At 38.1% G+C, this 139,721-nt stretch overlaps 8 protein-coding genes across 14 annotated transcripts in view; 4 read left to right on the top strand and 4 right to left on the bottom strand.

Annotated features, from left to right (window-relative positions):
* LOC121633990 (proto-oncogene c-Fos-like) overlaps nt 1-2,233 on the bottom strand; it is a 2,381-nt gene extending 148 nt beyond the window's left edge. Inside the window, exons 1-4 of the mRNA XM_041976363.1 lie at nt 1,963-2,233; nt 1,330-1,557; nt 1,122-1,229; nt 1-1,011 (exon numbers count right to left, since the gene is read on the bottom strand). The exon at nt 1-1,011 is cut by the window's left edge and continues 148 nt beyond it. Of these exons, the coding sequence (XP_041832297.1) occupies nt 352-1,011; nt 1,122-1,229; nt 1,330-1,557; nt 1,963-2,094 (1,128 nt within the window). The 5' untranslated portion in view covers nt 2,095-2,233 and the 3' untranslated portion in view covers nt 1-351. The remainder of the gene's footprint in view (nt 1,012-1,121; nt 1,230-1,329; nt 1,558-1,962) is intronic.
* Nucleotides 2,234-6,125: 3,892 nt separating this feature from the next.
* LOC121633838 (proto-oncogene c-Fos-like) lies at nt 6,126-9,367 on the top strand. The gene is made up of 4 exons (XM_041976117.1): nt 6,126-6,381; nt 6,963-7,178; nt 7,796-7,903; nt 8,099-9,367. The coding sequence occupies exons 1-4, from the start codon at nt 6,253-6,255 to the stop codon at nt 8,789-8,791; spliced, it is 1,146 nt and encodes a 381-aa protein (XP_041832051.1). The 5' UTR covers nt 6,126-6,252; the 3' UTR covers nt 8,792-9,367.
* Nucleotides 9,368-19,083: 9,716 nt separating this feature from the next.
* jdp2b (Jun dimerization protein 2b) lies at nt 19,084-29,788 on the top strand. Its single transcript, XM_041976212.1, has 4 exons — nt 19,084-19,230; nt 27,894-28,111; nt 28,422-28,526; nt 28,723-29,788. The coding sequence occupies exons 2-4, from the start codon at nt 27,917-27,919 to the stop codon at nt 28,912-28,914; spliced, it is 492 nt and encodes a 163-aa protein (XP_041832146.1). The 5' UTR covers nt 19,084-19,230; nt 27,894-27,916; the 3' UTR covers nt 28,915-29,788.
* Nucleotides 29,789-32,252: 2,464 nt separating this feature from the next.
* Nucleotides 32,253-39,070, top strand: LOC121633955 (leucine-rich repeat-containing protein 74A-like). Its single transcript, XM_041976315.1, has 16 exons — nt 32,253-32,558; nt 33,095-33,325; nt 34,191-34,357; nt 34,621-34,728; nt 34,850-34,943; nt 35,037-35,086; nt 35,202-35,283; nt 35,923-36,005; nt 36,083-36,277; nt 36,411-36,506; nt 36,935-37,063; nt 38,295-38,399; nt 38,481-38,566; nt 38,743-38,779; nt 38,873-38,922; nt 39,038-39,070. The coding sequence occupies exons 2-14, from the start codon at nt 33,181-33,183 to the stop codon at nt 38,753-38,755; spliced, it is 1,353 nt and encodes a 450-aa protein (XP_041832249.1). The 5' UTR covers nt 32,253-32,558; nt 33,095-33,180; the 3' UTR covers nt 38,756-38,779; nt 38,873-38,922; nt 39,038-39,070.
* A 737-nt stretch (nt 39,071-39,807) lies between these two features.
* LOC121633953 (dihydrolipoyllysine-residue succinyltransferase component of 2-oxoglutarate dehydrogenase complex, mitochondrial-like) lies at nt 39,808-49,205 on the bottom strand. Of its 3 annotated transcripts, XM_041976311.1 has the most exons (16): nt 49,049-49,204; nt 47,118-47,151; nt 46,984-47,017; nt 46,720-46,784; nt 46,545-46,619; nt 46,384-46,439; nt 46,161-46,269; nt 45,862-45,981; nt 45,599-45,672; nt 45,357-45,454; nt 45,099-45,229; nt 44,850-44,923; nt 44,659-44,742; nt 44,366-44,533; nt 44,164-44,245; nt 39,808-40,459 (listed from the first exon to the last, which is right to left on the bottom strand). In XM_041976311.1, the coding sequence occupies exons 1-16, from the start codon at nt 49,109-49,111 to the stop codon at nt 40,440-40,442; spliced, it is 1,287 nt and encodes a 428-aa protein (XP_041832245.1). In that variant the 5' UTR covers nt 49,112-49,204; the 3' UTR covers nt 39,808-40,439. The 3 variants fall into 3 exon arrangements, with proteins under 3 accessions (XP_041832245.1, XP_041832244.1, XP_041832246.1); XM_041976310.1 differs by lacking the exon at nt 39,808-40,459 and having other exon boundaries at nt 41,772-44,245; XM_041976312.1 differs by lacking the exons at nt 39,808-40,459; nt 44,659-44,742 and having other exon boundaries at nt 41,772-44,245; nt 49,049-49,205.
* Nucleotides 49,206-49,353: 148 nt separating this feature from the next.
* On the top strand, nt 49,354-56,798 carry LOC121633954 (prospero homeobox protein 1-like). The gene is made up of 4 exons (XM_041976314.1): nt 49,354-51,264; nt 51,565-51,666; nt 52,041-52,235; nt 56,227-56,798. Exons 1-4 carry the CDS (start codon nt 49,918-49,920, stop codon nt 56,392-56,394), a joined length of 1,812 nt encoding a protein of 603 aa, XP_041832248.1. The 5' UTR covers nt 49,354-49,917; the 3' UTR covers nt 56,395-56,798.
* Nucleotides 52,032-83,342, bottom strand: ylpm1 (YLP motif containing 1). 5 transcript variants are annotated; one of them, XM_041976305.1, is made up of 23 exons: nt 82,486-83,342; nt 77,949-78,176; nt 77,128-77,166; nt 76,606-76,794; nt 75,991-76,502; nt 73,110-75,827; nt 72,780-72,897; nt 72,429-72,567; nt 72,217-72,306; nt 71,946-72,123; nt 71,822-71,845; nt 71,539-71,720; nt 71,201-71,352; nt 71,056-71,118; nt 70,792-70,911; nt 70,492-70,668; nt 70,332-70,415; nt 70,135-70,218; nt 69,975-70,049; nt 62,387-62,438; nt 61,594-61,721; nt 61,204-61,390; nt 58,550-59,709 (listed from the first exon to the last, which is right to left on the bottom strand). In XM_041976305.1, the coding sequence occupies exons 1-22, from the start codon at nt 83,056-83,058 to the stop codon at nt 61,244-61,246; spliced, it is 6,072 nt and encodes a 2,023-aa protein (XP_041832239.1). In that variant the 5' UTR covers nt 83,059-83,342; the 3' UTR covers nt 58,550-59,709; nt 61,204-61,243. The 5 variants fall into 5 exon arrangements, with proteins under 5 accessions (XP_041832242.1, XP_041832239.1, XP_041832240.1 ...); XM_041976306.1 differs by lacking the exon at nt 71,822-71,845; XM_041976307.1 differs by lacking the exon at nt 77,128-77,166.
* Nucleotides 83,343-101,005: 17,663 nt separating this feature from the next.
* Nucleotides 101,006-139,126, bottom strand: LOC121634281 (steroid hormone receptor ERR2-like). Its single transcript, XM_041976824.1, has 7 exons — nt 138,622-139,126; nt 129,439-129,854; nt 124,198-124,314; nt 115,994-116,104; nt 115,523-115,684; nt 108,194-108,463; nt 101,006-105,183 (listed from the first exon to the last, which is right to left on the bottom strand). Exons 1-7 carry the CDS (start codon nt 138,669-138,671, stop codon nt 104,939-104,941), a joined length of 1,371 nt encoding a protein of 456 aa, XP_041832758.1. The 5' UTR covers nt 138,672-139,126; the 3' UTR covers nt 101,006-104,938.
* Between the last annotated feature and the right edge of the window lie 595 nt (nt 139,127-139,721).

Here is a 139,721-nt window from a genome sequence, read left to right as displayed (position 1 = left end):
GACAAAGCACACCAGTTTTTAAAGGTTCACAAACATTTCACATTCCATTTACCAGAAAACAAACTGGATCAAATAATAACTATTGCTCTGAACACATCAATACACAACAAGATTTTGTTATCTAGCACCAAGAAATCATATAGGAACTCATAGAACAACTAGGTGTATTAATTAAAACATGCGTATTAACTTGCTACATTGGTGTAATAGGCAAGTATAGATAAAGGCAGACAAAATCATAAATAATTTGCCTTCTGGTATAAGTCGGTTCCACAGCCCTGTGATCTGCACATTTATCTCATGTCAAGAAAATGTGCCAGGTAGGAAGAATTATTGTTTTAGGAAGAGTCATTAAAGAGCCAGCAGGGTTGGTGAGCTGAGAGAATCTGAGGACTGATCGTTGCTGTTGCTTCCTCTTCTGTGTGCAATGCCACAAGTGGGGAAGGTCTCAGCCTCCGGGAAGGTGAACATAAATGAAGACGTGTAGGTGGTGCAGGCTGGAGTACAGGTCACAACAGGCGTGCACAGGGGTTCAAAGTCATTATTAGTGGTTGAGGAATGAAGGGGCTCCCAGTCCTGATTTGTATAGATGGAATTGGCAAGGTCAACCTCTGGCACTGACCGTGCTGTCTCCATCTCTGTTTTTGCCAGCAGATCCAGGGACTCCTCCAGAACAGAGGCCTCCAGGTCTGTCATCTTGACTGTGGTGCCAGAGATGGTGGCAGTGGAAAGGACAGAGCTGGTACTGGAGAAGATGGAGTTGGAGGTTGAGGTGAGACTTGGCTGGCTGGAAGTAATACTGGATGCTTCTGGTTGGGAGGTCACACCAGTGGAGAGGCAGGAGTGGGTAGGCGAGATGGAGGACATGGGGAAGTCTGTTTCTAGCTCTGAGGGAATTTTGCAGATGGGTTGGTGGGCAGCCAGAATGAACTCAAGCCTTTCCTTCTCCTTCAGCAAGTTGGCAATGTCATTCTGCAGGCTGGACTTCTCATCCTCCAGCTTATCAGTTTCCTGCCAAGGGGGAGAAATAGAGGAAATGGCATTTAGTTGGCTGATTGACCACACTGCTTTGGCAGCAGTTACATTTTGATAAGTGACTGTAAATCTGGTGAGATACTTACAGCTTGCAGGGTGTCTGTAAGCTCTCGCCTCCTGTTGCGGCATTTAGCTGCTGCCTGCTTATTTCTCTCTCTGCGAATTCTTCTCTTCTCCTCCTCCTCAAGGCTTATCTGAATAAAAAGAAGAAAAGTTAAGACTCCAGCTCTGTAATGTACACTAACAGTGAAGCTATTATGTAACACTTCAGACTGAAGATCAGCTCATAATTACCTGTTCAGCTCTGCCTCTCTTAGTAGTCATGTGAGCCTTGGATGCTGCAGACTTCATGGCTGATCTGGAATATGCCGGGCTGGGGCTTGTACTGTAGGGGTGAGCCCGATGAGAAGGAGCCACTGAGGAGATCAGAGGCTGAACCATCCACTGCAGATCTGGGCTTGTCGAAATAGCCGTGACAGTGGGGATGAAGGAGGCACTTGATGTTGTCAGGTCTGTGATTTCCTAGAGGAAATAAAGCAAAGATCATGAGGACAATTTTCAGGAGGGGTTGCAACAGAGGGTCTATGAAAAGCTGGACTGTTTAAAAATATCCTCATGATGTCAGTCATGACGTTATATGCTCTCTATGGAGTTTCCAGGTGGATGAATGAAGATTGCCTTGCACTGTGCAGCACAGGTCAGCATGCTCATGTCACGTAAAACTTGACAATGAGCTGCTTCTGCATGTCACCCACCCGAGAGCTATCATTAACTAACTTTATTCTTAAGATGAATTACTTTAATCTAGTAAACGTTCAAAACAGCGTTAGTCTGTCTCGACAAATTCTTTCGTGCAAGCTAAAACCGAGATAATTTAAAATACCACATCAATAAATGCTTAATAATAGGCTATTTGACTGGACATACCTGAGATTGGGGAGATCCCATGCTGGAGTAAGATCCTGCCGGTGACGCGTAATATCCCAGATCCCCGGACGGGGACGCGGTGCTGCAGCGTGAGGAAGAGTCGCACTCCGTGTTGAAACCGGTAAACATCATTGTTCCCCGAAAGACAAGTAAGCTCCAAGCAAACTCTATTAAATGTAAATTCAAGATGTAAAAAATCCTTTTGGAAGGTTTGTGAAAAACTTTTACAGTTCTGCTCCCGATCTGCTTTCTCCGTTTGCTGCTCTGCTACTGAAAGTTAAACTGCCAACTCTGAGAGCTCGCAGCTCTCTTATAGCCCGACATGACGTCGGCAAAGGAGGCGGACGCTCCTTACTGGATACCGTGTGGATAAAACCACCCAAACACTCACATAGCAACGCAATTATTATGCAAAATATCATTCTAACTCAGTTAAATGAGGTCAAATCAGAGGAAACTAGACCGATTCGCTGTTATTTAATAGCGAAAAGCACGAGTTTGAAGTAATTTGAAATATATCCTCAAAAAATGGAATATTCCAGATACGGGATCCCCGATACGTAATATACCATATATGGTGCATCCTGTAAAATGGGCGTACCTTGATGGGAAATACGCTACCCGAGATTGGCCGGGCAGTAACATGACGTTACCAAAGACAACAAACACTGAGGCCGTTGTGAAAACTTTCGATACTGGAACAAGTGCATTCAACTCACAAAAGTACATCAAATATTAAAACAAACGCCCATGTTCACTTGTTCTGAACTAAATGCTTCAAACTACAAACTTATTTGGAGTTTTACTGAAATAATATTTTTATTTTGACCAACAAAATCACACTGTGCAGCTGTCTATTTCATTTGATTTTATTTCTCCCTTTAAAAAAAAATTGCAAAATGGTAAAACCTAGCACAATTAGCCTACATTGTGGTTTTAGAAAATCTTATGCTCTCGTCATCTTTTAGCCTCTAAGGTGTTCTGCCATATTCGTACGCCATATAAGCAGTACTTTGTACATGTCTGCAGTTAAAAACCACCCATCAGTTATCAGACATTAGCTGTTTTTTGTTTTTGTTTAGTTTTTATAGTAGTTTTACGATGGGAATTATTTATAAAGCAATAGAGATCAGCAAACTGTATAAATGCATTGTCACTAAATAAATAAATAAAACAAAATAATTTTATTTTAGATTATTTTATTATTATTTATCTTTAGATTATCTTAGATGCAAATAAATTAGTCTTTTAGTGGGGATTATATGAGTTGGCCCAAGGCAGTTCAAAACAACTCTATACAATAAAGAATATCAGGAATGATTGACAAGGCAAAAGAGGTTATACACATTTTTTCACGCCCACAGGGAGTATTTGTACCTTTTGTGCACAATCCAGACAAGGGTGTGTTTCATTGCAGAACAAACTGGTTTGTTATGACAGCAGATTGCCGTCTTTGGGTATCCACACTAAGGTCTTTCCCCTATGGAGTCGAAGAGGAAATCCTCATACTTCTTTCCCTTAATGGGTTGCATAAGAAGATGCAATGAATTTACGGAAAATCTGTTTTTGAATGAGCATTTTGGCCTCTTTTGCGCCATAATTAAATAATCGATTTTAGTGTTTATTTACATGAACATCACATTCAAGTTTTTATTTGTTCTACTTTCTGCATTAAATTAAACTTAAGAGTTTATACAAAAATCTTTACGAGTGTCAAAAAGATTGTCAAAAAGACCCTGAATTGGGACACACGTTGGACATTTTTCTAAACAACAACAACAAAAAACAAAAACAAACAACAAAAAAAAAACCTAAGGAAACCCTAACTGTTTCTTTACAAAAGTAGTTATGTGAAGTTGAATTGTTTTCTGGTATCATTGTTATTATTTGCGTTTTTATTCCAATGCAGATTTTGGGAAGCTCCTTAAAAGATGTCAGTCTGCTGACGGTGCTGATGTTAAAATAAAATAAATATTATAGATCTTAACACTTCATTTATTAACTTATAACGAGTCAATAATGGTGTTATTGTGTCAAAGGGCATCAAATCAAGTTAAAGGTCTGGTGTTTTGTTTCCCGCGCTCGTGTTTTGTTGAACATTCCTGGTCACCATAGCAACGCCCAACCCCTTCGCGGCAGTGACGTCCTTATTTTGAGTAGCAACAAAGATCGTTTGTGTTGCTAAGGAGAGACATTACAACAAATTAAACTGAAACCGGTTACTCGGAGTCCCCCACAGAGAGGCCTTAGTGAGAATACGTCATGACGTCATCGGGTGAAGTCGTGGTTCCAGGAAATAGCCTCAGAGTGAGCACTCTGTCTTTTATGCTATCTTATAGAGCCTGCAGAGCAGCGGAATGAAAAAGGAGACCAAACAACCTTTGTGGGTTGTTTCTTCTGTTTGAATGGCTGGCAAGAACAGAAACGTCCATATCATTCATATTCTTTGTTTGCTTTACTTTTTCTTTAGATCTTTGGATGTGATGGAGAAAAGTTTGACCACATTAGTTTAGTTGCTGAGCATTGAACATTTGGGTTGAGGGTTGGAGGGGGTCTCACCACCCATATTTTGCAGAGGTGAGAACATGCTCCAGCTTGTCCAGTAAGCACCAAACCAATCAATATAACTTAGGTGTTACATTAACTCTTATATCCTAACTTATTTTGTTAGACAACTCTCTGCAGTGCAGATAGCTTTATCAAAATGGTCAGTATTTGGCTATGAAGTTTGAACTCTGATGTCACTGAATCTAAAAATAACTGCTGTGCACATTCACGCTCAAGTTGCTTCGATGAAAGCAAGTCTTAGTGCTGTGGTGGCATGTGCTTGATGTTATGTCCGACCTTTGAACTCTTCTTGTCTTGGACAGCTACCGCTGAATAGGCTCAAGCCGACCCCCCCAGTTATTTGCCGGTAACAGAGGAGCTGCAGCTGCCGGGAAGTAGCCGGAAGCGAGGCCACACTGAGCGGAGAGAGGCCCCTTTTCTATTCACCATTAGTGCATTTCAAATTAATGGTTTGTGAGGTAATCTGAAACCTAAATACATCCAGACTACACAAGCATTGTCTTATGAGCTTAGTTAGACCATGCGGGAAGACGATAATTAGTGCCAATAAATGTTAAAGAAAGTGAAAAGTCATAGTGACAACAAGCTCATCCAAAATTATTCCAAGAAAATCAAACGCTAGATTACTGAAATACCCGATGCTCATTTAAAAGAATCACATTTTAATATGTATTAAAAGTTGTTGTCATGAAAAGGAAGGTCAGGTGCACGTTTGCCCCCCTCTGCATGTCCTCAAATAGCGACTACTACCTAATGACGCTTTTAGCAGCTAAAATACGTGACGGACAATTCTGCTGGCGCATGTTTCATTGTGTTTTGTGATTGTGAGTGAGAGGGGCCAAACGCAGCCGAACGTCCGTCTGCGCGTTCTCTGTGAGCCACAGCGCGCGCCTGTTCCCCGGAAAGCCATATATGGCTCGACCGGTCCACTCAGCGATTGGCTGCTTTACTACGGCGACAGTACTGTTGCTGGAGCCCTATTATCACACAAAGACAGGTGAAAGCAATGTGATAAAGTGATGAGAATTAATTTAGCAGATTATAAATAATTACCCAATGTTCTAACTGCTCTGTGCAACTATATTAAATCACGATGGATTTCTTAATATCAGTCCTTCGGTTCGAAGTTAAGAAGATGGGCATACTATTGTTTCCCCATCAGTATAGATAAGCACAGGCTATTCCATTCCGGTAATATATTCTGTTTTTCCACTGTTTTGCTAATTGTGTCATTACTTCACTTCGCGGAGGAGGGGGAGGGGGACGGGAGGAGAGGGGTAGGGGAGGGGGGTGTAGCTATACCATGCAGATGCTGCATACATGAAATGACGTAGTTCATTCATGGCGATGGGCTTCTTCTGCGGGCAGGGGTGTCAATAAATATATGCAAGATATTTTTTAGGATATTTGAGTGAATAAACATGCGTTAAAGTAAAATATTTACTGAATTTTGCTGTTCATACATATCAGTTTTATAAACGCTAAAGTCTAAAACATATCCCAGCCACATTTTTTATAATTTCTCCTTCTGTGAAATGGTTCAGTCTCGACACACAGATTTCATTCATAAAATTCCAGCTCACTATAAAAGGCGGGCCTCTCCACTATCTGCACAGTTACCATTTATGACCCTGGCAAATGGAGTAGGCGTTCTGGGATCAGTTTTCTGCCTCGAATAGATTGACGTTTCGATCTTTTTATGCTGTGATCTCAGCGGAAAACATGCATCCAGACTCCAGTCCTGAGTTCGACCCATGCTCCAGCTGTAGCGCGGCATCTCCTGGCGGGGACACCCCCGGGTGCATCCAGCATCCTCCTGATTCGCTTTCATCATCAGTGGACAGCGCCGAGGTACCGGATCTGATCATTTAAAATAATGACAACAATAACAGGGAGAGAATAGAAAATCAAATAAGGTGACTGGTGTGAAGAGTTATTAGAGGTTGCATTCCAAATTTCCAAGAAAATGTCATAATCAGCCCTTTCGTTAGGATTACTGACATTAGTAAAAATTACTGTAGGCTATAGTAATACATAACTCTCCACTGACTCCGTATATCTGAATCGGTATCTGTAAAAAAAGCTAAAAGCTGTAAAAAAAAAAAAAAAATAGCGCAACTGTATCCCCCCTCTAATAAATGATTTTGCCATGTAGCCTTTTTTTTTTACCTTGTTTTGGTTGTAACCTTTCATTTTAGGGTGATTATGATTATAATCACAATGTAAACTGTGGCTGTGACGATATGTGATGTATAATTTTGATAGATTTGGAGACAGTAGTTATTGATTTAGTTGACTTTGACATTTCTCAGCTAAATGATTGATGTACCATTTAAGCATTGTTAAAGGTCAAAAGCTACGCGATTGCTCATTCATCAGATATGCTAAATGAGTGATTGACTGTATCCATATGCTTATGTGGCTTCCTTTAGGATAGTGACACCAATGCAGCAGGCTCCTTTGTTCCGACTGTGACCGCAATCTCAACATCGCCACAACTAAAGTGGATGGTGCAGCCAACAGCCATCACATCCGCCTCTGCTTCGTGCGGCCGCGCAAAAACCAAAACTCATGGCGCAACCCAATCTTCTTCCTCAGTAACTGCAAAGAAGGCTAAGCCTTGCAACAGGAAAGGGTCAAAAGAGCAGGTATGTATGAGAGCAAGGTGGGAGTGTGCCTCAGAAATTACGTTACTTTTAATCAGTTGATCAATAAATCAATTCGTACGTCGGTTTTTTAACAAGCAACACAAAATGGGAGAGTTCAACATTATTGCCCAACTCATCACGACTGCTTCACACAGAGGTTAACATGACAATACAGTTATCGCGACACTTAATCGGGAAAATTAAATGAGAAGCAATTAATGTTTTAAATAAAATGAGTTATGTTCGTAATACAGTGTCACACGAGCTGTAAGGATTGTGTTTAATGGGTGATTAAAGTTAAAGGAGCACAGCTCTGTGAATTATAAATGGGAAAGGAAGCTGCATAAAATGCGCGTTCACGCGTACGGCTAGACCATGCCAGTGGTGCAGCATTTTAACGCACGAACAGTCTGCACCCGACAAGATCTGTATTCTTAGCACTCACTACAAGGAGGATATTTCTCTCTCTCTCTCTCTCTCTCTCTCTCTCTCTCTCACACACACACACACACACACACACACACTCTTCTGGTTAAATGAAACGATTTGTGTACATCTGCAGATATGGCGAGAATTCGCTGGATGTACATTAAATGTTTTCTGTCTCCTGATTGTAGCCGTCCAAAGAGGAAGAGGAAAGGAGGAGGATCAGGAGAGAGAGGAACAAGATTGCTGCAGCAAAGTGCCGTAACAGACGGAGGGAGCTAATCGACAGTCTTCAAGCTGTAAGTGTAATATAGGCCTATTATAAAATCACAACATGCATGTCTCCAAAGCTGAACACGTGTGTTAATATGATATGTCATTAAAGACTGGAGGAGCAAAGCAGGGATAGCTGCAGAGCACTATAGGATAGGGTACTGATGTTTTTATGCTTTGCTCAGGCAGTCTCTTCTGCTTCTGTCCTTTTCTTGCCTCAGGAAACCGATTTGCTGGAAGAAGAGAAGTCTTCCCTCCAGACAGAGATAGCTAACCTGCTGAAGGAGAAAGAGAGACTGGAGCATGTTTTAGCTTCACACAACCCCTCCTGCAAACTCCCTGCAAATGATGATAGTGACAGGGAGGAGGATGATGTAAACTCAATGCTGCAGGATCCTCCAGCCTCCCCGCAGTTGCTGTCCATCCTAGAGAATGTAAAAACACCAGAGAGCAACATGACAATTGGAGAAACTACTGTTAGTCAAGACATGGACAATGTCCAGTGCATCCCTGCTGCCGCTATTTTGGGGAACTCTAATATCCTTCTATGTTCCAGTGCAGAAAAAGAAACTTTGGAAGACTTAAAAGGAGATGATCTGGATGACTTGGTGCCCAGCCTAGAGATGCAAGTGACCTCTGAGACAGCTGCATCTGTCCCTGACATAGACCTGAGTGGTCCCTTCTGCCTCCCAGACTGGGAAACCCTTTACAAGTCTGTGGCAAGCGATCTGGAATCTTTGAGCACACAAATCATGTCTTCCAGTCCAACTTGTAGCAATTACAGCACAATGTTCTCCTTTAATTACTCTGAGATTGAATCATTGTCTGACAGCTGTGAGGGCCTCAAAGGCAGCCTTGGTGTTTCTGAGTTAATGAAAGATAGTCTTAACTCGCCAACACTTCTGGCCTTGTGAATGCAGATATGTTATGCAAGAATATGCTGTATTTTGTATTCTAGGCAGCCAGAAAGCTATGATCTCTCTCAAATAATCTTTTGTAGTGTAAACTTTGATGTTGAATAAACTTGAACATCAAAGGTTGTGCAAAGATGATGTGTTTCAGTGACTGTAACAGGGTTGAATTCTTCCATATTGTCAGAATTGTCAGAGATAAGAATTTGTGCTGGGTTCAAAATGCATGCAAACACAAATCATCTGTATTCCAAGAAGAGGTGGTATCTTGCATATTTAAAATCTACTTGTGATGTGATGTTAAATCATGTTTAGTAGTTTGATATATGTGTATCACTGTGTACTGAAGTTGTAGCAAGTGAAAATAGAGGGTTACTAATATGTAGCACCATATGTGTGAAACATCTTGCTGTAAGGTGTCCCTTGACCTGACTTGACATTTCCTTGCAAGTTTTCCATGAAAAAAATGACCATGCCATGTATTTTCTCAAACTGTATTTTATGACATAGTTTATTTTTTTACGTATAAAAAATTATGCAGAAAAAAAACCTAACAATGCTGGAAATAAAAGATGTGTAAAAATGGATTCAAATTGTTGTTATGATTCAGTCAGAAATCTTTTTCTCTTTGAGAAAACAGTCATACTATAGCACAGCCTTCTTTTAGCAGCTTTGAATCATATCCTATTTCCTTCTTAAGCACATAGCACAAAGTAAAAAAATAAAAATCCAGAAAACGACTTAAAACAAACCAAGCCACAACAGTGTTATGATTGAAAGAGCATGAGCTGTTCAATGAACTGTGTGATGAGACTGTCATAAAAATAAAATTTGATCCATAGCTTTTAAGGGATAAGAAAAGCTAAAAAAAATATGAACACCTGTAATTTCATTATAGTTATTAAATCTAAATCTGCTGATAACAATGATGAGAACAGCAGTGGAAGCTTTAGAAAAGTTAGCCTACAAAAAAAAAAGCAACATAAAATGAGCTGAACAGTATTCAAATTTTACTTGGACTCCCCCTTTTCTATATCATTTTCTCTCACTGTTTGTCATTGTCTTAAGGAGCACTGCAATTCAGCAATTTCCCACTGGGATCAATAAAGTATTTCTGATTTTGAAATCATATTTTCTGCTAAGTATCACTCCATAAAGATGTCAGTGAACCTATTTTTGGCTTTAGGATTACATAAAATGAAAATAGAGAACATGAAAATAGAGGGTTACTAATATATGTGTGAAACATCTTGCTGTAAGGTGTCCCTTGACCTGACTTGACATTTCCTTGCAAGTTTTCCATGAAAAAATGACCATGCCATGTATTTTCTCAAACTGTATTTTATGACATAGTTTATTTTTTACGTATAAAAAAATTATGCAGAAAAAAAGCAATTTCCCACCGGGATCAATAAAGTATTTCTGATTTTGAAATCATATTTTCTGCTAAGTATCATCTTATAAAGATGTCAGTGAACCTATTTTTGGTTTCAGTATTACATAAAACACCGCCGGTGGGGATTGAATCGTGTTTAAACTGAGTGGGAGCCGCAGAAACAGCAGGTTAATTATTTATTCATAGCTTCATCTCTGCTCCACTATTGTCACGGTCAAGGGAACCCGATTCCTCAGCAGCGCAGTACGTTCTGAGCTACCCGTACGTGACGTCAACGCGCGACTGCCGTATCGTTTGATTTCCTTTGACCATAAATGGAATTGCAGTTGTTTTGCTTCCATGGCAACGCGTATCATCTTTCAGGACTAGAGCAGAAAATAAAATAAAATAAAATAAAATAAAATAAAATAAAATAAAATAAAATAAAATAAAATAAAATAAAATGAAATAAAATTAATATGAAGAAAGGAAAAGAAAAGAAAAGAAAAAAGAAAAGAAAATGAGCGTACAGGAGCGCTGCTGATCATTAACCGACGAAACTTTCTCATCAATCAGCTTACACGTGCATGATGGTAACAGAGCTAATAGCCAATTAGGCCCTTCACGAGACAGCAAACAGGAGATTTAATGAACACTGCCTGTTCTACAACAAGCAAATAAGCAAATGCTTCAAGGCAGCAGTAATACTGAATACGATGCATCCAATGTAACCTAGTTTAACGCAGAGAGGTTTTCTTTTTTGTCACTGGCATATGAAAGAAGTTTCTTTCACTCTTCTTTTCTTATTAAATGTAGGATACGTGCAGACCTCTTTTCACCAGTAGGGGACACTAAAGAGCTTATAGCGGCAAGAACAAAAACAAAACAAAACAAAACAAAAACAAAACAAAAAAAACAAAACAAACAAACAAACAAACAAAAAAACAGTGCTCCTTTTATAATAACTGGTGTAGTAGAAAAATGTGATCGTCCACACGTAGTCTTCATCCTTTCAGAATCTTTAATCTTCATTTTTTTTTCCACCCCAGGCATCCCACTATATATGCTGTTTTATATCTGATCTGACAAAAACCTATTTTAGCCCTCCAGTTTTAACAAAGGCTAAAGTAAGATTTCTATAACATAATTTCCACTGGAGTTTTATTTTTACAGCCTTAACAGACACAACTGGACAATACTTTATTTCCCTTAGTTCACAAAAAGTGTTTACCCCGGTCGGTTGAGTCGTTACAGTTGTGAGTTTGGTACTTTGAAACTTTTAGGATTACTCAAATACATATAAAGCAGAAAACTCCAAATTTGAGTTGAGTCCCTATAACTTTTTTAGAGGGTTTTTAAATAAATAAATAAATAAAAATACTTATATTGCATATAGAAATAAAAACTGAGAATTAATTAAGAAAAGTTTAGCTTTACAGAAATATTTCATTATATAGACACACTGCTTTTCTCTGACTGTTATGAATGATTAACAGCAACCATATCCTCCTAAATGTTGTGTGAAGAGCATTTATCTCCCAATGCAGTAAATATAAAAGTTGAAAGGGGCCCTCAAGTTTAAGATAGGATTTGAATCAGATTAGGAGAGGGGGTAGGTCAAAATTTTAGTCAGCTTTGAGATCTCTGCTGCCAAAAAAAACAGTTGCCAAGTTTATCTTTTTACTGTCTACCCTGTTGTGGATCACACAATTCAACTTTGCTGTCATGAAAATCTTCTCTGCCTTTATAATGATTCCCAATTTGTTGCCTGAAATCACCTAGCTTGAAGGTAGTTTAAAACCATATCTTTCACTTCTCAATACAAAGCAACATCCTTTAATTGGTCAACCATGTGTGTACGTGAGGTCCTGGTGCATGGTTATTTTAGAGAGCTGACAAATGAGCCTGTCAGCAGTTCTGGTGTCCACTGACTCACTCTTGTTCCGTGAAACTTTATTTGTCCATCAGCCTCTCACCTCCACAGCTTGTTGCAGAGTTAAAAATCACTTAAAGTCTTGTTCATAAACAACAATTAACCACACTGTATGAGATAACAAAACTCTGTATGAGATAAGGAACTCTCTGCCTTCATACAAGGGCAGAGTTAAACAACTCTGACTCTCTGTAATGACTGCAGTGTGATTTTGACCAACTTTGGTTGGGAAAAAATGTCTGTTTTATAGGAAACTATATTTCAGTGGCATATATAATTTTCCATTCACCACAATAATGTTACAGCTTTAATGCTAACCTGCCTCAACTGCAACATAAATTTTTTTTTTAAAGTTGAATAAAAGGTATGCATAAAAGAGAACTACACAAAAAGTATGACAGGCAGCATGAGTACATATGCCATTAATCAATCAGGGTGCATTGATTACAGGCTGCATGTGGTTAGCACCATGGTCTCACAGCATGGTTGTTGGTTCAACCCTCGGTTGGGAGGAGGTCTGTACAGAGTTTGCATGTTCTCTCTCTGATGTATGTGGTTTCTCCAGGGTTCTCCAGCTTACTCCCACAATCCAAACACATGCATGTTAGATTAACTGGTCCCTCTAAATTCTACCTTGAAGTGAGTGTAAGTGATTGGTTGTCCCTCATGCCTTCTAATTGCAGGGATAGACTCCAGCTTCCCTGTGACCCTGAATTAGTCTAAGTGTTAAAGAAAATGCATGATGTATTGATTGTTTTAATGTTAACATCTCTGGTACCACTGAGGATTTTACCACTGTGTGGGCTTGTTCAGAATCCTGCTTCACCTTGGAGGACAGACCTGTTTATGGTTTGAGTTTGGTCACCTTACAACATTCCTGTCATTACCGTGTCCAGCCTCAAACTGACCAGAAGGCTATTCTTTCAGAGTGAAAGAAAACTTGTGTATACTAAATGTAATTTGTAGCATCTGTGTCATGGTTCATTCTGTGCAGCCTTAAAACTGAAGCAACTAAGTTTGCATTTATTTGTCAACACATTCTCTTAAGTTTGCAGAACTTGTTTTCAACAGACCATTCGCTAAAGGTTAGAAACTGCAGACTTATCACATATTCATCTGCTTGGAATGTAGAGCTGCAAACCAGTGGTTAGTCCAAACCACCACCTGTTTAGTGATATTTTTTCAGGATTTATGAGCTAACCTCTGGTCTGTATCACGCTGGACTGATGTAAATTGTTCATCATGAAGCTATGACTTAAGCCTACTAATTAATAAGATATAAATGAAGTCATGGAGACATTTGAAGGGTTTCGGGACAAGATTACATCGCATCAGCACCCTGCTGTCTAGCATTGCCTACTAAATTACAGATCTCAATCTTTCCATTATTTGTTGTGTTGCTCACTGCTTCTTCATCTGTTATCTCATGCACCTTCTGGTTGTTTCCTGCTTGCTGTGATATTCCCAAGGAAGTGTTATATTTACTGGGATAAATCAATGTCATATGGATTTGGGAAGGCTGGGTCATCTGACATGAGTAACGCGGTGTAAGAGAGAGAGAACAAGCTTGTACTGCTGCCAAAGATGGCGTGATACATGCATGAACTTGTTGCTTTTTTCCAGTTGAATATTTGCACACTTAATGATCCCACAGGACGATCTTTAAAAGACTCTTTTCAGAGTGTCAAATACAGAGAATGTGCTTTACTTGTGCTTCCATTTTACATGACGGTGGGAGGTTTTACCCAAATGGAAACAGGATCAGTTCAAAGGAAACTTGGTATAACAGCTGACAGCATGTAGTTCGCAGAAGAAGATGGAAATTAAGAAAAGGAAAAAAAAAAAAAAAAAAAAAAAAAAAACAACAGCATGTTTATTATTATTATTATTATTATTATTAATTAATTAAAATGTTTGGCAGTAAAAACGCGTTTTGGTGCTCTGACTGTTTTCATCATGTAATTATGTCTTAATACTGGTTTATTTGTATTATTTCCTATGACTGCATGAGCGCATCAATGTAGAATTTGACGTTCACAAAATAAACTGTGGCAAAGTAAGAATTTCCTCTTGTTCCACTGTTGTAAGAAAATGGGAAGTATCGCTCTGTAGTAACACAATATGCCAAATTTTTATATACAAAATGTGGAAAAAAAGGCATCTATCATAGAGTTTTAAATAACCTGACAAAAGTTTGCACGTTAGTAGACATATTTTAGTGTGGTTAACAACTGTCTAAGATTATTGTGAAAGAACAATAAAAGGAAGGAAGGAAATTAAATAAAGAATCCATTCATCTGTTATGTCTGTGCTGTGGTGGATAATGAGTCAGTTTGTGTCTGCTTCACTGGGTATTTCCAAAAAATGTGAGGGCAAATAATCATCGAAACACATGAAAATTACCTTCAGATTTAAATCTGATTGATTCTTAAAAGAAACATGACGGAATAACTGAGATTTTTACACGTTTTTTTAATTCACCTGTTTGTGCAGATGCCAGTTCAGAACAAAAAGTCAGCTAAAGGCTCTTCAGACTCGGGGAGGCCAACCATCCTTGGACCAGTTGGGATAATAAAGAAAGACGTGTAAAATAAACAACAAAAGGTGAGTTAGTCAAAGGGAGAAAATAGCTCAAAATAAGTTACATGAGTTACATGAAAGAGGCATCCTATAGTGGAACATAAAAGATTAGCCAACAGAAAAGTGTTCTGACACACTGTAAGTATGGTGTTGCACAATATTTGCACAAATGTAAACTAAAGTGTCTTATGACTCTTATTACAGTAAATTGTCAAAAAGATACTACTAAACTATTAGATGTTCCAAAATGCATACAGGGATGCAGGAAGGTGTGGAGGGTGGCACCACAGGGCTAAGTTTGAGTCCCATCTGAGCCAATGCTGTTTAATATATATTTTTTTTTACTTTATTGTCCATTGTCACAATTTGTTAAGGCTTTGTACTTTAAACATACCTTTAAGGTATTTTGAGGCTAGACTGAAAAGAAGTCTTTTGTTAAATTTACTCAGTAGTTATCCTGTACTTCTTTGATTCCATACAGTGAAATAATTTTTTTACTTTGCCTCAGGCCAGATGTCTTTTTAACCATTTCCAGCCAGATGATTATTAATAACTGTGTGTGTGTGTGTGTGTGTGTGTGTTTTTTTTTAGGTCTTCAGAAATGTAATTGGTTCCTGCTTTAATGAACTTCCACTAACATATGAAGACCAGATTTTGATAGATGCCTGCTCCTGATATAAAATATGAGACATGCTCACATCTGATTGTCATTCCATTGATTGAAAACACATGAATCTATTTTCAACTTTGAAGCAACTTTGAAAACTGGTTGCAATATATTTGCAATTCAAACCTAATCTAAAATAATAATAATAATAGTTTCAACTAATTACAAAAACAACTTGCAATCTCATTAAATTGTTTTCTTGGTACTGTGAGGACTCATGTGGAAAACTAATATTTTAGGTCACCTCTTTGCAAATTTGACATTTTTAAGGCTTTTATGTATTTGCTATTAAACATGGCAGAAGGTGGAGGATCAAATGCAAACAAATAAGGTGCAGTCAGCAGATAGATGGTAAACCCAAACTTTACTGCCTTATAAAGCAGAATCAAAAACATAAAGGGCTGCAGGAGCAGATGATTTAATAATGGGTCACATGATTAACTAAAACCCAGGGAACAAGGCAGCTTTGGCAAAGGAATTATCTCACAATAAATAAAAGAAACCAGGTATGATGTATACAGAAATAACTGCGAGCAAATTAACAACAAGTGAAGTCACCACACAAATACTTGGTGTGACAAGGGCCGGAGTAAAACTACCACAAAATAGTCAAAAAACACTAAATTTACAGAAAAATTCATGAAAATCCATGACAAGGTAAACACACAATAAGAATAAGAATAATATATATATAATAAAATCAATATTAACTACAGCAGGAGATATTAACAGAACATAAAATTAATTATTTTTTAATACCACTTAGTCCATTTCAAGGTTGCAGGGAAGCTGGAGCCTATCCCAGCAACCAGCAGGTGAGAGGCAGTGTACACCCTGGACAGGTCGCCTGTCCATCACAGAGCCAACACAGACCAACATCCACTCACATTCACTCCTAGGGAGAATTTAGAGTGACCAATCAACCAAACATGCACGTCTTTGGTGGTACCCAGAGTACCCGGTGAAAATCCACGCATACACGGTTCGAACTTCCCTCCAGCTGAGGCTCGAACCAGCAGCGACCTTCTTGCTTTGAGGCCGTGGTGCTAACCACCACACCATTGTCATGAAAAAATAAATGAATAAAAAAAAACCCCACACAATCTACACCAAAACACACAAATACAGACCAGGACAGCATATCGTAATTGTCTATGCCAAAACTATAGAGATGGAAGATTAAAATAAAAACTGAAAAAAGAAAACACTTGCTCGTGCAGAAAAAAAGCAGTTTTAAGTCAATTTGGCAGAGCTACAAAACCACCGACTGAATTCACTCCCCATTCATCATGCTGGTAGCTGCTTGATTATGTTTTCATGCAGAATTCTGGAGGACTGGATGATACAATATCTTGACAGGTAGTGAACTTTAAATTGAGATGGAATTACAGATTGTGTGTAATGTGTAAGGCTTTCAAACTTGATACTGAAGTAGACCTGGACTGTTTTTTTAACAGAAGTATTTCTAATAATAACTTTCTGTTGAAAAAAAATTAATCAAATAAAATCTCTATATCACTGTGGTATGCCTGGTGTTATTAAAATAGCTTATTGTTCTTGGCAAGGAATATTTTCTCTTAAAGGCTTTAAATACCAAATGAGCCCATGCCATGTGTGTTCATGTGCTGAGTGACATGTGTGGCTGCCTCCCTGCAGACACTGAGGAACTCAGCTAAAAGCATAAACCTGCAAAGGGAAAAACATCTGTACTGTCTGTGCAATGAACATCCAGGACCCTCCTGCCTTATGAAATCTCTCAATTTGCGAGTTCAGTTCTGCTTTATTAACTCCAAATGCCCCCCCTAAAATTTATCATCTATGTTGAGTGTGACTGTGACGCACAGTCCGCCCTGACCTCCCCTCAGATGGGAGACATAAATCACAGTGGAACCAAATTAGAATCTAAAAAAAGGAACAGAGTGGGGTATTTTGGTGAGCGTCTAATAACTCAGCTGCTTGTTCTAGGCGGAACGGTTGAGCTGGCATCATGTTAAACCTAACTGAGCCTCTGATAATGGTATAGATAAAACCTGATACGTAATAAAAGGGAAAATGGAGAATTACTTGCTTGATGGTTGCTTCATAATAAACATTGCAGGTCAGTTTTGAGGGGAATTTTTAAAGCACTTCTAGTGTGTTGAAGGAAAAGATTTTACAAGATCACTTTTTACACTCTTTAATCCAAAATGTGCATTTTTTTATGGTTTGTCTACAGTTTTTTAAGAGAACATTTGAATGCCCTGTAGGGCAGTGAAAAGAAATGTTTAAGTTCATGATAGCAGTCCAGTAGAATGCAGTTACAACCACTTTCACTAGAGGGAGGCAGCAGGAAGAGCCATTTAAATGATTTTTCTCAAACTTTCTAGTCATCAGAAATACTGCGTGTGCATGCATGTTTTAATTTCTGTTTATGAATTAAGCGCAAGCATAATGAAGACTTGAAGGAAAATAAAGTTTGTTTTGAAAGCAGCTAAAGTGTTCATATACCCTGCAGAAGTCACTTTGGCATCAGTCTTTCTCTACCAGCTACAATAAAAAGACTCTGCTCAACTTGTAGCTGTGTGTCTCTTTCAGGCATGTCTAAAAGCCACACTGGGCAAACATCCAAAGGCACCTTTGGGGGCCAAATGACTTAAGGGTAAAGGATGAAAAATAACAAGAAAATGTAATGGACAAGTTTTCATTTGTGACTTTTTTCTATAGCAGAAAAGTTACCCTAAATATTTCCATCCACCAATTTTCAACATATAACATATATTGTAAACATTTTGCACCAAATCTAATTTTGTGTCCAGTATTTAAATACTTAAAAATGACATCAACACGTTCTCTAATACTAAAAAAAAAAAAAAAAAAAAAACATCTAGAAATGGAAAAGCAAGTATTTGCTACTGACACACTGAATGGTACTGCAACTCAGGGTTGGAGTTTCCAAACCACTGGTGTGAGCTGCCTTTTGAACTGGCTTTCAAACAAGCTCTGATGTCACAAATCTTGCCCATATAGACACCCTTTCCCCCCACCAGATTTGAGTATACTCTAGGAAACTTTCCGCTATCAGCAAATAAACTTAAAACAAGTTTAAACACTGTCCAAACAAACATGTTTCTTCAAACACCCAAATGGTGCATCAACTTTAATAATAAAAAAAAAAAAAAAAAAAAAAAGACAAAAAGTAAAAAAAAGAAATTAACTTGGTCTTATAGATGGTTTATCTAATTACTGTGAGCTGTTAACTTGCTCAGTTTTCTGCAACTGGGGAATGTTTTCAAAAAGAAGGAGTTTTAAAGCAATTCATACGGTCATTTTATAATCTGGCACAAATCCCTCATCACTGTATGGTTGATGTGTGTAATATATATATTTATTGTTTAACAAATGAAAAATTTCCAGCACAGAAAAAAAACTATTTTTATTTTCCTAGAGAAATACTGTATTTCCCCTTTCTCCTGATTGTTTTATTCACTAGGTGCTAAATTGATTCGTATGTTCAGCCCAAACCTTCCGCGGGACAGTAAACACCATCTTGTATTGTGTTTACATTCACAAATTTATTTTTCGATCCATTTACGATTGTAGGCGTGTTTTTCTCAGCGTTGATGGATTTTCTTTCGGTCTCTCTCTGCTGAAACTTTCCTGTCCTTCAGTCTGTCTGTGTATGTTTTCTGGTTGCTATGGGTGGAGCAAACAAAGCCTCAGCCCTCCTCTCACATTATTTTCATCCTTGCTTACGTCTGGCACCTCAGTTCCGCATTCCTGAGCCTCACAGCCGACATCAGTACTTAACCGGGCTGATGCAACGACCGCTGCTCAGTCTCTAAACCTACCTGATTCCAGACTCCTACATCGTCCTGTTGTTGTCACTGCGGATTTTGGACGCACAACAGGTAAGTCTGTTTGAACCGTCGAGCTCATACGCAGCTGTTACGCACATGTTCCTCTTTGTCTATTTTTGGGGCTCGTACTTGGTACAGGCTTGGCGTATTTGCATAATTTTTGCACTTTTCCACCACGTTGTTGAGATTGACTAGTTCGGCGTGACTTCCTTAGCGAGATTACAGTCTGTGAAAATCTATACACGAGGAGGTTTTTTAGTCAATTTGCTACAAAAAAAGTGAATATTACATGTTGAAAGTTTTTTTGTCCGCGTTTTAGCGCAACAGTCAGTTCGCCAATGCCACAACCTTTAAGGACGTCGTTGTTACAACTGTTGTAGCAACTGTCCGTTCACAGCTCGTTATTTACGCACCCGCTGGCCGGTGTCAGATGGCATTTTCATCTCGGGAAATCTTCCTTTCAGTGTTGCTAAACTGAAGTGTCTGTTAGCCTGTTGAAGACTGTTACGTAACGCTTTACTCATTGTGGGATTTAAAGTAGTAAACCGCTAGTTTAGCTAGTCTGCTACAGCAAGCAGGTTGCCCTGAATAAAGACGAGTAGTGAGGGTATTGCCCCCCGGGAACAGACTTGTTAAAAAATAAATAAAGAAAAACCCACACTGTCCTGCTCATACGAGAAACACAGACACAAAACGACCACAACGACAAGTATGTTTTGTAGTTTCTTGAGGCTCCCTGGACATTTGAGTCTTAATGCATGATCTTTGCATTCATTTTACTGTTTCTTGCAGTCTTTCTTTGTTTGTGATAGACTAGCATATTTTTCCCAGTAGTTTTCTGCCTCCTTTGGATTGCCAGTGTGAGTTATTTTGCATCTCATTGCCACTATCCTGTGATTCTGCTGTGATTTGATTGCCATCTCTTCAAACTCAGGCTCTAAACCAGAGGTCTTCTGACACATGACCTCTGGGCCCAGAGCCAATTAGGCTTGGTCAGTAAGTCCTCCATGTACTGGGTATTAAGTTTTATCATTTCACATAAAAAAAGAAAAGAGGGAAAAGTCATGTCATTTGACCAGACTGTTTCAACAGTAACACTGGCTAATTCTTTCCGTCCACATGACGTAGTCCAACTTGTTTCTCGAAAATCAGCACCTTGGTTATAAGTTATAAGGCACATAAGCTAAGACGGCAAGATTTACATTTAAATCGTACATTCCCATTTTTCTAAATTCGTAATCAACTTCTCGTTCAAGCTCTAATGACAAAAACTATTTCTTGCAGAGTAAAAAGGTGGCATATTTATTTTTATTTTTCGACAGCATCCAAACAAAGTTCATCATTAACAGAAGATGACTGGCAAGTTTTCTCTAAGTAATAGATATTTAAGACTTCCTCATATGTAAATAAACTGAGATGTTCTCTAGAGTATCACTCTTTGTTGTACTACAACTTGAACAACCAAGAGAAGAAAATCTTGGCTAATTCACCTTTAAACATAAGTGAGGTAAATGAAGCGTGAAAAGTTTGGCAGCATATGAGCACAGAATTTTTCTACTCAAGTACCAGAAAAAGCTCAGTAAGACCCCTTTCAGTCACTCCTGCAACTGCCCGTTTTCCTTTTTCTGTTTTGGATGAGGCCGTAAACAATAATTTATCTAGTACATGTATGTAGGCCAGTTCAATTACCCTCAGTGGTCTGTAGGTTAAAGGCCAGTTATGGAATTGGGAAAATGATTGGCAGGGGTAGATTTTGTGTGGCTGTGTGTATGTGATGGAAGTGGAGGGGTTGTCAATGGTTCATAGGTTCAGAGTTTTCCTACACAGTGCATTCATGTCCTTCAGCTGGTGCAGTGCATGCTTGCACAAATAAATGCCACTCAGGGGAAACTATTTCTGTGATCTTTATGGTTGTTTCCTTTGTGTATCTGTGCTTGTGCAGGTTTAAGTGACTGAGTGTGTGTTTCGGAGGGTTTAAATACCCAGCGCCTGCCTAGATACATCCGTAAGATGGTTTCCGCATAAATGGAACTCTGCAGTGGATTAATGGGAAAGGGCTGGCGAGCCGACAAGCAGCACAGGGCCGACAGGGCTCAAAGGCTGGACGTGGGCGCACAGGGTTTATTTTAAGTAGAAATGCCTTCCAGTGCATCTCTGGAGAGCTAGAATTGCCAGGCTGCACCCCAGCACACTGAAAAGACAGCAGACGCATTGCAGGCGAGTGAGCCAACTATGCAACAGCTCAGTGGTACTAATACTAATGCTGGGGGAGCAAATATTCACTGCTATGGGTATCACATTATCAGTATCACATTGTAGTCCCCATAAGCCTTTCCACATGGTTTGTAAAAACAGTATTTTGAGACAGGTTAGATGTGCAGTGCGATGAAACCACCCAAATCTCCAAAAGTTTAACTGTGAGAGGAGGCATTAAAGTTGGTGTTTTTACAAGAATGGTATGCTTTAAAAATGTAATTATGGTTTCCAGATTTCTTGAATGTCTTTTTGGAACTAAAGTCATTTCTTTTCTTTGTTAAACAAAAAAAAAAAAAACAGCATTCTTATCATGAAATTGTAAACCGAGTGTCTGAGAGCAACAAAATAATCAAATACACAGCACAATGCTGACATGCTGGCATGTGCAACCATCGCACTGCCTGCACTGGACAAGTGTCTGCTTGAAAGGGGCAGATGATGAAATATCAGAGGACAAAGTATGAAACGGTTCTAAAGTGACAACCGCATGTTACATAACACTGGTGATTGCTTCAGCAGGCAGCATTAAATCCAATTTTCTGGATGTGCTTGGCCAATATCTTGTGTCAGTGATTGCACATAACCTGCCTTAGATTAGTCAGAATGCAAGCACCATTCATTGTAGTAGGCCTTTGTCTACATTTTTGTATTTTGATTTATTTAATCGGCATCTGAGCCAAGCCAAAGCTTTCTGCCATGCAGCCTAATCTTGACTTACAACATGTAGAAAAATTGTAACATTATAATAATTCAACCAGGACCACCCAGATGCAGAATATAGACACGAGACTGTTTAAATGGCATGAAGCAGGCCAAGCAGGAACCTTGCCAGAGATCACAAAGTAATGTTTGAATGCTTTGTGCATATCTGCAGGTTCATAGTGTTTGGATTTGTCTGGAGAAAAAAAACAAAAAAACTCATGGGCTTAGGTCTGCGGTAAAATGTAGTAGTTAAAGTTTCCTCTGTGCATGTGAACTTTGTGCACTCCAGCTTGTTCACTGCGAAGATGTGTCATCACCTTTGACAGGAGTTTAATATTAATAACTGTGTTTCTATTGATTCAGGACGTTATATCTCCAGGAAAAGAATTTTGAAAACTTTCTTATCACTGTGGGGTGAAAACACAATCACCTTTAAGATAAGTGATCAGAGATGACACCAGTAGATTAGAACAGCAGCCATTATTACATCTCTTTCTTTGCCTGTTTCTCGTCTTGTTGCTCCAGTGAAACTAGAATGAGGAACTGGAGGAGTGTTAATACTGTATATTTGGACTGTCCTGTCCTCGAGGAAAGTCGGTGCCAAATTTCCTGGTTTCCCCAGAGGATTGCGAAAGGCTGTAACTCGGCACACAGCCTGACTGAGTGCAGACGGTAATGATGATTGCTGAGACCTTGGCCGAAGACTGAGAGAGTGTACTTTGGCTGCAGCCTCCCTGCTCATTGCTCATGTTCAGCATTTGTGTAGAACTAGAGCCGCAGAAGCTGTTTGCAAGCAGTTTTGCAAAAATGCTGGTGTGTGGCACCTGCAATTCCTTATAATCTAAAATCAGTTGAATATAGTATCCTGTGAAAAGGGGCATAATGGTATCCCATAATACCTTGATGAATGTTGAATTTGAGCAGATTGCCAGCACAAAAAATATGTTTCCAGTTATAATCAAACAAAAAAATAAGTCACCAATGCTGGTGAGGTTGTTTAAAAGCATTGGTATATAAAGGTAATGAGGAGCCTTTGAAAACCTGTACACCCCCACCTCCCATTTCTTTCAAATTCTCTATAAGGAATGAGGATAATGGGGCCTCCAGTCATGCTGCTGGCTGTTAGTAAGAGGCTGAATTCCTCAGCACTGCTAATTGCCCTCAGGAAATAGACACATTTTCTAAAGCTGAAGACAGATAAAGTATGTGAGCAAAGAAACCAGTGAACTGCACCGTATGTGCATAAGCATGTGTAACCCTTAGTCAACACTCCTCACAGACACCTCCAGCTTACTTTAAAACAGATTTCTTTTGGGCTGATGCCATAACATGCATTTAGTATGGTTCTATATTTCCATAACTTATGCATGACATTTCCGCTCCCTGTGCTTGGCTTCAGCTCATCTCCTCTCAGTAAGACCTGAGTGCCAGTGTGTCCATACTGCTGCTGAACTTTGTATGTGTCTTTGTTTGAGGCTAACGTGGGTCCAAAAGTTGTGGTTTTGGCTTTTCTGCTTGACTGCAAAAGCACAGTAACGCCATTGCATCATCGAAAGCTGACCACTAATCTTTGGCTGCTGCTTAGAGATATAAAAAAAAAGAGAGAGAGAAAGAGAGACAGGAATACGCCTCTTTCGAAAAATAAAAAATTCGTTTTGACTCATGCTTTTGGGTATAATTACACCCCACAAGACATACATCGGCAAACTTTCCCTGAGCTGTACAGATGAGACTTATTTGGGGTTTCACGTCTTTAGGCTTGAATGGGTGTGGAGTTTGCGAGGGGGATTTTCAGACCCTTGTGTCGCAGGCTGAAAGAGACAGAACAGCTAAACACAACAGACTTTCTACTCAACTTAAAAGGCATGTTTAACTCAAATGTGAGACATGCCAAGAGTCTGTTCTTTGCTGTAGTTTACTAACTTGTCTGGAATGATGTGTAACTCACTTTTATGTCTTGTAGCAGATGGGCATCTTGCTTCTGGATCATCTCATCTTTGGCTGCTGGCATAAACTGTTTTTTTTTTTTTTTTTTTTACTGAAGTTTTATTTAATTTTATGTAGGCAAATCTTAAGTATGTGTGTGTTTACATTCTAAAGGCCTATGTAAGTTTGCCTGTGTGTGTGTGTTGAATGCTGGATTCAACTGCATGTTTCAACAAGCCATACTTAGTAATGGGGGGGCTTTCCTTGCAGATCATGGTTCTGTTACAATGTGCTGCTGCAGTTAAAGTGAGTTTAATAGACATGGAATAAGGTTATACTGGCAATGTTATATTTATTTACTGACTGATGTCTGTTTCCTTTAAAAAATTTGTCTAGGTTTGATCCTAATTTCAGTGTCTGACCAGCTTTGATGTTGAACTCTTCTTTGGCTCTGAAAGTGATTAGCTCAATCAGTCCTAATGGTTGCTTTATGTCCCAGTTGCTGTTATTTAGGGAGAGGGCTTAGTTTGGATCGCACCCTTTAAATTCCATCATAGTTTTCAATCGACAACAGTGGGGAAAAAGCATGACATAGTCTTTATTACAGGTGTAAAGATGAACCGATGTAAATCAAATCTAATTTTAACATAAAAGATTTAATTACATTGTAATAAAAAATAAACTGGTTGATCAAAGCAAGACAGTTTCAAAGTGGGTGCTTACCATCACCACACCAGCACATACTGAGTGAACAGAACTTCCAAACCATTTCATCAGGCTTGTCTGGTGCCTCGTACATATCTATGGAGACCGCAGTGTATATGCATCTGTGGAGTTGTAAACAAACTGATGCTTAGATCTAATGTCAAGAAATCATTTGGCTTTTATAATAGGGAAGAAACATTGCACTGTAGAGCATTGATAAAGCACAGCAGATAACTCCTCTATTTAGACATAATTACAAATCACTGGAAGATAACACTGCTAGCAGAAGCAACAACAACAACAACACAAAATAAAACATAAAAAAAGGACGTTTTACAACCATAACACAAAGATTATTAGAGCATCTATTGTCTGATTTATAGGTAAACATGTAAAACTTGCAGCATAGTTCAAAGCTACAACTTTGGTAAGATAATACGTACAATTTAGCTTTGAATAATAATAATAATAATAATAATAATAATAATTATTATTATTATTATTTGTAATTATAATTGATATAATTATAATTAATTTAATTATAATTAATTATTTAATTATTTTACTGACAATTGTGTGGCAGACTTGTGTGTCAAAGTAAAGAATAAGCAAAACAAAAATTATCAAAGGCAATTTCCTGTTGTGAAGTAAAAAAAAAAAACAATGCTATTTCCTGGTATTTTAGTAGATATTTCTAGTAATATAATTGTCATTAGCCTCAATTACAGAAAATAAGTTGCCATTTTTAAGAATGATGCATGAAATTGTTCTGTTTGAAGTTAACTGTTCATGTGCCATATCTTGCGCCATGTATCTAAGTACATAATAACTGTCTTTTAATCACTTATTGAACCTGAAAGAGTAAAGCTTATGGATGTGCAGGAATGGGAAATGTGTTGGATCTTTTACACTATGATGTCCTTGTTCTTACACAGCCTGTCTGCAGTAAGAAAAAGCATCTTCCACTACATCTCTCCAGGGAGTCTCAGAGAAAAGGAATTTTGTCTGAGACTTTTAAAAAAAAAAAAAAAAAAAACCAGGGCCTGTCTTGTTCTTTTCCTCTCCAGCAAAAACAACAGTTTTCTGCCAAGTGCAGTGTAAATGGGAGTATACATAGAGTGGGAGAGAGGGAGGGGGAGTCAGAATTTAACTAATAAAATGCATCACGAGACAGTGGCTCCACACACCAGCTTTTGAGTGAGTAAATGATGTAGACTGGCTTTGGTAGTGAACAAGTCAGACATTAACTGAAGGAAACGTGGCTGTGGATGTACTGCATCCTACTTTTATATGTACTATACTAGACAAAGTTGTGATCAAACAGGTAAAAAAAAAAGAAAAAACTTTTAGGGTGGCCTACAAATGGTAAAATAATCACAACTTAAGTCAAGGCAGAAGTAAAAATAACATGTCTCAAAGACTTTGCACACGAGCAACACTGCTGCACCTCAGTATTGATTCACTTAGCTGGTCGTGCACTATAGTAAACTCTAGTGTAACTGTAAAAACAATTTGAGACCAGCCCATAAGCAGGGTGGAGTACATTAGAATAGAGTTACATAACCTTGTTTTTTTTTATTACCTCCTTTATAGCCTTTGTGATAGACATAGTCTTTCAGCCCTACCAAAAACGAAGAGAAGGAAAACTTCTAACTTTCAATACAGTCAGCCTGTCAGCTAGTCACCCACCGGCAAAGTCAGCTGTTTTTTTGCAGCACCTCACAATGCACGTCTTTGTTGGTTTTATATGAGAGGGGCTTTGTTCAGTTAGTGCCAAACCTGTAGAGGTTGAGCTGCAGCTGAAAGCTCAGGAGGCAGATGTGAATAAAACTATTAACGTCAAAGTTGCATTGATATCATGTGTGCTTCCTGAAACTCCTCGTAGCCTTGGGTTTGCTTGGTAATCCGATCTGCTGCCAGTGTGGTTAAGTTATTGAAGTATCGGTTGTTTCAGGTGTGTGGATGTTTTGTGAAAGATGAATTGGATCCATATTTTTGCTCAGAAAATGTGAACATTTTACCTTTTTACCCACTGGCCATTTGTTCTATTTTACTGCATTTCCAGATGAGTACAGGACAATAAGAGAAAAGATTTTATCAGCTTTTTCTATCGGGACTCTCATTTTGCGTCTCCAGAGGTTGTAGGATTGGGCAGAGTTGAGCTGGTTCAGGTTACACTGTTCTCATCAGTTAACATTTGTTTTTTATTTGACCATCAGAAGTTTTCCAACTCTCTGCCTCACATTAGAGAGATGTCTTAATTCTCCTGCCTATTCCATTATTTCTGCACAAGCTTTTCTTTTTCTCCTCTCCGTCTCTCATTCCTCCCTGATTACATTAAAGACTGCTGTGGTCAAACCCTCCAAACTACCCTAAGCTGTTGGAAGAGGGTGGTGGCTGAATGCATGAATGTTACCCACCCTTTGATTTTCTTTGAATCCTTTTTACAAAAATCAAAAGAGCACTCAAGTCCAAAAACTCACTAAATGACCAGAAGCATTAATGTGGAAGATGGCGCTCTGTTTATGTTATCATAGTAAACGCTTTCCTGGCCTCACTTTGCGATGCTGCAGAGATGAGTGTGTAGCTGATGACAGTGTTGGGCTTTTCTTTTCATCAGCTGCTGACTAGGAAGATAACACAGCTGTCAAAGCTGTCAACTTTTGCTTGCATTCTGGGAAATGGCAACCCATATTTAGAGAGAGAAGAAAACTACAATAAAAAAAAAAGACGTGTCACAATATATAATAGGATACAGCTTTTCCCTGTAGGTTTTTTGGCTGGTCATGGCGGGTGATTGGCGAGGGAACCGCCATGCGCAATATAGAGGAGAAGATAAAGTTAACTTATTAAAGTTAGCTTATTATTTACTGATAAAAATGTCAATTTCACAGAACTATAATCCCATTAATTCAGTGAATTATTTCACAGTTTTTCCACTGGCATTTGGTTTAACTTTATACTAAAGAGGAAATAGAAAGTTCTAAGAACGGTGACTTTCTATCATACAACCAAAACTACTGCCGTGAACTTTCATATTCAGCACTTTTTAGACCTAAACTTCTCATCCTAATAATTTCCTCTCTTCCTCTTTTCTCTCTCTCTGTCCTTCTCTTACCCCACAGCGCCGGTGGTGGCCGGGTTGGACATGATGCCGGGACAGATACCTGACCCTTCGCTGGCGGCGGGTTCCCTGCCCAGCCTGGGCCCGCTGGCGGGCATCTCGGCCACCACACTCACCGATCAACTGAAGCTGGCAGACTTCCACCAGCTGGGCTCCATGCTGTCCCCGCTGCATTTCCTGGGGAGGTTGGGGAAGAGGCCGCTGGCCATCAAAACAGAGGTGAGAAGGAAAAGAGAAGAGATGAAAAGAGGAAACAGTGCACAAGAAGGGTGTGAAAAATGCACATCAAGTCAAGATGGTGTTGACTTTAGTTTATTTAAAACGTAATAATAACAGGTGTTCATCAAAATGTACAATTGCAACAGCAGATTTAGTACATTTAAGAGTTTCTTTAGTATTATGTTTTCTGTTATTATTAGGCAAAGTGGAATTTGGATTAAAAAAGTTAAAGTGGTCAGATTAGCAAGTTATTTATATATATTTTATGATACAGTGCTGATTTTTAATCAAGAACATCTTGTAATTGCAGAGGGATGAAGATGAAGAAAGGAGGAAACGAAGACGAGAGAAAAACAAGGTAGCAGCAGCGCGATGCCGAAACAAAAAGAAGGAACGCACTGACTTCCTTCAAAGGGTGAGTCCATGACTCAGCACTTAAGTTATCCTGAACCACTTGTTCATGTTTTAGCCATTCAAGTGAACTTCAAGCTCATACAATCATAACTGTTTCACCTGTAACAGTGTTTTTTTTTCTCCAAGAATTTGGAGCTGATTTATACTAATGTATTCATTTATCTATTGGAAACTAATAATTGCACATATTTGTTCAGGAATCGGAGCGTCTGGAAATGGTGAACTCTGAGCTGAAGGCCCAGATTGAAGAGCTCCGTCTGGAGAGGCAGCAGCTAATGGTGATGCTTAATCTCCATCGGCCCACGTGCATCGTGAGGACCGACAGCGTCAAAACGCCAGAGAACGAGGCCAACCCCCTGCTGGAGCAGCTGTCCTCAGAAACCAAGTGAAAACCAGGAAAGCAGGGACTTAAAGTCCCTGAAATCCAAACTAGCATCACCACAACTGCCATTTTAAATGAAAACATAACTGGCAATATACAAATCTGAACAAGCACTTGAGCTCCAGGTCGGAGACTTGCCCAAAGATCTGAGGTTGTAGGGCTTCCTCAGTACTGCTACATGAGCTGGCTCTGTCCATTGGAAGACTGGAAATCTCCAATTTCATCTCCACGTTAAGTGTTGTTGATGACACCCACTGTGCCTACTTGTGACTTCAACCATCTCTACATAAAGGGACCAATGGAAACAGTAGAGCACTACTGGAACAGCGATGAGGAAACACACTAATAGCAACATGGTGCTCTGTTAAAGCCTTGAGTAGATTGTGTGGCATTGTTTCAATGCAGAGACTCATAAAGGCTTAGTGTTATGCAGTTTTCCTATGTATGCTAGCTGACATATACATATAGGTGTAGAGTTTTTAGGTTGCAATACTCAATACAAATACACCAGATGGAGTACAGTTTTTTATGTTGATTTCTATACCCTGCCTCGGCGATGGCAGTTACCGGTTGATCCGATTTGTGGTGACGCTGGCGTCATGAAAAGCACATATTCACAAAATGTTTACACCCTTATTTTTGGACTTGTCTGTTCATTATTGTACTTATTTTATACTGCTTTGTATACATAAACATATGAAATGCTTGTTAATCACTTGATGTGATTTGTCTTTATGTTTTTCCAGTCTGTCATGCTGTCAAACAGCTGTGAAAACAAGCAGAAATCGCTTCAGCTGTGCAGTATTTCTGTCTGTTCTGCACCTGTATCTATGTATGAACTCTCATATTCTGAATAGATTAAATTTTATTTTCCAACTACAAAACAACAATAGGTCATTGTTTTTTCTTTTTGTTTTTTGACATGCAACTTTGCATGTTTTCTCCAGATACATGTAGTATGTTGTCATGTTCCCAGTTATGACACATGACACATTATGACACAACTATCACAACTATATATATATATATATATATATATATATATATATATATATATATATATATATATATATATAATTATAGTAATATATTCTCTCTAGATTAAATCATTATTATTGTACTGATTAATATTATTGGTTCAAAAGATAAAATTATATTCCAGCAGACTTGTAAAAAATAATTCTTCATCTGTCAAATGCAACAGGTGCACTAAAAAGACTGAAAGACATTATTTACTTTTAACCATCTGCAGTAGATAAAATTAGCAGAATCACCAAATTAGGAGAAATAATTTTTTTGTGGAATGTGGTTAAAACAAAAGACTAAATGGCTGATCTTCTCGCCATTCAACATGCAGTGGCAACCTGGCGGGGCTCAGGAACACCTCTGAAAACCCCTACCCGTTAACACAGTTAGCAAATTGATCCATAAATGCAAGTTCCAACATAAAAAAAAATAAAATAAAAATAAAACATGAATAACACAGCTGCCTTCTTAGGGTCCAGGTACATCTTTGTTATATATCAAGTAATAGCTATGAAAATTTAAGCAGCAATTTGCTATATTGTTACCAGAGAATGCAGTCTTTTCCCTCCTCTGTAGCATCCTGTGGTTCCTAAAAATGCATTCTGTGTTATGGGGCAGATGAGCATGTTGTGAGTCCTTGCTGTGCAGTACAAAGGGAACAAACTCTCAGATGTTCTTTCACTAAATAAACCACATTCCTCTAAAAACAACAAAAGAAAAGCTTCTTACAAAAGCAGGCTCTGAACTGTTAAGCAGCAGAAATTATGTATCAAACAAGAATAGGAAAATACATATGGACAAAATTGTTGGCACCCCTCTGTTAATAAAAGAAAACCCCACAATGGTCACTGAAACAACTGAAACTGACAAAAGTAATATTTTTTTTCAAAACCTTTTAAGGCAAACATTACAATCAAACAATTTCTGTAACTGTCAACGAGACTTTTGCACCTCTCAACAGGTATTTTGACCCACTTCACATGAGCAAACTGCTCCAGTTATCTCAGGTTTGAAGGGTACCTTCTCCAGACTGCATGTTTCAGCTCCTTCCACAATGCTCAATAGGATTTGGAGCAGAGCTCATAGAAGGCCATCTCAGAATAGTACAAAACTTAGTTCTTAGCCATTCTGGAGTGTTTTTATCCTGATGTTTTGGGTCATTTTTTCTGTTGGAAGATCCATGAGCTGCAACTCAGACATAGCTTTCTGACACTAGGCAGCACATTTTACTCCAGAATATCTTGATAGTCTTGAAATTTCATTGTACCCTGCACAGATGCAGCAAAGCAACTTCAGAACATAACCAAACCTCCAGGCTTCACAGCAGGGACAGTGTTCTTTTCTTGCTGTTATTCATTTTTGCATCTGTGAACAAAGATCTGTCAAAAAGCTCAAATTTAGACTCATCAGTCCAATGACCATTCTCTCAGAAGCTTTGTGGTTTGTCAATATGCATTGTAGCAAGTTCCAATATCACTATTTTATAATTTGCTTTCAGAAGTGGAGTCTTCCTTGGTTGTCTCACATGAAGTCCACTTTGGCTCAAACAGCAACGGATGATACGATCGGACACCAATCTATCTTGACCTTAGAGTTCACCCTTAATGTCTGTGGAGGTTGTTCTGGGCTCTTTGGTTATCATTCGTATTATTCAGCTTGTGAATTTGTCATCACTTTTTCTCTTTCGGCCAAGGTTAAGCTTCTGAATAATATGTGCAAATGTAGTCACAGGCACATCAAGCTACTTAGAGATGGTCTTATAGCCTTTATCTTTAACATGCTCGTCTATGAATTTATTTCTAATCTCCTGAGACAACTCACCCCTTTGCTTTGTTCAGCGCCACCAAACATCATGCCACCAAACAGCACAGTGACTACTTGTCATCCTTTAAACAGGCAGAATGACTGAATTAGAAGACACACCTCATATATATATAATGAGGTGTAAGAAAGCGACGAAATTTCATCAGGTATGCTCATTTTTTCATTCTTCCTTGCATATGAAATGAGGTTTCATAAGTTGTATGGTAAAAGCGAGAAGTGGGTTTGTCATTAAAATTGAAAACATGCTTATTTAATGCAGTTCATTTCAGACATGGTAATGATCGTTTGGAGAATTCGCTACTTAGCCAAAATTAAAGCTAGCATTTAGCCTTCAATTTTAAAAGCGACAAATAATAATAATAATAATAATACATTTAAACTTATTTAAACTTTCTTCCAGTATCATTAGTAGCATACTGAGTGAATTAATGGTAGTCAACAGCTCCATCTAGTGGACACTTATTGGAACCACTTTATCTCAGTGAGTAGGCTACATTAACTCGGTTGAAATACCATAGACTGTATGTGAATGCAAATCTACCGAAACATGTAATAGATGCTCAACGGCTGCCAAAAAAAGTGCGTTTTTCTTCATTTGTTATTAGTCTCTTGTTACTTTAAGAAAAATAGCATAAATAATAATAATATTATTAATATGAATATTAATTAATGAAGGTTTTATTTTTTGGCGAACTGAAACTCCCGATCAATCCAGCCGTTGGTTAGCCGTTTTTAGATCTCGGGGTCCGTTTTCTGCAGGTTAAAGCTTTTCAACGTAAGAAAGCGACTAAAGTTCATCAGGTATGCTCATTTTTTCATTCTTCCTTGCATATGAAATGAGGTTTTATAAGTTGTATGGTAAAAGCAAGAAGTGGGTTTGTCATTAAAATTGAAAACATGCTTATTTAATGCAGTTCATTTCAGACATGGTAATGATCGTTTGGAGAATTCGCTACTTAGCCAAAACTAAAGCTAGCATTTAACCTTCAATTTTAAAAGCGACAAATAATAATAATAATAACAATACATTTAAACTTATTTAAACTTTCTTCCAGTATCATTAGTAGCATACTGAGTGAATTACTGGTAGCCAACAGTTCCATCTAGTGGACACTTATTGGAATTTAGTCACTACATTAACCCTGTTGAAATACTTATTTACCGAAAGGTGTAATAGATGCGCTTGTTAGCCAAAATTGAAGCTAGCATTTAGCCTTCAGTTTTAAAAGCGATAAATGACCTTGTAAACTCGTGTGAACTTTAGTGAAATAAACTGATTTACTAAAATAGTCAAACATTATGGTAATGTTCTTCAAGTATTTTTTCCCCCTCTTCAGAAAAGCCTCGCAGTGCTACCAGAACCTGTCCATATTCCACCTGTTTCATTTTCAGAAATAAATCTAAGTACAATCCAGATCTTAGGATGGACCCGGGTCAGGAGGCCTCTCAGTCTAGTCAAAAACAGCAGCCATGTGACAAGTCAGCCTTGTGCACAAAAAGGCAGGACAAGAAGGGTGGCAAGAAAAAAACCAGTGGAGATGAGTGGGATACAGATCTGGAGGAAAACAGTAAGTTAAAGCAACTAAACGGTTCATATATAGATTTTTCTTTCTTACTCTAAAACAATACTCCCCTACCCACAAAGTTGTGAAAGGGTCTATGTTTGTCCTAAAGTGGAAAAACAGTTTGTGGCTGGTTTGTGGCACCAGTTATATCTTGAAGATATTTTGCCCCATTACTAGTTAATTAGTTAATTAGTTTATTTATTTATTTATTTATTTTTCATATCAACTGTGTGACTGATGCTCTTTTTTGTATATATGGTTGTTTTTCCATTTTATTATAACTGGTTTTCATCTTTTTTCTGGTGCATTGCATGTTGGTTTGAGTCATTCACCTCTTTGTTGCCAATGTCTGTTTGTAGTTATGTTTTCAGCCATGGCGGTTTGTCTGTCTGTCTGACTGTTAGCTACATAACTCAAAAAAAGATTTTTTATTTACTACCTGGAGATAGAGATAATTTTATAATTAGAGCTTCTAAATTAATAAATAATGCTATTGCCCCCCAAAAAACAAAACAAAACAAACAAACAACAACAACAAAAAAACAAAACAAAACAGGATTATCTATAGCCATCCTGTACTCAGAAAGTAATGGATAGATTTGCAACGCAAGTTTACCAGAAGTGAGGGGTGGCTTCATTTAAAAGCTACTAACTTTTGATGTAGATATAGATGCTAATCTGGATCCAAGAACTATTGCAGTCATGCAGTCTGGGACTTATCTTGTTCACTTTGTCTCTTTCTGGGATGTTTGCTGTATTTATAAAGAAAAAAAAGAGAAAGAGACAGAGAGAGAAAGGAAATGTCACTGTGTCTGACAGTCCAGTTGAGGAATCAGTTTTATCCTAGCCTCTTCTGTTTTCCTTTCAGATGTCCAGCAGGGTTCGTTCTATGCAGAGCTGTACCTGCAGGCTTGTCAGCAGACAGGAACCTTGCCTGTTTCCCAAGTTCTCCACCATATGAATGAAGAAACTTTAAACTTGAACCACTATGGTCTGGGCCCTCAGAGGGCCAAAGCTCTAGCCATCGCTCTGCAGGTAAAATTCCATTCAGGAAATTCATTCTTAAGCACATCTGTTCTTCAGGGAGTTTATTTCCAGTTAATTACTTTTAAGCATCCTATCTCTAAGGCAATAATTTCATGATTATGTAATGATTGTGTGATGTGATGATTTCATCTTGTGAGGGGTTGATGATACATTTTTAACAAGTCTAGATGGAGACAAATATTTATGAAGAAATTTGTGTATATTTCAATCTCGAAATCCCTTATAATTATTTTTTTTTTTTAATGTTGAAGAACAACAATGTGGTGACCCACCTTGAGCTGCAGAACAATGATCTTGGTGCAGAAGGGGCATACTACCTGATGGAGATGCTTGAAACAAACCCCTTTATCCAGAGTCTTGTAACTATTCTAAAACTATTACATTCAATACTGTATAATACATATCTGCTTTGCTAGGTAGATACTACTTTCTAGATGATTAAAATATTTTAACACTTTTAACTAAAACATTTTCCTTTAGAATCTTTCCATGAATCAGCTGGGTCTTGAAGGAGCGAGAGTCATCTCCAAAATACTGATAAACAATTTAAACATCACATCAATCAAACTCTCAGGTTTGCAGTTAAATCTTCCTCCTTGAGATTTTTCACACACACCTCTGCACAAGCAGAATCTTAAGATTGAATTTTTTCCCCTTTTTCTCATAGGAAATGACTTGGATGATGCTGCTGCTGAGTGCTTATCAGAATCTTTACAGGTGAGTTAAAAGTACAGAATTTAGAATCTGTGTGCCAAGCATGAATGAAGGAAACAGGTGTGTTGTCCACATATGGTCCAAGCTTCAACTGAATGTGTTCACTATTATCTCACAGAGGAATTCTGCAATCAAAGAGCTGAACCTAAGTAGCAACATATTCTCCGAAGCAGAAGGGAAACATCTGGGTGACATGTTAGGTATAGTAGTTCATGTCTGGGTGTAAGAAAATGAAACTCAGCTGATTCAACAATGAATGCACACATTTGATGTAATAAATAGTATAGTACAAAGTTGATTTTTTTTCTCAAGAAGCGCACATATTAAAAAAGCTGGCATCATTTGGCAGTTTAAATATACATTCGGGGTGTCGGACATGATGTTTTAATGACTAATTTAACCAGTCCATGTGTAACAAGTCCAAATGTCTGCAGTAAATAGGTTCATCGTGACATTTTAATCCATGAAATTTGTTCAGCCTTGCCAGAACCGTGGACAGTGATTTCATTCTAGTGTGTTTATCTATTAAAAAAACACAAAACAAAACAAAACAAACAAACAAAAAAAAACAATCATACATTGTTGAATGTTTTTGTTAAAGATTTTTCCATGAAGTCGAGTTTGTCTTGAGTCCTAATTTCCAGGTTTGTAAATTCCTGTGTCTTATGTGGTTATTACAGCTATTAAGAAAAATCTGGAAGAGGTGTTTGATGAAGACCTGGGAATATGAAGGAAATGTTATAGTGATGTTAAACATCACATTGAAGCTTTTTTTTTCCAGGGAATTTTTTTTTTCATTTTAGGTTAAAACCCTTAAAGCTTTTTCTTCTTCTTTAAAGACGATACATGTATTGAGGTCCTAAATCTGAGCTGGAATAACCTCCGCATGAAATATGCTGTGGCTCTGAGTGCCAATCTGAAGGTGACTACTGCAACACTTTAAAGAACATGCTGACAGTGAAACATTATTTCCTATCAGGAGCTTGCTTCTTTCCTCAGGTAAACTCTAGACTGAAAGAGCTCTACTTGTCGTCCACTGGTTTTGGACGCTCTGAGGTGGAGGCGCTGGGTAAAGCTCTTAAAGAAAATGAAACACTGGTGCTGCTGGACCTGAGTCGCAACAGAATCTGCGATCAAGCTGTGATGTTGCTCTGCCACGGCTTGACCACCAACAGCACCCTCAAGGTTCTCAAGGTGAGAGAAAAAAAGGATGACTCATACACTTATATGTTTTATTATCATAGTGATTTACTTCTTAAATTTTTTTCATCTCAAGGAAACTGCTGTTTTTCAGAGTAATATTTGCTGTGTGTACAAATTTCTACAGCTGTTTCATAACCCCATGTCACGTGTTGGAGCTCTGACGCTGATCACAACAGTGAGAAACAACATGAACTCCGCACTGGATGAGATCGACATCTCTGTAAGTTTTCCCATAGTAAATAGGAATCTTGTCTGGTTGTGAATATCTCATGATTACATTTTTTTATCTTCACAAAAACCAGAAAAAAAAAACAAAAAACAAAAACAAAGACACAATAAAACCCTAACACAAACACAAATCTCCATACATAAAAAAATCTACCCACCCAATTTATTCTTGTGCCTGGTTGGGGATCAGGTTAGTGGGTTTTAATTCACTTTGTAGGCAAAAATTGATCTCACATTGATTACTGTAGAGGACCAGAATTTACACAGCCCCATGTGTTTCCTTCATATATCAAGTCTGTTCCTGTTGGATAGGAAATGAAGGTGTCGCAGATCTGATGGCAATCAGATGATGATTATGTCTGCTTGCAGTACTGCTTCTGTGCTTTGACATTCCCTTTGTATGTACATGCATGAATGCAGAGTGTGGTGGTACGCGAGGCCTTTGTGGAGGTACTGGAGGAAATCCGTCAGAGGCGCCCCAGTATGGATGTTCGATACACCATCTTACCCATTGCATCCAGGAATTTAGCTGCCTTCAACACCTTTAAGGTTGGTGAAATGGAAAGAAAAATGTGCTGATGGATTTATTCAGAAAACTTCAGATGTGTATATATATATATACATATATATGTATATATATGTATATATATATATATATATATGTATATATACAGATATGTGTGTATATATAAAAACTGTCCCCTCGCCGACCGTGGGCGGTCTCTCATCCATCCAAGCTTGGGTCCTCTACCAGAGGCCTGGTAGCTTGAGGATTCTGCACAGTATCTTGGCTGTTCCTAGGACTGCACTCTTCTGGACCGAGATGTCAGAGGTTTGTCCAGGGATCTGCTGTAGCCACTCTTCCAGTTTGGGGTTACTGCACCGAGTGCTCCGATGACCACGGGCACCATTGTTGCCTTCACTTTCCAGGCCTTCTTAAGTTCTTCTTTCAGGCCTTGGTATTTCTCCATTTTCTCATTTTCCTTTTTCCTGATGTTGCAATTGCTTGGTATTGCGATGTCAACCACAACGGCTTTCCTCTGCTGTTTGTCCATCACCACAATGTCCGGCTGGTTTGCCATTACCATTTTGCCGGTCTGGATCTGGAAGTCCCACAGGATCTTAGCTCGGTTAATCTCTACCACCTTCGGAGGTGTTTCCCACCTTTACCTCGGGGCTTCCAGTCTGTACTCTGCACAGATGTTCCTGTACACTATACCAGCCACTTGGTTATGACACTCCTTGTAAGCTTTCCCTGCCAGCATCTTACACCCTGCAGTTATGTGCCGGATTGTTTCAGGGGCCTTTTTGCACAGTCTGCACCTGGGGTCTTGTCTTGTATGGTAGAACTGGGCCTCTATTGCTCTGGTGCTCAAGGCCTGCTTCTGTGCAGCTATAATCAGTGCCTCAGTGCTGTCTTTCAGTCCAGCCCTTTCTAGCCATTGGTAGGATTTCTCGATATCAGCCACTTCAGTTATCTGTCGGTGGTACATCCCATGGAGGGGCTTTTCCTCCCATGATGGTTCCTCCATCACCACATGATCTGTTTTCCACTGCCTGAAACATTCACCGAGCACTTCGTCCGTTGAGGCCATCTTCCTGATGTATTCAAGGATGTTGGTTGTTTCATTTTGGATAGTGGTTCTGACACACACACACACACACACATATATATATATATATATAACTACTAAATCTTTAACTACTACTAAACTCTTAACTAACTACTTAACTACTAAAATCTTTCCAAATATCAAACATGATGTGGATTCTCTCACAGAAATTCCTCGAGGAGCAAAATAAGAGCATCAGGGATTTCTTCAAGTCTTTTGATAAAGAGGGAACCATGATAGTCTCCACCTCTGCGTTCAGGAAGGCTGTAATGGTAAACAACTTCTCAAATGGCACAGAAACTTCATGCAAAAAATGTCAGTATATAATCTGTGGTATTCACTCCTGCATGCAGGAAGCCAACATGCCTCTTGATAAGCACCAGTTGGAGTGGTTGGTCCGGAAGTTTGACAAGAACTTCACAGCCACCATAAACTACAGGTTAGTTGCTAAACTGGATCATTATAATAATACCAAAATCAACTGAATTTTAAGGGTAAAAAACAAAAACCAGATTTTCTTCATGAACTTTTTGTAGAGCCTAAAGGCTAAAATTATGACAACTTTTGGAAACTGATGTCATGTCCAGCTGTCTCTTTAAACTATGTCTCTTGCAGTCAGATTTGCTGAGTTGGATGCATACACAAGTCTCAGGTTTGCAGTTAAATCTTCCTCCTTGAGATTTTTCACACACACCTCTGCACAAGCAGAATCTTAAGATTGAATTTTTTCCCCTTTTTCTCATAGGAAATGACTTGGACGATGCTGCTGCTGAGTGCTTATCAGAATCTTTACAGGTGAGTTAAAAGTACAGCATTTAGAATCTGTGTGCCAAGCATGAATGAAGGAAACAGGTGTGTTGTCCACATATGGTCCAAGCTTCAACTGAATGTGTTCCCTTTTATCTCACAGGGGGATTCTGCAATCAAAGAGCTGAACCTAAGTAGCAACAAATTCTCTGAAGCAGGAGGGAAACATCTGGGTGACATGTTAGGTATAGTAGTTCATGTCTGGGTGTAAGAAAATGAAACTCAGCTGATTCAACAATGAATGCACACATTTGATGTAATAAATAGTATAGTACAGAGTAGATTTTTTTTCTCAAGAAGCGCACATATTTAAAAAAAGCTGGCATCATTTGGCAGTTTAAATATACATTCGGGGTGTCGGACATGATGTTTTAATGACTAATTTAACCAGTCCATGTGTAACAAGTCCAAATGTCTGCAGTAAATAGGTTCATCGTGACATTTTAATCCATGAAATTTGTTCAGCCTTGCCAGAACCGTGGACAGTGATTTCATTCTACTGTGTTTATCTATGTAAAAAAAAAAAAACAAAAAAACAAACAAACAAAAAAAAAAACAAACAAAAAAAAAAAAAAACAGTCATACATTGTTGAATGTTTTTGTTAAAGATTTTTCCATGAAGTCGAGTTTGTCTTGAGTCCTAATTTCCAGGTTTGTAAATTCCTGTGTCTTATGTGGTTATTACAGCTATTAAGAAAAATCTGGAAGAGGTGTTTGATGAAGACCTGGGAATATGAAGGAAATGTTATAGTGATGTTAAACATCACATTGAAGCTTTTTTTTTTCCAGGGAACTTTTTTTTTCATTTTAGGTTAAAACTCTTAAAGCTTTTTCTTCTTCTTTAAAGACGATACATGTGTTGAGGTCCTAAATATATTCATAGTTTCCATAGTGTCCATCCTGTATGAAACATTATTAAATAAAAGTTCAAAGAAGCTGTACTCGACTGTTGTTTTTAGTGTGTCATTAAGGTGGCAATACAAGACCAGTGGATCTTTAATTTTTGCCATGCTACTGCCAACTGCGTCATTTGTATGTTTGGAAAACAAAAATGCAAATGCACAAACCAAATGTTTTGTGCTGCACTAACAGGTGTCTTCAAATAGCAGCTTCCTGTGCCATCCCATCTCTCAAATCAAATGTGTTCTCCACTGTGTCCACTTGAACTGTTGACACCAACCAGCTGTATCAACCTCGATGCTCTCCGCGGCTGTACCACGGGGTCCTTTGCCTCATTCTCTCCATCCAAAACAATCTTCAGGTATGACAACAGAACAAGAGGGAGAAGAAAAAGAGAGCTGGCGTCCATATCAAAGGGCCGAGAGAAGAGGAAGAATAGGGCCAGATGCAGGCTAGTTGTTTTGCCATGCTGGTTAGCTTTGAATGAAATGGCGTATTCATGAATATGCATGTTGAGCATTACTTATGCAGGCCTTGCATAGTAGGATTATTGAGGCTGTGCTGAATTGTCTCAAGGTGTGATGTCCATCAGTGCAATTGATTTGTCAGGTGGCTCCAGTGGTGACTGCAAATGAGACAATATAATGAAGAACCATCTCATCCTTGTTTTTTGTCATCTGGTGTAAAAGGTCATTTAAGTCCAGGTAACCTAAAAAACTAACAAGCCAAGTGTAGTATATGTTCATTTGTGAGAATCTGCATTTCTAAACCTCAGAAGTGTCATGCTACCAGTTCATACTTTGGTTGCTTCAGATGAAAAACATATTCAACACTTTTGCTATGTTCCAGATCAAAGTAGAGCAATAAGCAGTTGCTTAGCTGGAAACTTTATTATCTGCATCATGTCCTCTAATGGTCTTGCGACTGTGATTGTAGAGCTGCAAAACAAAGTTTGTCAGCTCTGACAGAAGAAGTGATGTCATTACCATTTACATTGCATTTTCTGACCATTTTCTGAATATGATCATGATAAAGAAATATTTGATTTAAGCTGTAAGGAATATAATTTAGACATGTATATCAGGTTTTAATGGTGTTTTTGTAATACACAGATGAAACCAACTACTTTGTGATGCAGTCAGTATGAAACCAACTCATTTTTGGGATGAGGGATAAATGATACACATGTAATGAAGAATTTGATGGGTTGACGATCACTGGTCAAATTTTTTATGCACTGGAACATGGCCACTGTTAGTGATAAAGGCACGGTGCAAGCTGAGTCATGTCATGTTGTGAACAGTTCCAAATGCCATTTTTTTTCCTAATATTTGAAGCCAAAGCCAAACGACTCTTCAGTTTTGAAAAACTTTGTTGTGCTCCTACAGCTTATTGGCCAAAGAAGAGATCAGAGAATATTTTGCTGTTTCTTTCCTCTTTGAGAAGACAAGTTTTTAAACATCACATTTTGTCATAAAAGTAACTTTTGGCTCTTAAAAAACAAAAAACAAACTTCCTGGCTTTTGCAAAGATGGGTGACAGTTGGCTGACAAACAAGATGTTTGGACTAAATAATGAATAGTCCAACAGACTTATAATTTGGTCTATTTATAGTTGTAAGGTATCAAGTTTTAACTTTTGACCCAGCACATCCTGTGACAAATATACATGACATTAAAGTGAACATTTTTCATGGTTAAGTGAAGATTTATCAAATCCAAAGCCACAACAACATATTTATATGGATTTGTACATGAATTCAGGTGATCAAGAGGGAAAGACTGTTCACACTTTTTTCTTTAAGATTGTAAATATCTTTAAAAAATATTAATTTCAACGATAAATGAAAATGATCAAATTTCAACGAATAGTTGCCAGGCGAGAGGCAGGGTACAGCCTGGACAGGTTGCCAGTCCATCGCAGTCACCCATAAAGACATAAAGACAAACCATCAGTTACAGGACTTGAGTTTTTTTTTTTTTTTTTTTTTTGGTCACTTCATGGAAAGAACTGGACCAATCAGATATCTCCCCGATGGCACAGTGTGGTAGATATGAAGGTAACTCACTATTATATCAACAACGTTACACAAGCTCTTTGGATGTAAAATCTTCAATTCAAAGCACACTTTCAATTGGACTAAAATCCAGTTCTTTATAGGATGCATTTAAACAATTAGCTGATTTAAAAGAGAAGCAAAACAGAATAATTTAGGTAAATTATCTCTCTGATGTGGCTTAATGAAAACAAACAGCTTGCTGCCAATTTCTAATGGGCCATCTTTCATCTGAATGGACACAAAGACTTGAAACCCACATCTTATTGAGCAGTCCAATTGGAAATTCACAGATTTGGCCAAATTTTGAAGACGAAACAAAAAACCTGCCAACAAACCCTTCAGATATCTATGCACCCACTGGCATACGCTGCCAATTAACATGATCTCGAAAGCGCTAATGGAATCTTGAGCGGTCATAAAAGTAAATAATTAAATTAAAGGAGCCCTTGTATCATTGTTCGCAGTGTTCAGGCCCATTAGAACCTCCAGTATTCTCATGGTAATTTAATGTTTGGGTTTTTTGTGTTCTCATAATGAATTCTGTGTTTTTCCTCCAAACAGTGTTGTTCAGACATTTGTGTAGGTTCTGGCAGAGAAACAAAGACGTACATTAAGAGCCATTGTCCCCCTGTGATTATTAAAGTAAACAGAAATACTGAAGAGGTATCATACACAGCTGCACACACTTGAGCCTGTGTTTGTGAAGAGGGAGAAAGGCCCAAGCAACCCTTAAGACTTTGTCAGAGATAATCCCATTATTTGAAGCTTCTCAAGAGCTGAGCGGTAGGCAGGCTGATGAGGCTTTGAAGATCCATCGCTGGCACACAACTCATCTGCAGCAGAGAACTCTAGCCAAATAGACTTGGCACAAGATAAAATGTTTCAGCAAAGATCGATCATTGATACAGTCGTCTCAGATTTGTGCTTTCTTTTGCCGCCATTATACTTTCAAGTATTCTTCAGAAAAGGCCAAGACTGTCCACTGATTATGAATCTGCAGTTTATCTTGCAAGCCTGTAAATAATATCTTCGTTATTTAAAACTGCGATGGATCCCAGTTCATGCAGCCAAACATCTCATTTTACACTACAAACCCAACAACCTTAAAGATTAACTAGAGCAGGAACCAGAAAATTGACATGAGTTAACCAAACAATCACTCAGACTTGTGAAAATGCAGAAACTTTGCACAAGTTTGGGAAGTTTCCATAAATAAAACTCTTAAGATGTTTATTTTTTTCCTTAAATACATTAAGTATTTTATATATATGTTATCATGCTGAAAATCTGCTCCAACAGCAGAGCTGAACATAAAAACCTGGTTGTAAATACGTTTTGAACATTTCTCTAACAAAACTGTCCTCAAAGTAAACTGTATGTATGATTAAAAACAGTGTGTGGTCTGTTGTACTAAAATGTGATGACAGTTTGATTCAAATCTGTAGCCTTAACAGCAGGGAGGGAGGTTTCAAACTTAATCAAAACCATTCAGAGCATGGATGACTGTGCCAGGCTGAGAAGTAAAATAACTCAACTTAGTCACATCAGACAGTAGCCCTGGAATTAAAGGCATGGCACTGGTATACACACATTCCTCACAAACCTTGTTTCTCTGTTGCCAATTCCTTCTTTCAGACTCTTGCTAGGTATAAAGGTACAATGTCAAGCAGCTCATCAAAGACATGTTGCAAATCTGAATTACATTTGTTTAGCCCTGTTGAGGAAAGTTGCTCAGAAGCATCCATTTACAAGCAGCCAAGAAAGTCATGCAACCAACAGCTGTTTGAAAAAGCCATTTTTGTTTAAAATTACACAACTTTGACAAAAATACATGTTTATATGTACTGCTTGTCCATCAGTGGCGCACATGGATTTAATAACACCCCTGTAAAGCAACATATAACACAGCTTGAGCTTTCGTCTGCAAACGTGACTAAAATATCTGTTGTATGTGGTATGTTGCAATCTGGCAAAACAAATGCTGATAAAAGATGGTAAGCAATCTTTTCACTTTGACCATGTTGAGGCCCACAGGTACTTCTGATGATTCCCTTCAGGGTAGCGTGCATTAACATGCCATGCATGTTTGTAAACCCAACATCCCCTTCAGTTCACTTAAAACTATAGTTTTATAGGCCATGTTGTGCGTTTACTGTTTTGTGGAGTTCAGTTTATGCAGCTGGATATCTTTAAATAAAGTGACATTTGGCATTAACATCACATGTCCAGAAGCAGCACCCGTGGATCTTCCACCACGGCTTTGATCTTACGTAAGAAAGTGACTGCTTCTCTGCCGTCAATGAGCCTGTGGTCGTACGTCAGCGCCACATACATCATGGGCCGGACCTCAACCTGTAAAGCAGGCAGTTCTTATTTTATCTGCAACTGGAAAACCAGTAGATCCAAGTTATGCATGCAGAGTAGAATTCTTCTTCTAAAGCCATTGAGACAAACCTCACATGTAATGCTCACCTTGCCATTGATGGCCACAGGTCTGTCAAAGATGCCGTGCATGCCCAGAATGGCCGACTGTGGGGGGTTAATGATCGGCGTGCCAAACAAGGACCCAAACACGCCACCGTTGCTGATGGTGAATGTTCCTCCATCCATATCTTCAACAGCGAGCTCATTTTTACGAGCCTGAGGAACACAGCTCAAATGATTTTCACAATTTTGACATTCATGTAGAAGAAAATTTAGTCACGCAGACTAAAAAAAAGAGAAATATATGGGTCAGGGTGCTTATCAGGGTGAAAGATTTTTACCTTCTCTCCCAGGGCATTAATGGATTTCTCTATGTCAGCAAAATTCATGGTCTCAACATTACGTATCACTGGTACAACAAGTCCCTACAATTGAAAGGTAGGAAACATGGTGAGATACAGATGTAGGAAAAGAATTAAGCAGCAGCAATATTTACATTCATTATCAATCAACAGCGTTTCATTGTCCTTACCTTTGGAGTTGCCACAGCAACGCTAATGTCTACAAAGTCTCTGTAGATGATTTCTTTGGTTGTGTCATCAATAACTGGTAAAACAAAGAAAAAAACCCAACATTACTTAAAATAAAAAAAGATATAAACAAGTGTGAAGAGTAAATTTGGCTTCTGATGCTGTGCTCAACAAAGAACAATATGAATATTTCATTGACTATACATGACACAGTTAAAAGTTTCATTTTCAGCAAAAGTTAGTCATCTTACCGGCATTGACGGCAGGTTGGTCGGTCAGAGCGTGTGCAGCAGCCTTAACAAAAGCTGACATAAAACCCAGTTTGATGTTGTGCTTCTTTAAAAAAGCATCCTTGTGGATTTTCCGCATTTCCTGAATGTTACTGAAGCAAAATACTGAACATCAGAGAAGTTGATGTAAACACAAAATATTTATCAGGTTAGATTGTTTAATCCTGTTCACAGAGGTGAATTGTTAGACTGGTCTCTTTGGAAGTGGTTTTGGCTCACCTCATGTCCACCTCGTTGAAGGTGGTCAGCATGGCACAGGTGTTCTGAGCCTCCTTCAGTCTTTGAGCAATTCTCAACCTCATACGGTTCATCTTCACCTGGATGCATGAAACACAAACAAACCAGCTGTGAGCGATCTCTTGTAAATGCTTGACATGTCTGGCTGATTGCAGTTTAAAGTCTAATTATTATTTCCTCTATTACTGTAACAGTGTAAAAAGACATTTCAGGATGTGTGTTACCCTGTTTTCTCCTCTGACTCCGACTGTAGGAGCAGCTGGTGCTGGAGCTGCAGGAGTGGGTTTGACAGCTGCAACTACGCGAAAAGGGAAGGAGGCAGGAAATGACTTATTAATATATAATAAATTAACATAAGAAGCTTTCAAGAAGCGAGTTTACAAGTTGTCATAAGTCAAAATGAACTATTAGTGAGCTAAATAAATAAACATGTATATAGGGTAAATGAATGAATGAATGTATAAAAACGTGGTGTAGATTTACACACCATGCGTGGCGTGGGCAGCCTGTGATGGCACTGGAGGTGTGGCAGCAGAGGCTGCAGCCTGAGAAGGTGGTGATGGTGGTGGAGGTGCATCTGCAGCTGGAGAAGGAGCAGCTTTGGCAGCTAAAAGAAATAGTTAAACAGTCACAACTGTACTGTAGATTTAATGATTCACAAAATTAAAATTTAATATCCAACACGACTGGTATCTGACAGTACTGTATTAACATATTAACACCGGAGGAGTTTGGACTGCATTGTATAATTAAAAATGATCAACTCTGGAGTTCAAGAAGGCAAACCTCCTTTCCGTAGTTTGAAAAGGGGCGTCCCCCCTTCTACTTTCCCTCCATCAGGCACCAGCAGTTCCTCAATTACACCAGCTGCTGGAGCGGGGACTTGCACGGATGTCTGGAAGAATAAAAATGTTTTGTTTTTATTATAAAAAAAAGGGGGGAAAATAAAACCCAAACAAAAACTAAAAAATCCCCTTAGTTTTCAATTCATTTCAGTTATTTTTCCTACCTTGTCAGTCTCGATTTCACACACGACTTCATCTTCAGTGACCAAGTCACCCACAGCTAAAAAAATAAAAATTTAATCTGTAACAAACAACAACAACAAAAAAACATCTAATTGATAACAATACACACATCATTGTTTTAATTAGGATAACAAATACTAACCTTTCTCCCACCTAACATCTCCCTCTGTAACGGACTCTGCGAATGCAGGAGTTTTGACTGTAACCACTTCATCCCCTGCAGGAGAAAAAATAATTCATAATCACATTTGTTACAAGTTAAATGTAAAGCTGAGAGCAGTTATAAAGACAATACTGGAAACCAATGAGGTACATACTGTGAACAGCAGATGTTTTGAAGTATTTGATGTGATGCACATTTGAAGATGACAGAAATTCACATCTAAATGTCCAAAAAATTAAATGAAATAAAAATAAATAAATAAATAAATAAATAAATTTAATTTTAAAAAGTTCTTGTGGGGTGGATTAATTTTTATTGTTGATCTACTTCCTGATATACTTTAAATGCTATAATTTAGTAATTTAGTCACTTAGAATTCCATTCAAAGACAAGCAGGAGAAGAAAAAGAAGCACTTACAAATGAGATTTCTGGTAAACAAGTTGGCTGTCGACTTAAAGTGAGAAAAAGAGAAAGATTATGCAACTACTTCTTTTACTGATATGAGTTCTAAATCCAGCTCAAAGGCTGGCACACTTACTTAGAACACTTACCTGACAGACTTTGCCGGATCAGTGCATTATAGGTCTGAAAAGATAAAAGAGATAAAGATTTTCCCAATTTACTTACATTGAAATAAACAGAATTTGACACTTTTTTCAGTCTCTATACTGGAAGATGTTAATCTGTTAGTGGCAGTTTGACTCTAAAAATATCAGCACATGTCTTCTAAATAAACCCACCCCATAAAATAAGCACTGCAGACACATGATAAAAGAATATAAATGAAAATTAATTCAAGATATTACAAATTCTACAGTAAACATAATATGTAATACAATACACAATTACAATATTCAGTACGTAAAAGAACAATTAGATTAATAGCCATTTAAATATCTCTAAATGCAGTTATCTGTAACAACAAAAAGGCAATCTTCATGTATATCACAAAACAATTTAGGCTGATTCATTGATAAATTAATCAGCAGACCATGCTGTTTGAAAAAATTAAAATAAAATCTGATACAAGCTAGCAATTTATTTTTTGTAGTGGCTGCACCATGACTTAAAACGCTGTTTAAATATTTACTGGCCATCAAATTAATTCTCTCTCTCTCTCTATATATATATAGATATATATAAATGCAAATGCTGTTTCATGTTTGCTTTTCCCAGTTAAAGACCTGGTCTGCTTGTTAGGTTAGCTAAATAACTTCTCATGAGAGGCTCTTGCTGCAAAGCAAAAACCTAAACCCAAACAAATAAACCAGAACATCAGAAGATACAAGTCTCACAAAGCTTCAAAGCTTTTTAATCAGTCAAACCACTGGATTTTCCAGTATTGACATAAAAGACTCTGCTAAGCCACATGGCTGCTGTAAGCTATAAGTCTGTGTGTGGGTCTATAATATGCAGGGTTTGTAGAGAAAAGAAGTCATTTTTCTGGCTCTTAATGCTTTCAAGCTAACTTTTTTTCTGGGGTGGAGTCACACAAAACTCAAAATCTACTGACATGCTAGTCCTTGTTAAATAATGTATCAAATAGCCCCACAATTATCAAATTATGTTTGAGTTTTAGTCATTTTTATTATACATATAAACTGCAGATAATAAATTATTCAAGACAAATCAAATGTTATTTGCAAACATAAAGAATTATATACATCATATTAAAATATTTCATTGCCAGCCAAAGGCAACTGCAATTAAAAATGGGGATTTTAGACATTGTACTGTTTTAATAAAGTGGTACTCCAGACAGATTTTTCCACTGCTTAGGGAGCGCAGCAACTATAGCCAAGTATTTTTTAAAAATATGGAGTAAACTCTAACATGAACAAGTATGCACAACAAGCCCTTCCCCACAGAGACACGCAGCTGTCATCGTGCAGATAAGATAAAAACTAAAAGTTCCGCAAAACACTTGGTTTTGGATGTCACCCCCTCCCCAAGTTCTAAGTACTTAGTCTATTTTGGTGAACTAATTTAATCATTCATCTGACAGCTAAGAGCAAGACACCTCTGAACCAGCTTATAGACCCGATAGAACGTTTCTTGTATAATCATTAATGTTACTAGGGAAAAAAAAATAATATCACTTATGATGAAGATTATTTCTTGTATGTCATCACTGTGCCGATAACTTAAAGTTGATGAAGTGACAGGTGACAGATGATCATTCTGTAGCTCATTAGCTAACCAAGTTACAACTAATTCACCAGAACGTTACAACTAGCTAGCCAAAAGTGCGTGTTCTTTGAAAATCTTAGAATAACACTTTTGATAAAATTAAAGACGCACTTTAGTTTCTTGACAAACCTGAGTCGCCTCTAATGTCAGTGTATTTATGTCTTTGACAAGTGAGGCCGCTCTGCGTATCAAGCTAGCGACTCCTGCACGTTAGCTTCCAGTAGGCTGACACAATAATGTTTTTAGAGTTCACACACACACATGATCGGGTCTCTGCTTATTCTCAACCTACCTGGCTCGCCGCTGACAGAGAACGGCCAAGAGTCCGGTAAATACACGGGGACCGCGATAACATATTGCTAGCTGGTAGTTACTTGTGTGTTTGTTTACGTCCCTGCCGGGAGTTAGCAACGGTACGGAAGCTCGCTGCTCCACAGCGCGGAGGCGGTCCCACAGGGAGGAAAATCTGCTGCTGGCGGGAGGGGGGATGGCGGCTCCGCTTCGGCTGGAGTTCACATGAACAAACACTTAACTATATCATAAATGAAAGTTGTTGATTAAGACACAAGCACATAAACAAAAATTATTTGTTGTTCTTGTCAAAGATTGACATTTAATGTTACCATAACTGGACCGTACCAGTGTCAGTCTCAGAACTACTACTACTGTCTGCAGTAGAGGCGACCAGTAGTTCTAAAAAATTTCAGAAAAAACAGACATTTGTACAATTTTAGAACAGTTTTATTGCACAATCAATTCAATGTCTCATACAAAAAGACAGTCAGTTACAAATAATAATTGCCCTTTAAAAAAAGTAATATTTTCCTAAAATTCACGTCAGATTCAGGTAGCATAATATTTAATTATGTGGCAGAGAAGGATGGGATAGGCTGGAATATGAGACCCCTCCTCCTGGTTTCTTAGGGACATTAAGCAGGTCCCCTATAAGTGAGTCCCTCCTCTCCTCCTTGAAGCTTTAGGACTGCTGCCTCCTACGATCGTGTTGGGAAACCTTTAGGTAGGTTACCAGTTGTTTTGCTGTGGGTAAACCTCTATAACAAAAAATGTTAGAAGGCAGTCTTACCTCAAATGTTTTGATAGTACTGGATTATTATTAATGATATGTTTTTAACCACTCTCTCTCTCTTTTAATTAACAAGCATGACTCAAAGTCTTTGGAGCAAAGGCACGTGCTCTTCCAGCAGTATTTGCCTTGACAACTGCCCTGCGGAGCATCTACCCCCTTTTGTTGTTCCATCAATTTCAGATGCATCAAATGTTTCCCTAGCATCCTACAAAGACAGAGAGAGCATGAAAATGCTGCCAGATGGGCAAATTTATAGCAGTGGAGATACTGCTTCAGGTTTGTTGTGTTTCAACCAAACAAACCTCAATTCATCCAGAGAAAGCAATGATGGGCATTTATCCATGAGAAGATACACATCTCCTGCTCCTTATGCTTACCATGACTGGAATCTAAACACTGGCCATCAAGCAAAGAGAGCCAGAGTAGAGAACATCATTAAAGGTATGACATGCACAGATGTGACAACAAAGCAGCACAAGGAGAGTGATTACATGCAAGAAGATGAAGCCAATCAAGAAGTGGCAGTAAATCGGAAGTACTTGGAAAGAAGTGGATTTGAAAGCACAGGTCAAAATCAAGGGACAAGAAAGCAGCTTGAGAGACAGCATCAGCATCTCAGACAGCTTAGAACAAAGTTTGGTGATGCAGACGGAGGAAGTGATAGCACAAACAGTAAGGAAGGGAAATACCCCAGCGGGAGCGACTCTTCTGAAACTTCTCCTGGTGACGAATTTACAGATTCATGCAATGAGTATGAAGGCAGTTTGGACAGAAAGTATCAAGGATGGAAAAAGGTGAAGCTGTTGAACTACTTCCAGTCCAAACCAGAGCGAATAAAGCTGATGGCAGATGTGTTAAAGTGTGAACTTTCCAGAGCTGTAAGTAGGAGCATTGACTCCATTTTCAAAAGCATGCCACTTTTACAGACATCAACACATGACGCAAAGCATTCAGTGACTACTGCACCTCTTCAGTTGTCTGAGTCTATAGAGAACAAATTAAGATTTTCTTGTTGTGGGACTGCAGACATGGTCATCCCAGATGTCCAAACAGAAGCTCTGTCACTGGTTGTACAAAAGCCTGAACTGGAAAGACCCGGGCCAGCACCTAACCATCATCCAAAATCTCCAATCCCCTTCAGTCATGTCTCAGCTCTGCATGAAGATCAAACACCAGAGAGGAATCCCGGTGCCGATTATCAACATGCTCTCAGATGCTTGCAGGATGGATGCTCTGAAGGTGGTCAAACAAAATTTGACTGGAATTCAACCAAAGTAAAATCAAAAGTCAGCTCCAGATCTGTGAGGAGCCCACACACCCCCACCGTGTCGATGGATCCAATGCTTTTGGAAAGTCTGTGTCTCCCTCATGTGAAGATCGAGTCTGACAGCATGGTGAAAAGTAACCTGTACATGCTGAATGTATCCTTTATAAGTTCCTATCATCTGTGTACAATAGCTAATCTTTTGTCTTCTCATGTGGCAGAAAACTTGAAAAAAATCCATTGGAGCTTGTCTAGATACCAGAGAAAATCCTACATCTGCTCTGCTTTAAATGATCCAATATGTTTTTTGGTCTCCAGCTTTGATCTTCAAAAAGTTGAAGACATTTTGTTTCCTTTTCTCCAGAGTTTAGAAGGAAAATGTCTTAGGTCTCATTTACAAACATGTTTTTCATTATGTCTGGGACGCATGTTTCTTCTTAACCCTGATATATTATAGGAAGGTCTGACAACAAACCACCTGAAGAAAGCAAAGCTTATGTTTTTTTACACTCGCTACCCGAGCTCACTGGTACTGAGGATGTGTTTTCATGATGTGCAGGTGAGAAAATTTTTCTAAAAAGCAAAATAACAAATGTCCAGTTAAAACGACAGAAAACCAAATATGAAATTATTTATAATGCAGTTCAACAGTAATGTTTTTATAAAAAAAAAAAGAAGGAAAACTTTGATCATAATTAATATTTAGCCTGTTCTATAATCATTAGGTTTACTAAATCTTATTTTCAAAACATGTCTGCATTTACAACCTAGAAATCAGTGAAAACGCCATGAAGACAGAGCAAACACAACATAGTAAAACAAGTTTATTCATTTTATTTGTTTTACATTTACATGTCATACAAAGAACAAATGACATCCAGATTACACATCATTATATTTCTTCAGCTCACTTACCTGCTCTGTCGTCCTCAGTTCACGCGGTGCATCACCTCGCAGCTCATCAAGTGGTTCAGTAACTTCAGAGAGTTTTACTACATCCAGATGGAGAAGTTTGCTCGAAGCGCTCTCATGGAGGGACTGGTTGATGTGAGGGATCTGACTGTGGGCAGAGAATCAGAACTTTTCAGAGCTCTCAACATGCACTACAACAAAGCCAACGATTACCAGGTAAGGTGGACTTTCGTTGCTCTGAGCTGAATATTCCTGATTTCTACCCCCAAAAAATAATGGTATGTTTGAGGAGCAGGGAATGCTGAGTTATTACCTAGACATTTGCTGGTTTTTACATTTAGAGCTCCTGACATCTTATGGCATGACATGTGTATCCAATCTTTTAGCTAAATATTTATCATCATTCTTATATTTTAGACACATTTATTCAACGTTTGAGTGCATTTCATCACAACTTGAAATTTGACAATTCAGTTAAATAATAAAAAAAGATTACAAATTTCCAAACAGTTTTGACACAAAAATTAACAGAAGGAAAAGCTGGTGATCTTTATACATTTTCTCAGAGTAAAACATAAAATGTTACCAGGCTTTTTATTGGCGATTTCATGTTTTTATAATGTTGGCCTTCTGCTTTGGTAAATAATCTACTAAATAAATGCATTAGGGTTACATTTCATCTAAATGTATGCATCTTGTTTCTTACAGTATTGGATTTTCTCTACGCACTACAATAGACAAGAATAAATAAAGTAATTAATAAAAGTTAAAAAAAATAACAGTAGACTTATAGTCTGTTCACCCTAAAACACACTAAGACCACAATACAGAGATGGAGGTCTATCAACTAAAGCTTTACTACAGAAGTTTATACTTTTACAAGCAGCTTGAGGAAGTCTGATATTTTGGGAAAGATTATCTCAGAGGGTTGGGGCTGAAAGAGCTAAAAGGTGAAGTAACTTTTGCTTTCACTGCTGTAACAAGAATTAAAAGATGTTTGAGAACTGGTTGAGAAAATAAAAGCTCAAAAATGTAACAGGGAGCATAGTCACACAGTGTATAATTAGCTGAATCTCAGAGTTTATTCTGAATTTTAATGCAAGCTTGACTAAACATAACTAGAACGCATTACTTTAGATGTCATGTGGCAGTTTTTAAGATAATGTGTATATTCAGAAAGTCATGTGGGTTTACAAACTTTGCCCCATCAGCACATTCATGCAGTAATTTTCTTTAATGTAAATGTATATAATCTGTACAGAGCAATCCTGTCAGCAGATTAACCAAATTTCACTTTAATTTTTCACATAATTGCATATAGAGTAGGTACAAAAACAGCAGGCCAGAACACTTTTATAAAGATATCGAAGTAAAAAAATATATATATAAAGATCAAATTTACATCTTGGACCATTTTATCTTTGGAGATTTTAAATGGTAAAAGTGTGTTTGTGTTATAATTTGAATATTAACCACAGCTCTAGCTTTTCATATGTCAAAAGAATAAACTGGGAAATATTTGTCAAGAAATATGACATCTCTATCATCTATATCAGTGGTTTCCAACCTGGGAACCACCCAAGGGGGTCCCTGAGGCTTTAACTATTAAGAGCCATTGTGAATAAAAATTTAGACCATGTCCACACAGAGACGAGTGTCCCTCTGCTTCTTTTTTTATTCATCTGGACACTTCGTTCACACGGAACTGGCATTTTGGGAGCCTGAAACCTTTTTAAACCAGATCCCACAGTGAATAAATGGGGGTCATCAAAATCTGCTATACAGTATTTTAACACACGTATGCTTAGACATAATAAAAAAAAAAAACGGGCGGAAAAAAAAAAAAAACGGGAGGAAAAAAAAAAAAAAAACACTTAAAGGCTACAACTTGTCCATCTGACCTCACTAAATCCCAGTTTAGTGAGGTCGGTAAGCAAGTGGTACTGCTACAGTAGTGGGGCACTTCATCTCCATCCTGGTAACCGTGATTTTTCCAGCAACATTTAATTACTAAAATGTGTCTCAGAAACACCACAGAGCAGATGCTTTGTCCCTTAAAAAAGAATCTATGGTGAGAATCTCGCTAATAAAAGCATAAAACCATACATGGCTTCAGCACGGGCTGGGGCAGGGGTCCATGGAGTTTTAGTATTTGCATGAAGGGGGTCCTCAAGGAAAAAAGATTGGGCACCACTAATCTATACCATGAAAACATGTAAAAAATGAGTTAGAGAATTCTATAATACTAAAAAAATAAAGTAAAAACAGCCCAGTGTTATTGTCTTATACCATATTATATATATATATATATATATATTCTTATATTCCACATTTCGTAAATTCTTTTTTGATGAAAGCCATCTTGCAGCTCAAAATTTGGTGTTAAATGCACATTTACTGTTTCTTGAACATTCAGTACAGTATGGGTAAAGATCACCAAACCAAATCCCGTTAAACAGGAAATCCTTTTATAATTAAATAAAAACTATTCTAAGCCAAGTCCATTTAAAAAAAATGCATAAAAAGGAAAACTAAAAAATGAGCTAAAACAGCCCATTACAACGTAGTCATTTAGAAGATAGTTATTTGCAGAAACAAACCGTCAACCATTTAAAAGTGGAGCACGTCCCCTTGCAGCCTACGCTGGTGAATGCTTGACATATTTCTACATTGATTTTACTTAATAGTAGAAACACAAAAACGTTGCTTTTGAATTTGCTAAAAAGCTGCTCTATCTATCTCAAGTGTTTTACTTGTCAGTAGCATTTTTTAGAAAAGATTTTTGAGCTCTAGAGGCCTTTATTTGATCGTAGCTAGACAGGAAAGGGGACTGAGATTGGGAAACGACCTGAAAAACAAAGGGCCTCAGGCCGGGACTTCAACTCTGCTGCACCGAGGAGCTGTGGCCTCTGTAGATGGAGCAGCCAGTTAGTGGCATTCATGAGAAGAAAAACTACTCTCAACTTACAGAGCTCTACTGGTTTCTTTTCTATTGATTTAACCCACTTCAGTTATCTGCTCTGTTACTTAATCTTAATGTGTTGTATCAATGGTCTATCGATGGTATTTGTAAAGCAAATAAAGTGAAGCCAGTGAAAATGAAAGTTTAGATGCCTCGAAAGGCAAGAGGAAAAATAAATCTAGCTGCCTGGTCTGTTTGAGCTTTAAGTTCCCATTAAATTGTGTTTAGTGTTAACTATTGTGAAAACCTTATGTTATACATAATCATCATGCCTATATTTGATTCAGCTTCACATTTTTTAAGCTATGTTTGTCATTTCCTAGAAAATAAATGGAAATATTGAAGCCTTATACAACACTGAGCCTATACACCAGTTAAATTAGCAAGTTCAGCCTGATTCCAACAAAATTCAAACATTGGCAGAGAGGATGTGAAATAGTGGGGTATCCCTAACCTAGCCTGGTGAAAATGACTAATCAGTGAAGGTTGGGTTTCTTTGAGGGGAGAGTGACCTCCTCAACTGTAAACCAGTAAATGTGTAAATTTGTCAAGAGACAAAGTAATTGTAATCCCTCAGCACCAGAAAGTAAGGCGAAACATTACAAGGGGCAACAAAATCCTTTAAAAAAAAAAAAAAAAAGTAATCATGGTTGAATGTCAAACAGAGCATACATATGAAGGCTGTGAAAATTATTTGTCAGGCTTTTCTTTTGTCACAAGGATTTCAAAATGTCCATTAACAATGGCTTCTTGATGTGAGAGGTCTGTAAAGAATGTATAAAACTACTGTCCACAAATATGCAACATTGGGATTGTATACTAAAATGAGATTATCTGCATTATAAACAGGTAGTCTCACTATCTTGTGGTTTTTCTTGAACCCTATGTAGTTTTAACAAATAGCCAATTCACTTTTCTATCTTGAAGGCCCTGCTTTGTAGCTCCGTATTATTACAATTCAACATATTAGTACTAAAATTGTGAGTACATGTTAAAAGGTAGCAAGCGATGAGTGCAGCTGCAGGAAGCAGTAAATGGCACCTGCTTTGTTCCAGCTGGTTTTGCACTGTTTAGTAATACCCCTTCACTAAATTTTGGTGTGTTACTTACCTTAATTTGCATACTCAGATCTAATAATCTACAATGTGACAAATCTGTAACTCCTCTTTCTGACATAGATCGGGTGAACACAATGCATATCAACATCTGGTATCCCCCCTCTAAACTTTCCATGTGGATTTACAGGTCCCTGAAAGATTTCTTGAAGTGGCTGAGATTACACTCAGAGAGTTTTACATCGCCATTTCAACTGGAAAAGATCGGGATCCATCCTGGAAGAAAGGAATCTACAAGGTGATCTGTAAACTGGACAGTGATGTACCAGCTGAATTTAAACTACACCACTCTGCTTAAAAAAAACAAAACCAGAAGACATCTTGTGCCACAGCAGTTTATCACAACGTGGACTTACTGATTTCTTGATGTGGTGTTTGAAATGTAAAAGCGTGTTGTGAGATTTGTCATCAGGTAAATAATCCTTACGCCTGATCATCTCGAAGCTGTTAGATCCATCAACAACTGTTAACTGTTGGATGTAGTTTTTGCAGTATGAAATAGTAATTTTCATGATTTTTAGTAGTCTTTGAGTCACAGAGAACACATTTAGTTTTAAAGAAGCATTTCTTTATAACCACCAAAAAAATTAAGTCCACACCATAGGAGAAAAATATTTAATATTTAAGAACATAGACATTTAAAGTATAAACAGGATGTACATAACGTTAAACAAATGACTGTCAATAAGCTTGTGCTGTTCTTACATCTATAATTTCGCTCCAGTTTCTCTCTTCCATACTTACCATTAGATTCTATTCATACATCATCTTGCTTTCCAGAGGTACACGAAGAAACTGGTGTGTTTGGTCATTGCTGATGAGATTTGCTCGCTGATGATCAAATTCTTTTAAAAATTCAAATTCCAGGTGTCAGGTTCTCCATGTGCTCCATGAGTTAGTAGATATAAAATTTGTAAAAATGAAAAAACACATGCTTTCGTCTGCTACATTTAGCAACACTGTATAAAAGATGGAAGTAGCTACCAGATGTATTAAAAAAAAAAATAGTGGGACTTCTTTTTCCATTTAGTTTGACTAACCAAGTAATAACCATTAAATGGAATGTGAATGATCCACTGCAAATGTGCAGTAAAGATAAATTATGTTATGACCAGATTAAAAAAAACAAACAAAACTTAGCTGAGTTTAAACTATTTGAATTAAGGAATTGTCCTGTTAGCCATGGTATCAGTAGTACTCCAATATCTTAGCAGTCCTCACCGTTCTCTAAATATTTTCAATTGTGGTTGCACCAATGACCCACAGTAGCAACAGCATGAAGCCTCTAATCAATGGGTGACATCACCATAGCAACCTCCATCTTTTTGACACAGCCTCATATAATACCATAAGTCACTTCAGGTACAGCAAACAACTAAATATAAATACTCATTTATTACAAGAAACATTTTTCATATTTACTTTAAAGCTAAATTTCTGTTTGAATCAAAAACTAAAATCTGTCTTTGGAATGAGTCGAGCCCTCTTGAATTGACTGGGCAGAGTTGAGATACGGCTAGTTGTGAAAGAAGATTAAATTGCAATCCTGGTCGAAAAGATAGTCTTCAAGTTCAAATAGAAAACTTGTATATACAGAGAGTGGATCATTTCAACAATAAAAAGTTAAAAAATTTATTATTTGGAACCAAGATGACAGCGTTTCAGTCTTTCATATCTCTTTTCCATGAAGGCAGTTGGTTTTAGCCATTTTTTTTTCTTTACCTAGAACTAGTTCTGTTTCAACCACCAAACCAGTAGCAACTCTTTGCTGGTCCAGAGCAAAGAGCCACTAATGTCAGAGATAAACGTAAGGAGACCAATGAGGCCAACTAAACCTCTGTGGCCACTATTTTCAAATATTCAGAGCCTGGTAGTTTTAAGTTTTCTAATGTAGATTCTCCTCTCATTTTTCTCAATTGATTTTTGTGAACGCCACCTAATGTGCAATAGAGTGGCACTGAAAAGACCATTTTTAACAGAATTAAGAAAATAACATAGTGTATAAACTCGCTGTTGTCTGCAACAGCATTTATACATGGAGACAGAGGAAACTGAGATGACAATTTGCAGGGAAAACGAAATAAACACTTGTGTGTTTATTACATCTCATTGCACTGAGTCATTCACAAAAGTTCAGAACATACAGGAGGGATGGTCAAACAAATGGGAAAAGATTATGAAAGTGGCTCAGTGTTGAAATTTAGTTAAAGTTAAAGCATGTTTTAACTGGCTGTAGGACCAGCCCAGCATCCAGCTAAAGGTAACCAAATTTAAATATCAGTCACAGAAGGGAGGCATAAAATTGACCTGTGAAAAGGGACTGGAAGCATAAGGAGATCAGAAAAACTCAGGAAGCCATACATTATTTAGAATAATAATCCATGCATTAAAGCTTGTCAAGTGTCGATCAGGAAGACATAGGGATATTGGGATTTTGAGTTTTTTTTGTTTTTGAACAATATCAATTTAAAATTAAAACCCCAACCTAAAAACATACATTTGGTCCTGTGCATGAGGACTTTTTCCACATCAAGTTCTGAACATAAAAAAAGAACGATGTTATAAGTTTGCAAACATGCTTTCATGTTGTTACTCTGAGAAGCAACTATATTGCTTAAAAAAAAATCTAATTGAACGAGCTCTTCTGTAAAGAACAGCATCATTTTAAGCTGGAGGCTGAAAATCCTCAGACAATTTAAATGCTTAAGTATTAAGTATTTATAATTTGTCTTAATACACCTGCAAACACTAAATTACCGTTTTTAATATTAAATGTTAACTATGATAATGTATATAAGTGATCAGAAATTATTAATTGTGTGTGTGTGTGTGTGTGGTACACAATTTACTTCTGACAAAGTGAAAATGTTAACAAGGAAAATGTCATCGTAGTCATTTAGGAATCCAACATAAAACCACTTTAATGACCAATAAAGCTTGTTAAAAATGTGTGATCTGGTGTTTCTAAGTTTCTAAATTATGCATTTACTTTACAAAGTAAAAACCATGAAATTAAGGAAAAAACTTATTTTAAACTTTGCTTCATTTAACCAGTTAGGGGTTCCAGGAATCTAGAGGCACAAATTCACTTCATGGAACGGGGGTCACACTGAAATTTGCTTCAGTCTGATCAAACTGTCATGGAAGCCAACACATACTTAGGGTTAAAAAAAGGAGCCTTTTAAGATAAAAATATAAATACAGGTAGGTTTGACCAACATGCTTTTTTCGTTTTTTAATTTTGCCATTATATTGAGTTTCTTTATCATGAAACCCAACTGATAACTCTCAAGTTGAAAGTTTGGAGAAACTTTTATTGTCTCTTTCAACTACACACTGATGAAAAACAGTGCAACAGGTTTACAGTACATGAAGCTGGAAGAGTATAAAACAGAAGCATTAAAGATAAAAAGCAAAATAATGACTGAATGCATGGACATCAGTAGCACAAATGATAAACTACGAACTACAATGTGAATATCCAGTGGGAGGAGGGGGTGGAGCAGATTTTGTATCATTAGTTACTTGACAAAGAATTTGAGAACTATTGGTAGTATCCTCTCGATAAGCATTTCGCCACCGTTAGGCTGGAGCATGTTCACATTCTGGACAGCTGTGGAGAGAAAAAGATGTCATTTTGTGTCCAATTGTTTTCTGTATAAACACAATCCAGTTAGTCTGATATTTTTAACAAAAAAGGTTTTACAATGTTAGATATATTTAGACATCATTTTATACAAAATCTAAAATTGTTCTAACTGTATTATAGGAATCATAAGTGCTCTCAATACACTGGCGTAAAATTACTGTGGAATTAGTACAAGAGGTCCTTTTGAGAAATAAATGGCTAAAAACCTGAGAATTGAATATGTGTTAGTTTAGCAAAACTGTAACATTACTTTGCAATGGAGAAGAAATTTATCCAACAGTCTCAAACTTACAAAAGTAGTAAGTTTAAATCTTCTGAAGCTCATTTGCATGAGTTATTTATCCACAGTTAGTGTGGTCACATACACTTAATGGTCACTATGACACCAATACATATAAAAACCTTCATACTAAAAGAAAAAGTTTAAAAAAAATAGTCTATTTTGTATCTAAAGATCTTAAATACCAAAGCTACACATTAACTAAACCAACTTGTTGTGGCCGGATTATATTAGCCACTTTCATATTTTGTGACTTAAAACGAGTGTTTCTGTTAAAGGAGTCGGGAGATTTAGAAAATGCTAACCCCATCCACGCCCATGCTTAGCCTACAGTGGCCACGGTTACATGGTGTTTTTTTAATTCAGAATTAATTATTCAGAATTAAATAATTCGGAATTAAAGTATTCTCCTTTATGTTTACATGGAAATACTAATTCCAAATTGAGGTTTACATAGAAAACATTAAATTGCTATAATTTAATTCTGCTTAAGATCTGCGGGTTTTGAAGGGTTCTGATTGGATGCAGCGGATGTGACGCATTTACGTCTACCAGAAGTAAACAAACTCCAGTTCCTGCTTTTGTTTCGTCTACAACATGGAAGACCACATTGTAAGAACCATTTTCGCTCGGATTTTGATTCTAGTTTTGAAGCAGCGGCTTAACACTAGCATACTACCTCATTTTTATCAGCTGAGGAGGGAGACAGAGTCCTGTAACGTCATCGCCGCGGGAGACAAGGGAACGAGCATGTGCAGAACGACTGGAATTTAAACCAGAATGAACGTATACATGATGAGAATTGTTCAATTTGGATTTAAAATCTGAATTAACCAGCCACTTATTTTGGGTTTAAGTTTAATTCAGAATGGCCATTTTAATTCAGAATTAGGTGTTTACAAGGCCATTTTAAAGAGGTTTAATTTGTATTCTGAATTAAAGGGGAATTAAAACTCTCATGTAAACGTGGCCAGTGATTGTTTTCTAAACCCTAAACTGGGTATGTGCCAAATCCCAGCTATAGACAAAAACGCTCTTACTAGCTCTTAGTGCTAATTGTACAATTTAAATTCAAATAATCACTTACACTCTAAATGTACATAACGAATATTCTAACTTTTTGGGTATAATCTACAACCTTTAAACAGAAGTATAATATGAAAAAGCTTCATACGTACCTTTCTATAAACCGAACTGTAGGATAAGATTGTTATCTTCTTAGAAATACTTTGTACGGTTGAGAGCTCTTTGTGCCAGCTGGCCGCTCTCATCTGTTATTCTTTCCCAATCTGTTTGACCCACCACAAAACCAATAGCACGCTTGCGATCTGCATCCTTTTGCTCTTCAAGATCAGCCCATCGAACCTTAACAAAATGGAAAAAAACAGGGTTTCATATTATGACCATGAAATAGATGAATAAGCATTTCAGATAGTGTTAACATCTGGTATAAAATAAATAAGTGTGCTTACAAAATCCTCTGACATCATATGCTTCATATACTTTTGCCTCAAAAACCAATCCATATGCATAAAGAACAAAAATGAATAAATAATTAAATTATATACCCTTTTCTTTCCTGGTTCAGACATGCGTGTAGCATAGTCATCTGGCAGCTGAAGGTAGTCCTCCAGGTCTGACGATTGTTCACCTTCACGTTTTCTCTTCCCACCACTCACCAGACCATCCAATTTGTCTGTATAAAAGAAGATTACTGTTCAGGTCACCTATCCCCTCCCATTAAACTTTAACTCAAGCATTCAATCAGTCCATTTCAGCAATATTAGAATATTCTTTATTTCTTCTGCTTATTTTCAAGATGCAGACTCTGTATGAAGGCTCTTTATATTACAATTTCAACAAATAACTTCATGCTTACACAGAAACAGAAAGCAACATCTGACAACACTAATCACCTTATGATTCACCACTTCCATTGCATGTGTATTAATATTTACAAATAGTAAAATTTATGGATTAGGGCTGGGCAACATAACAAAATATTTGTTTTTCTTAGCTTGGAGCTTCCTCTGTGTAATTCAAATAACAGTGGAAGACTTTCTCTTAAATTAAGAATGTAAACCACTAACATATGAGACCTTAGTCAATAATTAAATAATGGCAACTGGCAATCAAAGGAAAGTGGTTTACCAGAGACCAGCAGTTGCTCAACAAATCTGTTTCAGCACCACTAACAAATACTTGCAGTGGAATGCAAAGTGTGTATCTTCAGCTGTCTCTGTGGTGTTTCTGTGTTTGCCAAAATGGCACCGGTGAAGGTAAATTACAGATATGTTTGTAACACACTGCACTGGCGCAAAAGCTTCTACACCAAGTAAGAGGAATAAGAGGAATACCTACCAAGTTTGGCCTCAGATGTGTCCATCTCCCATTTGCTTTTCGGAACATAACCCTATATTAAGAAAAACACTGCAATGGTTAAATGTCTGGGCGATACAGGGGAAAGGGGAGGGAGGACAGAGCAGAGAGAGGTGCTGGCTGCAAAGAGAGGAAACTAGTTTATCAGACGTTACAGACAACAAGCAAAACTGTCATGAAACATCATTATTAGGTCATACATATAATACTCTGCTAACACTGGCATGCACATAATTAAATACAGTGTTACTGAAAGCTGTGAAAGCTGAAAACGGATGTTTCGAAAACAAGCCTTTGGTCTGAGCCAAATGGTAAAGAATCTAACAAATGAACAGCAACATTGCTCCTCTTTGGAGAACACTAAAAATTCTCTGATGCCCAGTTTCAGCCTGTGAACGAATGTTTCTGATGGCTGCATGAAAAGGCTCAAATTATTGAATGGCATGGTAATTACAGGAGAATTTAGTTTTCCCTTCACCTTGGCTGATGTTAAGTTTCAGACAGCCAGAAAAATAAATCTTATGAAACATTTATTTTTGAGTTTAACTGTTTAAAGATTATTGACATATTTTACACCTATTGATCAACGCTGATTCAACTTAACTACTGCCCATTCTACCTAAACTATGAGTATTTTATTTTTTAGATATGGTAACACCCTGACACTTTGTGTTTATGTAGGTTTTCAATTTTCAATCACCATTTATTATGTTATGTTTGCTTTGAAAGTCTGCGCCTTTCCAACACAGAAGATTTTAGTTACTCCTCAATGGGCTGAACCTTTGGTTCAGAGTGAAAATCTACACACAGCTGGTACAGCTGGTTTTGTTAGTTCACTGCAGACACTGAAAGCAACATGTGCCTTAGAAGCTGTTATACCTGTTTAACAGTGTGCATTCATCTGCATCTAGATGTTTAAATACTAACTGGCAACTGGGTTTCTATGCTGCTAAGTTTCTGAAAATGAGGGGAACTGAAGGAGAACAGTTTATGTTTCAGTTATAAATTAGGCCTTACAATAACTACACAGATCTATGACAAAAGCTTAAAAACAAATTTAATACTACATTTAGTGTTACTTTTCCCCCACCTTTTCATATAATCATAAAAGCAGGTTTAGGTCATTACATACACAAAAAAAAGATACCAACTTCACCCAAAATGCAAATTACAAGAAGAAAAGAAAACCCCCAAAAAACAACAACAAAAAAAAAAACTGTTTTTTTTTTTGTGTGAATGTTTTTCTTTTTAGGTAACTGCTAAACACACGTGGTGTAGTTGAGTTACTCAAAACAAGTTTGCAACTTTACTAGACACTTCATACAGCTGTCTGGAAGCAGAAAAAAGTGAAACTATAAACTGCAGACGAGCAGCAGAAGACGTCAGATACAGATGTCTTCTTTGGGGGAGCCGTATTTTTAGGCGTGAACCACTTTTTACAAGCCTTGTGCACACACACACACACACACATCTAATAAATAAAATCTAATCTGAAAGTGTACTTTTTTTCCAAGGTTCCCCTTGTTTTTTTTTTGTTTTTTTATTTTAGGTGTTTTCAGGGGAGCTGAGCTCTGCTTAGCTCCCCTGTAATTCAAACCGTGTAAATACCTTTTAAATTGCATTTGTTTGTGTCTTTTTTTGTGTTGTTAAAGTTAACGATGGTTAAACTATTGTCCAAAACTTCAATGCCTATATATACACACCAAAAAAGGTGTTTGCATTTGGCTTCAGCAGAATACTGTTTTTGTCAACTGATGAGTATGTGGACTGCAAACAAAACGGGCACCAAACAAGGACAAGAAAGACAAACTGTTGACTGAATTTCTGGTTAAAATCTAAACCTCACAATACAGAATTACAGTTTTCACCCAGTACCCAAAGGCAATAATATGCCAATATACACAACAATAGCAGTTTTTCTACCACAGGAAATCAGGACAGGCACATGGTTACCAGAAGAAAAGTCCTTTTCACCTCTAACATTTGTGTGTACACTGCCATATAAGACTGAAGAACCCCTGAAGTAATCATCTTTTGTAACTGTCTTGAGATCAGTTCTGCATGTGGACAAACAATGGAAGTTACAAAGGTAACTATAATCTCATTAAACCACAATGGTTTGATCATTCATCCAAAAAATGCGTCTTGTTTAACCCATCAATGCTGAGCTCCATAGAGCTTGAAAGAACAGAGCCCAGAGGAGGCATATGTTGCCATAAACTTCCCTCAACCAAGTCCAGTAGAAGCAGTTTTTATTGAGTGTAGTAGTCACTCTAAAAACAGACCATTAGTTTATATTTAAATATGAGGTTCTTCCTGTGCTGCAATGCACATCATATTTAAGCATTGCTCAGTTTTAGGTAGTTTTCTCTTGTAAAACACATTTATTATTTCTATTGTTTTTTTTAACTGTCCAAGTCAATCCAGGTATGATGGCGAGATGAGCAGATAAACATCTTGTTTTATGTCTACCCGATATACGACATGGTCCCTACCTTAAATGTATGAATGAAGTCATTGTAAATTATGACCCTGTTTAAAATGAATAAACTTAAACTAATATTTCCTTTTTCGTAGTTTTGATTCAGTGTACACCGTTTAACTGATGCCCACTGAATCAAAAGTTTCAGAATATATTTTCCATACATAACTATGGAAAATTACTTTCCAGTGAATTTACACTAAACTGCCCACCATGATCTATCACATGAAATAATCTCGTTAGATAAGAGCATTTGGTGTTTTCAAGCTTCCACAGACATTCAGTTTTTAACACTAAAATAATGCGGCGCTTGAACACATCAAAAGTAATTTTGGCTTGAACAAGGGATGATTTAGTCTTGTTACAGTAGCTGGAATATAAATGCTTGAATAATTCTTGACTTCATTAGACCAGTCAAAATGATTACTTATTTGTAATATAGTAAGTAATATTACACTGCAGACATCCAGGTTTTAAACTGCCACTGCTAAAGTGGGACATATTTTGTTGTCAGGTTATCATTGTTTAGGCTACTTTTGACATTTTGTCTGAGCTCTGTGTGAAAGTTTCACTGGGGGTGAGAATTTCAAGCGGCCTTCACACCCAGCGACACTGAACTAAGATAAAAATGTCTCCGCAGCCAAAGTTTTTTTTTGCTGTTAACTAATTTGTTTGAAACTTGTACTCAACAGCTCTGTTGTTCAAATTTTTTAAGGTTAAGTCAAATGCAGTTTGTTTACTGTTTTAAAAACAACAGCAGTGCAAATCTGCACTACAACTTAACTAAGTCTTAAAAAAAAAAAAAAAAGTTCTTAATACTTAAGGCGGATTGATGCTCGCGCGGCGTCTGCGTGCAGTCGATTACGGCGTAGCTGACGCTGGTGAGTTTGCTCTCGCACTTTAGTGTAGGGGGGAATGTGTAGTTTTGGTGCGGTGTTACAGTTTTCCTCCTAATCTCAAGGTGGCAGCAAGTTGCAGTTCTTTTGATGGTTCACTTCAGTTCCGGTATGTATTTTCTGTTTTAAGACAACAATGGCGTCCAGTATGGTTCAGTGTTTTTATGAGCTTGTGGAAGAAAACAAAGAAATAATTCCTCTCACCAACTTGATCCATTGGGTGTGGTTTTTAAAAATGGCGGTTACTACACAAATTTAGCGAGAAGATCCAGAAATCCAGAAACTCATAATCCCAAACTGACCAATCATAAGGGAGTACTTCCTCGTAACGTCTGCGTAGCAGGGGTGCACGTCAAGTCTGGAAGAGGTGCGCATCGGGACTCTGCAGAGCTATGTAGCACCTTAGACGGAGACGCAAACATCGCACAAGTATGAATCCGCCTTATAGAACTGGATTAAAGTGGAGTAAACTGCCTTTCAAGAAAAGTCACATGAAAACGTGATGTTTGTTCCGGTTACTGTCACGATTATTTCTGGAACTATATATTGTCCAACGGAAGCTGTTGTAAAAGGAAATTATTGCAGGTGGTCTCTAAAGTGTCACCTACTGCCAGTTTTAGAACTGCATTTCACACAGTGTCCATAAGTTCAACCAACAAAGAAGAAAAGTAAATTGAACAGACAACAAAAGTACTGTGTGGAACTGCAGGACTTAACCTGGTGTTCTCAATATGAATTATTCTGAACAATAGATTTTTCTGGAAGTCTTTAGCAAGACCTCATATCAGCCACTGTTTGGCATGCTCTGTCCATAGTTTTAAATCTGTAATATAATATTTAATTGACAGTGATGCTGTAAGCCGTCTCAGTCATTTCAGTGACTCAATAGTGAAGGTACTGTAGTTATCAATGGTTCAGAAATATTAATCCAACAAATACTGTCAAGTTACTATTCCTATAATACGGGAGTGTCCAGTTCTACTTATTAGCAACACTGCATAAAGGGCTATTTACAATGGATTTTTCAACAACTTTATGGACACATACAGCACTCAAGTACAAGTCATATTTTCTGTAAATCTGCCCAGATTTAAAGAAGATGGTATGGTTTATAAATAAAGCCAAATGAAAACAAGACAGAAGTTTTCAGTCAGAGAACTGACTTCTGAGATGAGAATGATTTAAAGCAGTGTTTCACTTCACACACACACACACACATATATATATATATATATATATAAGACATGCAGACCAAAGAGGTTTGGCTGGATTCTGAATATTATTATATTTCTTAAGAATACTGAAAACCATAAAAAAGAAAAAATTAGTGCACTGCCTGGCTAAAAAGAGAGACTACAGACTAATATTTTGTTGGACCATGTTTAGCTTTGTTCACATTTTTTATTTACTGTGGCACTGTTTTTATAAGATTCTGCAATATTATTACATTAATTTTTGTCTAAGTTGTAGCAATATTTATGAACCACTTTTAGAATCTGAGCTGATTAATTTTGGGATTGTCAGATAAGAATAGAGCCCCATCAAGGGGAAAGTGATGCTTCTTCATGTCAGCTTAAGCCCTGAAGAATGAGAAGCTACTCACCCCATCAGTAGGGATTAAATATCTTGTCAACTGAGAAACGACCATGTTTTTTTATGTGAGGCAGTGTAGGTTTAAAAAAGAAAAAAATATATTAAAAAGAGATTTTCTTTTGCTGGTGATGAAGACAAAATTCGAAAGGGATTAATGTTTTCCAATGTGCTTTTACAAAATCCTGTTTCAAAGTTTTAATGCTTTTAGAGGAGTCATTTCACTTGCGGCAAAGTTCATCTTTTAAAGTCAGGATCTCTACATTTCTTGCATACTACTGCAGACTATTTGTATGTCAGTTTAATATAAAGCTGATTTGTTGTTTGGTATAAATTATGTTATTTCTTTTTTCTTGCATGGGTTGATCAAAACCCTTATTGGCAATTTCAAATTTTTTCCCAGCAATCCAGTTTGAATGCAAGCTTTGTGTTCAAGATATGGAAGCAATCCCCCCAAAAAACAAATACCAAAACATCACATTTTTAAAGCATTTGGTACAAAAGTAATACAGGTTTAAAGGTTTTAAATAACAAAGCATGAGAAGCTTTCAGTGAATAAGTTAACCAACATCAGTAATGATGGTTAAGCTTGTTACATACTCAGTGAAAACTTTGTTCTTGCTCTCGAGGCTGTAAGAACAAAAATTTTGTATTGGTCCGGTCGTTTCATACTCCATGAGAAGCTTCATCTGTGATGAGGTGGGGATTACTGGAGGGAGGGATGTCTGTGTTTTAATGTGCAATAAACAGCTGACCGGGTTATTTCATACTGTATTTACCGAGAAACTTCGTCCATGGCAGGGCTGGGTTGTGCAGGCGGCGGTGTCCGTGTCTTTAAATCCCACGTGTTGTTTACATTTATGTACTTTCTCATGACCTCGATCAGCTGTTCATTAAAACTATCCGTTCGACCGCTCATCAGGGGAAACATGAAAGCCAGAGCTTTCTGCTTCATTCTTTTCTGTGTTAACAATGCCCACACCAAATGTCCGACCAATCACACAATACATGTCAGAGCCCCACGAGAAGAAAGTTGTGCTCGGCCGATGTTCGAGAACGTCCCCATTCGCGTCCGCAAGAGCAAAATGACGTCATTTTGTTCTTGTGGCCTCAAGAAAAAGAAATAAGTTCTCGCTTCTCGTGGAGTATATCACAGCCTTAAAGACACGTCTTGGAAATCTCATTTAGCTGAAGGAGTATCCATCTAAAACGTGAACATAAGCATGATAAGAAATATGAACTGAACACATTTTTCTCCTGTTAAAGTTCAAACTAACCTAATTTATTCTTAAATAAATTGTGGCAGAACTGATCCTCAATTTGCCTTGCTAAAATTATTCCCATTTCAATGTGAACATTTCCTCAGTGTCACCTTTTAAAAGCCCTCCTTCAGTCGACAGAACCCCCCCCGTGAACCGCTGTGAAACTTCACAGGCAAATCCGATGCAGTGGCACTGGGATTTAAGGATTACATAGCAAGGCTGATAATAGGGAAAGTATTATGTCCAAAATTTTATGTTAAATCCGATTTGATAGATTAATTTACAGATATTTATATGACACCAATTTTTCTTGAAAATTAAAGATTTTCTCAGATAACTTTACACGACCATCAAAATCAGATATCTGGGAGTAATGAGATTACTGTAATCTACAAATCTACATGCGCTTCTGAAATAAGATATTTAAAAGATGTTGTCTACATGTACCAGTCTGTTTCTCCCAGGTTCACAGCAAGAAATACTGTGGAAAAAAAAAAACATGTCCGAATGAAGACTGTTTAATTCAGTGGAGTCGCTCTAAATATTCTTCAAGTTCAGATCTCAGACAATGCTCTTAGTCTAGCACCGGAGCAGGAGAAATACCTCACTGGAGCGAGTGTTTCCATCTTCACCTCCCTGGGAGAGTTGAAAAAATCTCATATTTTTGGCTGATTTTCACCCTGTTGACATGTTTTCTTGTGAAATGCAGTTGTTCTTAGACGTAAAATAGCCGGATTAAGAACATTTTGCACAATGAGAAATTAAAATAGATTTAAAAGTTTCAATCAGGTGTTTCTTCGCCTTCTATTTTTCTAATTATCTATATCCATTACAAAAAATTGGTTTCGAATGAAAGAAAATCTTAAACTAAGGAGTCAGGTATAGTGATATCCGAAAAATGATAGAAACTATGCTTAAACATATTTTCAGATTTTGGCAACCATATAAATAGTAATAATAAAAATAGTCAATTTTATTAGCTAAAGGACTTTAATATCTTATTAAATCAGAATCACTGGACCAATTCCTAAATGAATAATATATAAATCTGTAACCCTGCTCATTTTGTTTAGACTGCACAAGCTGTACCCTAAATGTCACTATAACCCCTACATTCGTTTGATAAGCTCAGTCATGCTCCTCTTTATTTTGTTTCTTTATTTTGACTTTAAAGGAATTTTATTTTGTTGATTTTAGTGAAATAAAAGTCACTTGATCAATGACCAATAAAACATGAATGACTCATGCTAAACTACTGAGTAACACTTGTGTGACAGATGAGAAACAAATAAGTGAAAATGAACCTGGCAGCTACGTGGCTATTAAGTTTAACATCCTACCAGATCGCCCTCTTCTTCTTCCTCCTTCTTGGGTTCCACTGGCTCATCATCAGGGTTGAAGTCTTCCATTTCAACCTAAAAACTCAAGCATATGACAGTTTAGCTCAGTTACTGGTAAACTAACATTCTGTAAATTGAATCAATGTCTTGAAAACCTCACCTCCTCTATAGCAGCATCTTGAAGCAAGGACCGGACATCCAAGCGCACCATATGACGTGGTGAAGATTCCCAGTGGTTGGACATCTGTGTACAGAATAGTCCAGTAAGAAAGGAAAACCTCATACTTTTAAACGGCATCATAAAATATTATCACAAATCATCTCTCCATTTCACATCAGTTAACTGATCTTTTAAACCTTTGATATATCTTTATGAGTGCGCCCGTGGACATTCCTCTTTGAACAAGTCTGAGTGTCAGCCGTGATTTCAGCCACATACACCTAGAAACAAGATAAACAAAACCATTTTAAAGACATATAACACTGGGCAGTTAACTGACTCATGAACACAACTCACCTCGAAGCCTTTAGTTTTGGCTGCACTCCAGAACTGATCAAAATGTTTAACTCGGTCATTAACCGTGTCGATAATGATGAAGGGAAAAAAGCCATCATCCAGAGTTTTCTTGAATGTTTTAAGCATACTGCTCCGGTAGGTGTCCTCCATCTCTGGCTCATACTCATACTCAAGAACCTGTAAGACAATTGTTGAGGTTTTAACTGCTTATGTTAACTGGTAAACTTAATAAAAATATTTTTAAATGGCTTCCGTCAGTGCATCTGTTAGTACATGCTTGATATTATCCCTCAGCATCACCTTGGTTTTGACCCTCTTCCCCGTGTCTGGGTCTTTCTCAACTTTCTCGACTTCTGTCATGAAATAATCATCCAAAACAAGAACTCTTGGAGGTGCACCACCACATTCAACTTCCTTGTCCTAGGTATTGAAAAGGTATAAAATCTGTTATCTTTTCATTTTCTTCTTTGCAAAATAAATCATTTGAGATATTTTTAATTTGAGTAATTTTAGAGTAAGACTAAATTATATAAAAGTATGTCTTCGTAGTACAATTTATCTTACCCGTATGAGCTTGGCAACGTGGCTTTTTCCACTTCCTGGGAGACCTCTCATTATGATGACAATCTGTTAAAAAAATAAAGAACTTCAGCAAGGGCTCAGTATTAGACATTTCAATATGAATTCAGAAAATAAAACATAAACGTACCCTCTCAGGTCGCGATAATCTTCCAGGTGGTTTGAGAATATCATCAATATTCTTGATTTCAGGCTTTTTCTCAACTCTTGGGGCTGGTGGTGGGGGTGGGAGGGGTGCTGCAGCAGGAGGCCCTCTGTCCTCTGGAAAACCTCTTCTGTCCACTGCATGATATGGAGTCAGATTTCACTAATTTCTCAAACTGTTGTGATAAATTTACATGCTCAGATTGCCTTCACATACTAGCAACATCTCACTGAAAACCTTAAAAGTTAAACATCTTGAGTTCATTTTAAAAACAAAGATGAAGAAAGTAATTGTGTATCTATTAAAAGAAGGCGTCAACATACTGTAAGGTGAGGTGTAACGTTCAGGCCCAATGCGGTCAAGGCTGGAGCGCTCATATGGAGCTCTGTCATAGCCAGGTCTTCCATAATGCTCATCTGGATCACGACTGCCACTTCGATCACTGTCTCGAACATCTCTGTCTCTATCCCTGTATCCTGAGCGCAGAGCAGGAGCCAGTGGAGACCTGGAATAGGATGAGATTACATTTAATTTTCAACAAAAGTCTAATTTCAAATAAACACACTAAAAATTATAACAATGTCTGACACATATGTGATAGAGTACCTTTCTTCAACCAAGACATGTGTGCTTGAATCAAAAACAAACAAAAAACATTATATATAAAGAAAAGGCAGAAAACTTCCACAGATTGGAAAAAAAAAAAAAAACTCTAAACAAAACATCTTACCTGTCATCTCTCTCACGTGAAATAAAGCGTTCCCTCTCAAATCTCTCTCTTTCATATTCAGGAGGTTTTTCTCTGTATAATTCCCTCTCTCGGCTGTACTCTCTGCGTTCCATGTACGGGTCTGATCGTCTTTCATAATATGGGTCTCTGCTGTAAGGGTCTCTGAGGCCAAGCAGTTCTAGGAGAATTAAATTCATTGATTAACATTATTTAAAAAAATTCAAGAGAGTAATTGAGTACAAAGCGATATGATTTATAGCATAAGACCAACCTTTTTCATAGCCCCTGTCTGAAGACAGCGGGTCAGGCCTCAGGACTATTCTCTCCCCATAAGAAATGCGCTCAACAGTGGCACCAGGCTCTGAAAAATTTATCAATCAGCACAATTAATCAACACCTAACAGCAGCAGTGACCTCAAGTATGATCTGTTTCTTTTTAAAAACAAACTGTTTAATAAAATTGTTCATTGTTGCCATTCATACCATGCCCATGTCCATAATCAACAGTCTTAGGAATCATCTGAGGTATGGGTGCAGCAGAGAGAGATGGTGTGTAATCTACAGATTTGTTTTCCCAGGAAACTGGTTCAGTAACAGCAGTCTGTGCAGCTGCAGTCATACCCTAAGAGATTAAAGATTCAAATTTAAAGCTCAAAGAGATAAATGCAATGAAGCAAAACTGTGAAACTAAATATCTTACCAACACCAAACTTAATTCATGTAGAGAAAATGCCAGTTACCTATTTTGCTGCTATGTTCTTTCATTGTGTTGCTCTTACAGCAATGCACTTTTGCTAATAAAGGCAAAGATAAATTCTAGAAGTGAATATTTACCTTCAGAACATTCCTAACATCTGGTGGAATCTCCAAACCAAGGAGACCAGCAGGTAGCTCAGGCAGAGTTTCACTGGGCTGTTGTTCTGTGCTAGGGGTCTTTGACTCCTGCAGTTCCCTAAACACAGAAAAAAAAAACTTTATATAAAAATCACTTAAATTCCGTTTAGCTACACTTTAATAAAATGGCAGAACTACAATGATGCAAACAGGACAAATGAATGTGCAAAAACTTTGTGTATATAAACGACTGATTCATTTATGGACATCCATTCAAATAACACGGCATAACGTTATATTTATGATAAATAATGAAAAATGAGTTATTACCTTATTTGTTTAAGCTCTTGAGCAGCTTTCAAGATTATCTCATGCTGACGTTGGGACAGTGCAAGAACATTTGCTCCACTTGCTCCTTGAGCTGCTGGTTCAGGTGAATTCTCAGACACATCTGTGACACATGCAGCAGGCGGTGGAGGAGGCAGTATATCCAAAGAGGGCTCCTCTCTGTGCTCATCATAGCGGAGTCTATGGTCTGGATAATCAGGATAGCCCCTCTCTGATGGTGGAGGAAGCCTTGAGGGCCTATTCCAGTCTGAAAGTGGTGCCTCTTCTTGTCTGTATGGTGGTTCATCCCCGTATTCACGAATTCTGAGTTCTCCTCTTCCCCTACCAGGATCATCATATGCATAAGAGTGGCCTCTCTCAGTTTCTTCTTGCCATTGCCCATCTCTTATGTGTTCTGGTGGTAGCATGCGGGGAAGATAGTCTCTTTCAGAAAGAGAACGTTCTCTATCCCACTCAGACTGAAAGTACTTAGCATCTTGACGGTAGTCATCAGGAGGATAGTCCTTAGCTGAACGCCAGCGAAACCCATCTTCCCCGTGATCATAATCCACAGAGTAACCCTCCCTATACCCCTCTTCATATTCCTCACGTGCTGGACCTGGCCGCCACATGCCCCTTGCTATTCCTCGGCCCATAGGTCGCCCCCTCTTTCCTCCCCTATCTATTATCTCATGAGGAGGCAGGGGAGGGCCTCTGCCATGTTGTGGAGGCCAATCCTGCTCTCTTTCTTCATCATATAATGGCTCTTCCATAATTTCATGAGGTGGTGGTGGTATGCGTCGCCTGTCTCTTCCTACATCAGGGTGCATTGGATGGCTATAAGGGTCATGTCCATGGTACACTGAGTGCATTGATGGATCAATATTGGTATCATCAGAGTCCAATTCATGTCCTAATCGCTCATGATCCATTGGTCCGTGTGCTGGGTGGGGTGGGCGTCCACGTCCTGGGGGCATAAAACCAGGGTGCCCACGTGGAGGACGACCTCGTCCAGGTGGAAATGGGGGTCTCATCCCTCTCATTGGAGGCCTCCATTCTCCCCAGTAAGGGTCCCCTTCCTCTGAGTACTCAGCTGACTCAACATCTTCCCAGTGCCTGTCCATTGGCTCACCTCGACCCATTGGTAGACCTCCCCTGCCTATGGGAGGTCCCCCTCTACCCATGGGAGGGCCTCCTCTGCCCATGGGAGGACCTCCTCTGCCCACTGGTGGACCTCCCCTGCCCATGGGGGGACCTCCTCTGCCCATGGGTGGACCTCCTCTGCCAACGGGCGGACCCCCTCTGCCAATGGGCGGTCCCCCTCTGCCCATTGAAGGACCCCCTCTTCCCATGGGTGGAACTCCTCTCCCCATTGGTGGTCCCCCTCTGCCCATTGGTTGACCTCCTCTTCCAAGTGGGGCCCCTCCTCTCATCATTGGGGGTCTGCCTCTTCCCATATGCGGTCCTATGGGCTCTTCATAATACTCATCTTCTTGAAAGTAATGTTCTTCTGGCATCCATGTTTCTTCAGGAGGCATCTCTGATTCATCATCACCAAATTCCTCGTACGAAGGATTTTGCCAGTGGTAGCCCTCTTGCTCCTCCGGCATCCCCATACTCTCTTCAGGTGGCCTATAGTCAAATGGCATTTCTCCAATCTCCTCCCCAGCTGGAACAGTGCTTGGTCCCCTGAATTCCCCAGAACCCATCTGTCCACGCCCCCGACCACACAATAGGGGCTGACCCCGCCCCCTCCCCAAGGGAGGCTTTGGAGGTTCTGGCCTTGCCTGCATCTGACCTGAACCTTGTGGTTGGATCCCAGCTGGCTTTTGAATCTGGGGTGGTTTGCTGTCTGTCAACGGTCCTTCTTGTTTGACAGAGGTTTGTGCGGGAGTTTTTGCCACCACAGCAGAGGCAGTCGACACGGGCGGCTTATTATTACCAGGTTTAGGTTTTTCATTAACATCAGATGAATTCTTGCCATCCTTTTCCTCTGAGTCTGTGCTAGCGGGTAACGTCTGAGGAATAGGGTCATTTTGAACAAAAAAGCCCTCAGTTCCTAGCAGACTGTCATCTGTCAAGTCTTCAACCTTTGTCTTTTTATCTGGTTCATTTTTTTCTTTAACAGACTGGGGCTCACCAGCTGTCTTTTCTGAAGTCTTGGACACATTTTTAGCAGGTTGCTGAGTTGCTGCTTCTGTCTTAGGTTGAGGACCTGGTTGTTTTTGATGAGGCGCTCCAGGAGATTCAGTACAAGGTGAAGGGCCAGGGGGCCTCGAGGATTCAAATCTAGGCTGCTGTCCAAATCGAGGTTGGTCAAATCTAGAGGGCCCATCAAAGCGCTGCCGTGGCTGGTCAAATCTGGGGGGACCATCAAAGCGTTGCCGTGGTTGGTCAAATCTGGGTGGCCCATCAAAGCGTTGGCGTGGCTGGTCAAATCTGGGGGGACCATCAAAGTGTTGCCGTGGTTGGTCAAATCTATGTGGACCATCAAAGCGCTGGCGTGGTTGGTCAAATCGAGGTGAAACATCAAAACGCTGCTGTGGTTTGTTGAACCTTTGGGGGCCATCAAAGTGCTGCTGTGATTGTTCAAACCTGGGAGGGCCGTCAAAATGCTGCTGTGGCTGGTCTAACCTTGGAGGACCATCAAATCGCTGCTGTGGTTGATCAAACCTTGGGGGACCATCAAAATCTTGTGGTGGTTGGTCAAATCTGCTTACCCTGGGATCAGTAAGAAAAAAAATTACATGTAAAAATATTGTTTTATTCCTTAGTATATTTAAAAAAGACTGCCCTAAATTTAAATGATGAGAACAAATTTCATGCAACTTTATGTTTTTTAAAATGCCAGTAAAGCTAAATAGAACAAAAAATCTTATCTAACCGTTGCCCTCCAACACTGCTGAAGCTTGGCGGTGGCACAGTCAGGGGACCTGGGGGCCTGACTCCTACGCTAGTAGGAACACTTCCTTGAACAGGGGGTCCAGTGTGTGATTCTGAGTGCGCTCCAAAGCCAGGGGGCTGACCCGCAGTATTGGGCCCAGCAGCAAGTGCAGTCTGCTGGATACCTGGGTTTAATGCCTGCTGCTGCATTTGCATCTCTTGTCCAGGGTACTGGCCAAACTGTCCTATCACTGCACTCTTATACTGACTTGAGGCAAATGGCACCATGGCAGTAAGGGTAGCCACCCTTTCTTGAAGGTGAGCATTAGTGGCATTCATCTGCTCCTGCCACTGTTTCCACTGATGCTCATAGTCCTGAAGTTGGTCTTTGTGGGGATATGTCTGGAACTGTTCATACCACAAGGCAAAAGAGCGATCCCAATCTTGGAATAAAGGAGTAAACTGCTGCTGTTGCACTTCATAGTGCCTGAGCTGCATTTCAGCAGACATTGACTGCAAACAAAGGACATCAAGGTAATCAAGTTTTTTATTCAGATATTATGCACAGAACTAAATGACAATCTAGATAAATGGAAAACTTGGGTTGATAGTCTACCTGCAGGTTAGAAGATTGCTGAATCAACTGCTGGTATTGCTCCAGGATCTGCTGAAGCTTTTCATGTTGTTGCATGAGAGCTTGGTATTGTAAACCTGCTCTCTGCTGTTGCACCTGCTGCCACTGTGCTGCTGCTGCCTGCAGTTGCTGGAGACGGGCAGCTTCTTCTGGATCTTTTGGAACCTCGGGCTTTAACAGAAACAAAGAACGATTGGGGCAAGTATATCTTATTAATTTGCTAAATTACATTTGACACATTTGAAGTAAACTTGTGTAGCTTGTAATGGAAAGAATGGAAATATTTTGAGATGGCATTACTTAGAGTATATAACACAATCACACAATTGCTAAAAACATGTTGAGCACTGCTTGCATTTCTTTGTAAACATCACACACGCAGGACAACAAATAGGTTAAGTGAAATACAACCACAATTACATGGAGAAAGATGAATGGATGTTTGGATTCTGTAACCCATGATGCAAGAACTGGGATAAAATAAGAATTGGCAGTGTGACTTACTGTGTCTGTAAATGTAGGTGAGTTTCCTACATTTTCACTCTGTAAATTTATACAAACAATACAAACCATGTTTAGACTTATAGTCAACTTCTCTTACCAAAAGACTGGCTTTGGCAAGCTCATATTGGCTACTAAGTAAATGTTGATCCTGAAAATGCTAGACTATAATAGAAGCAATTTAAACCTTGACTACCTGAAAGTTAAATTGCAGAATTATATCTTAAGTTATTACATAGAGATGTACAGCCATCAGGTCAATAAATGAAAAATAAAGGTTTTTCAATAATTATGATTTTAAAGAATAATTTGCCATCATACAAAACTTTACCTTGTTCAAACACCATTACAGTCTATAAACTTACCCCACATCATTCTAGTTCACTTCTATTTTATTTCCCAGGGATAAAAGTGCCACTTCACAGTTTCAAATTATAAAAAAAAAAAAAAATCAAACCTGTTTTTTCATTTAATTAAAACATTGTTTCTAATAACTATCTACTGCTTTTGTCTTGTGTCATGTCAATTATTTCAACAAATATTAGAAACATTCAAGCAGTACAACCATATATTCTTTTGTCCTTCATGAAGATTTTCCTTGATTATTGAATTAATTTGATTATTTTTCAAATACTACTTCTTTACCACTAGCTGAGTTAAGCTATTGTAGCCAATATAACTTGAAGCTAAAAGCTTACATCACAAATACATTATAACAGGGCTCTGAAAAGCTCATTCTAACCCCAAATTCAACAGTTTCTTCAGTGTGTAAAATTAATGTTGACAACTTATAGCAGGACAACTAACATCTAAGGAATGCTTACCCTTACTTCCACAGGAGGTGGAGGTGGCACAGGGGGTTCTTCCTTGGGAGGGGGTGGAGGTGGTGTGTTTTTTGGTGGGTCAGAGGGTGGGAGAGGAGGAAGTGCTTTACTTGCAGAGGGTTGCGGTGGCATAGAGGCTTCACCCTCCTTCTGAAACTGTTTGCTCCTCTCTTGTCTCAGTTTTTGTAGATTCTGAAGATGTTGCTTATACCAAAGCTGCTGCTGCTCCTGACAGAAACAATCACAACAGCATCTGATAAACCACACAAACAACCTTCTACTTTTCATTTAACTGAAAAATGTGATTTATATGAAAAACACTACTTATCATGGCACGTGAAAAAAAAAACCAGATGACTTTAAATTATTTACTTTCCATCAGTGTTTAAAAGTGAAAGAGAAATGTTGCATTGCCTCTGCACATAACACAGGAAAATTTTGATTGGATTACATTTGCCATCTTCATATTAATTGATAATTTTCACAAAGGTATCTGAAATGCCAAAGCTGAAATAAAATTTAGTAAGTTTACTCAAATTTAATTTTCATTGAAACTTAATGGAGATGTGGAAACTTCTCAGTTCTGATATGCATCTTAAAAATTCGGAAAAAAGTAAATAATTACATTATGTATTTTCACCGTTACAGTAATGTTAGTCATTTCCACTTGAAATAGTGGAAGATTACCAAGCTCAACAACAAAATACAGAAAAACAAAATTTGCCCTGAAACTGCACATCGACACACTTTAAATTTGATGAACTTAGATTTATTTAAATTAGATACTTCTGAAACCTGATATTAGAAAATTCCTTGTCTACATTTTGACACAACTTCATGTTATATTCAAAACATCCAGTCTTGTCAGCGCCCATGGTCTTAGTGTTAGCTGTTAATGTGGGAGCTAATAAGCTGCAAAATAGAGTAAACATTCCTACAGTGTTTTCTCTACATTGACTCAGACTATATTGTTGGCGCCACACCTTCAAAAAGTTGAGAATTAAATCGTTTCATATGGACGTCAAAATTTCGTAACGATGAATGAACCTGCATTGAAGTGCAGTAGCAGTAAGCTAAACTGCTGTTAGGCATCTGCTCTGCTCATCACTGTAATTATAGTCATTGGTGTTATTATTGTGTAAGGTTTTATTAGGTTGTAGTAAATCACACATCCTTTCTTAATAAGAGAGCAACTGATAAACTAAATTAATCCAACTGAAATGTTTTCCAAAATTTTTAAGATTTTTTTTTAAATTTAAGGTCCAAGAGAATGTGTTGAACGGGAACTGGGATGTATGCAAATAACCTGGGAACACTAGATTGTCCGAGAGCGTTACAGACAGATTGTGGTTTACAGTATCGGGTCAGAGGGCTTGATTCAGCTCTTGTTTCAGCTTACAAGGACTCCTGATCATAGAAGCTGCTGTTCAATCTAGCCAAAAGGTCTTCCTAGAGACAATCTGCAAGACCTTTTAGTTCAGTTTGAAGGTGCTACAAACAGGACTGTGCTAGTTGTGAATGTTTAAAATGCTCCACAATTTTAAGTGCATTAGTGAAAGAATCACTAATGCTGCTTTGTGAAATTAGGTCACCATACTCAATAAGCTGCAGCGTAAGACCAAAACAACCCAAGCTGGTAGGGCTGGGCGATTAATCGATATATCAAATTTTCCATTTCTGGAGATTTATTTTTATGATTTTTTTCCATAGTTAGTTAGCAGCAGACTTAGCCCTCCCTCCACATCAGAACGGTGTTTGTCTGACAGAGTTTCAGTGAAGTGACCCTTCACTCATGCCTGGGATTTAGTTGTGCGTATAACTGCAGTGAGAAATGCTGCTCTCTATGAGATGCAGAAGTCAATTTAACCCACAAACCCTTGTTAAGAGACAACCTTCATCAGGGGAATTATTTCTGCAGTGGATCCTGTATGATAAGGATCCAGATGGAAAGAGATCACAGATGCATTGTGTCGCTAGTAACTCTGAGTAAAAAATCATATATAACTATTTACATATAGCTGCAATAGAAATATTTCTGCATCAACATATTTTATCTGGCTTAAATCTCCATAATACTTTGTAAACATGAAACACAAAAAGCTGCCTCTGTGGATGGGTGAGGTAGATCAAGGGAATTCAGCTAGATTTGTGAACATCGATATCGGAGCCTGATACAGAGATCAGATTGGTAAGTTTACTTTTTTCAAATACCCCGAATGAACAGACAACAAGCACAACAGAGCAACCTCTCCCTTGCATGAAGTTAACTGGATTTAAACTTAGAAACTACATTATTTACAACATAAAAACTAAATGTCTTTTCCTAATCACTGTAAGGCAGAAAAAAACAAAAAACAAATCACCTCATTTTTCATTAAAATGAGCAGTCCTTAGCATTACAAATAACATTGGTCTATGTGGCAATTTTTCTTGTTAACTTAAGATCACATACAAGTTATTTTCAGTGGGATTAGATTGCATCAAAAAGTTCTACCCAGTTACATTGAGCACTTTTTTTTTCTTTTACTTTTTTAAATAATAAACATCTCTCTAACCCACTACATTTTTTGGAATCCCTACATATCACTTCTTTAAACATGAACATACATTTAGAAAAACATTTATGTATTGTGACTGCAACAGAACTTGAAAAGATGTCAGAATTGGTAAGAAAGATTTAGAAAATGAATAAAATTCCAGTCTATGCATCTCTTGTATCAAAGTTAGGTTATACTTTTATCTTGAAAATAATGGACATATGATCATTCTAGGAAAACAAGATCTGTATCAAAATATAAACAAGATGCAGTATTACCACTACAATTATTTGTTATGAAACCTTGAGTAGAGCATGTGACAACACTAAGCCCCGTTTCCACTGAGCAGTTTGGTTCGGGCTGGTCCGTTATTTTGTGTGTCCATAGAAAATGCGATGGTAAGGTTAGGGCAGAGCTACTGGTATCTACAGATAAAATCAATTGATTGATTGGCAGACAGAAAAACGTCACTGCCCACAACAATAGAAAGCGCGAAACAAACGCAATGTTGCCGTTCAGTTCATTCAGTTGGACATTGGAAAGATTATAGAAAAAGAATGCAAACAACAGTAAGGTCTGGTCGTACAGTGTGACATATATCGTTCGTACAACCAAAAGCCAAGCGGAACAAAATCGAGCTCCATTGTTGTTTGTAGCATCACATTTGTTGTTGTTGCATTAGTATGATGCCATGCTAGGCATCTGTTCAAAACCCCACATGCCCAGTGGTGGTCCGACTTGCAGTGGGAATGCTCACCTGAATTGGCCCCACCATTCTAAAACTTCCTAACCGTACTGGCCCAGACCGAAGCGATCAGTGAAAACAGGGCTTTAGTCATATATTTAAATGGAATAATTACTTTTAAAATGCGAAGAGTTGCCAGACTTTCTGTAAACAGTAGTAGCATAAACAGTGATGTTCGATGTAAACAAACACTGCTCTGTGTGCACATTTTTCGGTGTTTCACCAATTTCAGTTTCTCTCCTGAACAATTCTAAGTTCTTTTAAAATCTCTACCAATGTATTTATATCGATAACTGGTCCCTGCATTTAACCACCGTCCATAATGTTATTTATTTTTCCTTTTTTTTTTTAAACAACTCTGAGCACAGTGCAATACAAACCATAAACTAAGTGTGGGATTATGTTTCACTTATAGAGGGCAAACATAATGGGCATACAAAGGGTAACGTTTATCCAAATTTCAGAATATGCATTTTCATGTTAACCGCTGGGAACATCAATTGTGACACCCATCATGACTGTAATGAAATATTGATCTGAAAGAATAAGATCAGATCAGCATGATAGGATTGATATAGTTACATGAAACAATGACAAGGCTTTAAATCCTAATACTAACTAGTACTAATACTAGTTTTAAAACCAAATCAGACAAAAAAAGTTTGTGAGTTGTGAAAATCCATTCTCTCCTCACCAAGCCAAAGGCTGCACTATGTGGGTTATTTTGTGCAAGGAGAACTGTGTAAAATATCATGTTTCCCTTGCCAGGGATCACAAGTGTGCTTCAAATAGTTCTAAATACATAATGGTTCATCAGTTTTACTGCTTAGAAATATATGCATACACACAGTGAAAAAACTGGCATATTAATGAAATCCACACACTTGTAATCCTGTGCTTGATTACATTACTTTAAGTAGATATTATATTTTGATTTGCAAACAATGCAGTGCATATCATACTATACACCAAATTCCTCAAGCAAGACATTGTGGCACCAATATATCACAGCCACTTACAGTAAACATACTTGGCAGTTGTAACAACACATAATACAGATATTTTTTTCTTTTTTAAAAATGAACTAGTGGTTAAAGTTTTAGGTTAGAGGTAAGAGTTTTTAACTATTCGTCTTTATTATTATTGTCATTATCATCATTAAGACAATTTCTATGCCTGCATGCTCTGTCTGCAAAAAGAACGAAAGAGGCAACATTGTTTAAGTAATTTCAATCCAGACACAGAATGACATTACCTGCAAGGGTAAAGATTTGTTGTCTTCTACTGCAGATGAATCTTTGTTGTTGACATCTTTGGTATTGGATGTACCATTGTTTTCTGGAGGTTTGGGTGGCTGGGACTCTGGAGGGGGAGGAACCGGTTGGGGTTCGGTGTGGTGCGGCTGTGGTGGAGGCGGAGGAGGCTGCTGAAGACCCTGTTTCGGAGCTGGGGGACCTCGCGTCGTCTGACCCGAAGTCTCTTCTGGTTTATAATACGACTGAGCACCATCACCACCTTCTACATGCCCTGACCCTTCTGTCTGCCACGATGACCCCGAATATCCACCACCCCCGCCGCCGTACGCAGGGCCACTGTTCCCGTGATGCAACACAGATTGAAGCTGTTTCTGGTGCAGCATCTGCAGCTGCTGCATCTGTTGGAGGTGTTGTTCCTGAAGGCTAGAAAAAAGCGAACCCCCAGGCGAGGCCTCGAACCCGCCGAACCCTGCAGCCGTGCTAGTATGGCTGCCACCCGGAGGTTTACGAGGCCCTGGCCCACCATAGCTTTGCGATGGAGGTGCACCGTAATTTCCCCAAGAGGGATACATTGTTAAAAACAAAGCAGCACACGGCCTGTGTGGTTACATGCAGCAGGATACAGAGTGGTTAACAAAGCTAATAGCTATCGTCGACCGGCGTGTAACAGAAAACGATAGCTACATTATGATACAGCTGACAGCTTGTTAAACAAAAGTATGAATGCATTAAAATGAACTTTTACCCTTTACGGGACAAAGATACTCGTTCAGACTTTTGGAAAAATGTTACATAAACGTTTTGACGCTTGAAGTCGTTGAATGGCCGACGACGACGCAAAGCAAAGGACGCTGATTAAAACGGAACTACGTCACTACGTCAGACAGAAAATCACATCCGGTAGAGATTAAGGTGTAAAAATTATTATTATTATTAGGCCCGAGCACCGAAGGCGGTGCGAAGGCCTATTGTAATGCAAGCGTTTATTCTTATTATTATTATTTTTATTTCGCACATTGAATTGCATTTTTGGGGGCCTGAACATGCTCCAAAACTCACCAAATTTTGTCTACCCCCCCATTGGAATGCGAAAAATTTAATAATTTGGGGTGCTCGGGACTGTTCAGGCAAAATTGAACGAGAGCGCCACCTATTTGTGATGCCCCTCCATTGCAAGTTATCAATCTTCATGAAACTTTGTACACATGTTCCACATGGTGGGGGGAACAAAAAAAGAAATTATAGTATAGGTCTAAATAAAACAGGAAGTCGGCCATTTTGGGTCAAAGTCGCCATTTTGGCATTTTACTGACCTCGCATTTGAACGAACTCCTCCTAGAGATATCATCGGATTGACACCAAAATGGCTCAGGATGTTCAGAAGGCATGTGTGATCAAAAGTTATGCAAAACTTTCTCAAAGGAGTAACGGCGTACAGGGGGCGGGGCCTCAAAGTTTGATGTCTCGCCATGAAAGACGAAATTGTTATAACTCCCGAATAAAACAACATTTCTGAACCAAAATGGTCACGTAGGATACTAGTCCCATCCTCAACACATCTACGTGGTCATTATAGGAATATGAATAGGCCACGCCCCCTGGCGACAGGAAGTCATGTTTTTTACTTGAAGACCCACTTCTCTGACGTTTTGAACAGAACTGAGGTCAAACTGCATCACACACCTGTAAACAAGTTGGGGATGATATCCGGTGAAGACTGTTGCTCTACGCTGCAAGGCGAGACCGTGGCGCCATGGCGAACTTCGATAAGACGCCATGACATCATAAACAAGTATAACTCCCTCATTTTTCACCCAATCACCATCAAACTCACAGGGTTTAGTCATGGTCTGGTCCCGAACAGACCCATATCACCACTTCCGGTCTAGCCCTAAGCCCCGCCCACTTTCAACAGGAAGTGGTTTTTTTCAGTTGCCGGGGTCCTTCTCCTCAGGCATGAATCCCAAACACTTGAAACTGCTTCACAACAGGTCAAACCCTTTCATGATACCACAATAAAAATCTCAAGTGCCTTCGCCAAACGTAACCATGGCGAATATTGGTCCGACGCCACCAAACAGGAAGTACTTCTAACTGACCCAGTGTACTATCGATTTCCACCAAACTCGGTAGGAAGGATCGTAGTCAGACGTGGAACTGAGCCAAATTGACATATGCTGGAATAGTGACATAGTGGCTCTATAGCGCCCCCTACAATATTTTGATCAACCAGCCCCGCCCCCCACGTGGACCGACATGCATGAAATTCACCACATTAATTAACTATGCCAGGATGCACAAAACTGTCCATTAGACCCATAGGCTAATTTCAACAGGAAGTCGGCCATTTTGTAAAACGTGTCATTTTCAGGGTCATTTTAGCCTGTTTCTTGTCATTGCATATGAACGAACTCCTCCCACAGATTTTATCATATTTACCTCAAAATCACTCTGAAGCTTCCAGAGGCATGTGTGATCAAAAGTTATGCAAAACTTTCTCAAAGGAGAAAGGGCATGGCGGGGGCGTGGCCTCAAACTTTGATATCTCGCCATGAGAGACGAAACTGACATAACTTACATATAAAACAACCTATCTTGACCAAAATGGCCCCGTTTGATGTCATTTCCATGCTGACCACATCTACATGTCCAGATGTTGTCACCCGGACATTGCTCAACGCTGCATGGCCAGACGGTGGCGTCATGACAAACTTGGATAAAACGCCATGACATCATTAATCAGTATAAATCCCTCAATTTTCATCCAATCACCATCACACTCACAGTAATTACTCAGGGTCTGTTCCTGAACAGATACATTGAACTACTTCTGGTCTTGGTCTAAGCCCCGCCCACTTTCAACAGGAAGTGTCTTTTTCAGACACTGGGGTCCCTCTCCTCAGGAATGAACTCCACACACTCAAAAGTGCTTCAGATCAGGTCAAACTCTTTCGTGATACTATCGAAAACAATCCTCAAGTTCCTTCCTCAAGCAAAACCATGGCGAATGGCGTTCATCGCCATTAAACAGGAAGTATTTGCAACTGACCCATAGTACTCCCGATCTCCACCAAACTCGGCAGGAAGGACAGTGGTCAGGCCTGGAACTGATTTAAATAGACATATGCTGGTTATGTGGCTCTATAGCGCCCCCTATAATTATTTATTCTATCAGCTCCAACCACTGCTTTGACTGACATTCATGAAATGTGGCATATTTATATAACATGCCAGTACAAACCAAAAAGCCTCTTCATGTCCTGATGTTTTCAACGCCATAGCCCCGCCCCCTGGAAACAGGAAGTACCCCTTTTATCCCATTGAAAACCCTACACACCTACTCAAACTCATCAATATTATCCTTGATGAACACATGACTCACAATATAACAAACTGCTTACACCATCATGAATAAAATGGCTGCCTGTGAGGTTTCTGTCCCTCGCCATCAAACAGGAAGTGGCTATAACTCTGGACTCGGTTGACCCAATGACGTGATACTTGGCAGTTGTCATTAAAGTCCGAACCTCAACATGTTAGTACAAGATCAAACACTATAGCTCCACCTACTGGCCATGTTGATATCTGCAGATCTTAAAACCATGCTTTTGTTTGTATTTACTTCCCACCATTGGTCAGAACAAGGTCATGACCACTTCTGATGTCATTATTAGGCCCATTGATGTATGAGATGATGGTCAGAGAGAGACAATGACCACACGAGACAGAAACATGGGGACGACTGAGCGTACGGCTGCCAGCCAGAGCGAGCTTGCTTGGGGAGGGAGGTTGCAGGCCGAGGGGGCGGTGCAATAGGCCAGAGCGGCGCCAGAGGTGCGAGGGCCTTCATCGCTGCTTGCAGCTTTAATTATTATTATTATTATTATTATTATTATTATTATTATTATTATTATTTAACAAACTTTTTTTATTCATTTATTTTCAGTTCCGTAATCAGACCTCAATTTCAGAGGTCGCAGACAGCTGGAGAGGTGTATTCCAGCATTTACTAGGCGAAAGCGTCCTGGACAGGTCACCAGTCCATCGCAGGGCCACAAAAACACATTGTTGTTTTTAAATCTTTTCAAAGTTATAAATCATGAAATCGCAAATGACATTTTAATCAATGTTTGTTTTATAACGTTAAAAGAACTTTTATTTTATTTGTTGTTCATGTGATGATTCATGTTGGTACTTATTCGTAAATATATAGTGCTATAAACAACAAAAATATAACAATCTCTATTTTGAAACATTGTATGGTAATGCATAATGTATTTATTTCACTATAATGGTAACAATGATGATGATGATTATTATTATTAGAAAAAACTTGATAGTTTTCCTGGAGTTGTTGCCTTTGAAAACTGTGTTTTGCATATCTGCCACTAGAGGGAGACATATACATGCTTATATTTACTAAAAAAAAAAGCAGAGGTAGCAGCACAAATGCCTCATGGACCAAAACTAAAACCACAATAGTACTGCTCTTACTACAACTACCATCATCACCACCACCATTACTACTACTACTACTACTACTACTACTACTACCACTACTACTAGTAATAATAATAATAATAATAATGATAATAATAATAATAATAACAAGATGAAGAAGAAGAGGAAAGAAAGAAATCTGGTTAAAAGCTAAGTTAAAGGATTTCATAATATCTAAATTAACAATAATATTCTCTCATATTCATGTATTATGTTTTACTGTAAAATAGTCTTCAGAAATAACAATACTACAAAAAGAGAGTAGAGATAACAAATGAATGAACAACTCTGTAAGTTTTAGACTTAAAGCCCAACTGTAAGTTTAAGCTGTCTAAGAGAAGTTTATCAGAGAAGGGAATGAGAGGCTGAGCAGTGGGAGGTATTAGACCACTGACTTTATGTTGCCCTTGAGGTCTGATACACATAAGAGTATTTTTCTTAAGATCACCAGTAAATCTGGGCTAATTTTGACCAGAACCACTTAAAAAGAATAATTAAAGCGGATTAATCAAGCTGGTCCTGTTTAATGTCTCCCGTTAATTAGTTTGTCAGCAGTGTTTTAATATCGCCTAATGACTTCATATTTCACTGATGACATTCAAGGGGTGTTAAAAGAGGCAAATGGCCCATTCAAGATTCAGCTCTTTCGCTTAAGATGCCCTCAGTGAATAAGACAAGGTCACGAAGGCCTAGCCTTTAGGGAGAGATAGATTATCTGGGGAAAGGGGGTGGGAGAAATCCCATAGAGGAAGCTCTCAACACTTTAAAACAGCATGACGGGCACAATGTGATACAGTTCTGTCTTAGAACAATACACTGCACTGGGGATTCATGGTAGAGCGTAAGGCCTCCACACTGTATAGGATGGTGGGATAACCCCACAGTGTACAATAGTACCAGCACCAGGGACTAATGTTTGATGCTTTTTGGATGGGAGGAATTAAGACTGATTAATATTTTTTATTCTGTGTTGGTAACAAGTATATTAAATGTATATTGACCTTTTATTTAAAAAAAATATATGAGAGTAAAAGAATGGTCTAATATTTTGAGATGCACAGGAAGTAAGGCCTTTTTGATCTCCATCAGCACTTTCTAAAGCTTTCTAAACAAGAACAAAGAAATCAGAAATCGTAAAGTTGTGGTTCACAATATTGAGGACATGGCATTTTCACTGTGATGAAAATCCTATGTTAAACAAAATGCTCAATGGAGGCTAATGGATCCCGAACAAGTCCATGCACTGCTTCTAAAATGCTTTGTTTGACAAATCAATTTTCCCATAACCCGGTGAGCAGAAAAGTGATGTGGATTGATCGCCCCCCCTGACTTTGTTTCCAGAATATTGTTTGATGGCTTGATAGATTAATTGGTATGACATTTGAAAGCCTTCTCTTGACTGTCAGCATCCAAGCCTCTGTACGGCAATCGAATCCAGGTTTAATTGTCTCCTCTGTAATACCCCAATTCACAAATTAGAGATGGTACCCGTATAAACTATCCCCAATGTAAGAAATAACAAAATCACACTGCTTGATCAGATATGTGTTTGAAGGGAGGGTGATGTTGAGCTGATAAGGCAGAGCGCATTAAAGGGCATCACCTAAACTGCTGTGTCAGCACGTCTTCCTCTTACCACTGTAGCTCTGAAATATACAAATCAGATCCCAGCAGCTGCCCAAGTGAACAGCACCTCATCAATCTATCATATTTCATTCATGTATGAATCTTTCTTAGGAACCTTATTTAAATAAGACAATTATAACAAGGATGCAAAGGAGAGTAAAAAAAACAAAACAAAACAAAATTTAAATCTGTGCCCTTGAAAAGCTCCTTATGTATCTATGTGCTGCTTTGTAGGTTTATTTTGTTTTGGTATATCTGACTGTTAATGTTTAAGACTCAAAAATGTTGCAGCCTGCATCCATCCTGAAGTGCTGTTTGAAATGTTGAGACCATGCAAGATCTCACATATGTGGTTAAAAAGTACAATATTTAGTAGGTTTTACTAATCAATGGAGATTAATCTCTGTGTGTTAATCTAATATTCAAATTCATTAATAAATATAATATTAATACATTTTAGTGTTACACATTTCCATCTCACCTCAAGAACACTTACACATGATTTCACATCCAAGTATGCTTTGTCCAGAACTGAACTGTGGACTAAATGTACAATTCTTGCATTCATTGCCAATTATCATCATTCCATTTTTGTATGCTGTTTGCTATATGGACTATAGATATGAATATAGACAAAAAGGTGCACAAGATAACAATATTCTAAAAATGAATCTTTTTAGATAGAGGGGGCATTTAAATAGTTATATAGACTGTAATTATTTTCTTTGGCAACCCACTGAGAACAGCTGCTGACTTTCTATGAACAAAAACAAAACAAAACAAAAAAAAGTGTTTGCAAATTCAGTCACAACCACATTAACATATTATTTTTCAAACCCTTTCTGGAGTTGCCCAAGTAACGAGTGAGGCATGTCCAAATTACCTTGACATAACATATCTGTAGTAGAAATGGTTTGGATATGTAATGTGGATGGCACAGAGGAAACCAGCAGTTTACATTTTCTTATATTTATCAGAGCTAAAACTTATGCTGTCTGTATGCGACATGAATAATCAGGATTTGTTTATTATAATTAAAAACCAATTAAATGTCAGGACTATTGTTAATACAAAGATATTGACAATTGACGCTGATGCCATAACATAAAACAGAAACTTATAACAGAGTTGCAAAATTATTCAAATCCAACAATATTTGACTGAAACTAGAGGTGCAGCTTTTTCATAACTCAACATTCGCATTCACTACAACTTCACCTTTAACAAACCATTTTAAAAGTGGAAGCATCTTTTTATCCTTTACACATATTGTAGAACTAGTGAACTTTATAAAGCAACATTCATCTTTTTAGTTTACTGCCCTTTAGTGGTGAAAAAGTTCATTATCTAGTCAGAGTCAAGAATAAATGATATCTGAATTTGTGAATATGTTTTCCTCTGGGTTATGAATATATGACATTTAAAAGTTTAGTGTACATGGAAACAAATGGTTGTTTTACATAAGCTGCAAATGGACCAATCTGACTGCAGATTTCAGTATAAGAGAAATGATGCAGCATTGGATGAAACACGTATAAACTCTGTTCATTATACAATTATTAATTATACAACTGTGTCAGCACATTATAAAAGTGCATCAAAGTACAAGTCACAAAACCAGACATGTATTAGAGAAGTACACAATAAAGTACATATTGAGGTATACATTTCCAGATTATTCTGTTGAAAACGTCTGTATATGGCCAGAAACATGTTTAAAGACTTTTTTCAGTCTGTCAAGCAAGACACAGAACAGATTAAATGTTTGATAGAGCAACTACAGAGATTTATGAGGGGAAAAACAAACCCAAACAGGTTTCCATCCATATCAGTAAGAACAAACACACGTATAAAGTGTGTTTCCTACCTGTAGATACGGGTTGATCATTAGTTACTGGTACATACAACAGGAATGAAAGACCAAAAAAAGATGGAGGAAAAACAAAAACAAAGATGAGAAAGAACTTCGTATAAACATGGAACTGTTAATATCAGAGAAAGAAATTTTAAGAGCAGATGTCACACCGCAGAAGTCATGAAAGAGCTTGTCAGTGGAAAATTGCTGAAGTCAGTCAGACACCACTATTAGTTATCAGACATTTTCCAGTAGGACATTGCACAGCTTGATGTCCCAGTAAAAGATGTCCTTGGAGTGCATTTCGACCAGCTGCTTCAGGATCATCTGACAGAGACACAGAGTGGAAAGGCAAGAAGACACAAGCTCACCTCTTTAATTCTCTTTAAATCAGTTTCTCAAAACCTAGCTCAAATATAAACAATGTCACTTCAAGGTGACATAAACTGGTGCCAGAAAGGCCCAGTCAATTAATTGTATTTTCTTATTATTACTAAGCCAGGGCAAAGCAAACAAACTTTGTTCAACTTTATTGCTGCAGGCTGAATTGTCTAACGTGCTGAGACAGACAAAACAAATCACACCTTCGCTTCTGCTTCATCCTCCGCCCCTTTGACTTTGTGATAAATGTGGCTATTCTTACAAAAGTGCAGTCTCTCCACGATGAGCATTAACTCAAAATCTGTTTTGTTAGCTCTTTCTGGAAATCAGTGAACAAAAAGTTTTGTATTTGTATTAAATTAAGTTGATGAAACAAAACATGAAACATCTTGGGTTAATATAAACTGCAATAAGAGCAGAGTAACAGTGGTATTTTTTAAAATGATCATTTTACAACATCTTAATGGGATTTAAATATGGAGATTTTCTATTTGGATTTGCTGATGTGTTCTAAATCATTATTCTGTTGCCTTTGATTTGATGCATATTTCATAGTTCTGTCATAGGAAGCTAGTTTTCCAGTTTCTAAAAGCTGTAATTCTAATTTATCGATTTCACTTTGGGACATTAAAATTTGTTTCAGTATGTGTTGGAACTCCTTACAGCAGGGATTGTATGTTGTCTAATGTGTAAAAAAAAGTCCAACTATTTCCAAGGGATGTACTTAATTTTTCACATGGCTTCGGTAAAATCTGTTTATTTTCTTCTTCATAGTCTTTGATATAAAATCCAGATAAATTTGTAGTTACAGAGAAAAATAAAACAAGACTCACAAGCTGATCATTTTTGCTGCATAAAAATGGAACCCATTTTCATCACACTGTTGGTGGAGAGTGTGTCCTCCACATTTCATCTCCATTTATTTATCATTCACAATGACTAATTGCCTGACTTGACTTCAATACTGTGGGCTGGGCTCCTCCAGGAGAAAGCCACTTGTACGCCCTCCTCCCTTCATTTGCAGCACCTCCCTATCACCCCAGCACACCCACTTGCCTTTGAAAAGCTGTAATTGAATGAGTTTGTGTCGTCAAATTGATTAATCATATTAATTTGTACTTATTAGTGGAATGCTTGAGAGCAATGACAATTAGATTAATGAAATTAGTTAATTCTTCCTACCCACACCATGCTCCCAACTGTAACCCCCTCCCCCAAACAAAGAAAGCATAGAAAGGGAGCCTGTTATGACAAAATTGGCAATCAAGATTTGGCTGCTAATTGAATGTCTTCTTTTATTAATGATAGGTTTATAAAAAAAAAGACCTTGAGAAAGGAATATTAATTGATTAATCAAAGTTCTGCAAATTAAGTGAGTAGTATACAAATCAAAGCCACCCCATGTCTGATTGTAAAGAAAGCAGATGTTCAAATTTCTATGCATTTGAAATGAACCTAATTGTTCCCTCATCTGAATATTTTTTTCTTCTGGTCTACTTGCTTGAAGCTTGATTAAGATATCACATAACTTACAATGTTGCCTGATAATTTCTAGACTTTATGATAAAGTACAGAAGCTGCCTCAGCAGGACTGCAGCCATATATTCATCCTACCTATGTCAGTTATGGAAAAACAAAATCCACATAAATATATGTAAACACAAGTAAACAGACTGGGAGATCCCTCAAGCCGATAGAGTGCCTTGAATTTCATTATGCAACAAGCTGTCCAGTTGTTATAAATGATGCTCCTGAAAAGGATTGTTTGGTATGATAAAGATGAAATGTAATAGCTTATGCCACCATGAATCTGGTTGTAACATCCACACTATTAGAAAGCATGATAAGAGCATTTATGACTATTTGCTTTTTGTCAGAAAGGAGAGTTGGTTGAATGATTCATTTAAGTAGCTGGCTGGCTCTGGATCAGCAGATTGTATTGTTGCATACAACTTCCAAATGTGGCAATATACTCCAAAATGTGGTCTGTCACACATGTGAGATAAGTAGAATTATGGCAAACACATTCTGCACTTGTAATGCTTCTTATATGCATGGGGTGTAAATACAGGTGAATAATGTTTCTTTCCTCTATATATTCACTTAGATGACAAGATGGTATCAGCTTATTTCTGGTTTTCACATAAAAAATATCTTGCACACTGACACTACAACAATGGATAATACAACAAAATTCTACTGATGTATTAGGTCTGCATTTTTAGGTAGTTTATACCCTAAATTTATTCCTTTATTCTAGCTAAGCTTGTGAAAGAAAATTTCTGCCTTACTGTATATGTGCAAAAAATAAAGATGGCTTTAGATGATACGACTAAATGTCATCTATTGCTTCAAATTTAATTTATTGCAATGGAGCTTAAAACTATACAATCAATAATGTTTTTTTAAACCAAGAGAGTAAATTTGGTTCTTTTTAAGGGAATTTAAAACATATAATAAAGAAAAATTTTTAAAACAAACAAGCAAATGAAAGATGTCGATGGACTTCTGCTTACTGTCAGCAGAAGTTTGAGGACTCTGCAAGCGAGCTGTTCAGTAATTACAAAGCAATCTCCCCACTTCATGCTGAAGTGCCTTTGAGCAAGACATAAAACCCCCAGGTTACTCCTGTGGGTAAACACTTCGCATTGCTTCTTCACCCTTACTGGCGAAAGACAATGTAAAGCACTGTAGTAAACCATTCTCTTCTCATTTAAAGGGGAAAAAATCTCTTATGGACATTTCATTGAAGCCTCTGTCAAAGTAGGAGCCCTTAGCATTCCAACTTTAGGAAAGCCTTTTCTCATGCCTTTGCCTTTTATTTTCCTATTCACTCACCATACTTTCAGTTTTACTTGTCATTTTAATCACTGTTTTATTCAGTAACAGTCTTGGATGAAACATCAAGGAGAAAGCACATAAGAGGCAAAATGACGTTTCATTAACTTGAGACTGCGTACTGAAGCTGACAAGCTTAATTGGACTATAACATTTCTGCAGAACACTGTAACAACTAATTCTGTACACACGAATAGAAATATGTGCACAGATGACAAACTAATTATTATAGTTATTTATTTTATCATGCTTGAAAAAAAAAAACAATTATAGCCAATTTACCTGTGTATGTATGTGTGCAGCCACAAGGTACAAAATGCTGATACACTGCCCGACCCTTTCTTTTTCTATAAACTTGAAGTGTTGTCATTTAGGTTGGCACAAATGCTGACCTTTACAAGCTAATCTCACTTTACTACGCTATATAAAATACCTATCAAAACACTGATAAAATTTTAAAATATTGTTTAATGTCTAATAATTAAAAATTCAAAGTTTGTCTATTTGAAATTACAAAGAACAGAAAAACCTTCCACCTCTCACTGTGATTATGATCAGCTCCTATTAGCAGTGTTTACAGGAAGGATGTGTTCTTTATTCACTGTGAGCGAAGCAAATTGCATCTTCATGTCATACTGTTATTGGATATCTACTTGCCAATATCTGTCTGCAACTCTGCAACTCCCTAAAAATGTTCAACTGTCAAATTTAAATAGAAAATTACCCAAGAATAAAGCTTTCATCATTGGACCTATCCTCATATTTATGTCAAGATTAAAAACTATGTCTACAATGCACTGACAGCCATTGATGTTAGACTTGATCAGAATCAGAGGCCAAGGCATCTCCCAGGATCTATCGTCTCTATTTACACAGTCCATCTTTTTAAACTGTGCTATTGATCTTTACCTAGGTCATGGAGGTATGGCATCAAGGCAAGGGAAAAGGGTGGGGGCTGGGGGTTGCAAATTCGAAAGTAAGGACAGAGATGGAAAAGAATAAGGACACAGAGGAGGAAGAAAGGACTTCCTCTGGGTGTCTGTTTAAAGCCAGTTTTCTCTTATTTAGCATTTGGCTCTACTGTTCAATGCAGCAGCCTTATTTCCAGCATATAGTCAATGGCTGCCAATACTTGTAATGACAAATTAAATAAAAGCTTAAAGAACAGTCAACAAATAAACTTGTTCTGTATGAGGTTAAAATGGGCAAACCTTCAATCAATTTATGATCAATAGTTAAAATAGTCAGTTATCAAATCACAATCTACATCTTAATCTCAGCAGTGAGATGTTCTGCATCTCCACACCCAGTGTCCAGGTACAAGTTTCTCAGGGTGGTCTGTTACTGTGGTTAATTTGGTTCTGCACTTCAGTCTGTTTGCAACACAGTTGTAAGAGCGAGGCAGCTAAGCTGTCTGGCCAGACTCCTGAAACAGATAGTGGGCTCTTAATGGATTGAAAAAGTAAAAGCAATTAATGTCACATTAGCACATCACTAATAAGGACCACCCTCGAGTATGCTGTGGTGGGAATAATCACTGTTCAGACTGAGAGGCATGTTAACAACATAGTTGATTTGCCAACATGGGCTTGTTGGGATGAACGATTTGCACAGAAACATAAAGCCCTTTTAGGTCAGCTGGTTCAGCTACTTATAACACAATTTAAACCTGCAATAAAAACATATTAAGCCATTAAATGAGCCGTTTCAAATGAGAGTTATTGTAAACAAGAGTAGATTTAGTTCTTGCGTTTGTTGTGTTGCAGCAATTTTTTAAAAAGCAAAAATTTCCTATAATTTTGTTGTAAGTAAAATTCAAGGTTTTATATTGCGCAACAAAAGAAGAAATTTACAGGGGTTCCAATTCTATTCTCTATAATAAATAAGGCATCTACATTTGCGTCTTCATGCCACACAATGCTGTTGTGACCTCTCTCACTTTCAGCTCTTGCCTTTGAGCTGTAATTCAAACTTCACACAGCAGCAGCAGCAGCATCTCCAGAGCTTTCCCACAACAAAACATGTCCTCTCTGGCTTGAATGAGATTGGAGGCTCATAAGATTTAGCTTAATTGTTGTCTTTTCCAGTGTTTAATTATGAAAACACCAAAGCACTGTCAACGCTGCTGTCTAATTCCACTGAGTTCCGCTAATTATGTCGAGTTAATGGAGGTTTTTCTATTGCACCGTCACACTCATTAACTTGGCGGTGACACTGCCCTTAATTGGATAAGAGGCCATTAAGTCACATTTCTCTGATTAAAATTATCACTTGCTTATAAACATCAACCCAGACACCAACTGGTTCAAATCATATCAAACAGTATTAGCTTTAGCTTCCACTAATAATAGCCCTGTTGCCTCTGATCATGCTCATTCCCTTTTAAAAGACATTAAAAGATGTAAAAGCTACAATTAGAATGTTTTCTTTTTTAATTTGATCACAGCAGCACATGTAAAGCAAACCACATGCACCTATGACTTCTTCCAGTTAACTAGCTGCTCCATAGTTTTGTTTTGAAATGATGCGAACACAGCTCTCAGGTTTAATAAAGGATCACTCTGGACAGAGTGGCTCCTCAGATCTCCAAAATCACACACACTGCAGTATCATTACTCATAGTAAATGGGCTTCTTCTTCTACTTTCTACTTTTGTCCCTTTTGCTGTGGACCTCTTGGGTCTAGTGCCCAGTGATGCTCTGAACTGGTAAGCAATTATTCAAGCTTGCATGTGTAGCCCCTGTTTCCAATACACACAGGAAAAGTAAAAAAAAAGAACAACACATTATGAGAACAGATTATTGAAACCCCATGTTTGCAAACTTAATGTTGAAATGTTTGCATTTGATATTAGCACAATATTACAAGAAGTTGTTGCAGGAGCTGGAAATTAGTGGAAAAGTTGTATAATGCAAAGCAATTAACTGGGTTAATTGGTACAATAAGAGTATCCCAGAGAGGCTGAGTCTTCCAGAGAGGTGTTCACCACTCTGTGAGAGACTGTCTGAAATAGCAGGTTCATCAATTTCCTTTGAATTCTCAAAATAAACTTGTGAAAAGATTTCATCACGTGCTTCATAATGTAATTATTACATTTAGAGAACCTGGACAACTCTCTGGATGTTAACAGCAAGTCTGAATAATTACAATTATGGAGCCTTAGGCAGCACTGAACTAAAGACAAACAAATTCTGTGGTGGAAAACCATTTTATCGTGAGCACAGTTTATTGCTGGTAAGACTGGGCTAGTGAGAGTTTCACACTGGTAACATATAAAGCCATACAGGCAAATGCCAGCAATGCCAAGCCACAACATTGTCCATGTAATACAGGATCATAGTTCCATAAAGAACTACTTTGTAGGCAGCCCAGACTTGTCACACACTGAAATAATTTCTTGTGTTATGAAACAACAAATTTAAACAAATGAGGCTCTGAATTGTTAAGAAGCTGACATTATGTATCCAGCAGAAATGAGGAAACTGTTTCAATACTACAGCAGTTCCTGTGTTTATTGTAGGTTATTCAGTAAGATAACTAATATAAAAGTTCTCTTTTGTTTTTTTTAATCTAAATTTCACCCAGTGCCTTTGCTGTTTTGAAAACGGTGTTGCAAATATAAAGACAAAAGGAGCATCAAAGATCTATTTCTTTAATGTGCCCTTCTTTTTGGGTACATTTTGATTTAAATACTCCAAAAAAACACAAAATTGAACTCATGTCATCTTATGTTTTGGTGAATCCTGCAACTGTTGGTGACCACGTTAAACAACATTAGCACGAAGCAGACCTCAATTTAACATAAGGCCCAGTATAGATAGAAAACATACTGACACCACCACCACTTTCCAATCTCCAGTAGCCCTATTCTCATACCCACACATGCCCTCAATTACCCTATGAGCACCACATGTGCAACATCATTAATAAGATCCACTAATAATGGTGGTGAGCTCCATTGGCCGTGAGTGAGATTTGACTAATTACTGTAATTGTATTGGAGTCATGCTCATTAAATATGAAAATTGTGTTCTGTGAAATGAATGGGGCTTCATGATCACTCTTGTATGAACAGGCGAGAAATAAATTAGAGAACAGTCTCTCGTTGTGCAATTAACTACAGCGCAGACAGCTACCTGCCACACCCGCTGATCTGCGTGTGTGTGTGTATATGCTGTGTATTTTTGTAGACATTTGCCAATCTACCATTACTTGTTGATTTTCTTTACACATGCTGTATGCGTGACCCGTCTGCCCATGAAACGTGAAAATGTTAATATTACACAGAGCATTATAATTGCAATTATAATGATTTTCTCCTGCAAGCTTTTAATATTACTAATATGTTTCCTGGCTGCACAATGTGTTAGGCTGCACAATTTAAAAGTTACAAATAGTAGAAGACACCACAGATTGTATTATATATAATTATTTGTGCACCATTTAAAAACTATGTGTATTCCTTTAGTAAGTGTTTATAACCCTGAGGGGAGCAGGACCTGCTCTCCCACTTGTTTCTGTATGCTTAAGTTGTTTAAGAAAGCTCTCTATGCAAATGCAATGCTTACCTCTACAGCCCTGTAACAAAACTGTGCCACACTCAGAAAGCCCTGATTTTGTCTGAGGAGATATAGAGGTGAACAGAGGCAGGTAAACAAAGCATGATGTGGAGGTCAAATGCTAATGAGCGCTCCATTTGCTATGTCTGGCTCCCTCCAAAGGCAGAGTAAAAACATCAGAGGCACCAAGATGCAATAAATCATTCAAATAAATAATAAATTTTAAGATTCAGAGACGACATTGTGGTGTTTATTGCTCCTCCTGGAATGAATTCACAGCTGAGTCCTGATTTCTCTCATGTGGCCTTATTTAAATCGTCCCATTTTAAACTGCATACTTGAGACAGCAAGATGCTTGCAAGTTCATTTTCAGCCCTAACACCCCACTATATAATTTCCATCTGCTCACTAGTTAATAGGGTAAGACCAGTGAGAACCCCATCATGAACTGTAACTTGTTTTAGCTGAGACACAGGCTGCAAGACTTGAACAGATGCAATACCATGTGGGGTTTGCATCTGTTGCAAGGCCTTAAAAACCCACAGCTGTCCCCTCTCTGTCTGAGTCACCAGTATAAGGGAAACTGAGAGACAGACATGACTGATGAGGCAATGAAAAATCCCAAGAAGCAGGTGAAATATTACAGGTAGAACACACCGGTATCTGATCATTTGTTTCTGTTTGCCCTCAGTCACTATTGCTGCCCATAGATGGCGCTCAACTCATTCTAAAAAACACCAGCCTTCCACGAGGCTGTCCATCACTAAATGCCACAGCCTCCATGGTGGTGTGGATGAGCTCTGGAGAGAGCCGCACTTACCTGTCCTTGAGCCAGGCGAGAGCTGGAAAAAAAAAAAAAAAAAGAAAAAAAAAGAGTAGATTCAGCATGTATGTATGCTGTAGCCAGGAGCCATAAATCATGACCTTCTTCAATTTACACAGGGAGCATATTGATGGTTTCCTATCTCCTTCACTCACTTTCTCCTAGTTACATTGTCTAAGACAACACCACACTGGGTAACTATAACTGACACTTTACAGCCTATTCTCAGTGGACTCTCACCTCAGCTGATGAATAATCCTCACATGAGGAAAGGATGGAGTGTACAGCAGAGGAGCTGTAGACAGTGGTAGCCACAGTGCAAGGTTGCACTTAGAGTGTGATTATAGATTTACAGAAAGTAAAGTAAGCAATAAGGCCAGTTGATTCAACAGGCTGCAGCGTGACAGTGTCAGCCCCCTCTTCATATGTGCAGACAGGCCTGACAACTACTAACAATTTAAGGAGAATAAAACAAGGTTTACAAGATGGAAAGTCACTCTGAGGACAGTGGGACATGCCCCAATTCTACTCTATGTCCCCGAAGACAGAGAAATAAAAAATTAGGAAAAAAGGAAAAGAAAAAAACAAACAACAGAAAAAAAACAAAACAAACAAACAAAAAAAAAAACAACAAAAAACTCCTACTTGTTTCGAAAGAGCCACAAGTTCACAAGTCAGGTTTCATTCTGTTTTTGAGCCTCCTCTAATCTTCTCACATATTCTCAGTAACTGTAAAACTTAAATGTTGGTGGACACCAATGCAACCACTCTACTAAAACGCTTTACACTAATATAGAGTGCAGAACAAGTTCCAAGTTATAACACACTTCTTATTTGCAGCAATAATATGGAGTGCCGAGTGCAGTCGTGCCAAGATGATAAATAAGAAATGAAAAAGTGACAAGCCTATTTATTTGTTTAATTCAATTTTCTGTTGAGAGATCTCTTTTTTTGTGCTGGACATCATGGTTGATTTTGTTTAAGGGAATGCTTTGTGGCAGGCTGATTAAACACAGACTTACTCCCCCAACCCCCATATTGGCTGAAGTTGAAAGCCCAGTAAATGAAATGACTTCCACGGGATTGCACCACAAAGGAAGAGAGTGTGTCAGATGTGCATTCAGCCAACGCAAGGTCAAAAGGGACGTTGTGTAGACAGCCACCCAACTGATAGTCTGGGGCAGGAGGATGCCGTTACACCCAGAGGCACTGTCTTGATAAACATACAAATGCACACAGACATACGTTCATATATGCATCACCCTTCACGTGAGACAAGACCATGCGATGCCTCTGAAGAGAGCAATGAGTTACAGTTACTGCTGATGGGTTATTGTATTTATATCAACTGGACGCAAAAAATACGATCATTCTAATTCACTACAGCTGCATGAAAAAAATAAAATGCAGCTGGACACCGTCAACAGTAACTGAAATTCTTTGAATCTAATCTGAAAAATGTTATTTTTTTTTGTACTTCTACATCTACTAGGGGCAACACATCCGTAAAACTACATATAAAGCACATTAAAATATATTTTATTTGTAATATTCATGCATGTTTTGTAGCTTATTTTGAATGGATGCTTAAACAAAGGATTGCTTTGACAAAAGTAATTAACATGAAGCACCTGTGTATCACAAAACTTTTTGCAAGTTTGCACAAAATTTCAAACACACTGCCCTCTCTCATTCCTAGTCCTTGTCTTATTCTTGATTGTGTAAACAAGCGAAAATACTTGGGTTAGTAGCATCAGACAAATGACACTAAAGAATAAGAAAAATTGCAGAATAGAGATAAAAGTAGAGGATATACAAATTCTGACAAAATGGGGGTATTTTTCTATACAGTAAATATAACCTGTCATCCTGCATTTCTGCTTTTGGAGAGTGATCTGTTCTAATAATTTTAAATAAAAAGTCATTTGCAATGAATACATAAACCATGGGATTTTATTGACACTGTACATTCAGTGCATTGTTCGCTCTAATTCACCCTTCCCCGCCAAAAAGCTTATATGCATATTTACACATGGGAACAATAGGCATGAAGATACCAAACAAAACACAAGAAAATGTCACACAGGACTGTCCACTGAATTCCAGCTGTGGATTTTCCCTTTTTAGGAAAGTGTTCACAGTTAGCCTGTCCTCCTCCAAGCATAGGGGAAGTTTATAATTAAAATGAACCAAAGCTCCCTTTTAACTTGATTTATATTTCACAGATGTTAACATATTGCTTCAGAAGGGGTGAACCTCTTGGGTAATCACATGTCTGTGGAGCACACACCTAGCAGGGTCCCTTATACACCATGGACCAGGACGGCCAGGGAGGTTCCTCCATGTTTTATGTAAATCTTGTCATCTCAGAGTGCATGGAGATAAGTCTGCAAATGGAGCAACGAATAAGCAGCTTTCTCCTCCGAGGAATGTGTTCCCTCAATTGCAGTAAGTTCATCTACATTTTTTTTCAATACCCAGCCGGTGATGTCACTTTATTTCTGTGCCACTGATTCCCAGGAGGAACCCATGGCCCGCTTCCAAACTCAGTGTAATTTTCAAAATATGAATTGAGGTATAGGGTCTAGACAACTTTAGTAGTCGCTATATGTCCTGCTGTGCTGTTGACCAAAATGATGAAGACAAAGAGTGTTTCAACACTGAAAGAGACAAAGACACAGAAAAACATAAAAAGCCACCTTAGACTAAATATTATGGACTTATTATTTCCTTGTTGACTCAGTACAGTGACTTGTATCATACAGCTGAAGTTCCTAATTCCACATGAGAATACATTAAAGTGGCAAATTAAACAATTGATCATAGTCACATTAATGCACAGCAGTTACAATATAGTTCAATGAAATATGCACAATGCATTTGTACAAGAATGTCCACATTGTAAACAAAACACAACTAAATATCAATCTGATGACCTACGACACAAAGAACACAGGTGGCCGTACTTGCCTTGCATAGCCCAGTGATCGCTGCTCTGTTATGAAACTATTACAGACACCCATGAAATCGCCTTTATGAAGGTTTCAACAAAAACCCTCCCTGCCGTCAACCGAAATAAAATGTCTCTCGTCCCAAAGGTAGAGCCAAAGCAGAAATTTAATTGCTCTATTTCTATTGAGAATTTCAGCTTAGGAGACAATTAGGATTAATTGGATGTAGTAGAACTGTTATAGACGTCTGAAAATAAATTAGGCGTTTTCTCTTATTTTCTAATATTAATTTTGAAGAGTGAATAAGTTCGGAAACAATTATCTACTCCAAGTCTTGAACGTGCACAGAGGAGATCCATGAATGATCAGAAGAGGGTGGGTTTTGGTCAAGTCAGACTGTGTTCATTAACACACCACACAATCAGCACAACATTAACTGGTGCAGCACAGAAAACTTCTCTCTCATATATATATATATATATATATATATGCTTGATCAATAATTGTTTTGAGTGAACAAAATGCGTCAAAGTTTATAATGTTTCCTGTTATCACCATGACAGTTCAGTGTGGAGACAGCAGAATTAAGCTATAACATTAACTAATATCTTATAACATCAATATTTATTTGGAAACAGCAGGCTGGCTCAAAATGCAGTTATATCAGTTTCTGCTTTGGTTTGCTACTGAATGGAGGCGATACATCCCTCATTTTAACTGAGGATGGATTAGCTGGTTAACAACAGCACAAGTGCACTATGGGCATTGTATTCTCTGCGGCATAGGGTTATAATTATCTATACATTACATTACAGTGAATCAATAACATCCCTGTGGGGCTCGTCATAGTTACTGGCTTTATGTTTTCTTCTGGTTTGGGTAAAAGCTAATGGCACTTGACACTTTAAACATACAACTGCTTTAAAATGTTCACAAGGGATGACATCTGTCTCAGTAAAATCCTAAAAGCAGCTGATTTAGTTATGATTATATAATTTTTATCTTAAGATAACATATTCCATCTAATCTGCTCAGGTTATTATAACTGTGAGCAATATGGCATGTTGTTAACTATCACGTTATGCTTTCTTTGAATTATTTGGCAACTGATTCATGATTGTTAGGATATAAAACTCTCAAAGTCTATCGCCTCTCAATTACTTATTTGTTAACAGCATCAGTGTTTATATACAATGCCTTTCTGAATGATTAGCACCTTCATTAATATGACTCAAAACCAAAGAAGATGCAGAGCATCAGTGAGCTGTAAAGCTGTAATGATGTTTTCTGCCATAGTGTTTAAAGTTTCACTAGTTTAAGAAGTTTAAGAAAACAAGGTAAAAATTATTTCGGATTTCTCCCAATTTGCACATTTTTTAAAATACTGTTTTAGTATATCTATCTAAGCAGATTCATACAACAGCATTACTGTTATTTGCTTACTTTCAGTTTCTTCTGGATGAGCCTCAATAGTTTACCCTGTAGTCCGCGTATAACAGAGAAAAAAAATGGATTTTAATGACAATAGTTTTGTATGTCATATATGACTGACAAAAAGCCAATAGATGCGTTTTGAATTAATGCTATAAATATACTAATTCACACAGATATATTTTCTTGTAAATATGCAGAATCTGTGTGAAAAATTTTGGAAGCTTTCTGGTATTGACCAGTAACCAGTGGCTATGGTTCATGGTTTATCCTGATATCAGCTGGCTACACTGGAACCTAAAAACATTAACCATTAAAGTCATCAACTAAAGGTTGATGGGCTCCCAGAATTTCAATACAATGACACTCATTGTTTGAGAAGTGAAAGGGAGAAAAAAACTCAATTCTGACAACACAAAGCCTCCTGTTAAAAAACTTAATAAAAGTACAAGAGCATTGAGTAAGCACTACTTGACACAAACTGAAAGTTGACATCACAAGGGTACTATTTATTGTAGGGCTATTAGATTGCAATTAACTAATAAATATTGCTGGTACGGTGCCCTTTAAGATAAAAATGTTTTTGACACACAGCCATACAGTTAAGCAAAACCCTTAGCACAAAATGTAGCTTCTTATGTCCATGTTTCACAGCATGTTAAGTTGCCAATATGTGTGTATGATGAACACAGAGAGAAGTCAAGGCAGGGTTTTATCTCTATATGCAAAACACACTGACTGAGACTCAGAGCTAGCTTGTACAATACCCATTATTGCCACATTATTCGTAGATGCTTAGTGCAAACACTTAGTGAGCAATGATCACTATCCAACCACTGTCCCTCTTTATGCATCAAAATGACTGTACCACTGAGTTGATGGAAATACCATGAGGTAAATGTATTATGAGGAATTGAGGAAATGGGTACCACGTTTTTTTTTTATGACAAATTTAAGAATATGCCTAAAAATTCTCCCCCCTGCACCCAGTGCAATTTCACACAATATACAGTACACATACTATATGTAGACCAGTTAGAGACTATTGCTTAACAATGGAGAATAGAAAATATGAGATAAGGAAACAAACACATCAAGGTACGTAGCTGTACAGTTCATTAGGATGTTTATATTATCACACTTTCATTTTTTAAATAAAATAAGAAAAAAATTCACAGATGCTTCAGGTGATATAGAGCAATGGGTCTATAGTTATAACAAGACCTCATTTGCCTGATTTCTGTACACAACATGTTTATATACATAATCATGATCCTACTTCAATCAGGTTGATAGTCACCCTTTTTAAAACTATTACAAGTCCCCCTTTTAATTTTTCTTTTATTAATATTTAAAAGAGTAAAAGGACTCCGTAGTCCAAGTGTCATCCTTTTGACTGTCAATTGGCACTCCACCTTTCTTTTTTATGGGGTGTCCCCTGCTTTGGATTGGGTGGTGCAGCTGTCTGTCAAGCATCCGACCCAGGTGTCAAGCTTTGGCCTCCAACATCTCGAGGAATAGTTTGTGCATGGGAACTTTGCCCTGCATTTTGATGCTGTAGAAATGCTGAACGGCCTTGGTAGCCGTCTGACGAAGCAGAGGTAGGGTCATCAGCAGCTTCCCTGCCCGTCGGGGGTCCTCTGGGTGCTGGGAGCCCTCAAAATCCTGAAGGGCCTCATGTAGTGAATCCTGGAGCCTTTGGACGGCCTCAATGTTCTCTATATGCATGGAATCTTAAGCAAGAGGAGAGATAAGGAAGAAAAAAAGATGCAAAATGTTACACTACAGGTTAATAAGGAAAAAAAATTCAGCTGTAAGATTTCACCACAAAACTTCCCCTTTATCAATTACTTACAGTAACACAAATAATTTCTGAATAATATGTTTAAGTATGGTGATGGATAATAAATGAGCAATAATTTAGAAGACAAACTAGATCAAGATTAACCTCTAAAATGTGTTTTCCCAGTACAAGGAAAGAAGACGTGATAAACTAACCAGTGCACAAAGACCTATTTTTGCCTGAGATGTCTCATCTTTTTAGTATTTTAATGCTACTTTAAGACAACAATGACAAACAAAAATTCAGTTAAAAAACATATTTATTTATAACTTGGAGCAACTTGTTTTGCAGCAGCGTTGTGCGGTTTTACATTCCACAGTTTGCATGCTAACAAGCAATTTTGAGGAGAGCTTTTCTTTTGTTAGTAGTTAATGACGTTCTTTTTAATGATCCCCCCTTAAATAAATGCCTGTGCATGACTGAGACTCTAGGGAGAGACACGGGTATTGCAGGTCTGTATAAATGTACAGTGGGACAAGAAAAAGATTCATTTCTTTTTGGTATCATGGACCACATATTCCCCCTCTCTGCTAATGAATTCAGATGGCTGCATTACTAGGATATTGTTGAGCTGAACGATGGTGGCAGATGGCCTTCATTTCCATAAGAAAGAGCAGTTGGCCCCCTTATGTATAGGCTCTAAAATAAAACCAGTTGAGACTTATTAAAAACTGCTCTCTATGTATCTACACACTGTAGAAAAATAGTCTTGTACTCAAAAGGACAAACTGATGCAAAGCTTTAATGTATGAGCAGTTGTTTGCTTTCAGTGCATCTCACAGCACAGTTATAAAGCATCAGATCTAATCTTCGTACACATCATATCCACTCATTGATACATTTTTCATACAGTAATATAACTGAATCAAATCTAACATAATCATCCTGGATGCAGTGCACTGGGAAAGTGAAACCAAGGTGGCTGCTGACTGGAGAGTGGGTGAATTAGTTCAGCTCTGCTATGTGTCTTGAAAGTTGTGGAGTGAAGTTAAGACTGTGTATGCACATGTAAATGAGGCAGAAAAAAGGAAAGTACAAGGCTAATTATGTTCCTAACTGACTGATTAAGTCTCTTTTACCAGTCACCTTCTGTGTAAATTGCATTTCTATCTTGGGAAATTAACTAGGCTATGTGGACCGCACATGTGTTCCAGCACTCTTCATTTGAAACCTTCATGTTAATACTGATCTGATCCTCGTTTGGCTGAGCGATCGCACGCGTGTGAGTGTGTGTGTGTCTGTATGGAAGAGAGAGAGAGGAGAGTGGAGAGGAAAAGGAAGAAAATATTTTCAATTGTATGTCAGTGTGTGTGAACGCACAGAAAGAGCATGTGTGTTGTTTTGCATGTGTGTGTGTTTAAGGAGGTTAGGAGCAGAATGCAAAACTAACTTTGAAGAAACAATTTCCATGTAATCCGTCAGCAGCTTGGCGTCAATCCCGTCGATACTCTGCTAATTACAAAATCAATGGCCATGAATTTCCACAGCTGTCACACCCACAGGACCACCGGAGCTGAAGCTCGGAGAGACATGGTTCAAACGAGCCGAAGTTGCCCTCTCGCCCTCCCTGAGCCTCCCTCACAACCCTGTGTCTTCCTATCTCACACTTCTCTTTTACCTTTACATCCCTGCCTTTCTATCACCTCCCTTCCCCTCTCATTTACCCCCCACCCACTTCTCCCACAGAGTGTTTGTCATCAGAAGACTAAAGCTTTGGGCTCAGCATTTTTCATTTTTCAGTCAGGCAGGAGAAAAGACTCCTAACAGGCATTGATTAGTGGGGGACAGGCCCAGCCTCATGAAAAGCAAACTGTCAATACGGGCGCAGCATCTTCACATTGGAACAAACGAGGCCCGTCGCTCCCCAACGCTCATTCCACTCCACTTAACACATTTTATTGACAGCCCCTGTTTTTCTAATGAAATGCTAAATATATCTCCCTTGGCTGAGGCGTGCTGGCAGCTACTGTTATGGAGATGGAGAGAATGAGAGCACAAAGTGACAGTCACACACACATGCACACATGTATCTGCAGGCAAATTAAAACATAGCTGCGCACACACCTGCACACTTGTGTTGAATTAAAAAAAAAAAAAAAAAACTAAAAGAAAAAATACTCCTGACCTTTCCATCCACTCTTATCAGAGATGCGTCATTGTGGAAGTGATGGTTCCAAAAGATACAGATCAACACTTAGGTTTTTTTCTATTTTCTCGTTGAATTTCTTTGTTTGTTTAATTAAATGCCAGCTATCTTGATTTATTTGAGATTTAATCTAGAGATGTAGCTTTCTGCCAAGTTAATGATGTTGAAGAAAAGAAAAATAAAGATATAGAGCCAAAGAAAGCAGTCTTCATTTTTTATGTTAATGTTTCGGTGATGCATCATTGCATCACACATCTTTGATAAAAATCTACATAAAATCAGCCTTTGAAAGTTAAACCTTGAGTTTTCGATTACAGCAGTGGCCCTGAGGTAAAAAAACAAATCAAAACAAACAAAAAAAAAAAAAAAAACAGAAACAGCAGCAGAATAAAAAACATAAGAAAAAGAAACCCAAACATACAGCGGAAGCCCCAAAACAGGAAATACATGGAAAACATTTTAAACAAAAAAATGTTTACAAAGCTTAGGACAATTTGGTCCTATACTGTACCTCATATGCTCATGAGTGTTTGAATGCAGAGAAAAAAGTGCTGCATATAGTGTGAATGGTTGAGTACATGAATAACACAGCCATTGTCAAATGCCTTTTATAACATGAAGGCAAAGAATAAATTATAAAAGTGTGAACCACTTGCATTAGGAGAAATTTCCCCAAATTCAGTTTGAAGGATTTTGTGACTTAAAGTGCACTTTGCAGGATTAGTTTTAGTGGAATTAAAGGAATTAACCTTACCAGAGTTGGCAAGCGCAATGGCTTTGAGTGTGACAAATTCCTCCTTCTCCATGCGCAGTTTCTTGTAGCGCCGAACCAGCGGCAAGATTGCAACATGAAGGTCCAGCAGGCCTGAGATCCTCGCCTGCTCCTCATCCACCACATAGTCCTCTGCATACATAATCTCGTCCTCACAGGGGAGTGAGCGAAACACAATGCTCAGCACAAGGATCTCCATCCAGGCGCTCTGCAGTAGACTCATCTGGTCTGCCAGTGAGAGTGTGGAAAAACCTGCAGAAATGACAGAGAATCTGTTAGAATCTGGGTTTTTTCGTCTTTCTAGGTATTGCAATACCTAGAAAGACGGTAAAGTCACATGACACGGAAAGAGATCAGCTTATTAACCTCACAGCTCAAAAAGTGGCCAGCTTGAGTCCTCCATGTGTTTTATGGGTTATGTACAATCACTATACAATCCCCAGAGAAGTCCAGCTTGAAACAGAGGCCGACTGCTCTATGTGGTGGCTTAAGGGAGGAATATAAATCTGTCGAGTATAGAGGCTTTTGAAACATGAGCCGTGGTCTGTTTCAACCAGCAAGTCAGCCCTTCAGCAGTGCATGAGCACATGAAATGCCACTCAGTGAGGACAAACTTAAATCCTGCTACATCTTACAAAGAAAAGAAGAATAATGTAATTCTTTTTAAATAATTAAATTAAATCTGCCTTTTCAAAAACAGAGAAAATGATTAAAATTTATAGATTTTGCCATAATGTTCTAATTTTTCCAGAAGGTGATAAACGTATTCATTAAATCAAACAAGTTTCAAAGCCAAATGAAGTAATGTGGCTTTTATATAAGAAGGCAAAATAAATACGTTGTAATTTGTCAAATTACTTCTCAGGACACTTTCAACAGAATCAGGTTCAGATGTCCACACTACTGTGTGGCACTTAACCACAGGAGACAAACAGTGTGTGAAGCTTTCTTACAAACAGAATTTCTACATTGTGATGTGTGGATGGAGCAGACAGGAAGCAGGATATGAAGCAAAAAATTTTGGAATTCATAGTGTTTCATCTACAGGATATTAAGGAAAGCAGATGATGCTACACGGACTTATCTGTAACGATGATAGCTGTGTTGAGTTTTCTGAATGTTTTAAGTGCAGTGCTAACGAAAGAGTTGAACCAAATGTCATCTCAACACACATATTTTCTCACAGTAAATGACCCCAAACATTATCTATGGTGTTCCCATGTTTTTTCATAAAAAATAAAATAAAATAATATATAAATTCTTAATTGAATTGAATTGAATTTATTGTATTGTATTCAAGTTAACTTCAGTGAAACAATCCAGGGGCAATCAAAGAATATATGTATGCTGATGATGTGAACTGAATCAAAGCTTGTACAAGCTTTCCACTGCATCTGATGGATTGCATTTGCAGTAGTAAGCTCAGCTAATTTAGATAATGTATTGATTTAAATGCTCTGGTTACAGACCTCCTAAGAGCCCTAATGGTCTACTTGTAATTTATTTATTGTCTTGTAAAATTACATTACTAATTTATCAAATATATATAAGAAAAAAGTGTAGGCATTCTCAGATACATCACATAAAGAAGGCAATATACATGAAACTGGTTGGAGAATAACGCTGAGGGCATTTGAGAAAAAATGTATTTGTTTATTTTGATGTGCATCTTGAATTACAATGTCTAAAAACAAAATTATGTTTTTCATAAACATAACAACTGATATTATTGTGAATTTGTGATATTATAATAGGGAAGATTTTAAGTTAAGGAAAGTTAAAGTCCAAGACAAAACAAAAGATTATAAGCATATTCCACTGGACTCTCTCCTACTTCTTTATTGTTCAACCTTTTGAATTCAGAGTGACAGTTTATCCAGAACTTGAGGTCAACCCATCAACTCTCACCTCGAACATTCACACTCACCATATCAAACGGACAAGCACCTGAAAAGACTCCAACCACCACAATACCTTTCACCGCTCTATGGTGAATAGGAAGGTGACTGTGGGCTATTGACCAAAATGAACTCACCATGCTGCTTACTTAAATCTGAACTTGTATGGATTGGAATTGGGCAGCTTGACTTAAAAGAGGCCCTCCCGATGGTTCTTATCAAGCAAATAGAGAAACGATGGAAAAAGAGAGAATGAGGCAGAGAGAAAAGAGTGCTGGGGGTGTCATTGATTAGTAGATTGTAATCAGTCCACCAAATGCGAAAGGGGGATCGATCCAAGCCTCAGATCTGACAACCAGACAGCTGATGGAGGACATCCGGTACATGTTTAGAGGGGGAAGGGAGGACTGCAGGATCGCTGAATGTAGCTATTTCAGCTGTCTCAGCAATGCATGAATTTAGATTCCCCAAAGACACTTTTTAAGAAAATAAATGTCATTAAATCTGTTAGGTGTATTTAGATCAGAGAGCTGTGCTAAAATGACTATAATAGTTAAAAAAATGCACACAAATCTTCTAACAGCAAAAAAGTGCTGACTCAGACTAAAATTATCGTGAATAAGTTTGGAATCACTAATAACTGTTCAGTTTTGTCATTTGTAAAATAAATAATTAAATAATAAATAAATAAATAAATAAAAAAAAAGACCCCATTGCCAACTGTCTCTTTATTTCTATCATCATGTTTCTCCTTTCCCTGGTTGGAGTCTTTTTTGTCTTTTCACTCAATTCACTGAAGCAATGAAGTAACTTCCTGACTCCCCGAGGTCACCCTGGAGCTTCAGGTGTGTTCCCCTGTGGTGGCTGAGTTAAGTGTCATTGTAGAGGATGAACTCCCCCTGATGAAATATCAATATTTCACCACACTGATTTACTGCTGTTTGACCAAACATGACACAATATTGAGCAAACTGGGGAATGTCAATGTCCCATGTGTCTGCAGTCTCCCTGTGTGATGACAAAAAGCATGAACACAGACAATGGATAACAACGGTTTCCAGTGGTTGACAATGCAACAGAGGCTTCATTTGATGTATTTTAGGGGTGAGTCTATTAAGAAACATGAACCTCAATATATACTTTCAATGAAGCTAAGAAAGGCTTATACACTGAGCCTTTGATAAGAATCAGCTTGCATAATTGTATATGAATATATGTGAAAAAAACCAGTGAGGTCTGCCTTAGCCTGGTGTAAGCAGGAAAAACAAAGACATATAACAGAATGCCAGTTATTAAATGGTTGTCGATATGGCAAGTCAGCTGACTATAGTCATACTGGATTACTACATCTTAGGATCAGCAAATTCACCATGTTCTCCTGTGAAACAGATAAATTGATGCAACCATGGATGGAGAACACAATTGTTGAGTGAGTGGAGGAACAGTAAGAGAGAGAGAAAAAAACAAAACAAAACAACCAACAACATTCACCACACTGATCCATAAACCATAATTCATAAGGGAGCCCATGGGTTTCCTTATGAATTAAAATATTATATGTATAAAATTATAGTTTTGGACACTGCTTCTGTCAGTAGCATACTGTGTAATCATTTAAGTGCGCAACAAGTTTGAGTACCAGTGGCTCACCACAACTTCACAGATGGGGTTAAGAAATGTCCTCTAACAATTTTCATCTTGCATAAAATCATAATGTGATGACTGTGGGTCGTGTTCAGTTTAATTTGAAATGAGACAGACACAATGCTTTTAATGCAAATTGATTAGTTATTAAATGAATGCTGTATTTTATTAAATAATATATAGTAAAGTATTTAATGTAATATTGCTTTCTTATTGCTTTCTTATTGGATAAATGTATTTAAAATGGTTAATTTTTTATTTTAAGTGTGATATAACCTATGACCTTAAAACCCACTGGCATCATCAGTCAGCAGCAGAATCACAATTCAAAACAAAGGGAACCAAAACCAGAACCTAAATCGACTTGTTCAGGCAGATTGTAGATCTCTTTAAAAGCTTTTTTATCAAATTAATAAATAGGCTACTGTATGTATTGTGGCATGAGCTTAAGTTGGTCATAGGTAACGCAACCAGCTAGATTTTCTTTTAATCTGGTGAGCAGATTAAAAGTACAATAGTGAAAGATCTTCATCAGATATTGAAAATGGTGACTTTTGTTCATCACATATGACATCATGATCTTTCCCCAACCTCAACAAAAGCAGTTTTGCTGCTTGCACGATTCTGTGAACAGGAAAACACAAAGTGTGTTGATGCTTCAAATTGGTATAAATTAAATTCAACATACTGAGACTGTAAACATTCTTGAAACACAATTAAGCTACAAGCAATTAAACCACTGAAGCTCACAATTAATAACACGGCAATGTCTATTTTTAAATGAAGTACAATAGGTATTCTCAACACACCAAAAAGTGAATGTTTGCAGAAAAAGGAAAGCACTCTGGCAATGCAACAGTACATCACATGTACAGATCAGATAACAAATTGAATCCATGTTCGGCACAGTGAAGAGACTGAGTGGTTGGCAGTGAAGCTTGAAGCTGTCATTAAGAGCTGGGTCTAAAACAGACAGCAGTTCACTCTCTATTCATTTAGTATCATTACAGACCTCCTAAGAGCCCTAATGGGTCTAATAAAAAGACAGAGGTAATAATGAGACTAGAGGGCCCTGTATGAGCAGGAGGAGTGGGAGGAGGAGAGCCAGGGGAACTGGAGAACAAGAAGTCTGAAAGAGTGAAAGATTTAATAGTCAAGTGTGTGTGTACTTGGAGGAGCAGAAAAAAAGCAAGGCAAACAATCAAAGAGGAGAAAAGTGATCTTCTTTAGTAAGTGAACATTAAATACCAGATTAAAGAGTATGTTGTGTTCACGTTTGAGATGATATGTGTGTGCGTGTAGCACGCAGTAGTAGCCACACTGACCCCAGAAGACTGAGATTCAGTTTCACTTTCATGACAGGGTATTTAAATGGAACAACCAATAAATGGTTGTTGAACGACAAGTTACAGCTGCCCCTTTAAACATGTTTAAGCAACTTATCCACATCAGAACTGCTTTCAAATAAGTTGTTATGTGTCCAGTTGTTCACTTCAATTATTTAATCTTTCAACAGAACAACATGTAATGGAAAACCCATTCAGTGTTGCATGTTTCTTCCCAGCTCACCACATCTGGATGCTGAAGGACTTCTACATTAATGGAGCAATCCGCACTAATGACTCTTATTACCTCATCGTTAAGGCCATTTGTGCAGTGAGCTATGAGTGTAATGGTGGGTGTAGACTCTTAAACTGTGGGGACCCCTTTTGTCTTAATCGTTTCTTGGTGACACCCTGACCTGGTGGCCTCGGGTAAAGTGTCCCAAGAGTGCCACGTGCCCCTTTAATAACTCAAGTCTGACTTTAGATCTTCACACCGCACAAGATCAATAGTTATATGCAGAAAATGTAGCAGGGAACGAGAGACAAATATACTTTGACTGTTTTTACCCCATTTACTTATTTAAGAAAAAAGCACTTTGCCTTAAAACCCAGCATCTCAATCTGATTGGCTTAATCAAACTGCACAGTTCACGTGCATCTGAAGTTCAAAGAGCTGTACTAGATTGTGTTAGATTTCAATAATCCAAGTATAATCCAAACATATTTCCTTTAAAATTTCTTTACTTGACCAATTATTTATGACACCAACTCCTATAAGAACCTGGTTACTTAATGTGGCAATTTTGTACTTTAAGAAAATACATATCATTGCCATGTACCAATGTTAGCAGGGTGAAAGGTAAGTACAGCTGACAATAAAATGCACAAACTTCTTAAAAAAAAATCGTACGCTGAGGTTTGTTAAAAGAAAGATGATTACAAGAATTTGTTGCACCTCTAACAATGACACATACTAACAAAAAAGAATAACTTTAATCCATTTTTGACCCGTTTCAATGCTTAACAATTTGAGCATGTGTAAAGCATTCAGTACTATTAACACCTGCAGATGCATGCAGCCTAGTTTATGCATGTCAAGCCAGTTCTTTTCTTTATCTGAAACTATTTCAAAAGATCATGTTAAAGTTGCTTGACATTTATATTGACACACGGCTATTGAGGCTTCAGCCGCCATGTTGGCTTTTTTTCCATATAAATTCTATTTTCCTCTGCATATTCGACACAAACAGTGAATCCTGTTTGTAACCAATTAAAAAAAAAGTTGTTACAAAAATGTCTTTTATTTTATGTGTTTTCTATTTTCAGGTTATAGATTTGAGATGATGATGTCTTATCTGGTCTACCTGTAGGTTTCCCTTTTACAACCTACCCATTTTGTTTGTTCTTACTCCGAAATGTAGATTAATTTGAGTAAAAACAATCAACTCCATCTTTGTCTTGGGGAACGAGCAACATCTTTGACAAGAAATCTGTTCTAAATGATCCTGTTAGAATTGATTTTTGTTATGGATAATTTTATTGTTTTGGTGTTTATCCTGCTGGTTGGACATAAGAGTTGTGACAACCCCTTGTAAAATTACTTGGCTTAATAAACTGAGACTAACCTTTTAAAAATTCACCCAAAACTAATGAAAAGAATTATTTGATGTACTTGAATAATTATAGAATTCGCCATCTTTGTACATTGTTTACAAGACTAAGTCAATAATTTGATTCTTTGAATTTATTCTTTGAATTTATGCTCCCTTTAAACATGCAAGAATCCAAAGTGTCTCTTTTTGCTGATAAAGATGAGAAAACAAGATCATCTAACATTTGCATAACAAGTCTTATTTAAGAATTAATCAACAAGGAGAAGGGAAACCCGTCAGTGTTTCCCTAAATAAATCAATTTTACCTGAGGCCCTGTGTATTCTCCTTAAGTAAGTAAGAGGATTGCTTTCTTTAAGTCTGGAATTTAAATGGAATACATTGACATAGGGGCGGATCCCAACCCCCAGACTCTCCCACCCCACCCAGCCAAATCAAAGGTTTCAGCTGCTCTTTATTGATTAGATTTCAGAATATGGGACTAGCTTTTCCCTTAGGTGCAGATGAGTAGCAGATGTTAATTATCCTGTGTGTGTGAGTGGGAGGGTGGAGGGGTATGCACAACAGTCAGTGAACTACTTCAGTTATCTCACACTTTAATGTCTGAGCAAGTCAAACAGCAAAGTTTCTTCCACCATTATTGTCAAATACTTTTAGCAATTCCTCATATTTTTTTTTTAGAAGAAAATGTATGTTTTAAAAGCACATGGGAATAAGGAAACAACAAAACAATCTGCCTCTCTGTCTTTCTCCATCTCTTTCTCTATATTCACAGTGATGCAAGTTGATATGTGTGTGTGTGTGTGTTCAGAAAAAACAGTGTCATTCGTCACCTGGGATATGTTTGGCCCAGCCAATGATGACCACCAGCTCACGGTCAGCCAGGTCGCACAGAGTGGTCAAGGCCTTGATGTCTCCATCGGGCATGGTAGGGTCAGGCATGGCATAGATCTTTTCTGGCTCCACCACTAGAAGATGGGAAACGATCTTTGTCACTGAGAGAGGAAAGGGTGGACACAGAGATGAAAAGAGGGGGGAGATAGATTATCTCATATAGATTCTAGTAAGTCAGGCATCAGGCAGGTTGAATGAGGAATCTCTCTGTGAATCTCACTGGTGTGCCAGCTCCTCAGTGAGTTACTGTAAAATATCTCTTTCTATTTGCAGTGTTGGAATTCATAACAACAATACTATTAAATGTGAGAAAGTGGAGAATTAAACCCTTCTGTGATCCTCAACTCTCATTTGAAGCTTAGTGAAAGATTGAATACTTAAACACAAACAAAGAAATAACAGACACGTACGTGGTTTTTTGGCTGGAGGGGGGATGGTAAGGCCGAGGTAGGTCCCGTTTTCTGTGTCCAGTCTCCGCTTGTACTTCTGTCGTCCCCCTCTTACCCGGTCCAGACGCACACCTTAAAAGAACAATGATATGTAAATAATTGCCAACTAATAATAATAATAATAAAAAAAAAATGTAAAAAAAGAAGATACCTTATATATTCTTTATATAATAAATTAAAAAATAATGAGGAATCAAACTGGCTGCAAAATTTTATATACCCGCCCTGTTTTAATGATTTTTATTTCTAACAGTGAAATTTCAATATTGCATTGAAATAAAATAAACAATTTAATAGTGTTGTGATTGCACCTGCCATCATTACTAATAATTCTGCAGTCTCTTTTGTGGCTTATTACTGGGAAATATGGGAAAAATATAAAATCAAGAAATTCTCATGTCTTAGAGTTAGACAAAAATGTTTGATTAATGAAATCTGTTACTTTACTTTCTGCCTTTTTAAACTCAGGCACGGCTGTTCAGCGGAGGTCTAAACTGTGACACATTTGGGATTATCTTCAAAGCCATCGCAGAGGACACAGACTCGATGCACCTTAAGCGCTGAATTTACAAGCATGTATTAAAAGTTGTTTGAGCACTGAGGAGAGCAAACAGGTTTTACATGGTCAAGTGGAATTGAGTCGTGTGAGATTTCCCAGTGACTCATATAAATTCCTTTGATTCCCCTGGAAACAAAAGAATCCGATTAGGATGGTCTTTCAATTTCCTGACACCGACTATCCACTAACCTAATTACCCAGCGTGCCCAGGGGGAGCTCATTCTTCCCAGCAAACACAGTGAGATCATTTTATGCCTGGCAGATTGAAGCTAAATCGAGAGCCCCTCTCCTAACACAGCTTTCCATTTGTACGCCTTAAAGTAATCAATAAGGCTTGCAAATAGACTTCTTGTTCTTTGAACACATGTGGATGTGGTTTTAATTAGTCAGTTAGGCAGCTAGGAGCTGGTTTTGCAGTGGCTTTTTTTTTTTTTTTTTTTTTTTTTTTACCATTACTCTTGCTTAAGTTAAATTTAAAATTACAAATTATACTTCAGGAAACTGTGTGCATGTACTCCAGATATTAAATTAATTCAGATGCTTCTTTCTATTTAATGACACACACGGGCCTAATAAAGGGATATGCTGTTAGTAAAGGCTTTCACAGCATTAAGCTTCTGTGATGCAAAAGCATATTAAGCAGGTATAAACCATAAATTCAAGACTGACAGTAAGTTTTTCCTGGTTTAGTCCCTTTTAGCCACCATCTACACACAAATACAGATATATACACACTGGTTTCACTGTTGCGACAAGCGGCAAGTGACCAAACAGCCGGAGTTTAAATTCCATGATCCGCAGGGGCTGTTTGAACTGGAACGTCCAACTGGCCTATAATTAATAGATGCTGACAAGAATTAAGAGATCAGTGCTAACCAGTTTCAGTTTACAGCTTAGTGGCACTGAAAATACAGACACATGGCTGGAAGAAAAATAAGGGTTAGATAATGCTAAAGAATGGCAAGGCTGAGGGACAAGACACAGCATGCTGCCGTTTTTGGCTGAGTGTATCAGTTTTCTGCAAGATCTTCGTTTTTTCTTTCTCTCACTTTTCCCTCTGTCTGTCTCTTCCTCTTTCTCTCCCTCTAAGCATCGGGTGTACATCTCTTCTCTGACAGATCAGCCTGTCCCAGCCAGCTTCTGATCTGACCAATGCAGAATTATCTCCCCCCATGTGACACGGAGCAGTACTGGGAATCTGACCACAACAAGACAGCTGGATGAGGCCCCTGGTGGAGGGCTGGGGGGCCAGGGAGGAGGGAGGTCATCGGCAGCACCACATTCCACACCTCACACCTCACTACCACATCAGCCTTCATGCCTCAGGACAATGCAGATCCAGGAACAAAGTTGGGGCATGAAGGCAGAAGGATTGACGTCCCAAAAACATCCAACTAATTTTTTTTTTTAACATTGCTTGTATTTCATAAAGTGTGTTAACTAAAATATGATGCACAAGGAGAGATAACTGAATAAAGTAAGTGTGTGTGGTTGTTATAAACTGATGGAGATCATACTTTGTTATATTTGTGCTGTCTGTGAGAGAGCTGAGGCTAAGATACAATAATACAGGCAGATAGTCTATCCTCGTTATGTGTGTTTATGTGTGTGTGGAAAGACGATGAGGCATATTTACATTGGAGCAATCTTTACGGCCACCTGACCCCAGCTTCCCTTTCACATCCACTCTCTTTATTGACTAACAGAACCTCTAAGAAAAATCCTGAATGAAGCAGATGTGTTTTCCTTAAGCTTTGTGTGCTGTATGTTCCTGTAGATTCATTCCATGTCTTTAGAAGTGATCTATTATGAAACTTTGTTTTTTAACTACAATGGTTACCAACACTTTGTTTTCTTTAACAGTCTTTGAAAAGCAAAGACCAAAAATAAAGATTATCAAAAGAGTCACCAAAATTACATTTTTATTGGGCTGTTTGCATCTTGTTTGGCATGTTAACAAAGTACCTAAATTCATTTTTAGTTAAGTGCACAAAAATATTGTTGCAAGAACTGGCTTTTCTCTCTCCATGTTGCAGGTACAATATAATTAATCCTATATTACCTTTTTATAGTAATTGATTTGAAGAATGCTGCTTGTAAAATGCCTGACATTAGTGAATAATTCCAATACCCCAAATAAACAACAAACCCCCCCAAATATATATTATCATAGTCTTAAGGAGTCTTAGTGAGCTAAAGAAATTTAAAATAAAAACTAAAGTCCAACAATGCAAATTTGCATTATTTAATGTAGAAGGAGCTCAAAAAGAGATCCTATTGCATAAATGTGCATGCCCATGCTGCACAGGGTGTGTCCAGATTGCGTATTACTATCTGAACATATGCATGTGTGTAAATGTGTGTCTATCTCATGCAACTATTTTCAGCTCTTCACCTGTCAGAAGCGCTTCTTTCTAGAGAATGTGTCAGAACTGGCTGGCTGGCTAACGCTGCCAACGGGAGATTAGGAGCTCCCTATTTTAGCTGGGAAAAATCAGAGGGATGCAATGCACCCCCTCTCATTCTAAACAGCCTCTCACCCTTTACTGAGCACACTGCTGGTGCCCTTCCAGTGCTATCGCTGAAGGCCGAGTCTGCCAGCCTCTAAAGAGTTACAGTGAGCATCAGGCTGACTTGTTTGATTTCTGGGTGGGCTGCGCTGGGAAGGAGGGAAGACAGAGGGGGAGATCAGGATGGTGCTCCACCTGCTCCATACTCTCGATGGACTGACAAAACAAAGCTGGAGTTGTTCTCCCACAACTGCACACTGACATCGCGCCCTTCATCATGTTTTACACTTTTTATAAAGCTGAGCGGCCGTGTCCACAAGGGGTATTACTGTGTATTACAGAGCCACCCTGACCACAAATGTGCCTGTAATCGAAAGCATCTGTAAGGCTGTAGATGACTGTGCTGATCCCAGGATCCCTGGTGTGCCGTGTGGTGGTTGCTTGTGTTGTGAAGTTTGCACAAATCTTTATTCGTTGGAGTGGGCAAAAGAGAAACATAAGAAAGGGAGAAGGGTGTCGGCAGGAAGCATGCACCTCAAGGTCCGATTATGTATTGCTTGTCAGAGGTAATATACATTGGACATGTGTGTATATGAATGTGTGTTATGTGTGTGTATGAAAGGGCTGTAAAGAGGTCAGTGCTCCACTAAATCCCCCTCTTCAGAGGAACACGTGTTAGCCTCCGTGTCTGATCTATCACCTGCCAGACAGTGAGGACAGGCCAGCACAGAGCCTCTGGGTGGGCGCTGACTCTCAGCTGCAGCCTGCCAGCTACTCTGACACCCTAAAAAGCAAACAAGGCCCCACACAAACGCTGTTAGATAGACAATTCTGAGATACAAGAAAAAAGTGGCAAAGGGGTCAAAGGGCAGAGAAATACATAAAACTTCAAAGACTATATGGTATAGACACAGTACATTTTTATTTTGATGATGTAATCTCATAGATTGGTTTCTGATCTAAGCCTATTGATTTGGAAGGGACCTGACAGTCTGTGATATTGGATCTGGCTTTACTAATCTTTTGTGTATGTGGCTGGAGGAAAATAAGGCTGTAACATTACCCTGGTAGCCACGTTCACTCAGGAAGGACTGCTGATCCCTATCTGTGGTTGGGCGAAGGCGAGACAGTGGTGTAGGTTGCCAAAATAGTCTGGCAGCTTGTATTCATCCACCACATTACAGCAGTGTCAGAAAATCTCTACAAAAACACCCAACTATCACTAAAACATCCGGCTTGTGTTCCTACATAGCAAAGGCTTAAGTGTCTTTTATTCAGATCGTTAAAGATTTTTTCTTTCATGATAGAAATTCAGTATATGTGTGTGGGGGGGTTCTTTGCTACTGTTTTAGTGTGACATGCTTATTTTAAATATGCTAATGTGTTAACATGATGATGTAATGCTTATTCATGGACCTACATAGATAGCATTAAAACCACAAACACTAAAATCTCATTTCCATCTTTGGCAAAAGTGAAAGAAATAGATTTAAAACACAAATTAAAGAAAAAAAACACACATTCAGTCCAGAAAATTGTTGCATCACTTAACACCATACAGTAATGCTAAGAGGCATTAGCGCTGCTATTAGCCACAGGAATTGGCTCCTGGCAGTGGCTACTGACACCATACCTTCCGCAAGTTGTAATTACTTGAGAGTTTTTCCATTGGACCTGTGACCTTTTATCCGCCTCAGCTGGAAATTTAAGGGGTCAGTGACCGAGGCCGGTTGGCTCAAACAGCCGCTTGCCACCACCACTCACCCAGCTCATCCAGGTGCTTTGCTGTGACACAGCAACAACACAATCAGGGGTGCCTCTCTTTTACAGTAACCTAAAGAGAGCCAAACTCCTCTAAAAGTTCATACGCATTAGAGGGATACATTAAATTTCACAATATGTATTTCCTGAAGCAATTAGCTTCCTTTTCTTCTAGGTAAAAATTATGCTGGCAAACATCACAATACTTGATTTTTCTGGACTACCATTGGGCTCAAAACACACCTGAAGCCAGCAAATGCTGCTAAAGAATTGACATCAGCTGATCAGTAGCAGGTGGTGCCAAAGAGGAGGGGGTTTTTCCAGCCTGCTAATGGTGCTGAAACACCCCGGCAGCTGGCTCTTTATGATTCAGGATAGCATGCTTGGCATGAGGTGGAGAAATATTTGATACTTTTAGAACAACTGATCACATCAAGCCCTCAGCATCTTCAGCAAGACATTTCTTAAACTGCTGCTGCTTTACTGTCACAGCTGCGGCTCAGGCATGGCTGTGGGATGGTATGTGTCAGGGAAATTTGTACCATACAAGAAAACATTTATATAAATATAAACTTCTGTTTATATTTATAGGTTGACACCTGGAAAAAAGAAATACAAAATGAGGTTTTTAAGGCAAATATAGTCCCTTCAAATGCTACAATGATTCTTGCTCATACAGGATCACATTGAGCTGCTTACATATATTATTTTTACTGCATTAGACTGCAATGTTTTTGTTTCCCTTCTGTGTCCATTTTAATTGTTTTATTAGCTTGTTAAATAATATAATTGTATATAGGAGTAGCCTATGAGTTTATCAAGCTTCAAACTTAGTATTTAATTATTGCCTTGTTGGTATTTCTTGAGCCAAAAGTGACCAGAAATAGAACATTAGTTAAAATTAAATGAATTTGTGGCCTAGTACCTATTAAACTTTGGAACTATTTTCTGAATAGCTATCAACACTGTAAACTGAATGGGCAAGGTTTTCTTTTCTTCATGGCATCGCGTGTTTCTTTATATGACCAGCAGGTGGCTAAGATTTAGCTAACTATTAGACTTCTGTTTTCTCAAAAAAACATGTTAAGCTGGTTTCTGTATGTTTATATTTATTACAAGGTTAATTTGGAAATTTAATAATGTAGCACACATCTTAAATGATCCTAATCCCTTTGCTTGTGTGACAAGTGTGCAAAATTTCCCCAATATTTGATCTTACTTACAACAAAGTGTGGAGACTTAAGTTTTTTTTGTTTTGTTTTTGTTGTTCTTTACCTCAAACTTGAACCTCAGTCATCTTTGCAGCTGCTTTTAGCTAATGTTTTTATTTAATCTAGTTAGTATGGTAGAAATATTAGTCAAACTCATGTTTTCCTTTGGCTCAAATACTTTTTTATACATTTGAACTATAAACTGAACTTTTTGAAAGTTTTCAGGCAGTGCAGCTGTCTGAACACTTTCTGTATATTGGCTTATACAGGAATGGTCCACTCTGGCTCTCGACGGCCAACACACCCGATGCAAATGAATGGTTCATAGTGCAGGATTTGAATCAGGTATGTTGGATGAAGTAAACATCTAAAACCTGCAGGACAGCGGCCCCTGAGGACCGGACTTGCCCATTCCTGGTCTAATACATGACACCTTCATAGTCTACTGTGTGAATAATCCTCTTCCATAACCAGCCTTTGACTACTTATGCTATAGCGATCCTCCTCGACCCGACTTATTCCATGATCAGATCTCCCCCAAATCTGTAAGCAGCCACCTCACTATGCTGAGTGATATATCATGGTAACTGTGACACACTGATTGACCACAGCAGTTTGGCTCTGCACAGTCAGACCGCATTTTTCCTCTTAACATGTGCTAATAGTTACAGCTTTTGAGCTATTTGGGTTGAGATGAAGACAGCAAGAAGGAGGGCTTGTGAAAATGATGTTGCAACGCTGGCCCAATGGATGATCTCAGAATATAATGAACAAACACGATGTCATTAAAATGGTACTGAAGGAAGTTAACCAAGAGCCTGACACAAATATAATCTTGTGATCCCATTACAGCTTGCAGTAAACTGTTACTGGCCTCAAACATGAGAAATATTTGGTGCTTGCAGAACATAACTGAACTGTGACATCATGGTTTTATCTTAGGACCTTTATAACTGTAGTAGACCCTGTAAATAAATTCTTCAAACATTTTTTTAGTGTTAGCAAACTTTGTGTATGATATACTTGGTATGAATGGCAATAAGCTAAATAGTTTTTGACCAGGTTTAATAATAAGTGCAAACAAGTAAAAGTAGAAAAAAGCATAAATAAAATATAATAAGCTTTACTTTTTAAAATGATTTTTATTTCATGACCTAGAACCTAAAAGTTAAATGCTGTGTTTAACTGTATTTGTGCATTGGTTCTTATAGTAAAATAATAATAAAAAAACCCCTTCCCATTAAAAAAAGGAAAGAAAAAGAAAATCTATCGGCTAGATTTTCCCCCTGTACTCCCAAAGGTCTCGCACCAGAGGAAAAACAACACGTGCAGGAAGTGAGGCAGCATGTTCGGAAAGCATTTAGTAGATCAATACACCAGGCAGGAGAGGGGAAGCGAGACAGACTCCGACAGAGTGGGAGAAGGAGAGAGACACCCAAAGCCCGGGGGAGAGGGAAGTCTTGGGGGAACGGCCTGTGCGCTTTTCAAGAGTACTGTTACACATTTCAGTCAGTGTTGGTAAGAACATCCAACTCAGCAGCTTTTTCCAACCTGTCAGAGGTAAATGCACAGAAGCTCAGCGGTGTGAGGAGATGTAAGCAAAGCTTGTGGGTGATGTCACTGGTGTCTCCCTGAGGCCACGTATGGCTTTAATATCTAATCATAACCTTGCTGTTGTTTTTATTGTTTATTCTATTTATAAATAAAAATAACTAGTTGTTTAATTTTTTTTAGCTTATCAGCGCTTCATAGGTATGTTTGCTGCCATGTAAGGGAGCGTATTATTTTAGGATATAATAAAACTTCTTATACAAGATCTAATTGAAAATCATCCTAATTTTCAACACATTTATCTGGAAAATCTAAGGTGTCCAAGCTATTCAAAATCTGTGGTTTAAAATGAAGATTATTTGCATAATGAGCTGTAGCCCAAGTCAAAAGAAGTGTTTAAGTATCACATAAGTTTTGAAAATATTTCAATATCTATAGAAGTCCTGCCTGGAAGGTTTTCTTCACTCCATTACTGATTGTCTAAGCTCTGGCTTTGACATGAATAAATAAGGAGAATAAAACTAACCAAATCAAACAAAATTGGATTCTGAAGGGAAATAATAGTGCACTCACCTTCTTTCAACATGCCAACTTTAAGACATTTCATGAAGCGGCAGGCCTGGCAGGACTTCCGTCTTCTCTTTGTGATCTCACATTCGTTTGTAGCCGGACAGCTGTACTCGATATTCCCTGTGGAAGATTAGAAACATCAGTTCATTATTCTGTGAACCTGAAAGATATGCATCAGCAATTTGGAATAATTTGTTTTGAAATGACTGTATAGAAAAGGAGATCAAATCAGAAGTGATTAACAAGAGGCACAGAAAGACAATAAAAGCTGCAAACACACATGTGGGCGCACACAGACAGACACACACTTGTCCCAAGGTGACCCTGTGTGACACCCCTGAAGGAGAAGAGTGTTTAGTGGCATTTTGATGGGACATGTAAAAAGCACCTCCCCGCCCTGGAGTCCCACTACCATTTTGATCCATAGATAAATTAGCTTCATTGATGCAGAGCTCCTCTCCCTGATGCTCCGCGACCCTTTTCAGCCCATCCTTCTCCACCCAAAGGATGACGGAAAAAATCCGCCCTCCACTCTGCATAATATTATCCAGCAAAGACCAGCAGCTGCTGCTAGACTGGACAATCTAAAGCTCTCATATCATGTAGCAAAGCTCGATGTATTATTCAAGTCTGTCTTGAAGGTTGTTGGCGCACTATGGAAATATTTCCTATGCAATTTAATCACTCGGATCCAAAAACAGACAAAAGTGCAGACATATTAAATATACTGCCTGTCTTTCTCACCAGATTCCGGTCAACTTTTATTTATTTATTTGTTTTTTTCCATTTTCTGCATCATTATGCACTCACTTCAAAAGCTGACATGACCCCAAGAATCCCATGACAAATCCTCTCTCCAAAGCATCCATTTCCCCTGATTGAATGTTTAAACAAGGTCTCGTAAACCCAGAGATGTATTAATGGTACCTAAAAACAGCAAACCAGGTGTTGTCTGTTGCAGATTAGCCAGATCCCCACCTCCCAACTCCCCAGCACACACATGCAACCCCCCATTGGTCAAGGAGAAGGTGCCAACATTTGTCAGGATCCTTGGCATGAGTAGTGCCAGCGAGGTCACAGGCACAGTTAGGGGCCCGGGGAACCATGCCAGGATCTTGGCAGAGACAGCGGCTGGATTCTAGGTAGGCAAAAACTGAGAGGCATTAGCACAGGGAAAATAAAGTGTGTTGCAGCACTCGTGTGTGGAGGTGCACGTTGCAGCTGTGTACTATGGACTAATTGTATGCAGCTTGTACTAAATACTGCTTTTTATTTTAGTATACAGAACTCTAACTTTGTCAATGTTTAATAAATGCGCATATTCTAATAAAAATGTTTGGTATGTATATCAGTGACAGAAGTTAATTTGATCATCTGATTAACTGACCTGATTATCAGGCATATCGTGATAACTGAGTCTGACCAACTGTTTAAGTCAATTATGAATAAAAACAGAATGTGGCAAATGTACTTTAACTGCTGTGGAGCATTATTTTTAACATAGCAATAAAACTGAGCTGAAGAAGTTGTGTAAGGATTTGTAAGTGCACCAAAGAATAGATCTATTCAAGCAAACAAAGACAATGCAAAAAAGAGTGTAGAAAGAAATGTTAATTTAAGTCCAACAGATTTTCATAATGCAAAATTTAAAATAGAAAATCAGATTTATGATTCAGGCTTTAGCCTGAACCTGACACTGCAAGAGATGATTACACTATTACACAACACTGTCAAACACACACTGTCAAAAATTAATTTTCCAAAGTACATGTAGTAATTGTATATTGTAGGCAAAAATAATTTTGGACCCCACGACTAGTGTACTTTAAGTACAAACAGGAAATTATTTCATATCTGTCAATTCCATAAAGAAACCAAATGTTTTTTTTGATGTAATTGTTTTGAAATTTTTCCTCTAGCTGTTAACAACACTGTGTCTGAATCCTGCATGTGAAATTAAGCTGCTGCATACAATCAAACACATCCACAACAAAAAAAAGAAAACAAAGCTTCTGGCTTAAATGTGTCTGAACACATTGTTTTTGTTGTTTTTTATGCTACTTGTTTAAAAAAATAAAATGCATTAATTATTGTACAGATTTGTTTGAGGACATTGCCCTTACATGGATCAAAATGTTTATTTTTGTGAGCTCACATAGTGTTTATGTGTAGTGTGTGTCGGTGGCTACTCTGCGGGTTCTTTATAGACTTAAATTGCCTACCTCTAAAAGCTCACTGTCGGCATACCTTCTTAGTTAATCAGGTCTGGTGTCCACCTTTATTTCTCAAAGGACATTTCAACCACTCTAATATCCTTCCTTAACCTCTCTTATTTTCCCTCTAAATTTTGATATATTATTATGCCATGCTATTATCCACGCACTCATCTCCACTCAAGCTGGACCTCTCCTTGTCCTCCTCCTTTACCGAAGCCGGGACCCCCCTTACTGATTACCATTCCATTAAAGTGGCTTCTCCTTTCTGTGAATGACCACGTCCCTTGTCCCTCTGCCTTTATTTAGAGGACTCCTCACCGCACCGCTTTCTCTCTGTACCCTTCCTCTGTTAATGCCCTGAACACACATGTCTGAGCTTATAATTGGCCCCCATCTTCTTCCACATGGGTGTGGGCTGCAGGGGCCTGGGGGCAAAGAACAAATCTACACCTCCCAAGCTCCTTTCTTGACTTTCTCCCAATGAAATGCCTGGCTCTTAATTACAGTCACCCAACACTGATTGTTATTGACTGAAACTCCCGTGGCTCAGGACAAATGACGGACAGATTAAGCTCATTACAGGCCTGTCCTCCACAAAGGAGAGCACGAAGTAGAAGAAGAAGAAGAATGAGGAGGTGAAGGATCCAGACAAGACAACACAAAGTCACAAATCAGTTATTTATGGTCTTTAGCGTGTTGCTGGTCAGACTAAGACCTGGCCTCCCATTTAACTATAAATGATTGAGTATAAACTGCCAACCTGAATATAGATTGAAGACGTAACGTTTAGCTAGATTCTCTGTGCTTTCAAATGTCTCAAACAGGATGTGAGAGATGCAGCAGAAAACCTTTAATATGAAATTCATTCCATATTTAATTACTACTTTTGCTTACAAAACTTTTTAAAAACGTACCAGAAATGTGAATGAGAAATGTGCAGGAGCTCAAAAATTAAGTGAGGTTACTAATAACAATACTGTCACACATGAAAGCTTGGCTGGACCTTTTGGAGTTCTGTACAATGCCCAGTGTATTATTATTAAATTAGCAGAGTAATAACACTTGGGTAATCCCAGATACGGATGAGATATAAATATTTTTTGTGTGAAATACTATAGGCTCCTTAGTGAGCATCAATATTTGAAAAGTGAATGTCGTGGAAAAAAAAATTCTAAATTCAATTACCATTTTATATGTATGCTCCTCAACAGCAGAATAATAAAAAAAAAAATCCATAAAGAGACAAGAAAGCTTGGTGAAGAGCTTCACTCTGGTGTTTAAATGAAGTAGCTATTTTCATTAAATCCATCACATTTCATTTGGTCGCTACTAATGATATCATGGCTTTTGATGATTAACAATAAATTTAAAAAAGAGAATAATAAATAAGACACTTTTTCAAAATTACTTGTGACACTTAAATGCAGTTTGCTTCTGTAAATCAAGACAAAAATTGGGCAAATAAACGTCAACAAGCTGCATCTCATTTAATGGCACACTTTCTCTGCCTCTGTGATTTTTCTAGAATAGATCCTACATATGGCAGAGTCAGTGCCAGATGTACAATTCACATGCAAAGACATTAAAAATCAAAACTCCAAGCAAATTTACAGCCCTGGCTTAATGCCTACTGTAGACACTCATAATCACTACACTATAATAGTGACCAGAGGGTTGGATGGTAGCACTGACAAACATGTGGCATACATGACAATGAACTCCTCATCAATGAGATTTTCTTGCAGTCAAAACTATCAATTTAAAGCTAATAAAACACATATAAAATCATGCTGGAAAAGAAGTACATATTCTTTTTAATGATGGCTGCTGAGCCAGTCAGTGATATGGGAAAAGTACCTTGTTTTCTCTTGTGACTAAATTTCGAAATTACTTCCATTTTATCTGCATATTTATACTTTATAATTATTTAATAATTCTATAATAATATTTACATTTTAGGTTTATACTACATTGCATTATGCTTAGTAGATTCTTTATCTGAAGTGAATCACAACTGAGGGACATACTGACTGTTAAGTCAAACTATGGTTTGGCCTTACAAGTGGACCCTGTCCTTTTCCCAATATAAATGCATGGGAGGAGAATTGAGTTATTGACCAAGTATGTCCACCCCTGCGATGCTAGGTGGCAATATATCCCTCTTCAGTTAGTTAGTGTTTGTTTTTTCCCCCAAAACAACTGACAAACAGTGAAGCTGGTGGAAAATTTATGCCATTTTGAACGGTGACTTGAACAGCTTTATAGCTCTATATATTTCATAAGCGTTGGACGGAAATACGATTTACACAATCCCCTGTGGATATTCTTTGTTGTTACCAGCTTCTAATTCTGTTATTCCCAGCTCAAACTCAAGACAGGAACTGTGAACACACTTCCTAAGACTTCCTAAGCCAGTCTGAGTGGAGGTGAGCATATACACGCAGGGACATTTAAGAGCCTTGAAATTGTATGATTTCTGCTAAGAAAAAATATTTACATGCATTTCAGAAGATCAGTTTGGTCTGAAGTAATCATTAGTTTTTTTGTTTTTTACTGGTGTCATATGAACATGCGGAGTGTGGGTCACCGGATCTTGTCTGAGGATACTTAAACACAGGAACTGAGAAAGTCAGGGATCACACCACCCACTTCCTGATTGAAAGACAATCACTTTACCTCCTGAACTACAGCCACCCCTTTTATCTGTTAATCCGTTGATAGGGGCATGATCCCTGGGTTGGGAATCCCTTAGCTGAGCAACCTTCTGTAATGTAGTTGAAATTAGCTCCAGCTCAATCATTTACAAAAGAGAAGTCCTGCTAAAAAATATAAGTGGAGCAGTTTCTGGTTGCCTACTTTTGATACATTTAGGATAATTTGTTGATAATACTTATGTACTTCAGTATTTGACTTTTTTATTATTGCTGTATTGATTCTTTTGCATAAAAATATCCCACCTCCTGTGAAACTAGTAAAATTTCAATCAGCTTAGTCAAGCCTGCAAAAATTCAGAGAATGTGAGAAATACCTTGTATTGTCCTTTTAAAAAAGGCTTTGCAGGCCTCACAGGAGGCCACCCCGTAGTGGTACCCTGAGGCGATATCGCCACACACCAGGCACAGCCTCTTGGGAATGGCGTTGAGCATGTACTCGCACTTGATTGGCGAGTCATCTGCCATGCTGCCGGAGCACTCTTCATAGCGACGCAAGCAGGCACTGCCGCCCCCAAGCACTCCTGGGTTGAACATTGGTGGGGATTCTAGGGCATGTGACCGTCCACTGTTGCCGTTAATGTAGCCGCCGCTGGCGTCAGAGTTGCCACTGGGGCTGTGGTGACTGCCGGTATCTACAAGCGAGGATGAAGGACTGGAAGGTTCGGTTTTGACATAGGAACCGCAGCTGGAGGATAGGTGTCGGTCATCAGAGGGCATTCTGGTTAGCAACCTGGAAAAACAAACACATACCAAAGATGCATTTAATTCAGAATTAAAAGCAAGTGATACTAAACATATAGTGGCAGCTGTTCAAATAGATGTGTCTGATCTTGTTTTTAATTCTCAGCAACTTGGATGAAACACTGCATGAATCTGAAAGAAATAGTTCTTTTCATGTAGCTAGTTTTGATTAATGCAGCATTGGTTCTTTTATAAAATAAAGAAACTAAGAATGAGTCTTTAAATGATAAGAAAAGCTTATAAACATTCATATAGTAATTAAGCATTTTTACTTTTCTCGAGAGCTGATAGTGGAAGTAAATGGGCTTCAGTAAACTGCAGTGCCAATGAAATTATCGTCATTGATGTGCTGCTTTCAACCATCATCGCTCTGTCACCCTGTGAGAAATTCATCAGCTGGTTCATCTGAGTTTGATAGATTACATTACAGACACAACCATTAATGCGCTGGAATGCCAAGTGATATACTGCAGGAGCTTATTTCTCTCAGGCAAAATGGTAACTAATGACCATGTCAACAGATGCTCCATACATCTTGCAAACAATGCCGACAATTGGTCGGCTGCCAGAAGTAAATGAATGAATGAATGAAACTTCAGAAGGCTGTTAATGGATGGAGAGAGGTGTTACACTCAGCATATGGAAGTTCATGGGTAATACATGACCCGATCAATAGTCCCGGTTATTTTGCCAGTCGATGGTGCCGCGTTACAGTTGGCTGAGGAAGAGGTACTGACCTGGGAAGGCAGAGTTCATGAAAAATGGTGCACTTCTGTACAAACACACACACACACACACACACACACACACACACACACACACACACACACACACACACACACACACACACACACACACACACACACACAAACAAAGTTCTAGCTTAGAAAAGAAACTTTTTTGGGACATTGCTTACTGATGAGTAACTTTTAAAATCACTTATGCATTTTGCTTATGGTAGCTCTGTGTGTGCTGGGTAACCTACAACAACTACCACCAGACTGAATTTGTCTTTGAGGCACTAAAGCCTCTATGTTGCTGTACTTGCGGAACATTCAATAATATTCTCTTAAACGAAGCATGAAATGAGGCCTGTGTCTGAGTTAGAACTGCTGGCTCTGTCTGTCACAGTTGGTGTTGATCTTACACAACATCAGCCCTATGTGTTGAAGATACTGGATGAGAGTGGTGCAGAAAAATGTTGAGAATGTCTAAAAGTAACAGCGGGCTAATACTGGTTAGATTTGTCCGAATGTTTTTTTTATTTGCCACCCCTTTTTGCCTTCTGAGTTTTAGGAGCTGCCCCTTTTGAAGTTTGGTGCCATGGTCAGGAATGTATCTTCCCTTCTTTTGCCTCTTTGCATTCATAAAAATCCAGTAATACATGAGGCCTCTCTTTCAACTGTGAACTGGTAGTGAGTGGAAGGAGGGAGGAGGAGATAGCCTCTACCCCTGAGCCCAGATAAGATCTATTGATCCTTTGCCTTCTTCCTGTTGAAGAAGAGGCATGGAAAAAAAAAACCCCTTCCTCTTACGGGTCCCAGACATTCCTTATGCATTTTTAATCAGTCAAGACTGTTAACATACTGAGAGATGGAGAGATACAACATTATGTTAGTGTCTTTAGTGTTAGTGTGGTTTATAAAAGATTCACAAGACTCAAGTTAAATCTTGTTACAAATCAGCATGTGCCTGTGTTCAGTTAGAAAGTATATTTTCTCCCGTCTGAGGGAAGCAGAGAGTGGCGGGGTAACAGTTAATACATCACTGCAGCCAGATATGGGGGATTCCCTATGGAATAGTACATTGTGGCATATGTAAAAAGTAGTTCATTCCACACTTAGCACACAGCAACGCTGGGGAGATGTTTTTTGTTAGGTTTAATGGAAATTTCTAATGGGTCCTTTCAAATCTGTCCAAATGAAATAATGGCATGAACCACCAATTCGCGCAGACAGAAATAGCATCATAGTTTTATAATTTGGTTTCCCCCCCTTATTATAAAGAGACACAGCATTCTCTAAGCACGGCCTGACTCTCCTCAAACTGTCCCACTCGCTTGGCAAGACCCACACACACTCCAACACATTGCATCTAATATCTAATGGTTTAGTGTTTGCTCCGCTGCACAGAAAAATAGTACAAACGTAGCAGACAAGCAAGACTCATCAGACAGACGTGAAGGTCACCTGCCTTCTCTGGTCTGCTGCTGTGAGACTGTCCCACAGTGGACACCTCAGAGAAGCAGAACAGGTTTTAGTTTGTCCACTACACTGCAGCAACGACCTGTCCAGAGCGTTTAATATGACAGGACCTGGCACATGCGCACATCAGTAACAACTGATTTCTTTGTGTTTTTAAAGCCAAAGTGTGACAGGCGGGAAAATGCCCCAACAGAGCGGCTTAAAATCTCAAACATTTGGATGTGCATGTGTGTATTTTGGCTCTACTCCTCATGCTGGCAGAGCTGCAGATCCCCAGTTTCCCAGCATAAATCCTGTATCCACATCTTCTTTATGAGATACGTCTTCCAGTTTTCAAATTTCAAAACAAGAAATTTATAAAATGCATTGCACACTTTAAAAATAATCTCCACTTTACTAAGCATTTTCCACCTAAAGGGAAATATCATTGTTAAGCTTGGGGTTAAGCTTGTAGCGAACAACACAACGTAAATCACGGTGCTGAACACACAGTTGAACATGGAAGCAGAGAAGGACAGAAGCAAGGAGCCATGCATGAAATTAGTTCATTAATCTTTCTATGATAGGCTGTCCTTGTTTGGGGCAAACTCTATCAGCTTTAAGCTGAGTGCCCCTTCCTGCCTGACACATAGATTACACTGTTAGTCCGTGGCCGCGGTGTCTGGGAAATGAATGGTCATGCAAAAGGGAAAATGGGGTGGCGTGTGTCGTCCAAATGTTAAGTAGGAACAACAACATGGGGGTGACAAAGTGTTGGAGGAAGTGAAGGTCATCAACAAACGTATTTGATCTTAAATACAAATGCAAATGAGTCACAAGCAGCAGCAAGTGTATGTTTTTCTTTGCAAAACAGATTTATTTATAAAATATTTCATAAATCACAGAAATCGGCCGTGATATTTAACTTCTGGAAGCTGTAATCTTTGATCTTCTCCTTTAACTTTTGCAACTTCACTATAATGTACCTAAACTTAAATATTAGCCTACATTTAAAGTTGTTTTTACTTGTTAAAACAGACGTGTTAAAACGGAGCTTTAAATAAAATCTGTAACACATGGAGCAAAGAAAAAACAGAAAAAAATGTATTTGCTGTTTTCAACTTTGCAACCGTGGACTTTGAATTGCTCTTTTGTTTATATAATGTCTTTGCTACTTATTATTCATTTCAGCCTGCATTTTTCAGTTATGAGAGATTTGGTTTTCCATATATTTTATTGAAGGTTACGCATTCTTCGTTTTTCCTTTTAGAAAAATTTGCATTTGTATTCAAAGTCAGATCTTTTAAAGATTTATTTTATGTTGTTTAATTGATTCCACTAGTTGTTGTTTTAATAGTCAAAAATTAATTAATAAAGTCAATTCATTATTAGATTAAGTTAGGGGAAAGAAAAAACATTACTTTGAAGAGGGGAATTTTCTCTCCACTATTAAAACAGTTTAGTGATCACAGATTCATTGATTAGGTTAATGAAGTTAAAGTTCAGATGTTAAGGTTATATTAAAGGAACTATAACAAATTTCAGGGATGTTCAATTCTGAGTGTAAGAGAGTGTAAGCTGTGAGGCACAGTCCAGTCCAGCCATTTGTGCTTGATAGTAGAATACTTTTCTAAGTTCCAGCAGTGTGTCTAAAATGTATAGATATACTTTGCTTTTAATGCTCTGTCTAGCTGACACACACACAACACATACACGCACCTCATACACAGAACTACCAACATATGGCCTCTTCAATGTCACTGCCACGAGGAAAGATTGCATAGATTTCCCACATGGATGATGTCTCCTTACCTGGAGTATCAACCCCCATCTACATATACATCCACCACCTCTAGGAAATTGCTCTCTCTGCAAAGTCAAACACACCCCTAACTGCCTTTTAAAAAGAGACAGAAGAAGGAGGTTACAGGGGAGAAAGAATAAACGAGCAGAGACTTAAGCCGTCATTGGGAATCAGAGGAGGACTCATGAGGGACAGTTACGATATTGATTTCATAAATAAACAGAGATGGCCATCGATCCTAATGTTATTTTGCATTTCAATTACTGCCCAGAAACATAACCTTCAAACGTCTGCTTCTCCACAGTAATAACATCCACTGATAATCACAAGCCAGTCTTGTTCGGCACAAATTGGCTTTTCTCTCACCCTCACATCCCCTCCCCCACCTCTTTCCTCTCTACCTTTTTTTTCTTTTTCGTCAAATGTGTAAATGACACAACTTTGCATTTGCCTAATGATATTAGTGCATGGGCTGAATTTCAAGTGAGACTCAAGCTGATACAGTAAGCGCTCTGGTCAATTGACACAATGCAAATTAGCGTGGTGAAGAGGAATTAAGTTCACAATGTGAGACCTTGCGCAGCTACAATGAGGCCCATTAAATTAAACATGCTGCCTGACCCACACTCCATGATTAGACGTACCGCTTCTTCTGGGGGTGTGTTAATTTCATTTGATCAATAAAACAAACTCCTTCTCAGAAGTCTCTGCTGCTTATACACCAAGCTCAGAGCCACATTGGTGTGTTGGCTGAACGGCCACAGCAAAGGAAAAAAAAGAAAGGCATCCATCTACATCCTCATGAATTCAGAGTCCTTGACAGGTTTCCTAAAGGATACATCTATATCAAGGGGGGTCATGACATGTAATGAAGTTATTTTGCCTCTCATGCCGTCACACTGAACCAATAGAGCTTGGCTGTGTCCTCATATGGAGCAGCCATTAATAAACATGACAGTCATGAGAAAATACAGCAGCTGGTTTTATGGTTTAGTTTTTTTTTTTTTTTTTCTTTTTCTTTTTTGTATTTGGAAATTTTTCCCTAACTTCGGGAAAGGTTGATTATAATGCCAACACAATGCAACATTTTTCCACCACCAGCTTCCTTCATTCATCAAGGGTCACTTTTGGATTCTTCTGAATTTTACTGACCAGACTGGTTTACTTTAAGAAACAAACCTGGACTGGATCACATCTGCTGCGCAAAGAAAAGTTTTGATAATTTTTCATATATTTTGCCATGAAACCGAACTCCGGCAGTGTTCCGTTTCATGCAGAGGTGGCAGGAAACTTTACTTATTCTTTAAAAATAATTAAGCAAACTGTAAGACAGTGGCTTTCTCTATTTACAACAAAAACAACACAAATTTAATGTATGGAAATATATCTGTATTGTTTTTAGAACAGGCAACCTTTAAATGTTAGTAATATAATATAACTATATATATATATATAACTCTGAATATTGTCTGTAGCAGACAACGTTTGAGATTACCTTCAATATGACATAAAAACTTTTTACCCCCTTGTAGCTTGCAGTATAAATATAATGATCTTTTGGTTTGGTTTTAATAAAGTCAGTTTCAGATGGTGAATACTTCGAGTTCTTCGATGTTTGCAGTGTCTGATTTCTTTCTCCATTATCTCACAGCAACTAGCAACCGCAGTCTGCGACAATTTCATTTTTAAATTTTTCCTATAAGGCTTATTTAAAAGTGTTGTATCTGTGTGCAGCTAAAAACAAAAAATCAAATAAACAGCAAAAACGTGGAGTTTAACTCTGACTTATGGAAATTTTTCTACATTGTAAGCATGGTGCTTCATGATCATGTGTGAAACTTTTGTAATGAATTCAGATGAAGGAGGTAAGATAAGAAGACGTGTTTTTTCTGAACAGACACAGTCAGGTGTTTCCACGTATGGCACTGCTAAAATTAGATCCCAGGTCAGTGTACAATTCTTTGTTCTAATCTGCGTGTGTGGGCACATATGTGTGGCTGTGATTGTGTGTGTGTGTGCATACGTTTGACCGCTTATGCATTCCTGCTTGTTTGCTTGTGAAGGGCACCTACGAGAACAGCAGGTGGAACGGGAAAAACATGGATGTGATTTATTAGAGCAAAGTGATGCATCGGTTCAAACCATCTATGTTAATCACGATAGAGCTTTAAAAATGTACTTGCTAAACATGCGATTGAGAATTTTCAGTAGAGGGTGTAAAATTCTGCAATGTGTTTTTTTAAAATAGGCGCTTACAAAAACAAACAAACAAAAAATAAATAAACAAACAGAAATGTACAAACTATGTAAAAGCAGACAGAAAAGGGGGACTATATCCCTTCCCAAATTTTAACTCATTTATGATGAGAATGTGATAGAGATAATTTCTTAATAATAAATGAACAATTTTAATGACCTCTAATTAAGTTTTTATTTTTTACTCTGTAGTTACACCTGCAAATTACATTTATTTTGAGAAAAAAAAGAAAATCAAATTTATTACAGTAGGCATAAAAAAACAATACAATATTTTAAATGAGGGCCTTTGATTAAGATTAAATCAGGTAATGTAATTAAGGCTATTCCACCGGTAGAGGAACATTGTTATGTTCCCAGAAAGGACTGTAGGTGTGACAGCTAGACTGTCATCACACCCTTCACATTGAGCAGGCAAGTCATCCTGTCAAATCTTCTCAAGGGGTTAGTAGCTTTCCACAAAGCCAAACCTTTTAAAGTACAACTTTTTATGTTACTAATAGAACTGATTTGAAGTCATTGAGTTTGCAAGCAGGAGTGATAACAGCACATTTACTTACAGGTGGCAAAAAGTGGACACAACAATTAAAAAGACAAAGTTTAAGACAGAGAAGGATGTTTAAGCTTCTCTACAAAAACGCAGTATTAAAAAAAACAAATAGAAAGAGAGATGCATGTTGTTTTGGTAATTTTAGTGTAAGTGTGTTATAAAAAGTGTAGCCATATCATATAGCTATAAAACCATTTGGGAGCTTCAAAGCCTTTTATATTTGCCTGTGTACATAGTCAGTCTTCCTAAATACTGACAAGCACATGCAAGATCTGTATACGTGTAGGTGCGCACAACTGTCTACTGAACCACTAAAGAATTCATACTTATGCATGCATACATGTATACAGATACAGAGGCAAACACAGTCCCAGGAAGTGGCACACACACCCACCCACCCACACACACACACACACACACACACACACACAGAGTGAGTGTTGACCCAGGGTGACAGCAAGTGAACAGCATCAGATTTGCTGTTTTTTTGGTTGTCACTTAAATTGTGCTTATAATGATTTAAAAACGTGACTGTATTTGTAATTTAAACAGATGTTAGATTTTAAACAGATAGTTGTGGATGCAAAGAAAAACTTTTTCTTTATCAGGTTCATGACCAAACTAATACCGAGTGTCAAAAATGAAAAGAATGCACAAGAAATTGATATTTAACCAAGATCAGTTTACTGTGGGACAATAAAACAGCTGATTCAATTAGCAGTCGTGTTCAAGATTATATGTTTTAAAACAGTTTACATTCCTTCACTGAGTAATTTCCTGCACTTGATATAATTGTATTGATTGAATTAAATGTATGTACACTTTTTAAATGTGTGTCCAGACCACTTGACTTTACTATTATATTGTTAATTTTGTTTTGTTTAATTAAAAGTGTGTAAAAATTATTTTAATTTTGTCTTTTTAAACCCAAAACGAGGGCACTAAAAAGAGCATAAAATCATCAGCTACTTTAAGAGAAAGTGAAGTACAGGAGAATACTTTATCGTTTCCTATGGATGTGTTTTTTCTTTCCTACTTGTGAAAGTTGTTTCTGCTTTAGCTTATTTGAAATGACAGCTCTAATGCAGGTATGCTACAATTTGAGGTACTTCTGATCACACTTAACACTTTTTTTTTTTAGCCTTGCGAAGGCTTATGCATTAATAATTACTGGCTTGTAAACAGTGATCAGCAGGTTAAAACTTTCCAATCCCATTTACAACTTAACATTAAGAGGATCCCACTGAAGGGTTTCCCCAAACACTCATATTTGGCTAAAAGAAGAAGGTCTGCCCAGGAGTACGGGGAATTGTGCATCAGTGAATGCTGTTGCCAATTTTGAGATTTTCTTTAATTTTAATGTTAAACTGCTTAATCTGTACACATCTGAAATTAAAGCACATACCAGTGCTTAAAACAATCTCCGTTATATAGATTATACATTCCTCTCTATCAGTTATCTTTGATTGGTATAATTTAATCCTAACCTAAAAAAACTTAAGAAAAATCATTAAGAAAAATAAAGCTTTATCTAAAACATATATAGACAGTTGTCTGCCCTCTTAAAATCATGCTTAGGTCTTGCTCTTAAGAGCAAATGTTTTCACATAAAGTGTGCTGCTGTAAAGTTTACTAATTCTAGGACAAAAACTAGGACTATAAAATAGGATTCAACATTTCTACTGAGTTTAAACTCTGGATCCTGATGCAGAGCTGGACAGCTACGGGGCAACCGTCCACCCTGACTCCCCGCAGGCTTTGCTTCTGCTGCTTCGCTGTCCCACACAGAACAACATAAAGGGCTCCTCATGTTAATTTCTAATTACTAATTTCAAGCATGAGTTTGTTTTTTTTATTTTTTCTTTCTCTCTCTTTTTTAAAATGAATTATTCTATCATCTAAGAAAAGAAGTACATAAACAAAACTATAAATAAAACAAAGACAAAAGAAAAGAAGCACCTACTGGTTGTGGTAGCACAGAGGGTCAGGGATGCACAGTTCGGAAACATCCATCAGTCCACGTTAATCATTCCAGGTGTTGCAAAAGAAGAAGAAAAAAGAAATAACAGAAGACTAACAGCTGGAAAAAAGCTGCAGGAGTTCAGTTCCCAAGTCTCCACATGTCTTCATGAAATGATGGTCAGCTGTCCCTGAATGCCGTCTTTCCTTCCTCCTCAGTTTAACACACACAAAATAGATGACAACAACAACAACAACAACAAAAATAAATAAATAAATAAAGAAAAAACCATCCACCTCGACCCAACAAACTCCTGTCTGCACAGGTGCTGCACGTTCAGGCTCAGGAGCACAGATGATAAGAGCAAGAGTGTCGGCACAGAAAGGAAAGAGTGGGAAAAGAGGCAGAGAAATGAGAGAAGAAGCAAAACTAAAGAAAGAAGATGACGGGACGGCAGGGAAGATAGAGAGAGACAATAAAGTGGTAAGAGCCAGATGGATAGAGAGCAGCAGCGATGAGAGCGCACTCTGGCTGAGTAAGTCAGTGAGGGGACTGAGTCTCCATTGAAGACAGGGGGACTCTTTAAGAGAAGGGGGGGAGGGGTTTGGTGAATATGGAGGAGCTGATATTGGTGGGTTTCAAGAAGGCTGTCTTGGTAGTGACCAATGGGGGAGAAAGATTACTGAGCGGCGATGGGCTAATGAGCAACCAGTCGGTGTCCATTCACAAGGGAGAACTGCATAACAGAGACACAGGCAGACCACCTTTAATTTAGAATAGATAGATAGACAGACAGATAGATAGATAGATAGATAGATAGATAGATAGATAGATAGATAGATAGATAGATAGATACATACAGAGGTAAACAGAAGTAACAGGCATGCAGGAGAAGTAAGAGCACGTTCATCTAAGATGCTTTACAGGTCTGTTTACAGGGCTTTAAAAGGCTCAGTGCCAGCTTATAAAGCTAAACTTTTCCCTTTAGTCTTTTATCCTCTCCACCATGAACCTGGCTTTTTCACAGCCTGCCCTCCTTTAAAGTAATGACAGCTGCTTCCCACAGCACTTCACCAATCATGCTGTGAAGTGAGGGGATCAAC

The sequence above is a fragment of the Melanotaenia boesemani genome, chromosome 22 (genome assembly GCF_017639745.1).
Source record: "Melanotaenia boesemani isolate fMelBoe1 chromosome 22, fMelBoe1.pri, whole genome shotgun sequence".
Lineage (NCBI taxonomy): Eukaryota > Metazoa > Chordata > Actinopteri > Atheriniformes > Melanotaeniidae > Melanotaenia > Melanotaenia boesemani.
Note: the sequence above shows the minus strand (reverse complement) of the source record. Positions and strands in the feature narration are given on the sequence as shown.

What these genes read in the sequence shown, in the direction of transcription:
- LOC121633838 (XM_041976117.1), top strand. Translation starts at nt 6,253, where the DNA reads ATGCATCCAGACTCCAGTCCTGAGTTCGACCCATGCTCCAGCTGTAGC. An exon ending in CATCAGTGGACAGCGCCGAG is followed by an intron (nt 6,382 to 6,962) that starts GTACCGGATCTG and finishes GGCTTCCTTTAG; the next exon opens with GATAGTGACACCAATGCAGC. An exon ending in TAATCGACAGTCTTCAAGCT is followed by an intron (nt 7,904 to 8,098) that starts GTAAGTGTAATA and finishes TTCTTGCCTCAG; the next exon opens with GAAACCGATTTGCTGGAAGA.
- LOC121633954 (XM_041976314.1), top strand. Translation starts at nt 49,918, where the DNA reads ATGACTCAAAGTCTTTGGAGCAAAGGCACGTGCTCTTCCAGCAGTATT. An exon ending in GTAACCTGTACATGCTGAAT is followed by an intron (nt 51,265 to 51,564) that starts GTATCCTTTATA and finishes GATATATTATAG; the next exon opens with GAAGGTCTGACAACAAACCA. An exon ending in TGTGTTTTCATGATGTGCAG is followed by an intron (nt 51,667 to 52,040) that starts GTGAGAAAATTT and finishes TGTCGTCCTCAG; the next exon opens with TTCACGCGGTGCATCACCTC.
- jdp2b (XM_041976212.1), top strand. Translation starts at nt 27,917, where the DNA reads ATGATGCCGGGACAGATACCTGACCCTTCGCTGGCGGCGGGTTCCCTG. An exon ending in CGCTGGCCATCAAAACAGAG is followed by an intron (nt 28,112 to 28,421) that starts GTGAGAAGGAAA and finishes TTGTAATTGCAG; the next exon opens with AGGGATGAAGATGAAGAAAG. An exon ending in GCACTGACTTCCTTCAAAGG is followed by an intron (nt 28,527 to 28,722) that starts GTGAGTCCATGA and finishes ATATTTGTTCAG; the next exon opens with GAATCGGAGCGTCTGGAAAT.
- ylpm1 (XM_041976305.1), bottom strand. Translation starts at nt 83,058, where the DNA reads ATGTATCCCTCTTGGGGAAATTACGGTGCACCTCCATCGCAAAGCTAT. An exon ending in CCAAAACTAAAGGCTTCGAG is followed by an intron (nt 70,416 to 70,491) that starts GTGAGTTGTGTT and finishes TCTTGTTTCTAG; the next exon opens with GTGTATGTGGCTGAAATCAC. An exon ending in CTCATAAAGATATATCAAAG is followed by an intron (nt 70,219 to 70,331) that starts GTTTAAAAGATC and finishes TTCTGTACACAG; the next exon opens with ATGTCCAACCACTGGGAATC.
- LOC121634281 (XM_041976824.1), bottom strand. Translation starts at nt 138,671, where the DNA reads ATGGATGTTTCCGAACTGTGCATCCCTGACCCTCTGTGCTACCACAAC. An exon ending in TTTTAAAAGGACAATACAAG is followed by an intron (nt 124,315 to 129,438) that starts GTATTTCTCACA and finishes AATCTTCCACAG; the next exon opens with GGAATATCGAGTACAGCTGT. An exon ending in CCCTCCAGCCAAAAAACCAC is followed by an intron (nt 115,685 to 115,993) that starts GTACGTGTCTGT and finishes TTCCTCTCTCAG; the next exon opens with TGACAAAGATCGTTTCCCAT.
- LOC121633955 (XM_041976315.1), top strand. Translation starts at nt 33,181, where the DNA reads ATGGACCCGGGTCAGGAGGCCTCTCAGTCTAGTCAAAAACAGCAGCCA. An exon ending in CTCTGAGTGCCAATCTGAAG is followed by an intron (nt 36,006 to 36,082) that starts GTGACTACTGCA and finishes TTCTTTCCTCAG; the next exon opens with GTAAACTCTAGACTGAAAGA. An exon ending in CTGCCTTCAACACCTTTAAG is followed by an intron (nt 37,064 to 38,294) that starts GTTGGTGAAATG and finishes ATTCTCTCACAG; the next exon opens with AAATTCCTCGAGGAGCAAAA.
- LOC121633953 (XM_041976310.1), bottom strand. Translation starts at nt 49,111, where the DNA reads ATGTTATCGCGGTCCCCGTGTATTTACCGGACTCTTGGCCGTTCTCTG. An exon ending in CTCTGTCAGCGGCGAGCCAG is followed by an intron (nt 47,152 to 49,048) that starts GTAGGTTGAGAA and finishes TTATCTTTTCAG; the next exon opens with ACCTATAATGCACTGATCCG. An exon ending in CCAACCTGCCGTCAATGCCG is followed by an intron (nt 44,924 to 45,098) that starts GTAAGATGACTA and finishes TTGTTTTACCAG; the next exon opens with TTATTGATGACACAACCAAA.